Raw genomic sequence first — 144,179 nt, 5'->3', positions numbered from 1 at the left:
TGAAGGTGAAATATAAACAAGACTTGAAACCTAATTCTTAACCCTAATATTTTAGTGTAGTCTTTATCCCACTTCAGTGTTTCTGCCTTAGCTTGCAGTACTTCTGTCTGTACTTTGATGAATGTAAGTCAACTCTTCACTAAATAAAATAAGTAGTGCATGGAGTCAGGCAGGCCCCCACAGAATCCCAATTAACAAGAAATGTCATTCAATTATCACTTCTATAATTAACATCTTAACACTAGACCCTATTTTGAGGTATTTCACAAGAACCCCAGGCCCTGATTGAAGAAAGTAGTAACAATCTACCCTAATACAGACTAGAGACCAATTTGTCATCACAAGTATTCTCAGAAGAACATGCAAACTATCTTATTCCTAAACAAAGGCTTGAGTTCTATAGACCAACCAAAAATAAACACAGGAGCTGATAATGCATTATTCCATTTCAAGTATAAACTACAAGACTCATTATCTTTTATCTCTCAGGGAGTCCTGGAATTAAGTGATAGTCGCCCATATTCCTTACTCTTTGCTTTGATTAAAAAAAAAATACCTATTTCAATGTCAGTGATGGGGTCACTGCATGTCAGTGAACACATATATGGTTTGAGTTCTACAACAGAACCATGTAAGTCAGGATGTATAGCGTGTTCTAAGTTTTATTAATTTACTGCAGAGTAGGCGGCATGTTTCACTGTGAATATGCAAGCAGCAATACAATGTCAGGAATATGATCAACTGTAAGCAACTCATTTCTGAGGAGAAGCAACACTGTTGCCAGAACAGATACCTGGGGAAAATTCCCCCTTTAGAAAAGGTCAGTTTATTTTTGAAAGATGCAATTTACAACACTCTTCAAGGAAACAGTGGATTTTACCAAGTCTTTGATAGCAAAAATACTAGCCAACATTTAAAAAGCATCCTTATGTGCCAAGCATTGTCTCAAGCTCATTATATGTTACAACTCATTTAATTCCCAAAGTTATTGTATGGAATAATTACTATTCAAATCCACATTTAACAGATGATGGAACTGAAAATCAGAGATGTCAAGTAATTTCCCTGGGGTCACACAGTTGTTAAATGGTGGAAATGGAATAACAAATTCAAGGATTTCAAATTTCATTATTTTCACATTGCATCAACTATTTCCTTACCTATAATAACATAAAGCTAAAGCACATCAGGAGCCAATATAATTATTTCATTCATTTAACTAAACCCACTCTAAGTACTTATTTTGCAAGGCACTGAAGTGGTCTTCAAGGAGCAGTGAGGTGCAAGCCAGAAGTCAGAGGTTTGAAGAGGTCGGGGCCATTAACACATACAGGGCCTCCGTGAAAATCTTAAAATGCCTTTACAGTATACACCAAAGTATGCCCATTTTGGTAGAAACTTATAGAAAAAGCAAATGGCTCAGTGAAGGGTGGATCTTAGGCCTACCAATATATTCTCTCTTGGATGAGCACTTTGGTTCAGTACACAAAATCATGCTTAATGGCCTTCAGTTAGACATTGCTCTCACAGAGAGGAAAAAGAAAGCATCAAAAGCTGGATGTCAGAAAGGGAAAATAATTGTGCATGGCAACATGAAGCTAAATGGAGTGAGGAAGGTAACAGAAAAGATGATTGACATGACTTTTTTAGAAAGAATTGAAATGCATTGATGTTTAAACTTAAAATGGATTATCTTTATGTGGCCTTGGTGAAATATTGGTTTCTAAGCCCCAGTCCTTAGTGTGACCAGGATTGCCATCTCATGGTAAAACATTACAGTGTCTTAGACAGATTGGTGAAGCAGTATCTTAAAAGAAAAAAAATGCAAACATACAACACACACAAAGCTGAAGTTTGTATAATACTCTAAGCATAACCAATAAAGGCTAAATTTAAAAAAAATTAAAAAGCTGAAATAAATAAAAGCATAATGAAGTTCAATGTGGATTTTAGAGTCACGGGTGTTGGCCTCTGTTAGTAAAAATATTAATGGATGTTGAGGCAAGAAATCAGAAAATAACTTAATAATCTCACTTTTTCTCATAGAGGGGTGTAACCTCACAATGGGCAGATTTATCCAGATGTTGTTAGGAAAGTGATTTAAAAAGAAAATACATTTTTTTAAAGATTTATTTATTTGAAAGTCAGAGTTACAGAGGCAGAGGCAGAGAGAGAGGTCTTCCACCTGCTGGTTCACTCCCCAGATTCTGCAATGGCTGGAACATTTTAATCATTCATTTTCGCAAGGCATAATAACTTTTATTTACTCTGGCCCCTATTTAAGTATCCTAATTTATCTGTGTTATTATATTTACTTATTCCTCTACTGCAATTTATACTTTCATATAATTAACACACATGCCCATTGTACAAATGTATGCACATATGAACACATTCATAAACACAGGTGTGTACCTTATCCCAAACTGTAAAATAGGTGAGGCTACTAACAGTCTTTTCCACTATATGCAACAAATTATTGCTAAATAAATATTAGCACCTGGGGCCGGTGCCATGGCTCCTCCCATTTTTCCATGCGGGTGCAGGGGCCCAAGTACTTGGGCCATATTCACTGCCTTCCCCTGCCACAGCAGAGAGTTGGACTGGAAGAGGAGCAACTGGGACTAGAACCTGGCGCCCATATGATATTGCACTTCTTTATCCAAGTTCTAAAATTCATTTAGAAGACACATTTAAATAGTCTATGATTTTGTGAGATGTTGAATTTAAACTCCAAGGTTAACATTGAAAATAGCTTTTTTTTTGTCCACCACTAATCCTAATATTGTGATTATACTATGCACTAGTGACCCAGAAAGCAATAATGCTGTTATAAACTGTTTAGGATATGCCAAATACCCTTTCCATTCTTTCCGTGTTTCAAAATGTCATGTCTTTCAGCTGTGCAACTTCCAGCTGCCAAAAACCAAAGAGTTTGTGTCTGCTGGTTCCATTTTGTTGTTCTAAATCAAAACCTGTTGCCAACTGGAAACTTAATCAGTGATAAATTATCTATATTTTATGACAGTTGAAAATGACAACAGTGAATAAGTTCATCAGGCTTATGAATCATCTAACATTACATTTTTAATTTATATTTTTAATTTATATTTTCCAAATAGGTAAAAAAAAAGTGAAGGTAGGTTTTTTTGACTAGTAATCTACTACAAACTCCCACAAATATACATACGAGGTACATATTCCTTGAATACATAATATTCAAAAATATTCAAAAATTTGTATGAATACAAAATCATAGACATATTACTCATGTATCTATCACTTATCTATCTTTAACCACTATTGCATACATTGTAAGCCCCAGTCACATATTAAACAGCTTTTCTGGAAAGAAAGCAAAGTCCAAAGTTTATTATCATGGTGTCAAAAGTAATAGTAACTGAAACAAATATTACTTTCACTATAAGCTCCCATTCATACATCATGAAGATCTCTATTACCTAGCTAGACCACTTCTGTATATATATTAGAAGGAAATGAAATCAGCATGTGAATGAGATAACAGCTCTCCCATGTTCATTGCAAAATTCTTTACAAGATATGAAATCAACCTATATGTCCATCTATGGATGAGTGGATAAGGAAAACATTATTCAGCCAGAAAAAGAATAAAATCCTGACATGTTTCAAGAGTATTTATTGCTGGAGCCGTGACTCACTAGATTAATTGTCCGCCTGTGGTGCCGGCGCCCCGGGTTCTAGTCCCAGTTGGGGCGCCAGATTCTGTCCTGGTTGCTCCTCTTCCAGTCCAGCTCTCTGCTGTGGCCTGGGAGGGCAGTGGAGGATGGCCCAGGTCCTTGGCCCCTGCACCTGCATGGGAGACCAGGAGAAGCACCTGGCTCCTGGCTTCGGATTGGCACAGCACGCCAGCCATAGCGGCCATTTGGGAGGTGAACTAACGGAAAAAGGAAGACCTTTCTCTCTGTCTCTGTCTCTCACTGTCTAACTCTGCCTGTCAAAAAAAAAATATTTATTTATTGTCACATTGCATATCTCATTTTTTTCATTTATTTGAAAAGCAGAGACACAGAGAAAGAGACAAATACAAACAGAGAGAGACCCTTCTTCCACTGGTGTTCTCCACAAATATCTACAATAGACATGGCCAGGACAGGGAGAAAGGAGTGAGTCAGAACTCAATCTGGGCCTCTCAATTGGGTGATATTTGCAGAAAATGGATGGCACTAGAGATCATTATGTTAAGTGATGTAAGTCAGACACAGACAGACACTTTCATATGTGAAAGCTAAAAAAAAAGTAGCTGATCTCAATTTACACTAATGAGCATTATGATGTGAGGCTGGGTGTTTGGCCTAGTGGTTAATATATCTGCATTTCATGTCAAAATGTCTGGGCTCAATGCTCTGGCTTTAAAAAAAAAATTGCCACAGGTTTGATCCCCATATGGGCCACTAAAAAGCAAAACAAAACAAAATTTTTTAAAATTTTATTAATATAAAAAATTTCATATATTTCATAGATACAATACTAAGAAGATAACCATACATTCCTCCTTCTCTCCCTGCTCCCTAAATTCCCCCTCCTTCCTTCCTTCCTTTTTTCCTTTAATGTTTGCAAAAACATATTTTCAACTTACTTTATAATCACAGGCTTAATGAACCACTAACCATATGTTCAACAAGTAAGAAGTAGAAAGACTCTTTAATATTCCACAGAAATATAAACAAGGACTGTAAACAATAATCAAATCATATACATTAATTTTATTTTTTGTTTTTGCTTGTTTGTGTTCTGATTCTTGACTCTGTTCCTACAAAACCACACCCTGGGATACAGCAGTAATGGCTGAAATGATCCAATTACCGGCCACTCACCTGGGAGACCTAGACTGAGTTCCCAGCTCCCAGCTTTGAAGTTGGCCCATCCTTAGTTATTGCAGGCATTTAGGAGGGAACCTGTGGATTGAGAGTGTTTCACTCTGTCTCTAAAAAATTATTTTAAACACTCCCCACATCCAAAATTAAAAAAAAGAAAGAAATAATAAAAGTTATGATGGAGTTTGATACCTACATCCAGCTCCTGACTCCAGCTTTTTCACAGTGCAGACCCTGGGAGGCAGTAGCGATGGCTCCCATGGCTCCTGGCTTCATCCATGATTCAAGGCCTTGGTACATATTTCAAATGTAATCCAGGACATGGGAGCCCTGTCTGCTGCATCTTTTTCTCCCTGGTGCTCCCTTACATATATACATATATACATAAATTCATACATAAAATAAATTTTAAATAAATAAAGATTTCTTTATGGTAAAAGCATTCAAACTCCTCTCTCCAATTTTTTAAAAGAGAAATATACATAAATGATGTTATCTATAGTCACCTTCCAAAAAAAATAAAATATAAGCTCAACCTTTTATAAACTTTTTTGAGATTTTCTTATAGTTTAGGAAAACTTTAGGCATGTAGAGAAGTGGAAATTATATTTTAAACCCTGTGACAGAAAGTTTTTACACCAGCATAGAATTTTAAATTTCTACTGTAGCTGTTCACTAAAGTGCTTTCACAAGCCTTTATCATAACAAAATCCAAGTGCTTTCCATTTACGCACTTGCTAGAGTTGTCCAATTTTTAGACGCCAAATATTTTTCCATTCAAATTAAAGCTGACCATTATTAAGTTGAATGATGGAATAAAGACAATGAATATGAAGAAAGCTATATGTGTACATTCATGCATACATTTTTGTAAATCAAGAAAAATAAATTTCCAAACAAAATTTTAGACATAATGAAGAGAATTTGTTTCATGTTTATAAGTTAATGTTCCAAGGATTATTTATTACTCTACTTCAAATGGTGTCTCTCCCCACAGGTAAGGCCAATATTAGTTAAATCTCTCCTAGTAGGACATCTGAAAACCACTAAAATTAAGAGAAAGAACCATCTAGTAACATGAAGACCAATGCTAATCTATACAACTTGAGTTCTTATTAAGACATCGCAGTCATTTTCCCTCACTTTGCACTACTTATGTAGTTATCAACTATCATCAGCTGGAAATCTCGCCCTACATACAACATTACATATTATTTTAAGGAAACAACCTAGGCATAAAAAGCCTCCCAGCTGGATAAGGAGGAAGAGACCTAGATGCCCAGAAGTTTGTGTTTCCACCCAAAAGGCTTTATGTATAGTGATTTTCTCGGCAACAAGGCTGAGTATGACCTGTATAGGAAGTGAGAATACTCCAGCATATATATCCAGTGGCCACAAATTCATTTTAATTTGCTGTATTATATCTAATGTCACTCAGTTATTCATATTTTATTTTTATTTATTCATTGCAAATTCAAAATATAGGTCAGGCCTTAAGTAATATAATCAATTGAAATTAATTTATCAGAATAAGCCACGGAAAATACTTATGAATACCACTTTAAAGATCAGGGGCTATTTTAAAACCAAAGTTTTAAAAATAGATATCACTCTTATTTTTGTTTCACAACCAACCATATGCAATGATTCTATGAATTCCATGTGTTTCCCTTCAAGGTAAAAATATCTGGATAAATACCAGTTTTATTCAAGGTGTATTAAGATAAATCTAAGCAAATAAATTTGACATATTAAATATTTATAAAGTACACTGGAATTTTTTTTCAAAATAAAGCTTTATCGATACTGAGTTTGGTTTTCTATCTGTAAAGTCCTTTCCTCCAAATTACTTATGCTTGCAGTATCAAATGACAGTGTTCTGGGTATAGCACCCACATAGTTATATACTTCCAGAAAATGACCATGTGACAGTGGATCACCAGCTCACATATATATGTAAACAATGTAATAGTAGATTTCCAGCTCACTCTAATATGTCAACACTGTAATTATCTCCTTAGTTGTGTCTCTTCACTGGAGTCTACTTCTACTCTGAGAACATAACTATATGACTATTGTCAAGTGGTCTGTTATAGACCTGCCATCAGTTCTAGTGTTGCTGGTAACAAAAAGCTGGCCAGAAACATTTTTGGAATTTTATCATTTGTTATCTATATTTTGGAGTAATCCAGTAATTCCCCAACCAATATATCTGGTTTTGATAAGTTGATCTGATCTTTGATCAACAAAACACCTAAAAGAAATGCTAGGTTGACATGAAATTTAGGACAGAAAGTAAGAGAGAAACTAGCCAATTAAAGACAAGAAATAATGAAAAGTTATTTTACTAAAACATAAAATAAGGAAAAAACAAATTATAATATAGATATCATTGCATAAACTGGCAGGAGATGAAGCAATTTACTTTTCTGAAGTTCACTTTGCTTCATCTCCTGCCAGTTTATGCAATGATATCTATATTATAATTTGTTTTTTCCTTATTTTATGATATCTCTGCCCCTCTCTTTCTCTTTCTCACTCTCACTCTCACTCTCTTTTACCTCCTGGACCAACACTCTTTCAAATAAATAAGTGAATAAACCTTTTGTTTAAAATGAATAATCCTCAGATGGGGGATTTAACTATTTATTTATTTTATTTGACAGAGTTAGACAGTGAGAGAGAGAGACAGCGAGAAAGATCTTCCTTCCGTTGGTTCACTCCCCAAATGGCTGCTATGGCTGGCACCGCGCCGATACGAAGCCAGGAGCCAGGTGCCTCTTCCTGGTCTCCCATTGGGTGCAGGTGCCCAAGCACTTGGGCCATGCTCCACTGCCCTCCTGGGCCACAGTAGAGAGCTATACTGGAAGAGGAGCAACCGGGACTAAAACCTGGTGTCCATATGGGATGCTGGCGCCGCAGGCAGAGGATTAACCAAGTTTGCCATGGCACTGGCCCCGGATTTAACTATTTATATCAAGTGTTTTCCATATATAAATTTTTAAATTACTTTAAAATCAGTGTGCATATTACCTTGCAATGATTTGTTTTTTTTTATTAGAAAATTATTCAATAAAATTATGTTATTACAATAAATAATCTCTAAAGATTGTGTGAGCAAATACTTCCAATTTTTGATGATATCAAAGTAGGACTGGAGAGAAATTCATTTAAATGATATCCAGACCAGAGTTTTTTTTTTTTTCTCCAAAAAACAGAAGTTGAACTGATAAACTTATGAAATTTCAAAAACTACAAGCTCCTTGAGACCAGAAAAATATAGAGGAAGATAAAAGTCTAACTGGTTTCTAAACACATTTATGCATTATCTACATGCAAGTAAATCTAAAAAAAATGCTGATTTTTATTAATAGATCAACAAGATTTTTGAAGACCAGTCCTAATACTGAGAATGATTTTAGCTATACAGAATTTTTAAACAAAATCTCTTGGATGACTTTCAATAGCTCTCAAAGGAATAATGATTCAAAATTCCAACGCTAGCAAACAGGAAATCTCAAGAAATGTAAGAATGATGAAAATTGTCCAAAAGAGAGAGAGAGAGAGAGAGAGCGCGAGCTAACAAAGTGGCTGATGAGATACTGAGCAGAGGTTTTGGAAATTAAAAAGACTGGAGGAACAAAATTGAGCCCAATTGTTTTTATTTTTATATAATCTTATCAGTTATTCATAAAGGCATTTCACAAGAACCTACTATTACTGTTATAGAGGCATCAATAGCGGATAAGGAGTAAATTAAGTACTCAAGTAACAATTGGCAACATTTACATTAAAATCCTGCCACTGCCCCTAAAGACATTGTGTATCAGTTGTTCATAATGCCATTTCACTTCTACTATAATGATATCACGATAAAAAATAATACAAGAAAGGGCATATGTGGCATATGAATGTCATTAAATTTGTCACATTAGTTTTAATTCTGTGTGCAGAAAGTATTTTGCTTAACATTTCTCACAATGATTCTAAATTCATGTGATTGCTATGTGATTGGACACATAGCAAATTGGTGTTTTTTAATTTTTTAAAATTTATATAAGGTAAAAAAAAATCATGTAGTTCATATATACAGATTTAAGAGTATAATGATACTTCCCACCCTGCCCTCCCTCCCGCCCATGCTCCCACCCTGCCTGCTCCACTCTGACTGTACTGCTTTTCTTGGTAATGAGTTCTATGTCTAGAATATTGTAAATTGGCTTAAATTATATTTGACATATCATATTCAAGTACTGTCCAGACCTCTTTTATACCAGTTCTTTCACTCTAGTTATGATGTCTCTTCTACAACTATGGTATTATTTCTATTTGGACAACTGCAGTATATCCATATGAGGTGAGCCATAGAGTCAACTCCCTAATTCAGGAGGCTATAGGAACAAGACCTCATTGGCTGTCTTGTCCTTTAGATTCAGTTCTGCCAACTGGGAAGGAGATCTGAGAAAGGAAGGAGTGTAAGAGAGGATATTCATTCTTTGAGTTCTCTCCCTGAGGTTGTCATTGGCTGGCTGTGTCTGTGCCCCTACAGACAAAGCTCTTCTGATAGCTGTACCATTTTACTCTTCTCTCCAGGGTGTGCCTTCTGTTTCTTCCAGGGCTGTCATTGATAAACCCATTGTTCCCAAATCCATTGGTACTGGATCCTTCCACAAAATTAATCTTTCCTTGTATAATTTTCAGCACATCAATTTCCAAAGATATTCATATTCCTCCAAGCCACTGTATAAAATAAAATTAATTCAATGTGTCTAACTTTCCCTCTGAGAAATGATACAATTCAGTTTCTCCTGCTTTAATTGATTTTTGCTTTTCTTCTTCAGAGTAATTGAAAAGATTAAGATCAAATATTGGTTCTGTCATTTCCTAACTGGATGACCTTTGGCAATATAGTTAATATGCTAATTAACTAATTCTTTAACCATTAGCGCTCCCACCATCTTGGTGTAACCTCCTCTTAGCTTGACTACCTTTGAAAAAGCCAGAATTGGAGGTCAAACAGCAAGACTCTAGAGTCTACTCATAATCAGAAGATGAGGTAGAATTCTCTAGGTAGTTTCCAATAATATTTTTAAACATAGGCTGTTATTTAATACTACTCTGGAATGTCTACCTGCCCCTTTTCATTTATTCCAAATTAAAGTTATTTCCCTTTCAGTAGTGCTCCAGTTTTATGTGCAATAATCTTTGGTCGCATTAAAGTACATTCTTCAAATTATTTTTATATGCTTCCCCATGATTTTTTTTTTATTTTTTGACAGGCAGAGTTAGACACAGAGAGAGAGACAGAGAGAAAGGTCTTCCTTTTCCATAGGTTCACCCCTCAAATGGCCGCTACGGCCAGCGCACTGCGCTGATCCGAAGCCAGGAGCCAGGTTCTTCTCCTGGTCTCCCATGTGGGTGCAGGGCCCAAGGACTTGGGCCATCCTCCACTGCCTTCCCGGGCCACAGCAGAGAGCTGGCCTGGAAGAGGAGCAACCAGGACAGAATCCGGCACCCAACCAGGACTAGAATCTGGAATGCCGGCACCGCAAGCGGCCAAGTGAACCATGGCGCTGGACCCCATGATTGTTATGAGCTGTTTGAATACTATAAATTTTACCTATGTATATTTATATTTAAAATATGGAGCACAGTGCCTCCTTTATAGTTATAACTCAAGAAATATTTTAATAAAATAAAATGTAGCTGCTTTGCTATATTACTCAAGGTTTTTCAGATAAACCAAATGGAGATAGAAAAACACATGATATATCTTCAGTGTTCATAAAATCACATATCATGATAAAACTATAGATTTCAAGATTTTGTCTTCTATTTCTTTCTTTTTTTTTTTTAACAAGTCATTTATTTTTTATTTGAGGGAAAAGGAACCAGTGGTCCACAGATCTCACGCGGTGACGGGTGGAGGGCAGATGAGCCCCGGAGCCCCCACAAGGGGCCAGACACTGCCACCAAGCCTGTTCTGGGGCCGCCGGCCCGGCCTGGCCCTGTGTGATAGGGAGGGGAGCGGTCCTGCAGCCTTGATTCCAGACAGGAGCTGCCTTAGCTGGCTGGACAAAGTATCTATATATACTTACACAATAGAAGTTTCTAACATTTAGTTGTGCAAAAATGAGTATTTTGACTGAAACTCCTGGTGAATGACAATGATAACCAGGAATCCTGTCTTTCTGCAGAGACATTGAAGCCATCCTGCTTGAAAATAGAATGAAATTTAAGGAATCTTCAAGTTCTTTCAGACCTGTGCTATTCCTGAAATTATTCAAATAATTGCAGCAAGATAAACAATAACAGTCAAATAAAAGAAAAATGAGCTTTTATTATTTCATCTAAATGGATCAATAAATGATTGATTTAATGTTATCAGTGCCTCTGATGCCCATTTATCTGGTTCAGCCAGTGTCATTTCCTAGTGAAAAGAAGACAAGTGATACAGAGATTTAAAGATCCGAGGCTAACTGATAGCCTAAATTTGTTGAGGAAGTAAGAAATTAAGGGATGCAAAGTTTAGGAGAAATGACCATCTTGATACCAATACGAAAAAAAATTCCTTTATTATGGTAAGAATTAAAAATAAATGATAGGGTTGATGTATAAAAGATGATTCTTTATACTTATTTCTATGTCATGAATTGTTCTGCAATGGAAATGTATATCCTGTATGATCAGAAAATGAAGAAATAGTCTTGCAAAAGATATAGGATATGCCTTGTTTATTCATCCATTTTTAAAGGTATTTAAGGAAATTGTTAGTTCTTCAAATATACCTGAGATCATGCTTAACAGCTTAAACTATATAGCCTTTTTTATCCCATTGATACTTTGATGGGATATTTGTTTATTTCTCTATCTGGTTGATAATAAATAATGCTGTAAGGAACATGAGAGTACATGCATATCCTTGAAATACTGATTTTAAACCCTTTGGTTATAAAACAGTAATAGGATAGCTGTATCATATGAATATAGCAATCTGCCTTTTTTTGAGGAATGGCTGTACTAATTTATAGTAATGGCTATACTAATTTACATGTTGACCAATAATATTCAAAGTTTTCCTTTTCTCCACATCTTCATCAATCCTTTTTTCATTTGACTGATAACAGTCATTTTAATAGATATTGTTTAATACTTCATTGTGGTTTTAATTTGGATTACCGTGATTAAATGCTGTTGGGCATTTTTGAGCATATTTAATGACTATTTATGACTTATGTCTTCTTTAGAGAAATGTCTATTCAAGCTGTCTGCCTGTTTTTAAATAGATTTTTTCAGTCATGCTATTGGATTGTTTATGTTGCTATGTATTTTGGTTATTAGACCACAGAACAGATAGGCGATTGTGAACAAATGTGCAAATACTTCCAAGGCCTCTATCTCTTGAGAGCAGTAGAAAGGGCAGGTCTGGAATGCAGTTTCTGGTTCTCTCTGGAAAAGGCTTCCTACACACTCCTCCAGTGGCTACTTGAAGGCCTGGCTTCTAACTAGCTTGTATTAGCAGATTGATAGGCCACATCTGGCAACCTGAACCAGAGCTTGGCAGGTCTCAAGCCTTCATTCTTGGCCCACACCAGTGACAATCCAGGTCTACCAAGTCTTCCTGGAAGTGGCTTCTTCACACATCAAGTGTTACAACTTCCATAGCTTAAACCCAATGAACTGCTTCCTTTACCACCTAAGGTCTGGATCTAATGGGCCTCTGCATTCCTGAGACATTTAAGACCACAAGAAAAAAAAAAAAAAAAAAAGGAATACATAGATCAGGCCAGTTCCAGTGGGTCTTTTTTCTGAGATTAGAATGTGCAATCTGAACATGAGAGCAGACATCTGCCACAGATCCTCTCCTTATTTTAGTGCAGACAAAATGAGAATATGCTTGCTTTCAGCTTCACCATGAGAACAGAAGAAGTACCCCAGCTTTTCCAGCTATCTCTAAAGGATCTAGCTTCTTCTTTCCATGTTTCATGGTACTGATGGGTTGTGGCATATGTTAATTTCCTAGAGGTCACCAAAAACAGAGAGCATTTGGATAAATACAAAGATTTGAGAGATAGCTTAGAATCTCTAGTCAGAGATTCTACTAAATATAAAAGTGTTCTGTTGTACCCAATTTTAAATGTATGAGCTTAAAAAAAATCTTGATTTTTGTGCAAAGCCAGAAGCTAGTCTTTGGGATATTCATTCAGCAATCACTTGCATAAAAGAGAAAGAAGACTTGGTTCTCTTTAAAGTATACCCAGATCAGAAGTTCTCTCCTGACAAGAATATTTGAGGAAGTGATCAAACATCATGCATCCAGACCTTTAGGGAAAAAAAGTGTTTGAGTGGTATGTTAAGCAGTTAACTATTTCAAGCATTATGCTATTTTTCTGAATATTTTAAAGTTTCTGGTTGATATACTTTCTAAAAAAACTGATACATAGCTATTTTTTACCATTTCATTCATTTTTAAAAAATTATGTTTAACTGATACATTAAAATATACAGATTAATGGATAACATGTAATGTTTTCATACATATATACATTATATGATATGCAAATTCAGGTACACACATATCTGTCTTCTCAAATATTGTGGTATAAACATTCATAATCTTTCCTTCTTTTTTGTTAAGAAAAATAAATGTAATATTGTAATTATTGATAGTTACTCTAGTATGACAGAATTTCTTTCTCTTATCCAATGATACTTAAAATCTATTCATCAACCTTTCCTCACCCCTTCTTTCTTCCATCTCTCCACAGCATCACAGCCATCATACTACTCTCACTTTCCAAGGATCAATTTTTTAAGGGTCCACATATGAGCAAGGCCATATGGTACTTGTCTTTTTTTGCCTTATTTCTCTTAATATATTGACTTCCAATTGCATCCTTTTTTAGGACTGGATAATACCTCACTGTGATGAGTACTGTGTTTTTCTATATTCATTCATCAGGGTTCAGATGCATAATTTGTTTATACTCCTTGGTCATTGTTTACAATGCTTTAATAAACATGGAAGCGCAGATATCTGTTCAAAATAATTATTTCATTTCCCTTGAATATATAACTACATGTGGGATTGTTGGATTATAATGTGGTCTATTTTAGTTTTTTGAGGAGCCTCCTTACTGTTTTCCATAACGTATGTACTAATTTACATTCCCAACAGCAGTACGCCAGTGCTGTGTTTTCTCCACCTCCTTGCCAATACGTTGTATCTTTTGCCATTTTGATCATAGCCAATTTAATGGGAGATGATATTCCATTGTAGTTTTTATTTGCATTTCCCTGAAGTATAGTGATGTTGGATATTCTTTCCATGTACCTGCTGGCTATTTATATGTATTTCTTCAAGAAGTGTCTGTTTAGATAATTAGTTCTTTTTTTAAAGTGCAATTTAGTCTATTGAGTTACTTATAATATTCTGATTATTAACCACTTATTAGATGTGTACCCTGAAAACACTTCTCCCAGCCTATAGGTCATGTCTTTACTCTTCTGATGTTTTCCCTGATATAAGTAGCTTGGAGATACTCCTTGGCTTACAATGGGTTATCTCGTGCTACATATGTCAAAGTGAAAATATCACAAGTTGAAAGTACATGTAAGGCACTTAACCCAGTGAGCATCATATTTTAGCAACACAGGACACTGTGGACTATCAGTTATCTGCTATGGAGTTCTCATGGCTGACTGGGAACTATGGCTCACTGCCATTGTCCAGGATTACAAGCTCATTTTGCTATCATGGAATAAAAATTAAAATTTGAAATATAATCTCTACTGAATATATATCACTTTTGTATAGTTGTAAAGTTGAAATATTGTAAATTAAACAAATCTAAGTCAGGTACTATGTGTTCTTGAATTTTATGTCCTTTTTTTAAAAGAAAGCAACCAGAATTTTCAATATTTGGCTTCTTAAACCTGGAACTCCTTCTATTCATTTATAATTCATTTATACTTCACAGAAGTGGTAGAGTTATAGCATATTGACATCTCACTTGATTGCCATGTCTTGTTTTTTAATTCATGGCTGCAACTCTAAGCTGATGATTCCAAATAGGCAACCCTGGTCTGAATCACTCATATGAATGTACTTATGTGCAGTCTCTTTGTATGTTCCCAATAAATAATGCTATAGCCATCAACACACGACTAAACGCAGGTCACCAGCTATTGAGATTACCTAGGCAGGGTGTCATGTTAGAGCAGAGATTTGTAATCAGCTAGCCATTTCTATCTGAAGGACATGTGACAAGCAGTGTTCAGAACAAGAGGATATTTTTCAAGATGTATGTTCAGGAATTACATATTGTATAATTATATATGTAGCTACCAAGTGGCAGGACAGATAAAAGTATAAAGGTGAGACAGGAAATCAGTAGTCAAAATATTCTCAAGAAAAAACAAAGCCTTCCCTCTTCATCCTCAGACTAATGACATATATATGTATATATATATATATATGCATATATATCTTTAAATATAAAAATGACACAAATAGCACATTATTAGTATTCAATAAGTCCACTCTGTTCATGTATATTTGGTTTGACTAATTAGCAGCATTTTGCAATTTTGCACTTCCACCAGCAAATATTCCTTGATTGTTTGCATATTCTAGTTTTAATATATTTCCAGACCAACAGGTATAAAATCATATACCAGATTAATTTGCATCCTCAATATGTGTTTATACACCACATCCTATGCTAATCGGACTTTTGAGTTTGTTTTCCAAATATTCGAAGGTACTTCCAAAAGTTCATGGAGGTGTAGGCTTTTGGTCCATGGAGGTGTAGGCTTTTGGTCCAGTGTTTAAAATGCCAGGTAGGATGCATGCTTCCTACATTGAAGTGCCTGGTTTTGAATACTGGCCCCAGGTGCTGACGCTAAGTTTCTTCTAGCACAGACCCTATTAGGCAGCAGTGATGGCTCAAATAGTTGGGCTCCTGCTACCTACCATGTGGGAGACCTGGATTCAGTTCCGGGCTCCCATCTTCAGCCATAGCTGGGCTGTTAGAGGTATATAGGTGATGAACTGGTGGATGAGATATCTTTACCTGCTCTCTTTCCATCTAGCAAATAAGTGAAATTTTAAAAAGTCTCTTGAAAATAGAATTAAAACTTTATTTTGGTCCAAAAATATTAAAATTCATGCATATGTGAGTTTATAAAGAAGTACATCAAAATGCATATTATTAAAAAAAATCTCTGCATAGGATTCAAAACATGTATCTGCTGCTCATTTTTGTATTGAGTTTGTTTGTTATTTTTTCATTGTATGTATTACTGATATATGCTAGATAGTTTATCCTTTGTTCTTAGTTTCTTCATAAAATGCCTTATGCTGTCATATGTATGTTCACTTTGCCCTTAACGTCTTCCTTTATTCAAAATCACCTAATTAATGAATATTTTAAAAATAAAAGGATGGGGGCTATCGCTGTGGCACAGCGGGTTAATGCCCTGGCCTGAAGCGCTGGCATCCCATATGGGTGCTGGTTCGAGACCCGGCTGCTCCACTTCCAATCCAGCTCTCAGCTATGGCCTGGGAAAGCAGTAGAAGATGGCCCAAGTCCTTGGGGCTCTGCACCTGCATGGGAGACCCAGAAGAAGCTCCTGGCTCCTGTCTTTGGATCGGCACAGCTGCAGCTGTTGCAGCCAATTGGGGAGTAAACCAATGAATGGAAGACCTCTCTCTCTCTATTTCTCTCTCTCTACCTCTCCTCTCTCTGTGTAACTCTGACTTTCAAATAAATAAATAAATAAATCTTTTTTTAAAAAATAAGAAAAAATAAAAGGATGGTCTGCAGACTTTTCACAGAGCTTTAGAATAAGTAGCTTCACAAAAGTTAGCACTACTGAGCTACTGTGCATATATCATGATCTAAACTGGAGAACTTTCACACTATGATTACTCTAGTTCAGTTGTCCTCCTCATTTTCAGATATTAGATCTGAAGTTTCCCAAGGCATAGGCTGCCAATCCCCGCCTTGAATAACCCACTCCATATCAAGGATTCTGTCTGAGTAAAGTCCACTCACACTTCCTTAAGCCACTGCTGTCTTCAAAAATTTCCCCTCTGATTTCTGTGCCAGGGCAAACAAATTCAGATGAAGTACGTATTAAATTTGATATGTTTCTTAAATTTCCTAAGTGCATACTTTAGGAAAAATTTTTATTTACATGGTGCACCTTAAAAGGTCATGGACCAAGTAGCCATGGGGACAGGGCTTGTGCAGTAACAGCTAAAATCAAGGCTGAGAACCTTCCTAGCAAGAAAGAGGGGCTGCTGAAACACTGGACGACCTGAAGGTGGAGCTGTCCCAGCAGCGAGTCACCAAAGTTAACAGGTGATACAGACTCAGAGCTCTCCAAGAACCGAGCTGTTCACAAATCCACGGTCGTGTTCCACCAACATTACCAGACTCAGATAGAACACTTCGGGAAATTCTACACAAGCAAGAAGTATGAGCCTCTGGACTTGTGGTCCAAGAAGTCACACACCATGATCCACTGGCTCAACAAGCACGAGGAAAACTTGAAGACCAAGCAATAGCTGTGGAAGGAGCAGTAAGGAGACCCTCTGCAGAAGAACGGGGTCAAGGCCTGAGCACCATGATGTCAATAGAAACAAAGCGGCACACACACACACACACACAGACACACAAAGTCACGGCTCTGGGAAGCAATCTTTTATAGTCCAATAAAAAAATCAATTCATAAAGCAGACTGTATGATCACTTATTGCCTTGATAAGTATATCACATCTTCTATGGCCATTTGTTATTGCTTACCAGATGCAACTTCAAAATTTGATAAAATTGGACAACAGAAATCTCAAAGTACCATCTATCCCTATTTCAAACACATCAGGATATTTCAACAACTCCAATATAAAATAACGGTCACACTTCTTCCTCCTACATTTAAACACTAACAGCATTCAAAATGTTTGGAAGCTAAATATGAAGTTATTTTCTTAATTTGATGAACCATTAAGTTAAAATTAAGAAATTATTGAAATTATTGTTTCTATGGGTAAGAAAGAACAGACAATGAGGAACATAAGGTGAACATCATTCCTAATACTGTAACAGGAATGGGAATTCCTGTAACTCCTTGGAGAGGATGTGTACATGAACATGCAAATTGAATTTCCTTGGCTTGCAGTTTACTACTAGCAAATTATATACACAGCATGCTAACAAATGAGTAAACAATTTCAGTAGAAATTGGAGGCTAGCATTTACTCCACATTAATCAGAGCCATCATTAGTGTTGGTTGTTTCAAATGACAACTCTCAATCAGTTTGTAATAAATCATGAAGATCATTATATAGATATGGAAATTACAATTTAAAAAGTTATACAGTGATTAGAGATAAATCCAGAGTATTCCACAATTAAAACTCATTTTTAAAGGGTCTATTTATTAATCTATTTATTTGAAAATCATAGTGACAGAGAGAGGGAGAGATGGAGAAAGAACTTTTTTCTGCTAGTTCACTGATCAAAACAAGTTTGGGAAAGGCTGAAGACAGGAGCCAGAACTCAATGAAAGTTCCCAAAAGAGTGACTGAGGTACAAGTACTTGAGTCATCTACAACTGCCTTCCCAGGTACATTAGCAGGAAGCTGGATCAGAAGTGGAGCAGCCAGTCTCAGAGTTAGAAAAAATGGTGCTGAAATTCATATGCAGGCACAGGAGACCTCGAATAGCTAAAGCAATCCTGTACAACAAAAACAAAGCCAGAGGCATCACAATATCAGATTTCAAGACTTACTACAGGGCAATTATAATCAATACAGCATGGTACTGGTACAAAAACAGTTGGATAGACCAATGGAACAGAAAAGAAACACCAGAAATAAATCCAAATGTCTACAGCCAACTTATATTTGATCAAGGATCTAAAACCAATTCCTGGAGCAAGCACTATTCAACAAATGGTGCTGGGAAAACTGGATTTCCACATATAGAAGCATGAAGCAAGACCCCTACCTTACACCTTACACAAACATCCACTCAACATGGATTAAACATCTAAGCCTATGACCCAACACCATCAAATTATTAGAGAACATTGGAGAAACCCAGCAAGATATAGGCACAGACAAAGACCTCTTGGAAAAGACCCCAGGAGCACAGGCAGTCAAAACCAAAATTAACAATTGTGATTACATCAAATTGAGAAGTTTCTGTACTGCAAAAGAAACAGGAAAGTGAAGAGGCAACAAGCAGAATGGGAAATATACTTGCAAATTATGCAACTGATAAAGGATCAATAACCAGAATCTACAAAGAGATAAAAAAACTCCACAACAACAAAACAAACAACCCAATTAAGAAATGGGCCAGGGACCTCAATAGGCATTTTTCAAAAGAGGAAATCCAAACGGCCAATAGACACATGAAAAAATGTTCAGGATCACTAGCAATCAGGGAAATGCAAATCAAAACCACAATGAGGTTTCACCTCACCCTGGTTAGATTGGCTTACATACAGAAATCAACCAACAACAGATGCTGGTGAGGATGTGGGGAAAAAGACTCACTAATCCACTGTTGTGGGAATGCAAACTGGTAAAGCCACTATGGAAGTCAGTCTGGAGATTCCTCAGAAACCTGAATATAACCCTACCACATGACACAGCCATCCCACTCCTTGGAGTTTACCCAAAGGAGATTAAATTGGCAAACAAAAAAAGCTGTCTGCACCATAATGTTTATTGCAGCTCAATTCACAATAGCTAAGACCTGGAATCAACCTAAATGCACATCAACAGAAGACTGGATAAATAAATTATGGGATATGTGCTCTGTAGAATGCTTTACAGCAGTAAAAAACAATGAAATCTGGTCATTTGCAACAAAATGGAGGAATCTGGAAAACATCATGCTGAGTGAAATAAGCCAGTCCCAAAGGGACAAATATCATATGTTCTCCCTGATCTGTGACAACTAACTGTGCACCTAAAAGGAATCCTGTAGAAGTGAAACAGACACTATGAGAAATAATGACTTGATCAGCCCTTGTCCTGTCGAGGAACAACTTATTATTTTATTCCTTTTAGTATTTTTTTTTGTTCTACTTAATATCATTGGTTGAACTCTTTAATAAACACACAATTATTCTTAGTCTTTTAAATTAACTGAAAGGTGATCCCTGTTAAATATAAGAGTGGGAATAAGAGAGGGAGGAGACGTACAGTTCAGCACATGCTCATTCGGATTTATCCCTAATGGTAAACCTAGAAAGTGCCAGGGGATTCCAAATCAACACCATCAAGGTGGCATGTACTAATGCTATCTTACTAGTCAAAGTGATCAGTTTAAGTTCATAATTGATCATAATGATAGGATTAAGTGTTAAAGGGATCACATAAACAAGACTAGTGTCTGCTAATATTAACTGATAGAATTAAAAAGGACAGAATGATTCTACATGGGAAGTGGGATACACAGCAGATTCAGAGAATGGTAACAGCCCTAAATAGCACTCTGTCCTCAGAATCAGCCCATAAGGCATTTGGATCTGGCTAAAAAGCCCATGAGAGTTTCTCAGGAATGGAAAGCCAAGACACTGTGGAAAAAAACCAGAATGACCTAAATGAAAGATCTCTGTGAGTGAGATCCTAGAGGAAAGAACGGGCCAAAGAAGGAGGTATCTTTCTCTGAAGGGAGGAGAGAACTTCCACTTTCACTATGGTCTTGTCTAAATAAGGTCGGAGTTTATGAACTCAAGAGGCTTCCATAGCCTTGGCAGCGCATGACAAGAGCCTCAGGTGATTACTGACATCATAAATAAGAGTGCTTAAAGAAAAGTGACCAGTGTGTTATCTGTTTGTTCATACCACAAGTGAAAACATCGCTTCATGTTCCTAAAGGGTAATCAGACCAGCATGCCTGCTCTTCATGTCCCTTCCCCATAAAACGACATGTAAAATAGGTTACATATTTGTTTTTAGAAAGTGTTATCAACCAGGCCAATAAAAACAAAACATAAAGACAGATGGTGTCCTATAAAAAACTGGTAAGGCTAGTAACACTTTTCTAAAACCTTTTGTGTGAAGCATTCATGAAAGCACCTGGATATCCCAGAGATTGATAGACTGGCTAAAGAAGGAAACTCTAAAACAGTTTTGCCCAGACTCAACCAGGGATTTTGTTTCTTGCTAAGTGCACTCTGAGTCAAAGCAGAATAAATAGTTTGAAACAAGTTTAAGGGATCTAAGTTAAAACTTCCCAAGCATAGATATGTGTACTCTTTTCAGGCTTTGCTAGCTGCTTTAGAACACTGAAAAGCCATTCCAAAATCACTGAGAGAATCAGTCTTCTTTGAAGTAGCAATAGTATGCTTAGGTTTAACAAGGCTGCTGTAAGCAACATGTGAAGAAATATGTATTTTAGGAAACTATGCATATAGCTCAGTTGACAGTTTTCTGCCAAAAATTCATTGTAGATTGATCATTGTAACTCTGTATCTATTTCTCAAAATAGGTAATAGTTTATTCTATACTTTATTCTAAGTTCCAAGAAAGGATGCCAAGAGCACACTTCACTTACTGAAGTTAAAATGAAGCACTGGATCCTGCTTGCTGTAGTGATGGTGTAGGGGTAGTTTTGGGTCTTTAACAAAATCAACCACGATGGATCCTTCAAGAGATATTTTGTTTGCTTGTTTAAGATTTATTTATTTATTTGGCAGGCTGAGTGCCAGAGAGATTGGGAAAGAGAGAGAGAGGTTTTCCATCCTCTGGTTCAGTCCAAAATTGGCCACAATGGCCAGAGCAGGTCCAGGCTAATGCCTGGAACCCAGAACTCATTCCCTACATCCTACGTGGGTGGCAGGGCCCAAGTAGTTAGGCCATCTTCTGCTGCTGTCCTTGGTATATGAGTAGGGAACTGGATCAGAAGTGAAACAGCCAGGCTTGAACCAGCACGCCAATATGAGATGCTGGTGTCCCAGTGCCACAACATGCCTCCCCCCATCCAACAGTTTATTAAAAGCTAACAAAAAGCTTTCTTTGTAGAAATAAATATATTTATAACATTTTATAAATAATTTAACTAAAATATCGGGAATAGTCTTATTCACTAGGGTTATAGTTTCCAAGAACACTACTATTTAATTAATACTTCTCCAATCAGATGTTTATTCTTCTTTAGGTGTTCTTAGAGATATTTAAAATCTGCTTTTGTATTATTTAGCTTTTTGTGATGGCATTAAACACTGCTTTGGAAATTTCTTATGTTCATTAAATCATTATATACTTGGTAAAGTTTCATAAGATCTTTAAAACTGAGAAGAAAACTGTAACATCTGTCCAAATGTTTTCTGTAATTCTCTAATAGTTTTTCCATGTGCTAATATGATAAAATAACTCATTCTTTGTAATGCAGATATCCAAATAGAAAAATGTAGAATGTATAAAAATAAATTAGTGGGCTGCTGCCATGGCGCAGTAGGTTAATCCTCCGCCTGAAGTGCCACCATCCTATATGTGCACAGGTTCTAGTCCCAGCTGATCCACTTCCAATCCAGCTCGCTGCTATGGCCTGGGAAAGCAGTGGAAGATGGCTCACATCCTTGGGCCCCTGCACTCATGTGGGAGACCTGGAAGAAGCTCCTGGCCCCTGGCTTCCAATAGGCCCAGCTCTGACCATTGTGGCCAATTGGGGAGTGAACCAACGGAAGGAAGATCTCTCTCTGTCTCTTTCTCTGTCTGTAACTCTACCTCTCAAATAAAATAAATAATCTTTTAAAAAATAATAAAAATAAATTAGTACAAATATTTACTTTAACACGTTTCTATTTGAAATCTCAGCTGAGAATAGCTCCTTTAGTCACCAACTATGAGGAACAAATGAAACTTTCTTTTCTCCTTCTCTCCTCCCTTTTTTCAGGCTCTTTTCCTTCTTCCCCCAGTGTTTGTTTCTTGTAGTTTTGTACACTCTGTCACTCCAAAGTAATTATTTGTGTGCTCCAGTATTCTACTAGGCACTGGGGAAGGAGTGGAACCAGGAGATGCTGTTCCCATCCTCGAGAGGCTAATATTCATTGGAGAAGGCAGACATGATGTGTTTGCTAGAATAAGGATGATTATAACAAAACTGTGAAATAACAGGGTACTCTGGAGAATCTGAATGAGTTTCTCACTGTAGATTGACTTATACTTGGGGAGCAAGGAAATAAAGGGATTTATTATATCTGGGGCAAATGGAATTTTTGTCCAACAATTCTGTTTGACTTAAGAGAAAATACAGAGAAAACAAAAGAAATGACTCAGGGATGGGGAATGAAAAGAAACTGAATTTTGGAGTCCCTGGAAAGTTTTCTTCTAAAGTGAACATCCATAATCAACTGTCTACCTTTCAGGTGATCTGTCGCTCTATTGCTGTTCATGGGTGTAATATTTCAGAGAGCATAAAACAAGAAGTGACGGAAGAAGCTCTGTAATCCTCTATTGGTAGTTGTTATGCTGTTGCTAGTGCTACATGTATGTTTCTTTTTGTCTCTCGTGTGTCATTAATTTGTAGACATCTGATACCTAAGCTCTTTTCCTTTAGGTCCCAATCTCTATTAGTTTAGTTTATTTGCCTGGATCAGCTGCCTTAGTTGTCAAGCTGTGGCTTGATTCATTTCTCTTTCACACACTAGTCCTGGTTCCCCTGCCTTTGCCCCTTAAGGAAACGAAAACTGATATGATATCCAGGCTGCCTTGTTGGAATCTTCACTACTTGCTGCTTTAGTGTGACATTTGCCAACTGTTCCCCTACATAGAACAGATTTTAGGCCTGCATCTCTTTACTTCTGGTACCCCAGGATCCAAAATCTGTCATGCCCATAGACTTGTTACAGTTTGCCAACTGTCCCTTGTGCCAGCTGCTTTGCCTGTGGACATTTTCAATTCAAATCTTCAGAGTTTTCTGTACTATTCAGTTTGGCCTCTAGTAGGCTAATTTGGATGATTCTTTCAGCTGTTATACAATAGTTTCTCTGAGGTCAGATTCGTTTTTATTTTGGCCCATAAAGAATCCTTAATGCTTAATAATTTTTGGACAATTAATAGCTTCTTTTATCTTAGACCTCTCATGTTTATAAAAGGTATATATAATGATGTGTTTAAACTGCAAATATGGTTAGATTTTTAACATTTTCCATTTCAGTTATACATCAGATTCAAGAAATATGTAAAACAACATATCCAGGGGCTGGTGCTATGGCATAGCGGGTAAAGCCGCCTGCAGTGCTAGCATCCCATTTGAGTGCTGGTTCAAATCCCGGTTGCTCCTCTTCTGATCCAGCTCTCTGCTGTGGCCTGGGAAAGCAGTAGAAGATGATCCAAGTGCTTGGGCCCCTGCACACACCTGAGAGACCTGTAAGAAGCTCCTGGCTCCTGGCTCCTGGCTCCTGGCTTGGATGGGTACAGCTCCAGCAGTTGTGATAATCTGGGGAGTGAATCAACAGATGGAAGACCTCTCTCTCTCTCTCTCTTCCTCTGCCTCTCTGTAACTCTGTCTTTCAAATAAATAAATAAATCTTTGGGCGGGGGTGGGGGAGAGGGAGGAAGGACTGGCCCAGATACCAGCTCATGGAGTGCATTTCACTTAAAAAAAAAAAAAAAATCCAAGTCAGATCCAAGTCAGGAAACAGCTCTGGTTTGGTCTTTATTATTTTATGGCACACTGTGATCAAGGTATACTCTAAATGCCTCTAAAGGGACTTGGCTCCTTAGAAAACACTGCTATGGATGCAGACGAATGTTAACAGCCTTCTTAATAACACTATTTCACCACAGTATTACACATTGTTTGCTTTCAATGAGGTATGTCATGTATTCTTAATGGTACAATATCACTCCCAAGAGAATGAAACTTGTTCTCAGGGGAAAGAGGAGAAATCTCACTTTTCGAACATTTATAAAGCATAAATATCCATGCATTACATAACAAATATATTATAGCTGCAGAACTGAAATATAATGGGGATTAATTGGGAAAAATGTTTAAAAGAGAAATAAATATTTTAGAAATCTCCATGTCAGAAGTGATAATGAAAATAATGAGAAACACTATAATATAAAAATGAGAGAAAAATCTTCATATTTGCTTTGGCGAGAACATTCAAGTTAACAGACAAAACTTACCAGAAGACTGGCTAATTTAAATAGTGGCATTTATTGAAAAAATTGATGCACATAATAGAAAATGATGTGGCAATAACAAACAAGCTATTCAAGAATTATCATCTGGCTTTCAAATTTGATCTCTCTCTTTTTTTAAATTTATTACCTTTAAACAATCTTTCCATCTTTAACTATATTTTCAGTTTATCCAATCAAATGAACAGCCTATTTAATATACACACAAGCTTTTTGTAATAATGTCAAAATATTTTTTCAAATCATCTAGCTATGTGAATTATTTTAGTTTGGAACTGCAAAATTCATTTCAAAGAGATATCTCTGTTGCCTCATGAATCACAAAATTCATTTAGTCATAACTACCTCTAGGAGAGAATGATTTTCTCCAGAAATAATCCATTTCAATTACAGCCAACTTTGTTCAAGTCTCAAAGGTCCTACCTAGTTTCAACAATACAGCACACTTCACCACACAGTGCAATCAGTGCCATGATTCCAACATTTGAAAATATTTTCTTTGGATTGATGATTTAGATTACCTTCACTGTCCCTAACCATCCTCTCCTCTGGAAACAATAACTTTTTTCTATTCTGCCAAAGAAATCAATACATTTCATTATCTGTAGCTTTGGAATTTTGAAACACTAAAATTTTATATGTATTTCTCTGATATTTCTATTATCCATTAAAAATAATTAAATGGCAGTTTCTGAAACATCACCAATTGATCTTTTAGTAATATCAGACAAATTAAAAATTCCTTTATTTTTGATTGTCTAAATTCCTTGTGGTACTGCCCTTTCTAGATTCCTCTTTGATCACACCAAGCACTTTTTAAATTATCTCCTTGTTTCTGTTGTTAAGCTCATTAGCTTATTTCTATTCTTAGACATATCACCAACTTTTATGAATTCAACATCATTCATTTGCTAACCTACATTAATGTGCAAGATGCTCGGTAAACCAAGTTAGGCTAGATATATATATTTCTGCCTTCTGTGAGCTCTGATAACATCTTTCCTAAATTTCATACATTTATTTCCAGCGTCATTTAGAAACTTTCACTTTTAAGCACTGTGAACATCTCAAACTCATAATATATAAACTTTATACTTTTTGAATCCTAAAATATATCATTACATATGTTGTATTGTGGCAAATGGCATAATATCCATGATTTAAAAATCAAAACTGTACAGTTATCTTTCTCTCTTGCCTCTTCCTCAAAACTCAAATGAAAACCAAAGAGCAAATTCAATCTATTTTACATGCATATCTTCTTCTTCAAGAATATAACAATGGTTATAGAAACTCATTATTAATATTGATTTCAAGTCTGGTGTCTCTGTCTGCAACTTACAAGCCCTTGAACTGGATAAATAATCTTATATTTCAATACCTTTATTGATACAACAGATGTAGACTCTAACAGGATGTTGTAGAATTACTGGAGAAAATTTGTACATGTGTTACAGACATAGCACATGGTCTATATTGAATATATTTTTGTGTTTTTCCCTCCCCAAATGTTTCTCCCTTTATGGTGTCACTGACGTAAATTATATACTTAGTTGGTGCCATCTGGATTTCCCAGCACAGATTAACATGTCTGTATTCTCTGTCAACATTTACCTAAACTCCACAGTGTTCTTAAATGAATTTTTCTGCTGAAAGTCTTACAGAAATATCAACAGAATATTAATTCCCATAGCATAGCATCACTTCTTATGCACTGGGATGTAGGCCAACGTCTTCTTGTGGAGGCTGTGATCTAAGTTCCTATAGGAAAATGTAAACACCTGCTGTTTTCCTCATGTGACTATGAGATTCAGGACCTCAGTCACTGATTAATTTTCAGTACTATAGCAATTTTGGAAGAGAACTATATTGCTTCAGAACTGAGAAATTCCATACTAACTTGCATTGTCCTATTGCTATTTCTTCCATATTTAACAAAATGAGACAGATTTTCTTTGTATAGTATCATGTTATCAGGGCTTATTTTCTTCCTAGATTGTAGTGTAATGTTAGTAGGGCTCATTTCTGATTTCCACATATATCCTTATATTCTGATTGACACAAGTTGCTGGTTATCTTTAGTCATTTAGAAATATAAGTTGTTTCATATTTACAAACAAAATATTTGCCAGAATGTGAAAATGATTGGTAATTAAGGGTGGCTGCTGGCTTGATGGTTAAGATGCTAGTTGGTAGGCCAACATCACATCCTATATCAGAGTGCCTAAGTTCAAGTCCTAACTCTGTTCCCAATTCCTGCTTCCTGCTTTTGAGCGCCCTGGGAGGCAGCAACTGACGACATAAGTCAGTGGATTCTCTCCCCTTGATTGAGTTTCTGGGCATGGACCAGTCCCAGCTGTATTGGGCACTTGGGGAGTGAATCAACAGATAGAAGATATGTCTGTCTTTCTGACTCTTAAATAAATAGAGAAATCCTGTGTTTAAAAGAAGAAAATGCAAATGCAAATGGCTGGAACCAAATTATCACCAACTCCAGAAGTTGCCTTCAACAGTTTAACAAGATTCGCCTGAAGTGTTTTCTTATATGGACTCCAGAAAGTAAATTTACATTTCTAATATTTTACTCAACACACATACAATATTATCCCTTTTGTACTTCAGTTTGGTTTTTCACAATCACAGAATATCGTTCATTATTTTCTGAGGTAAAAGAAATTTACAAGTTATGACTTCCAATATTATCTTAACACAGTGAAGACAACTATAAATGTGTGGTTTCTTAATAACTTTATATATTTGATTACAATATGTTTTCCAGCTTTAATCCCCACTCCTTTCAGACATTCTTTCCTCCAAGTAGATCAAAGAGCAGTAAAACTGCACACACACTTTGAACTTTCCTATTTCTTTGCTACTATTTTTAATCTAAAACATCCACCTTCACATTCATCCAATTTAATTCACAGTTCTGCCTTCTTTTGGCTCCTATATTACTCTGTAACTCTAATTTAACACTATCAGAATCTGAAGTAAATTATTATTGGTTTTACATACACTGCCTCTATTATCAAATTGATATATTTTTGAGAATAATAACAACATTTTCTTCTTGACATTCTCAACTATGCTTATTGTTTTTTGTCTTTTATAGTTCTGTAAATTGTATCTCCATATTTTGAAATTATGCATTATGTTTTGGAGGTTATAATACACTTTTGATAAAATTAACATATAGATCATTACAAAATATCCCTCTTTATACTAACATAGCTTTTTGCCATCAAGTTGACTTTAGCTGATATTAATACAGCCTCACTAGTTCCTTAATGCTTATTGTTGACATGGAAGATAGCTTTCTAATATTTTATTTTTAATATATTTGCTTATATAATTGAGAATATATTTCTTCTAAGCAGAATATAGTTGCTTCTTATTTTTCTAAAAATCCAACCTGAAAACCTTTGTCTTTTCGTGAGTGAGATTAGATCATTCAAATTTAACATAAATATTTACATGGATGGATTTAAAATTACTTTGCTGGCATGTGTGATCCATTTTTCCCCAATCCATTCTTTGTTCTCCTGTATCTTTTCTGCTGTTGTTAGTAAGGTTTATTTATTACATGAAGGAGAGAGACAGAGACTTAGACAGAGACAGAGACAGAGAGACAGTGAGAGAGAGAAGCGGGGAGAGAATGAATTTTTTATCTAATTGTTCATTTTCCAAATTCCCACAAAAGACAAAGCCGTGCTAGCCTGAAGCCAGGACTGTGGCACTCAATCCAAGACTCCCTTGTGGGTGACAGAGATTCAAGTAATTGAGTCATCACCTACTGCTCCCCAGGTACATTAATAGGGAACTGGAATGCAAGCAGGTGGAACTTAATCCCAGGTACTCTGTTAGGAGTCCTGGTGTCCCAAGCCAAAGATTAGCCTGTTGTACCACCACACCCAACCATCTCCTGTTTCTTATGTTTTATATTCTTTTGTTTCCTCAAATATTTCAGTTTCTCTCTTCCAAGAATTTTTTAAAATATTTTTGGATTACTTTCAAGATAGTTATAGAGGTGATTACATTATTAAACATTTTAACTTTTGGTCTATTTTCCAGAACATTATTAGACTAACTTTAGGAACACTGCAAAAAAGTTAACAACAGAGTTCCACTTACCTTCCTCATGCACTTTAGTTCTTACTAACCGTTAAATATTTCTATACTTACAACAATCCATAACACATTTTTATTGCTTTTCTTTAAAATGGTCACTAAATAAATGTGTGTGCATATGTGTGTGTGTCCATGTGTTTTAAATTATTTATTTTATTCATTGAGAGGAAGAGAGACAGTGAAAGACAGACACACAGGCAGGCAGAGAGCTCCTATATGCTGGTTCACCCTCCAAATATCTGCAACAAGGGGCTGGGCTAGGCAGAAGCGTGATCTAGGAACTCAGTTCAGGTCTCCTATAAGGGAGATAGGGACCCAACTACTTGAGTCATCTCCTGATGCCTCTTGGTATGCAGGAAGCTGGAATTTGGAGAGCAGCCAGGTCTCAAACCCAGATATGTGTGGTGTCTTAACTGCTAGGCTAAATGCCCACCCCAAGTTAACTTTTAAAATTTGTTTTATACTCATATTGATATTTAATTTTTTTCTGCTGTAGCTCTAACGTTCTATTTGTTATCTTTTCAGTCTGAAGAACCTTCAGTATTCCTTATGGAGCAGGATATGCTAGAGTTAAAGGATCCGACTTTTGTCTCTAAAATAACTATTTTTTGCTTTTCACATCTACATGATACTTTCTGTATTACAACCATATAGATTTATAGATTCTTTTTTTTCCCAGAATTTCACATTTAAGAGTTGTCTTCTTTCTCTTTTGACCTTTATTGTTTCTGATGACATGCAGCCATCATTTTCTTTGCTGTTTCCCTCTATGTGATGTGTCTCAACCTGGACTCTGGATGTTTTTAAGTTATTCTCTGTATCTTTGGTTTTGAGAAGTTTGGCTGATAAACAGAGATCTGGTTTTCTTTGTATTGCTTTCCACCTGAAATGCTTCGATCATAGATCTCTGTGAAATGTTTCTTATGCTTTGAAAAATTTCTGATCAATATTTCTTCAAATAATTATCTACCTTATTGTCTCTCTTCTCGTATTACTGCATTCACATAGATATACATATACACAAACAGTATCCACACACACACAAATGCATGCTTCATACACCCATCTGTTGGTTTGGTTCCTATATTTTTTGTCCTTAAATTTCAATTTGTCCTCTCTTCAATTATCTTTCCTCTGCTGAGTGAAACGTGGATCAAATGACTATATGAAGACCACTTTGTGATTAAGTTTTATATTTATATATTTATTTTTAACATTTTTGATTGTTTCTATGTTTCTGCTTAATTTCTTAAATCTGTCTCTACATATTGTAGACCTCTCCAGTATACTTTTATATTATTATGATAGCTGTTGTAATGACTATGAAAAATCCCACCAGGGCCAATCGTGAGTTTGTTTCTATTGTATGTTTACATCCTTCATCTTAGATCTGATTATCTTGTTTCTTCAGGAAACTTTAACATTTTTAGTGCACACTGGAAAGTACTATTAGAAGGTGGAATTAATTAGAACAAAAACATGTCCTTTCTTCTGATAAATTGATAGCATTGCTAAACAGTCTGTAGGCAAGTTCAGCCTGGGTGGTATTGTAACTTTCCAAAATTCAGTTCAGTTAGCCACACTTATTATGAAGGAGAAAAGGAAATTTTCGATTAAGAAGTAAAGTCTCTGGATTTTCTTATGTTTTATATTGGTGTCTACTTATCTGGAATGTTAGCTTTTTAAATACCTGCCCTGGCTTACTATACTTCAGCTAATCTCTCTCAACCTTGCTCATGTGTCGATAGTATTTGGAAGAATGAATTTTCCCTTAAAGTACCATGTGCGTTGTATGTTGTCTCTCAGGTTTCCTGGACTACACAAGTTGTTAGCATATTGGCCATGTACTCACTGAAGATCAACAGGAAAAAATTGACAGGTGCCTACAGATTTGCTCTGCAGCCGAGGTTTCCACAGCCTTCTTTTCTCACCATTTGGCCCATGAAAATAGTCAAGAGTCTGTTCCGTCATAAAATGGGCTTCAAAATTAATTGAGATTTCTTTGCATCATCAGCTTCTGATGTGATTAAAAGTAACTATGATTTATCTGGCCTATTTTCAATTTTATTTTTATTGCTTCTATAGGAGGAAACAGTCTAGCCCCCTTTTGTTATTTATCTCTTCAGTTTTACTAGGATGCTTCAGAAATATATAGCACTTTGTACACATTTATATAGCTGAAACTTCTGTTCTCATATTACATATGACCTTAAGATTTCTTTTATTAAAGAAATAACTAATTATATCATTTAAAGGAATGTTTCTCTAGATCTTCTTAGATCCATTATATGCCATAGGCTATGCTTGGTCAGAGATTCATTCAGAAGAATTCAAGTCAAAAAACACAATTTTCCAGTTTCTATTTTTGCCCTTTCAGTGGTCCATATAATATTCAAAAGTTATTCTATTCTTCAAGTAATAGGTCATGGGTGAGGACATGAAAGGAGATTTATATTAGAAAGGTATAGAAGGGCTGGCCCCACGGCTCAATAGGCTAATCCTCCACAGAACTTGGGCCGGTGCCGTGGCTTAACAGGCTAGTCCTCCACCTTGCGGCGCTGGCACATCGGGTTCTAGTCCCAGTCGGGGCGCCGGATTCTGTCCCGGTTGCCCCTTTTCCAGGCCAGCTCTCTGCTGTGGCCTGGGAGTGCAGAGGAGGATGGCCCAAGTGCTTGGGCCCTGCACCCCATGGGAGACCAGGATAAGCACCTGGCTCCTGCCTTCGGATCACCGCGGTGCACCGGCCGCAGTGCGCCAGCCGCAGCGGCCATTGGAGGGTGAACCAAAGGCAAAGGAAGACCTTTCTCTCTGTCTCTCTCTCTCACTGTCCATTCTGCCTGTCAAAAAATAAAAATAAATAAATAAATAAAAGAAAAAAAAGAAAGGTATAGAAGTTACCCCAGATTATTATTATTTAATACTGGAACTAATAACTTATAAAAATTCTGTGGGCAGTTTTTGGGTTCCAATAATGCAATTTTCCTAAAGGTAGTATACATAAAATATTGCTTATGGTAAAACTATATCAGATTTCTAGTAGAAAAGAGGTGGGAAATCTATTAAGGGAAAATTGTAATCCAAAAATCTCACATCATGATTTGGAAAATTTTCAACTTTCACTGTTTAAACACTGAAAATTTCAAACACTACAATCATATCTTTCATAGAGGATTTTAAGAATTCCCAGTGGTTACTGTGATAAAATATTTGTGGGTATAAAAAATATTTTCACTTTACCCAAATACCATTTTGAAAAAATAATTTATGAACACCATCAATTAAGTCTGATGTCATGGAATATGTATATAAAAGAAATCAGAAACAAACTCTCCAGGAAGTGTGTATAACAAAATTATCTCATGCATTAAAACTTGAGTAAATTTATAAGCCATTCCCATCATGCATTTCCAATTATTAATATATAAAATGTTATTTTCATTTAGACATCATAAGAAACAATTAAGAGGTAGGAACACTACCACAGTCCCTGCAGAATAAGGAATCTTAGTTTTATTATTTATTTATTTATTTATGAGAGGTAGAGTTTCAAACAGAAAGAAAGGTCTTCCATCTGCTGGCTCACTCCCCAAACAACTGCAATGGGATGGTTGGATTCAAAGCCAGAAGCCAGGAGCTTCTTCCAGATCTCCCATGTGGATATAAGGGCCCAAGCATGTGGGCCATCTTCTACTGCTTTCCCAGGCCATTAGCAGAGAGCTGGATCAGAAGAGGAGCAGCCAGGAAACAAAACAGCACCCATATGGAATTCTGGTGCTGCCGGAGGAGGCTTAGCCTACTCACACCACATTGCCAACCCCAGGAATTTTAGTCTTAGAAAAGTGATCAGTCTCAGTCAGAAAGTCACTAAATTTGCATCACTTCATTAATCTACTTCATTAACCACTACCTTAGAATTATAATCCATGCCTTAGGAATAAATATAGTTCTATTTACTGAGTAGATCTCAATATTTATATTAAATATCATTAGTTGGCCACATTTGATCATCTTGTACCTTTATAAGACCTAGCCCTTTCTGAGATAGTAATAGAGTGTGCATTCTCTTGAAAAACAAGTTGTTTTTTAAGTAGTCATATGTACCCTGTGCAAAGTAATTGGCGGGTTGCAATTATTTTATTGTATACAGTATTGTTCTCCAAAGTATATCATTCTTAATATCTTTAAAATAGTTTAAGAAGTATATATATACACACATACATATATATGTGTATGTGTAAAAATATATACTTAACATGAGTGTATAAATATATACTTAAAATAGTGGTTTTAATAAAATGTATATTTGAGAGAGAGATGGATTGACAAAGGGAGAGAGCTCCCAACCTCTGGTTCATATGCCTGCAGCAGCTGGGCCTGGCCCAAACCAGGAGTTTGGAACCTAATCCATGTCTCCAAGGTGGGTGGCCTGAGCTCAATTATTTGAGACATCACTATTGCCCCTCAGTGTGTGCAATGGCAGCAAGCAAGAATTAGGAGCCATAGCAGGAATCAAAATTAGGCATTCTGATGTGGGAAGCAGGTATCTTCACTGGCATCTTAACTGTTAAGCATTTTAATTGTTAAGTGCCTGTCTCTAAAACAGGTTCAATTTATATTCGGTAAGGTGAGTTTGTACACATAAATAGGAATTAACTGAATTCTCTTAGGTACATATTCAAATACAGAATTTATGGTGTGATTTAAAAGCTTTCAGTAGTGAAACAATATTTAAGCATAATGCAAAATTTGGATGAAGGCATTTATATATGTATTTATGTACTTTTAGTACAAAAATAAAAAATTCTATTTGTTTAAATAAGTCTTAAGGAAATATGGTCTCCAGCATTTGTTAATTTAGCAGCACAACCACATCACTAAGGCCCCAAATAATTACTATCTTTCCATCCTGCCACCTTCACTGTGTTTAATCTGTCATTAGGCTGGCTGCTACTATAAACCCAAGGTATAAGTTGCAGGCATAATGCAAAAAAAAAAAAATCAGAGTCCAACAGGAAAAGATATATTATTTCTCCCATATCTAATTTTGTAAGATAATTAAAAAAATCTATCTAGTCTCAAGCAGACTCACCTATTTAACTCTTTGGCCACGATATCTAATTTGTTCATACTAAGCCATTTAATACACACAATAGAAATAGACTACAAAAACTGGCTTCTTAAAGTACTCAAAATTTACTGCTACAAGCTTTTTGACATAACCCAAAATAAACAGAGGAAGGTTCTACAAACAACTGATCTCTGCCAAAGGTGGCAAGAATACACAACAGAAAGAGGATGGTCTCTTCAATAATGGTGCTGGGCAAGCTGGATGTACACATACAGAAGAATGAATCCATCTCTAGTTCTCACCATACATCAGCACAAACTCAAAATGTATTAAAGAATTCCATGTAAGATATGAAACTATTAAAAGGAAATAGATGACAAACTATATTAATTTAGTCTATGCAAGGATATTTCATATAAAATTGCACAAGCACAAGCTACATAACCAAAAACAGACAAATGGGATTACACCAAACTCAAAATGTTCTCCATATCAAGGGAAACAATCAACAGAGTGAAAAGACAACCTACAGAATGAGAGAAAATATTTTCAAACTACTATTCATAACTTATAAGGAACTCAAACAATTCAAAAGCATAAAAACAAGTAACCCAATTCCAAAATGGACTAAAGACTGCAATAAGCATTTCTCAAAAGAAAATATACTAATGATCAACAAATATATGAGAAAATGTTCGACATCTCTGATCCTTAGGGAAAAGCAAGCCAAATTACACTGAGATATCGCCTTGTCTCAGTTAGAATGGTTACTAACAACAACAAAAACAAAACAAAACAAATAAATAAATGGTCCAGATGTAGACAAAAAGGAACCATACATATTGATAGGAATATAAATTATTACAAACATTATGAAAAATAGTACAGAGTTTCTTTGAAAAATTGAAAATAAACCTACTATATGATTCATCTATCCTAACATTGGGTATACAACCCAAAGACTGAGATCATTATATTGAAGAGATACCTGCATAACCATGTTCATTGCAGCACTCTCCACAATAGTCAAGATAAGGAATCAAACTAAACTCTCATCGACAACTAAATGGATAAAGAAAACTAAAATATGTTATCTCAAATATTGAGAGGGAGAGAGAGGAAGAAAAGTATTATAATCTTAGCATTCTAAGGATTACATTGAATATGCTTTCTTTGTAGTAATATCATATTAACACGCAAATTGTGTTGAAGTAATTATCATGCATTTGCTGTATTCAATGTATTTTTTTTTTTTTTTTTTGGACAGGCAGAGTGGACAGTGAGAGAGAGACAGACAGAGCGAAAGGTATTCCTTTTCCATTGGTTCAACTCCCAATGGCTGCTGTAGCCGGCGCACTGTGGCTGGCTCACCGTGGTGATCCGAAGCCAGGAGCCAGGTGCTTCTCCTAGTCTCCCATGTGGGTGCAGGGCCCAAGGACTTGGGCCATCCTCCACTGCACTCCCGGGCCACAGCAGAGAGCTGGACAGGAAGAGGGGCAACTGGGACAGAATCTGGTGCTCCGACCGGGACTAGAACCTGGGGTTCCGGCGCCACAGACAGAGGATTAGCCTATTGAGCCACAGCGCTGGCCAAGAATCCAATGTATTAATAAGTTCCTCTTAAAAGTAGTATATTTATGCAATGAAACACTATCCACTCATTAAAAATAAAAAATGTTGTTTTCAACTACATGAATGAAAATGAGAATATTATAATAAATGAAATAAAATATACACACACAAATACTGCATGTGAGAATTCTAAATAAGATCTAATGGAAGCTGAGAGTAAAATAATGATTACAAGAGGCTAGGGAGAATAAAAGGAAGTGAAACAGGGAAAAGGTTGGTTAAGAGCACATGATACAGCTAGATACAAGGGATGCATTGCAAAATAGTGTGAATATAATCATAATATATTGCATATTCAAAGTAGGTAGCAGGGAGAAATTTCTTATCACAGAACAATCTGTTGGAGGTAATGGGTATGCTAATTACCCTGATTTGATGACAATTATACAATGTCTATATGATCATTGCACAATGTAAAAGATCACAAAGTATATCTATAAATATGTACAAATATTATATGTCAATAAAATTAAATTCAAAAAAGAAAAAGGTATGGTAGCATAAACATGTTTTGCTGTTAACAGGAGTGTTTAGTTACAACAATATTCTTTCATAATAATTATTTTATTTCAGACTGCCAAACTAACTCCCAAAGCCCTGTGTGTGTTAATTGTTTATGTAGAAATGCTTAGTACATAATATTAGAATCACAATTGTATGTACATTCAAATTTTTTTCAAGATTTACTTAGTTACTCAAAAGGCAGAGTTACAGAGAGAGAAAAGAGAGACAAAAGAAACATCTGGAATCCGCTGGGTCACTTCTTAAATGGCCACAACTAGCGCTGGGCCAGGCTGTAGCTAGGAGCTAGGAGATTTTTCTGGGTCTTCCTTGCAGGTGCAAGGGCCCAAAGACTTCACCCATCATCTGATGCTTTCCCAGGTGCATTGGCAGGGAGCCTGATCAGAAGTGGAGCAGCCAAGGATCAAATTGGTGTTTTTATGGGATGCTGGCACTGCAGGCCATGGCTTTAACCCGCTGTGCCATAGAGCCAGAGCCTCAATTTTACTTTTCAGCAATAGGATGTGACTAAATGATGATGTTAAAATGTATGCCTCCAATGGAAGTTTATCTGAAACAACCACATTCCCTGCAGAGTCCATGTAATTACAGAATATTTGGCCGTAGAGCTCTAGAGATACAGGATATATATGAAGGCACAAGACACATTGTAAACTGTGCCTGAGGACGCATGGTCAGTGACAATCAGTCCAGAGTGTATCTGTTTTCAGCCACTGTTTTTCAGTTGTAATGGAGCTAGATATGATCTTCAAGTAATTGCCTAAGAAATCTGGAGAATCAAACAACAGGTGTAATTTAAGATTAGGAAATGAAATGAGGTGGTTTAGTAAAAAAAAAATCCCCGAAGAGGAGAAGTTCAGGAAATGTTTATACTGTCAAAAAATACCTAGAATTTTATCTGACACCTAATTTGAAGGAAAAAAAATCTACACACAGTTCTACTCAGTGTTTCTCCCACCATTATGAATGTGTTTTTTTCCCTTATTTACAAAGACAGTTTTAGAGTATTGACAATATTCTACCTCTGTTCAGTCATCTAGGCACTGCCCAAAATTATTCACTTGGTATAACCTAGAAAATTTTAAGTACTTATTTAGAAGTATAACTCTTTTTATATACCCATTTTACAATGGAGTATAATAATATCTTCCCAGAGGGAAAAAAAGAGTCTAAGAACATCAATTTATTCAGTTCCTCTACTGGCTAAGATTATTTTATTATCTGAAAAGACAGTATATTACTGCCTCATATCACTGATAACTTTTGAAAATGAATCTTGGGCCGGCGCCGTGGCTCAACAGGCTCATCCTCCACCTTGCGGCGCCGGCACACCGGGTTCTAGTCCCGGTTGGGGCGCCAGATTCTATCCCGGTTGCCCCTTTTCCAGGCCAGCTCTCTGCTATGGCCCGGGAGTGCAGTGGAGGATGGCCCAAGTCCTTGGGCCCTGCACCCGCATGGGAGACCAGGAGAAGCACCTGGCTCCTAGCTTCGGATCAGCGCAATGCGCAGGCTGCAGCGGCCATTGGAAGGTGAACCAACGGCAAAAAGGAAGACCTTACTCTCTGTCTCTCTCTCTCACTATCCACTCTGCCTGTCAAAAAAAAAAAAAAGAAAAAAGAAAGAAAATGAATCTTGATGTGAATGGAAGGAGAGAGGGAGCGGGAGAGGGGAGGTTTGCGGGTGGGAGGGAAGTTATGGGGAGGGGGGAGCCATTGTAGTCCATAAGCTGTACTTTGGAAATTTATATTCATCAAATAAAAGTTAAAAAAAATAAAAATAAAAAAATAAAATAAATAAAAAAAGAATTCTTATCAAGTACTCAGACATGAATTCTTGGAGGATAATTTGAATATAGTACTCAAAATCATGCTTCCTCATATAATAGTCTACTGTCCTTAACTTAAACTACACCTCCAATTCTCCCTTTTTCTTGACTTAGTATATTACAAAGACACTCTGTCAAACAGATCCTAGCTGAAAGCTTCTATCAATTATCTGGAAATGCTCAAATTTAGGGTGAACAGAGTAAGGATATGAACCCAGGTCATCTCAAAGGAACACTTGCCATTTAACTTACTTGCTTAAAGAGTCACAACATTGTATTTAAGGAAACGGTTTAGGACTTTTTACTCAATGTGAGGAAAAGCTAATGGAATAGTCATCACAAATGTCTAAAGAAGATGAATTGAACAATTCTCTTTTAAAGGGCAACATTCAAGAACAAAAACTACATTTGAAGTTAATGGAAGGTTAGATCATATGGGAATAGTTGAAAAATACTTTTGATAGGAGGTAATCAACTAGAAATGGAGATCTCAGGGAACAATAGGAGCTATGATGCATGAATACATAAAAATGAGTTTGAAAAGTGAAGTTATCATGGGCAAATATACTAGTGTGCTATCACAGAGAGGGCTTTTACAGTTTTGTTTTAAACTATATGTTGGTTATAAATGTTTTGTCTTTTATATGTATTCTGTCACAAGAATTTCAGATTAAAATATACTACACAGAAAGGGAGATGGTTACAAATGTTTCCTCAAAGAATTTTAACTAATGACTTATCCACTGTCTAATCTGATATTTTCACAATAAAATAAATAAAAGAGTAATATGGTAGGTCCTGGTTACTATAATTATTTTGCCACATTTTACAAATGTTTGAAATATTTAGTACTGATCTTCTGAATTTTCACAATATCATATGCATAATAAATTAAAGTCTATATTCTATAATTGTGTTTCCAAAATTTGGCAAATTTTTCTAGAATCTTTGGAAAATAGCAGCACATCTCTGAAGCCTCTGATTTTCCTTTTTCATAATTTCCTACATGCCCCAACACCTAAACACCTCATTAAATTATCATCAGAATGTTCAGCAAGGACCTCAAATGTGAGTGGTAAACAGTTATCATAATTGCCATCTCTTCATTCTCTCATTTAGGAATCTGTTTTATTTCCCTCACAACTGTTACCTACTTTTACATGTTTACCTGACTTCAGAATACTATTTATCCAAATCCTTATTTCTTATCAATTTACTTCTATATGGTAGTTCTCTATAGTTTAGCTACTTCATTTCATTGGACCTCCACATATATTTTATTCTTATATTTTAAAGAAATTGAAATAAATAGAATAGATTTAATCAGAGTCATCATCTATGGATATGCAAGTTGTGGACTGAAATACTTCATAACCAGTATACCATGACCACATTAGAAGAGAATATAAAACGCTCATATGATTAAACATTTGCTCAGGTTTCCTAGACATATTAATAACTATTTTCTTGAAATCAGTTTAATTCCGAGTCTTTGTCCTGCTACACAGGTGAGATGTTCAATCTCTCACACCAGAGATACCCAAAGTTTCATATTCTATAAAGAGCCATGGTGTCATGTGGAAATCTCAGTGACTGACAGCAGTCTACTTTGCTACTGAGATGCCCATTGTACAGTACATTAGGCAAAACTACTTTAGTTCATTAGCCCTGTTGCTTACAGGACACCTTCTGAAACTCAATGACCATTATCCAGCCTCTGAAGGCACATTGCACAGACTTCTGTCTCCTACCCCCACTACAAGACTGACAACTCTCAATTGTGCCCCAGATTTGTGGACATATCTCTACTCTCTCTTTCTTAAATCCCTAGCAGAGTTGGTCTTCTGTATATAAAGAAATTAAAAATGAGTGTTAATGAAGAATGGGATGGGAGAGGGAGTAGGAGCTGGAATAGGAGTGAGGGTGGGGGAGGGAGGGTGGGAACAGGGGTGGGGAGGGAAGAACCACTATATTCCAAAAGCTGTACCTATGAAATTTATACTCATTAAATAAAAGCTTTCTAAAAAAATCCCTGCCTCAACACTCAACTTTCAATTCCATAGTCTCTGGAATTTTTTTTTCTTTTCCTCACCTTTAAGGACCTAAAATATATCCCCATACTATTCCCTCAATGAATATGAACTTAAAAAAAAAAAAAATCTGAAAGAGAGGTCCCAGGAAGCCACTGCTTTCTATCCTGCAAAAAATACCTAGAGCAAGAAAATGTGATGGGCCCCTGTATCTATTTGGAATTAACAAGAAAAAAATAGGGGATGTAGGAAGGGAAAAATACTGAACCATACATTCCTGCACCAATACATTCCCTAATATTGTAAACAAATATCTTAGGCTGTAAAGGGACTTCAGTAAACAATTGTCTCAGTCACATGCCTGAAAGCAGGTGAATATTATTAATAGTTGAATAGCTACAATGAGAAATATGAGGTCCACAGAATATTATGTGACTGACATAAGGTCAAAAGAGGAAACAATTGTGAGCAAATTGGTATTGGCTCTGAATTTAAAACGGAGTGGAGGAAATACATATTAACCATGGGAAAAATACCCTTGATAAGGAAAAGAACAATGCTATAGGTCAGATTTTGAGCGGAAAGCCATAGATATATGTTGGAATATATATATTAGTTTGCTATTGTGTATTAGCAAATTAGCACAAATTTTCTGGCTTAAAATAGCATACATTTATTATTTTAAGGTTTTACGTTTTAGAAGGTCTACACAAGTTGTGCTGGCAAACATCAAGGTTTCATCAGGGCTGCATTACCTTCTCCAGGCGCTAGTGTGGAGAATCACTTTCCTTGCACTGCCCAGGTTTTATAGTACACCATATATTCCTCAGTTTGTGCTCTCTTTCCTCCATCTTCAAAGCCAGCAACATATCATCTCTCTGTTAATTCTTCCATAATCATTTCCAACTGGCCATAGTCAAAGAAGGTTCTCAGCTTTTTGAGGATTCATGTGATTACACTGGGCCCATTTGGAAAACCTGGAATACTCGGTCCATCTCAACGTCCTTAACATAATCACATCTGCAAAGTCCCTTTACCATGTGATGTAATATAGTCACAGCTCCCAGAAATTAGGATGTATATATCTTTTGGAGTACCATTCATTATTCTGCTTGCCATATGAGTACATTTAAAGAATCTGAAACATTTAATTATTCCTAAATTGTTTTTAATTATTTACTTATTTGAAAGACAGAGTTTCAGAGAGGCAAAGGTAGAAAGAGAGAGAGGTCTTCCATGTGCTAGTTCACTCCCCAAATGGCCACAAATGGCAGGAACTGGGACAAACCAAAGCCAGGAGTCTGGGCTTCTGCATCTCCCATGTGGGTACAGGGACCCAAGGACTTGGGCCATCTTCTGCTGCTTTCCCAGGCACATTAGTAGGGAGCTGGATCAGAAGTGGAGCAGCCTGGACTCAAATCAGCACCCACCTGGGATGCTAGCATGACAGGCAGTGGATTTACCTGCTACGCCATGGCACCGATCCCATTCATGGATATTTTTAAAATCCCTGTTCACTGTGTGGGAGAAGAAGCATACTGACCCTGAGTAAGCTTTTCAGAATGGCCTCTTGGAGTCATTTAATGGATTTATCCATTGGGAATGGAAATATAAGCCAGGATGACCAGAAATGTCATTTCTTGGGTCCTAGTAAGTATTTAGGCACAAAGGAATTAAACATAGATTGATCCAAGCTTTTCAGTATGCAGATGAATTAATTCTCAATTACCTTTAGCTATCAAATCCAAGTCAAGGTGTGTTAAATAATTATATTAAGGGCTTAAAGATCGAATTTTTGTTGACCTGATTGTGCCAATGATGGAGAATTTAATGAGAAAACATAGCACTTATAGTCCTAACTCCATGAGTAAACATGCAGGCTGGTATTGATAGTAACCACCACAAGGTCTTAAAGTGTGTATGTTGGAGCTGGTGCCATGGTGTAGCAGGTAAGGCTGCTGCCAGCAGTGCCGGCATCTCATATGGGCGCCAGTTCGTGTCCTGGCTGCTCCACTTCTGATCTGGCTCTCTGCTACGGCCTGGAAAACAGCAGGAGACGGTCCAAGTCCTTGGGTCCTTGTATCCATATGGGAGACCTGGAATAAGCTCCTGGCTCCTGGCTTCGGATTGGCGCAGCTTTGGCCATTGTAGCCATCTGGGGAGTGAAACAGCAGATGGAGAACCTCTCTCTCTCTCTCTCTCTCTCTCTCTCTCTGCCTCTACTTCTTTCTGTATAACTCTTTCAAATAAATAATCTTTTAAAAAATGTGTTTATGAGGTCGCGAGATAAGAGAACAAGAAATGTGGGAGCAGTTCACCTCATTGACATTAATTATTGTGGACTTTATAATATAGTCAATTAAATTGCTCTTATTTTTCAAGTGACTTGTTACTCCTGAACAAAGACATCAATTTTATCATTAAAAAGCAGATAAAAATAGTTAGAAATAAAATAGTGAGAAGTGATATCTCTAATAAAAAACTCACAGATATATAATGTGTGATATCACTTTAGAAGCAATAAAAAGATACATTACAAATATACATTCAAATTAAGTTTAAAAATATCCTAATTTCTAAGAATGTTAGAATAGTACTTAAATTATTTATGGAGTAAGGAAAATACATCTCATAAAATTTTAAATATACATTCCTTAAAGCATATAACTAAAATGAGCAACTTAGCCTAAACCAAAATTCCTTATACTATGCTAAATTTTTTTGCAGAAACAGCACTGACATAAAAGGAAGCAAAAAAATTCTAGTATGAAAATCACTATTGCTTTCATAGTCAAATACTTATTATAATTATGTTGCAAAATAATTTAGTGCTCTAGAAATATAATGAGCTAGTAAATACAATTGTTTTATTGTGTATGTATTTTAAGTAAATTACAGCTATGACTGGATTTCTATATTGACAACTTCCAAATATATTACTAAAATGTATAATGAATACAAAAACAAATATTACATTAGATTTTGTGAAACTCCAGATAGTTTAGCTTCCAGTAACAAAAGAATTATTCATGAAACAAATACAAGATCCATAATTTTGTTTGCCATTTTGGAAATTTAGCATGCAATGGTTTTCAAAATACAATCATTAATACTACTGAATTTTTATTTTTTTCCTTTAGATTTCCTTTGGTATTATCCCCAGATGTTTTTCTCATGATGAGAATGGGGTTATGGATTTTCAGAAGGAAAAGCACAGATATAAGGAGTCACTTGAAACACAGCATATCAAAGAATTGCAAGTATCCTCATTACAAATGTTCATCTTACTCTTCTGAATGCTTGTAAGGTTTTTCCACATAGTAGTGCCTGTTTCCTTTTCACATTGCCCTTTTTAGAAATTTGTCACCACGTGCAACCCATACTTAAGAGTTGTGCGTGGGGAAGGCAAACTGGGCTTAGAATTCAGCTTTCTGATAATGTATAATCTGCGAGGCATCAAATGCTGGCTCAGCTCTTGGGTTACTGCTTCCCACATGGGAGACCTAAATAAAGTTCTTGGCTCTTGGCCTCTGCCTGGATATTGTGGACATTTGGGGACTGGGTCAGCAAAGGAAATCTCTCTCTCTCTTTCTCTCTCTCTCGTTCTCATTCTTTCAAGTACATAAAAATAAATAAATAAGACTTTTATAAAAAGAGTTATTCTCCACTTCCACTATAGCAGCATATCTACATAAATTGGTATGTTAGTATAAACTCCTCTAAACCGGAAATTTATCTCTTCTCTCTCAATTATCCACTTTATAAAAATGTATTTATTTCAATATATCATAAACATGGATGTTTATATTTCTGTATAAAATTGACTACCACTTTATTGTGTGGTTCATGTTGTTCATTACTGCTAATAAAAACAAAACAACAACAAAAAATTTGCTTCATTTTTTATCCTGACACCTTCTAGTCAATGATTCCAGGAGTTTTTGTGGCTGCTGTTGATTCTTTAGGATTTTCCACATTGACAATCATATAATTTATGAGCAAAACTTCATTTTATCCTTTCCAATGATTATTCCTTTTTATCCCCTTTCTTATATAATTGAAATAGCTAGGGTTTTAAGTGCTAAAAACTTGCTGCTAATTTCAGGGGGAAATGCTGTTTCTCACCATTAGGTATGATCTTAGCTACAGGTTTTTAAGACATGTTATTTATTAAGTCGAGGAAATTCTTCTCATTTCCTATTTTGTTCGAAGTTTTTATCATGAACGGGAGTTGGATTTTGCTGACTATTTTTCTGTTTTTATAGATATCCCAGTTGGTCATGGTGTATCATTCCTTTCATACATTCTTGAGTTCAATTTTCTAATATTTAGGTTTTTTTTCCAACTATGTTCATGAGAAGTATTGTTCTGCCATTTTCCTTTTTGTAATATTTTTCTCTGGTTTGGGTTTTGGGATAATACTGGTATCCTACAATAAGTTACAGAGTGTTTCTTTTCCTTTGTTTTCTGCAAGATATTATGGATAATAGGTAAGATCCATTTCCTTAAATGTTGGAATTCTCCAGTGCAACCATGTTGCTTTCTCTATTGAAGGTTAATAATTATTGAGTAAATTTCTGTAATGAGAGGCCTATTCATGTGATCTATTTTTCCTCGTAAGAATTTTGGTATGCTATTTCTTTTAAGGTATCAGTCTATTTGTAAGCATGGAGCTGCCATTAATAACAATTTAATAATTTTGATAATCCATGGATTAATAATTATAATCTCAATTCATTTTTATATTAGTAATTTGCATATTCTCCATTCTCAAGAATTGGGTCCAATACTTGAGCCATCCTCCAATATTTTCTCAGGCAGGGAGTTGGATCAGAAGCAGAGCATCTAGGACTCGAACCAGTGGTCTGATAGGCGATGCCAGCATTGCTGGCAGCAGCTTGGCTCAATATGCCACACTTGTGGTACCCTTTCCCCTTCTCCTCCCCACCTCTCCTTTCCTCTCTTCTCTTCTCTCTCTTTCTTTCTTCTTTACCCCCAAATCTCCACAGGTCCCTTTCTGTTACTTCCCTAGTCTCTGGTAATTATCATTTTACCCTACATTTCTAGAAAATTAACTTTTTTACATTCCACACGTGGAATATAAATTAGCACAGCCATTATGGAGAATAGCATAGAAGCATCTTGAAAAACTACAAATAGTGATATTATGTTGCTCATCAATCCTACTACTGAATATATATATATATATATATATCTCCAAGAGAAATTCAAACATGTCCTATATATATATATATATATATATACACACACACACACACACATATCCAAGAGAAACTCAAACAACATGTCCAAGACATATCTTCATCCCATGTTCATTTCAGTACAATGCAAAATAGCCAAGCTATGGAATCAACCTAAATGTTCCTCAACAGATGAAACATTGAATAAAATATGGTATATGAGTAGACTATGTGGAACATACTTCTACCATAAAAAGGAGAAAATCCTATCATTGTGAGAAAATGACAAATTCAGAGAACATTATGTTAAATTAAGCAAACCAGTTATGGAAATGAAAATACTACATGAGCTTTATCAGTTTAGTGGTCTTTTTGAAAGAAACAAGTTTTTGGTTTAATTGATTTGCTCAAACGATTTCCTGTTATCAATGTAATTGATTTATGCTTTAATGTTTATTATTTTTATTCTGTTTACTCTAGGCTTATTTCTCTATTTTTTTTTTTTTTTGACAGGCAGAGTGGACAGTGAGAGAGAGACAGAGAGAAAGGTCTTCCTTTTGCCGTTGGTTCACCCTCCAATGGCCGCCGCAGCTGGCGCGCTGCGACCAGCACACCGCGCTGTTCCGAAGGCAGGAGCCAGGTGCTTATCCTGGTCTCCCATGGGGTGCAGGGCCCAAGCACTTGGGCCATCCTCCACTGCACTCCCTGGCCACAGCAGAGAGCTGGCCTGGAAGAGGGGCAACCGGGACAGGATCGGTGCCCTGACTGGGACTAGAACCCGGTGTGCCGGCACCTTTTTATTTTAGAATCATTTTAAATTTATGAAACAAAATTTGTGAAGTAGTACAAAGAGTTTTCCCTACCTAAATCCAGATTCCCCTATTATTAATGTTTCATGTTAGTATGATATATTTGTCACAATTAATAAATAATACCAAGTTTCCTCCATTTTAAATACCTTTATCCTCTTGCCTCCCAGACTCTAGTAACAACACATATGTTCATATTGAGTTTTGTTTTAATTCTCACATGTGAGTTATCCTGATATTTTTTTCAAAGAATATTTATTTTATTTGAAAGGCACAGTTATAGACACACACACACACACATATGCACACATACATATGCACACACATAGATATCTGTCTGGTGGTGAACTCTGTAAATGGCCACAATGGCTAGGAATGGGACAGACCAAAGCCAGGAAACAAGAGCTTCTTCCAGATCATGTTTTGATGCTTTCCCAGGCACATTAGCAGGGAGCTGGATCAAAAATCGATTCAAACTGCTATCCATATGGGATACCAGTGTTACAGGCAGTGGGTTTACTCATATGCCTCAAGCATGAACCCCTGATAATTCTTAAAAACCTAGAAATAGAACTGTCAGATGGCAGATGATCCTGCAATGCTATTACAGAGTGTATAGTCAAAAGATATGAACTGACAGTATCAGATACCTGCTCCACCCTTTTTATTGCAGCATTGTTCACAATAACCAGTATATAGAATCAAGTAACCTGTTCCTCATCTGATGAATGGACAATATTATATATATATACATATATATATATATATATATATATTTAAAGAGAGAGAGAGAGATGTAAAACACAGTGTGATACTATTGAGTCATAAAAGGAAGAGAATCCTGTTGTTAGCATCAGAATGGATGGAACTAGAGGGTATTGTGTTAAGTGAAATAAGCCAGACACAGAAAAATACTGCATCAGCACAACTGTTTAAGTTGTCCCACAATTCTTAGATGTTCTGCTCCATTTTTGTTTTAATTCAGCTTTTTTTTTCTTAGCAATCAGTTTAGTGAATCTCTATCAACATAGCTTCAAAAACACTAATTCCTCAGTAACATTCTGGATGCTGCTAATGTCACCAAAGACATCTTCATTTCTGATAGACTTTTAAAAATTCTTTCTAGTGGGGCCAGTGCTGTGGTGTAGTGGGTAAAGACACCGCCTGCAGTGCTGGCAGCCCATGTGGGCACAGGTTCCAGTCCCAGTTGCTCTGCTTCAATCCAGCCCTCTGCTGTGGCCTGGGAAAGCAGTGGAAGATACCTCACGTCCTTGGGCCCCTGCACTCCTGTGGGAGACCTGGAGGAGGCTCTTAGCTCCTGGCTTCAGATTGGCGCAGTTCCGGCCATTGCAGCCATCTAGGGAGTGAACCAGTGGATGGACGATTTCTCTTTCTCTCTCTGCCTCTCCTTTTATCTCTGTGTAACTCTTTCAAATAAATAAATAAATCTTTTTTAAAAATTTATTTCTAGCATTTCTTTTTATTTCTTATTTTCATCTCTCTGCTAACTAATCATCTATTATTACATTCTTTCATGTTTTCTAACTTTTCCCTTAGAGTTTTTAACTATTTAATCAGTTTTTTTTTTTTTTAATTCCTTACCTGTTAGTTCCAAAGTCAACGTCATATCTGAATCTGGTTGTGATACTTGCTTTGTCGTATATTGTCATGCCTTTCATCATATTTTGTAATATTTTGTTGAAAACTAGGCATACTATATGATGTATTAGGAGATTTGACAAATAGGCCATTAATGTGATAATTTGTTTTTAACTGGCTGGGAATTAGGCTGAGTTTAGTATTTCTTTGCTGTGGTAGCAGGTTCAAGATGCCTCAAATTCTCCCAGTCTTCTTTACATCCCACTGTTGGTTGGGATTTTCTAAGAATCCTATGCATATCTAGTTTAATACTGCACTGTTTCCATTGTAATCCATTGTTATTTTACTGGAGACAGGTTGACATGCTAGTGAAGAGTCTGGAGGAAAAATATTCGATAATGCTATGATTATAATCAATCTTCAGTGACTCCTTTTCTTGAGCTGTGATCTACACATACACACATATTACCCTCCTAATATCTTCTTTAGGTGAAGCAAGAAATCTAGAGGGGAGCTGATAAGGGAGAAATAGCATTCCTCCAGTTAGGGTGAAGGTGCAAGTAATTTTCTTCCCCGTTTTTCTTGTTAAGAAGAATGTTCTTGGGAGTCTTACAATGACTTCCTTTTCCTGTCCTTATTCAGAGTCATATGTGGATTTCTACTAACCATGAGAACGTTGAGTTCTTGGGGATGAAACACACAAATGAGTGTGGGCTAAACAACACTTTAACCCCTAGCATTTTCTTGCTTTTATCCTTGTCCATAATCAGATTCCAGGAGCTCATCAGATTGTCCACGCTAATCTTTCTGCTGTTTTTTGCCATCAGCAGCTTCTTCTCTAGGTAACCAATTTTTAGCTAGGGCTCTCTTAACTCATGATTCTTCAAATTTGGGGAGGACAATGTATCTTAGGATCTCAGTTACCTGATGGGCCCAAAATATTGATTTTTAGCTGAGTCAGTTTTTTCTCATCATAAGTATGGAGGCAATAGTTTCCATGGTCTTTACATAGTGCAGTTGCAATAAAAGTTGACTGGGTCTATCTTGATTTATGATTAAACAGAATCCAAGATTATATCATTTTAGATGTCTGTGGTGAATATAATGATTTATTTATGTTTTCTTAGATCTTTAGGATTTGAAAAATAACACATGTTGATTTTATAAAAGTAATACATAAGTATATGGAAAAATGTGAAAATAGCTTTACCCTTCAATTTAAAATGTTTTTTAGCAGAAACAAATATTTCAGGATATGTCAATTTTTATAGCGTGTATTATTCTCTCAGAATTTTTGGTTTGAACTAGCAATTAGATATGTAAACCAACTAATCATAATGTAATGTGAAATGCGTAAAGAATGAATTACACTCGAGTAGCCCTATAACCAGCTAAAGGTGATTGTATTGGGTGAATAGATAATTTCCTGAAGGACATCAAATTTTACTTTAGTTTAAAGTATAGGTATAAGAAAGTCAATTGAAGAATAGAGACAACTGTTAATCCAAGAAGGTAAAAGTCTTTAAAGTTTAGATGAGCCTGGGAGGGTCAAAAATAATAAACTGGGGCTGGTGCTGTGGCATAGTATGCTAAGCTTCTGCCTGGGGCATTAGCATCCCACATGGGCACCAGTTCATGTCTTGGCTGCTTCTTTTCTGATCTATCTTTCTGGGATGGTCTGGGAAAGCAGTAGAAGATGGCCCAAGTGCTTGGGCTCCTGCACTTGCATGGGAGACCCAGAAGAAGCTCCTGGCTCCTGGCTTAGGATCAACACAGCTCCAGCCATTACAGCCATTCAGGGAGTGAACCAGTGGATGGAAGACCTTTGTCTCTGTCTCTTCCTCTTTCCATCTGTAACTCTATCTTTCAAATAAATAAATAAAATTAAAAAAAATAATAAAATTCATGCAATTAAACTAATAATTTGTATAATAGAGCTAGAAACTATAGTAGCTGAAAATGGAAATGTAGATTGGTTCAGATAAGAAGAGCCTTAGCTATGGCATCAAGGAGTATGGCATTTCTCTTCAGGATCTCGTTGATTTTAAAGAGGTGTGACATGCTCAGATTTGTGGTTTTTTTTTTTTTTTTTTGGGGGGGGGGGGTAAAATAGCAAGGTTTATTAGGGAAGGGACAACCATAAGGATGGATGGGTACCTCTCCAGAAAGGACTTGAGAGGGTACCCAGTCGCTCGGACTGGGGGAGTTGAGGGAAGGAGCGAGGTTACATGTTGAGTAGAGAGATTACACCTGACTAGGCCAGGCGGGTGGCTCAGCAGAGAGGCAGAGGGCTAAGCGGCTGAGCGTGCAGTCCAGTTGAGGCTGGGGGTTTTTAAGGAGATGGGTCTTGCTTCCCCACCTCTGCTCCTCTTGGAACAAAGGGCTTTTTGGATGTAAATAGAGATTTGTGTTTTAAAAGCATAGTCTGCTAGCAAGAAGGATCCAACAGAGAAGGGAAACACTGGAAGTAAGAAAAAGTTAAGATGCTATTGCAGTGGCTAGATGAGAAACAGCTGTAAAACTAAGAAAGTATTCAGATAATTGAAATCCATGCAGAATTTAGTCACTTGTAAGTCACTGCCCTGGTCCTCTGGGATCTCTTTAATTGGTCTGCTGTGTCTATCCCCTAATTCTAGTCTGTATTGCTACTAATAGATACCATCTGCAAGCTTTTCCAGAACTGTCTTTGTATGAGTAGAACATTTTTGTAGTTCATATCTCCCTAGGATCTACTAACATGATGTTATTTGGGTAGGGAGAGCCTGGCTCTGTAGCCTCAGCAGGAGGTGGAACAATTTACATTTCCCTTTGGATCAGATTAAAACTATAACACTCTTTGCTTTCCCTTGTTATAGACTAAGTTGGTACCTCCAAAATTCATATACTGAAGCTCTAATCCCCAATGAGGCTCTGGGTGGAAATAGTCTTTAAGGAGTAATTAAGGTTAAATGAGGTCATAAAGCTGGAGCCTTAAACTAATAAGACGGCGGGTCCTTATATGAAGAAGAAGGGGACAGTTGTTGGACAAAGAAGTTAATCACTTGGGATGTTCAAATCTTCTATCAGAGCACGTGGGTGTGAATTCTGGCTCAGTCTTAATGCCAGCTTCCTGCTAATGCACAATCTTACAACCACATCAGGTTTTGACTCAAGTACCTGGATCCCTGCCTCTCACTGAAGAAAGTGAGATTGAGTTCCCAGATCCTGGCTTCCAGTCAGAGGCCATTTTGGGCGTTTGGGGAGTAAACTAATTATGGAAGCTCTCTTGCCTATCTCTTTTTGTCTCTCAAATAAATAATATTTTTTTTTTTTAAGAAAAAAGAAGAGGGAACACCAGAAATCATGCTATCTCTGCACATACCCAGAAAAAATGCCATGTCGGGACACAAAAAAGGTGGCTTTGCAAGCCAGAAAGAAAGCCCTCTACCAGGACTGAATTTTCTGATAACTTGATCAGAACATCTAGAGTCCAGAACTCTGAGGTGGTCAGTCACTCAGTCCGTGGTTTTTTTTTGTTGTTGTTTTGGTCGACTGAACAGAACACACCTTCTCTATCTTCACTCTCTCCCTCACAGGTTGCTCTTGATAGAATAGCCTTATTATAACGATTGCATAAGAGTCCCTACTCTAGTATCTTGGTTGAGAACACTAAATTAGAAGGGACTCAAATTTGACCATTGCTGTAATGTGTCCTCTTTAATACCATTAAACATTCCCCAAAGAGATGATATGAAGTGGTTCAGGGCCTTGAATATTTAATTAATTCATGATCAAGAAAGTGATGACTGCATATGTCAGTTAATTAATCATGGTAAGAAATAGCAAAACAACTACAAAATGGAGCCAAATTATTATTTTAAACCACCATATGTAAAATGATTCATTTTTTCATTAAACATACGAAACAAAATTTGGCATGCCCTTCTCAAGAAAGTGAATAGCAATTTATTCATTATAAGAATGTAAACATTTAGCCAAGTCTCCATTTTCATGCAATCCTGAAAATGAAATTCACAATTTACAACGGCTTGTTAATGGTATCTGTGTGTGTATGGTTGCTATACGGTGTTTATATGTTCTTTAAAGAAAATCTCACTCCTTTGTATGAATTTGAACTTTGTCAATGGAGTTTTAGAGGCTTGCCACAGTCTTTATAAAATAAGCAAATGGCTCTTCTCAGATAACTTATTTATGAAAGAAAACATAAACATAAGAGTTAAGCTTCTTTCAAGTATATGATAAAGACAAAGGTATCCTTTTAATAAGAATCACCAGGAAAAGAAAATATTTTGTGAAAAGAATTTATCAGGGCAGTTTTGAATTGTGCAAAATGATGTCCCTTTGACCCCATTCTTCTCCAAAAGCTGAAAAATCTGTATATTGTTGGAATAAAGAGATAAATGTACATCTGTGATTATGTTGGCTTAGATAACTTCAAATAATTTCTTAGTTTCAATAATTTTGCTACAAATAAAAAGACTCTATGTGATCTTCAGTTACATTGGCTTCACTCTGTAAAATCATTTTTAAAAGTGGGAATTATCACAGGAAGTATCATGTGGCAAGATGACACATAATAAACCTATAATACAGCACTGAGTAGAGAATCACAAAATAGGAATTCTAGCCCAACTAAGCTATTGCTTGTATGACATTAACTTCATTAAAAACATTTCCTCATTTGTAAAATTTATAAACAAAACTGATAATTTATGACAAGGTGAAAATACAGCTGCTAAATCTGCAAACGTCTAGTGAAAAAAAAGTGCCACATAAATACAAAAAGGTTGTTATAATCATCATCATCATTTTCAACTGGTAATGTACTAAACAGATCATCAAAATAACCAGTTGATTAAGCAAAGATGAGTCTTATTTCCTACAACAACAGAAATATCACAATGACTGACTCTGAAATGGAGGCTTAGAGTGGATTTTTTTTTTAATAGAGATTAGACTTTGATTGGGGGGGGGGGAGGTTCAGTGCAGTAATTCAAAATTCGTTATCTAACACCTCAAAATCATCGAACAAAATGGTGAAGTTTTGAAAGTGTGTTGATGAGTAATCAGTATTTCATAAAAGGCAAGTTTGTCCTGGATTGAGCAATGCATTCTACTGGAAAGAAAAATTAGTATTATGCTATTCAGATAAGTAGATTTTCAGAAAGTTTCTGAAAGAAATACTTTTATTGCAACATTATCTTCATGGATAAGAATTTATTGGAAAATACAATCATGCTAATTTAGCCAGTGTTAGTTTTTGGTCCTATTAACTAAGTGTTTGCAAGCACATAGTGTTCTTTGCAGTATGTTATCAACATCATCATGTTAAGTAGATGTCACCTAGTATGAACCTTTCTGTGTCTTTTGCTAAACATATCAAATCTTGCTTAATTCTATTAATGTGCATCTGGGTTTTGTATCTCCATTTTAAAGACTCACAAGATGAATTCTCCTAGTTTACTCCCTAAGTGCATTCAACGACCAACCCAGAACTTGCCAGAATGAAGCCCGGAGCCTGGAACTTCATCAGGGTCTCTCATGTGGATGTCAGGGACTCAGGTACTTGAGCCATCACTGGTTACCTCCCAGGATTCCCAATAACAGTAAAAACTGGATCAGAAGCAGAGTACCCAGGACTCAAACTTTACTAGGTACTCTGCTTTACAAACTGGGCATCCAATGTGGCAGCTTAACTCATTGTATCACAATACCCACCCATGTTTTCTAATTCACTGATGCACTCTTGACTTGTAATGATTCAGAATAAAATTCTCCATAATCATGAAGAAGTGAACATTTTGATTACATAATGCTGGAAGTGTTTACTTAGTCATTTATTTCCTATAATTAAGCAGGTTTACTTTAGAAGAAAGTTTCCTAGTAGGATGATAATTACATGTCAGATGATTTTGAGAAAATTCATGAACTATAAAAGGACCATATAAAGTAAAAAGAAACTGAAAGTCTGTTGCAAAATTTGCATATCAATCAGAGTGAGAACAATTTTAGTTTTCTATATTTATAGATGTACTTTAAAAGAAAATAAGCACCTTAAATTATAAAAATCCACTACTTACATGTTCATTATGCCAAACTAAGAGATGCTCTCTTGAGCTCTGAAAAGTAATATTTTTAAAATTTGATAAAATAAATTCTCTTTAAAGCTATATATTTTTCTAATTTTAGTAATTTCTCAAATACTATAAATTGTTAGCGTCATTGTAACAGAATGGGGAATCACTAAAGATTGTTCTTATATTTCTGTCATATAAAACAGATGTCTACATTATGTCTGCAGGAAGAATGAAATTTTGTGAAATTTCTGCATTGGATAATCAGAACATGTTAAATAAAAGCATTTGATAACCATTTTAATGTAAGATATGTCAAAAATACAAGTATATGTAATATATTTGGTTTTTTTTTAATTTTTTTTTTTATTTTTTGACAGGCAGAGTGGATAGTGAGAGAGAGACAGACAGAAAGGTCTTCCTTTTTGCCATTGGTTCACACTCCAATGGCCGCCGCGGCCGGCGCACAGCGCTGATCCAATGGCAGGAGCCAGGTGCTTCTCCTGGTCTCCCATGGGGTGCAGGGCCCAAGCACTTGGGCCATCCTCCACTGCACTCCCTGGCCACAGCAGAGATCTGGCCTGGAAGAGGGGCAACCTGGACAGAATCCGGCGCCCTGACTGGGACTAGAACCCGGTTGTGCCGGCACCGCAAGGCGGAGGATTAGCCTAGTGAGCTGCAGCGCCGGCCATATATTTGGTTTTGAGAAACACTAATAATATGGTTGATTCTGTTTTCCTCATTTTTGTTTAATTTGATTTATGTTTCTGATTTATGAGAGCCTTTAGTATTTTAAAATGTATATAATTATTACATTATTAACGACATAAAACATTTTAAAGTAAATAATTAAAAATCTAAATTAAACATACTATTTACTTTATAAAGTTTCTTTTCACATATTTTTATAGCATGTCCTATCTCTGTGTAATACAAGTGATACAAGTTTCTTTTGTGTACATATTATAAATGATAAAACAATGAAGTGCTGATTTTTGACTTGGAGACATTTATCATAGGCATGAACAAAAACATTAATAGAGTCCACAAAAATTTGAAAATTTTTAAAAGTCTAATGGAGTAAATGAATTTAGTTACAAGCAATGGAAGAAAACTATAAAATTACTAACAGAGCTTCTGGCAAGCTAATAGGAACACAGGTAATGTTTCCTTATCCCTTTTAAATAAGTTTCAACCTATCTTTAAGTAAGCTGTGGTATTCTGATAATGTGTTTTGTATTTAGGTGTGTTTTCCCAAAAATATATAAACCCTTGACTTCTGGAATTATATGAAAGAATAAATAAACCAATCTCCTTTTTTGCTATTATTTAAAGATTTATTTGCTTATTCAAAAGGCAGAGAGGGAGGAAAAAGAAAGAGAGAGAGAGAGAGAGAGAGAGAGATCTTCAATCTGCTGGTTCACTCCCCAAATGGCTGCAACCACTTGGGCTTAACCAAGCAAAAGCCAAGAGCTAAGAGTTTCCAGTGGTCCTCCAAACATGGGTACAGGGGCCCAAGCACTTGGGCCATCCTCTGCTGCTTTCCCAGGTGCATTAGCAGGGAACTAGATCAGAAGTGGAGCAGGGGCTGATGCTGTGGTGCAGGGGGTTAAAGCCCTGGCCTACAGCGCCAACATCCCATATGGGCGCCAGTTCAAGTACAGGCTGCTCCAGTTCATATCCTGCTCTCTGCTATGGCCTGGGAAAGCAGTAGAAGATGGTCCAAGTGCTTGGGCCCCTGCACCTGCATGCGAGACCCAGAAGAACCTCTTGGCTCCCAGCTTCAGATCAGCTCATCTCTGCCATGGCTGTGAACCAGCGATGAAAGACCTCTCTCTCACTCTGGCTCTACCTCTCTCTGTAATTCTGTCTTTCAAATAAATAAAATAAATATTTTTTAAAAAATAAGAAGAAGTGGAGCAGCTGGAACTCAACCAGGGACCAAACAAGATGCTGGCACTGTAGGCCATGGTCTAACTTACTGAGCCACAATGCTGGCTCCATAAATCAATCTCCTAACAAATGATTTAATTTGAAAGAAAATAATGCAGGAGTGTCATAGGAACAAATCAACGTAAAAAGATATTTTTGGTGTGTGGAAATTTGACTAAATATAAATATTTAGATATGATAGCATTTTAGAAATGTTTTTAGTTGTTTTGAACATTGTGTCTGCTTTTGAAACCTATAATGGCTACCGAGCATTCAAAGCGTTTGTAAGACAAAGGTCAGAATAGTCAGCAATGACATAATGCATACAGACTTCATAATATTGGATTGTCTTTGTTATAAAAGGAAATTACATTACAGGTTCAGTGCATGCAAGTGTTAACTTTCACCTTAATAAACTTAAATATTTTGATTGCCTTGTTTTCAGATCATGTTAGATATTGTTTTCAATTTTTTAATAAAGCTTTGCAAAGATGAGATGCTGAAGTTAAAAATTCAGCTTTATCATTTTCATTTTGTAATAAACTCTTTCCTTATTCTTTTCCAATTTGCAACAATATCCTCTATTTACCTTTAGGAGCTTTTAATATGTTGCTTCTAGACTGAATGGTTACTCAAGTTTTTGTTTGCTTTTTAATCATTCCATTATTCAAGTAGGAAAATAAAAATGTAGGGCAAAGAGTTGTGAACTATAAAATTTCATCCCAAGAAGCAGTTTCTTTTTTTTTCTTTTTCTTTTCTTTTTTTTTTTTTTTTTTTTTTTTGACAAGCAGAGTGGACAGTGAGAGAGACAGAGAGAAAGGTCTTCCTTTGCCATTGGTTCACCCTCCAATGGCCGCCGTGGCCTGCGCACCATGCTGATCTGAAGGCAGGAGCCAGGTGCTTCTCCTGGTCTCCCATGGGGTGCAGGGCCCAAGGACTTGGGCCATCCTCCACTGCCTTCCCGGGCCACAGCAGAGAGCTGGCCTGGGAGAGGGGCAACTGGGACAGAATCCGGCGCCCTGACCGGGACTAGAACCGGTGTGCCGGCGCCACAGGTGGAGGATTAGCCTAGCGAGCCGTGGCGCCGGCCAAGAAGCAGTTTCTAATTCAAATAGAAAAGGGGAGAGAAACAGTGGAAGGAAGATCTCTCCCTACCATCTGTTCTCTCCCTGTAACTGCCTTTCAAATAAATCTTTAAAAAATAAAAAAAAAGAAATGTGTTACTATCTCTCTGAATTTGGTATATCCAGGTCTGCCTTCAAGCAAACTATTTGCTAATAAAGATAGTTACTATAATAATAAATTAAGGAGAGTTACTATCTCTTTTGCTTGCTCTTGTGATTATTTGTATACTTGTCTGTTTACTTTGTAATGTAAAGATCTGACATTCACATGTATGAAGACAATTTGGCTCCAAATCACTGCCTAAGTTACTAGATTTATGCCACTGGGAGAATTACACAATTACTTCTATTGTTTGTTGTTGTTTTGTTTTTTAATCGTTTAAATAGATGTGCAATAGGACATACATATGTCACAGAGTGATGATATGTGATAGTTGAAGCAATCTATATAAAGCCTCTACCACAGAGTTCAGTAAATATAAATAATTTCTTAAGAGTAACTATAAGACCATGCGGTTATTTATTTACGCAAATCTGATTTACTCAGTGCTTTTATGTCAGGTATTCATGTATCTAAAAAGAAAGATAACTTATGGGGCTGGTGCTGTGGAGCAGCGGGTTAAAGCCATGACCTGAAGTGCCGGCATCCAATATGGGTGCCGGTTCGAGACCCAGCTGCTCCACTTCTGAGCCAGCTCTCTGCTAAGGCCTGGGAAAGAAGTAGAAGATGGCCCAAGTCTTTGGGCCCCTGCACCCACATGCGAGACCCGGAAGAGACTGCTGGCTCCTGGCTCCTGGCTCCTGGCTCCAGATCTGCGTGGCTCCGGCCTTGTGGACAATTGGGGAGTGAACCACTGGATGGAAGACATCTCTCTCTCTGCCTTTCCTCTCTGGGTAGCTCTGACTTTCAAATAAAGAAATCTTAAAAAAAAAAAAAAAGAAAGAAAGAAAAGAAAGGTAACTTATAGTCACTCAAGAGGAGACATAAGGACAGTGCTGTGGCTTAGTAGGCTAAGCCTCTTCCTGTAGCATTGGCATCCAATATAGTGGCTAGTTAGAGTCCTGGCTGCTTTTCCAAATCAGCTCTCTGCTATGGCCTGGGAGTGCAGTGGAAGATGGTCCAAGTGCTTGGATCCTTGCACTGGTGTAGGAGACCTGGAAGAAACTCCTGGCTCCTGGCTTTGGATCAGCCCATCTGTGGTCATTTGGGGGGTGAACTAGCAGATGGAAGTCTTCTCTGTCTCTATGTCTCTGTAACTCTGCCTCTCAAATATCTAAATTAATCTTAAAAAAAAAAAAAAAAAAAAGAGGAGAGATAAGATGTCCCAAAAGAACAGCAGCATGCTCTGGATCATGACAGAACTGCACAGGGACAGTCAATATCAAGCAGAAATGTCACGATTATGCTATGTCAGCAACAACAAGAAAATCAGGTTAAACATTTGACCAATTGTTAAGTACACAGTTTTTAGCTTACCAAATGATTAGCTGATAATTTGACTCATGTTTTTTCTAGATTCTTTGTTTTATGGAGACAAACTTACTGTCCATCTTAAACTTAACCTATCTCAAACCTGTGGGATTTTAGTTGGAAGGGTATAATTTCAGCTACTTTCAAGAACATACAGAAATATTCATGACAGTATTTGGAGATGTGCACTAACCTTCTGCTTCTAAGCAAAAGATGTGTTTGAAAAGAGATTTAATGATCCAAAGCAACCTATTTAATCCCATAATGCTTAAAGCCTACTCTGTGTAAAGCAATAATTTACACAATTCTTAGTATAACTAATATTTTTGTAACAATTAGCAGCTATTAGATGTAATAATCAGAATTGCAAGAAAAAATTGTCTTAAAAACATATGCACACAACTGATAGGTTTTTCACATTTTTAAAGAACTCCATTCTTATAGCTGTGGCCAATTTCCCAAAATGCATATATATTGATAGCTAATATATAGAGTGTTACAAAAAAATCAATACATAATGAGATTCAAAGCTGAAAACTATAAATTCCTTAATAAACTGGAAGGACTTTCCATGTAAGAGTTTTTTGAAAAATGATTTAGTGTGTTATTATCAAACTTCTAATCACAGGTTAAAAATCTCCAACCTTCATCAATTCACATTAGAAATTACTAAAGACATGTAGTGTGTATTCTCTCTGATAGCTAAGGAACATGCTGAAGTACAAACATTCAGCTACAGTACAATTAACAGTACAGTAACCTCTAGATCAGGAAAGTTTAAGTCAATAGCTAGGAACCACTTGAGTGGACAGTGATTGATTTTGCCTGCTCTGGTCTATAGAGAAATGATTGATCTAAGCTTTATTTTGTGCTAGCCTTTTCTCTATTGCAAACCTAATGAGGCATAAGGGGTGAAGTGAAAGTGGAAACAATAGACATGGATTGTGTCTGCATGGGGGAAAAAATAGTGATAAGATTCAAAAAAAATTAGTCCAAGCGGCTTCTTCATGTTAAAAAGTGGCACTGTTAAATTTCTAAACCCTTTAAAAAACTTATTTAGTTTACATTTCAGCAGCTTCTCATTGAATTAACAATTAACTACTAAGTACCTTCTATGAATTAACATCTGCAGCTGTTTAAAAAGCACATTTTCTTTAATATTTTATAAAAATATCCCTAGTATTAACAGTCTGTTTCCAAGATAAATAAAAATAGACTCTTGGCTGCCTACCACACATTTATAAAAATAAATCCTATTAGTAAATACTTAGTATTTAAAAAATTATTTTTATTGCCGGTACCGTGGCTCAACAGGCTAATCCTCCGCCTTGCGGCGCCGGCACACCAGGTTCTAGTCCCAGTCGGAGCACCGGATCCCGTCCCGGTTGCCCCTCTTCCAGGCCAGCTCTCTGCTATGGCCCGGGAGTGCAGTGGAGGATGGCCCAAGTGCTTGGACCCTGCGCCCCATGGGAGACCAGGAGAAGCACCTGGCTCCTGCCTTCGGATCAGCCGGCTGCAGCACGCCGGCCTCGGTGGCCATTGGAGGGTGAACCAACGGCAAAAGGAAGACCTTTATCTCTGTCTCTGTCTCTCTCTCTCTCACTGTCCACTCTGCCTGTCCAAAATAAATAAATAAATAAATAAATAAAATAAGTAAATAAATAATAAAAATATTTTTATTAATATAGACAACAGATTTCATGTATTTTTTTTTTTTGACAGGCAGAGTTAGACAGTGAGAGAGACAGAAAGAAAGTTGTCCTTCCGTTGGTTCACCCCCCAAATGGCCACTACGGCTGGTGTACTGCCGCTGGCATGCTTTACTGATCCGAAGCCAGGAGCCAGGTGCTTTCTCCTGGTCTCCCATGCAGGTGCAGGGCCCAGGCACTTGGACCATCCTCCACTGCCTTCCCGGGCCACAGCAGAGAGGTGGAATGGAAGAGAGCAACAGGGGACAGAATCCAGCGCCCTAACAGGGACTAGAACTTGGGGTGCTGGCGCCACAGGCGGAGGATTAGCCAAGTGAGCCAAGGCACCGGCCTTCATGTATTTCATAGATACAATTCCAAGGAGATAACCACATTTCCCTCCCTTTCTCCCTTCTTTCATTCCCCCTCCCTTCTTTCTTTTTTTCTCCTAATTTTTACAATAACAAAGCCTTGACTTACTTGTCTTAATGGTTTACTGAAGGGGTTAAAAATAAATAATATTCTAAAAACCATGAAAAGCAGTACCTTCCCTACACCATTGAGCTGATATAATCTCTCAAACTATGAGCAGATTTTATCTTGGGATTGTACAGCAGACATATGCACAAGCAGAAAAGGGCATTTAAAGAGCCTTTTTGGACATACCAATTCACATCAATGCAGATGTCTCTTGGGGAGAAAAATACATTAAATATAGTAGTCACTGTAAAGAAGGAAAGCTTCAAATATGAGGGGTCTTCTAAAAGTTTGTGGAAATGAGTACTGTGAAAAAAATGCATAAATTCTGATTTTTCACACCAAAATTATTTTAAATCCCATTTTCCATGAACTTTAAAAATTCCCTTATGTATCTGCAGCACCTGACACAGGGGTGCCTCACTTAAGAACTACTAAGTTGAAGCAAAATGGGCACTATGAGAAATAGTGACTTGATCAGCCCTTGTCCTGACTGTCAAGGAACAACTTACTACTTTATTCCTTTTAGTGGTTTTTGGTTCTACTTAATATCATTGGTTGAACTCTTATATAACACATAATTATTCTTAGTGATTTAAATTTAACAGAAAAATGATCCCTGCTAAATATAAGAGTGAGAATAAGAGAGGGAGAAGATGTACAGTTTGGCACATGCTCACTCAGACTTACCCCTAATGGTAGAGCTAGAAACATGCTAGGGGATTCCAATTCAACCCCATCAAGATGGCATGTACCAATGCCATCTTGTTAAAGTGATCAGTTTAAGTTCATAATTGATCAAAAAGATAGGATTAAGTGCCAAAGGGATTACATAAATAAGACCCGTGTCTGCAAATAATTGCTAGAATTAAAAAGGAGAGAATGATCCTACATGGGAAGCAGATACACGGCAAATTCATAGAATGGCAGATGTCCTAAACAGCACTCTGGCCTCAGAATCAGCCCTTAAGGCATTTGGATCTGGCTAAAAAGCCCATGAGAGTTTCTCAGGCATGGGAAGCCAAGACATTGTGGCAAAAAAATGACCTAAATGAAAGATCTCTGTAAGTGAGATGCTAGCGGAAAGAACAGGCCATCAACGAAGGCAGTACCTTTCTCTGAAGGGAGGAGAGAACTTCCACTTTGAATATGGCTTTGTCTAAATAATATTGGAATTGGTGAACACAAGAGGCTTCCATAGCCTTGGCAGCTCATGACAAGAGCATTGGTTGATTATGACATCATAAATAAGAGTGTCAATTGTTAAATCAACAATGGGAGTCACTGTGCACCTGCTCCCCATGTAGTACCTCTGCCCTTAATGTGTTGTACTATGAGAATTAATGGTAAAACTACTACCCAAACAGTACTCTATGCTTTGTGTGTCTTCATGGGTGCAATCTGTTGAAATCTTTAGTTAGCATATACTAAGTTGATCTTCCGTATATAACGATAATTGAAAATGAATCATGATGAAGAATGGGATGGGAGAGGGAGTGGGAGATGGGATGGTTGTGGGTGGGAGGGAGGTTATAGGGGGAAAAGCTGCTATAATCCAAAAGTTGTACTTTGGAAATTTATATTTCTTAAATAAAAGTTGAAATGAGAAAAAAATTAAATCAAGGAAAAAAAAAAAGCACTACTAAGTTGAAAGCTCTATTAAATCAGTGAGTCTGCCAGGTTTTTAAGTCAGTCAGTATATAAGGCATGGGGACTGCTTTTGCAAAGACTACATGTTAGAAGGTAAAACAAGTAAATGAGCAATAACATCACAATTTCCGAAAGCATAAAGATGGAGAGAAAACTGCTGGATTTCATTTTGAAGGAAAAGTCTGGATGGGCGAGAAGAAATTCCATGAAAAGGACAATGTATAGGCAATCTTAGTAGGGGGAACAGTTTGTATAGGATCAGCCATGCTAATTAGCTCATCCTGATAAATGGACCTTGAGATACAAATGGTTTCTTGGAGAACTGACATATGCAAGGACTAGGAATGTGGCAGGACTGGAGAGAGGACCTGAAACTGCAATAAAACTAACAAAATCTCTGCCAGACATCATGGAACTAAGAAGTCAAGATTACTAGTTAGAAGGTCTATTACTGAATAAAAGTAGCCAGGCCCTTGTACTGTTCTCTACTCAGTCACTGGCTAAGTCTGTGAGAAGACCATGGCTATAGTTCAAAAGCTGAGGAAGAGGTGAAAGGTATGGCCCACTGTGTTAAGCTGTTCCTCACATCCCACGATAGAATGCCTGGGATCAAGTTTCTACTCTGCTTCTGCTCCAGCATCCTGAGAATGCACACCCTGGGAAAGAGGTGACAAAGTCTCCAGTACTTAGGTCCCTGTTACACATGTGGTAAACCTAAATGGAGTTACCGGCTCTTGCTTCAGCCTGACCCAGCACTGGCTGTTACAGGCACGTGGGGAATGAATCAGTACATGGAGGATCTCTTGCTACCACTCTTGCTTTCTCTCACTGTGTGTGTGTGTGTGTGTTTACTGCTCTGCCTCACAAATATAAAAAAAAATTACAAAAATAAACAAACGTTAAAATAAAATCTTAAGCAGAAAAGAAGATACCAGCTCAACACCATAAAGACAGCCACATCTTCACAGTTGGACAGTGAATCCTCCCTTAAAAGGATTCTATATCTGCCACGGGGTGAAGGGTATGCTCAGGATGTGCTTGTTAGGACACAGAAAGGCATGGGGCGGAGACGAGACCAGAAGTAGGACTAAAGATGGGCCTTGTGTGTCTCAGTGGAATTTGGATCATATCCCACAGGCAGCATAGCCAGGAGAAGTCAAGGATATGTTCATTGCAAGTAAGGAAGCAACAGAAGCCAATTTGCATTCCAAGTGTTTTGCAACATTGAAATGAAGTTATTGGTGAGGAGCTACAATAAGAACCCTAGGAAATGCTAAGCAGGGAGGTTGGCACAGGAAAGGGGAGCAGGGGTGAACTGGACTGATTCTAAGATAACAGGCTCTTCGGGGTGTGGTGATGGAATAGACTGAAGCAGTAAATAACATTGAGAAGTGTGGGATACCTGCTAATTTTCTGTGACATAAAACTTCAGTATGCTTTCAGAAAAAGATTTAAAGAAAATAATAAAATGAAGCTTGCTACAAACCTCTACCACTCAAAATGTAAAGTTGTCCAACTACACAGTTAGATCCTCGATCATTTCCTAATATCTAGTTCCTGTTGTGATTATATAACACTATGTCTTAGATCAGTGCCAAGTGTCAAAGAAATATTGATTATTAGACATGACTTGGAGCATGGGAGGTATCCCTGTATGTTAGTCACAAGAGGAAGCCTTAGACAGTAGGGTGAAAAGGTAAAATATTAAACATAAGAAAAACAATTAAAACAAATATAAACACTGGCCCTGAACTTGAAAGTAAAATTAAATGTCAATAATTAACATTGGGTTATTCTGCTATTTAAGCAAATTTTAATGAGATATTTATATATACATCACATCTTGAATTAAGTATGTACATAAGCAGAGCATTTATCCAAGGAGTTCAGATACAAAATCTACTATATCAGAGTGACTGGGTTAGATTTTTGGCTTTGGCTTCTGAATTGAGTGAGCTTCCTTCTAACACAGACCCTGAGAAGTATTAGTGATGGCTCAAGGAATTGGGTTCCTGTTACCCATGTGGAAGACCAGTATTGAGTTCTCAGCTCCCAGATTTGGCCCACAGCCCCAGCTGGTCCTAGGCATTTGGAGAGTGAACCAGTAGATGGGTTTTTGGGATCATTCATTCTCTCTCTTCTCTCCTCTCCCTCCTTTCTTCTCCCTCTCAATCTTCCTCCCAACTAAAATTTTTAATTAAAATAAATAAAGATGAACATAAGGCCATTTATTTCATGATTCCAAGATTCTTGTCCAGAATTATTCCCAAACAAAACTAGCATGTAACACTTCTGATTTGACTTTCCCTTCAATGGTCTCTTTTCACTTAGACCTCAGACTTAGTCAATCAACAATGTTAAGCCCATTTTCTTTTTTGGTTGTGTCTATCAGAATTTTCCATGAAAAAATTAATTAGCAAATTATCATTGTTTCCATGGACATTTACACATATAGATATAGATATAGATATAGATAAAGATATAGAGAAAGAGAGAGAGATTTAAGTCAAAATTCACAAAAATTGGATTGCATTTCCTGGGTCCAGTAACACATCTGAGAAATAATACACACTGAAGAGTTTCATGATTTGCAAATTCACTGGGGAATGTCACTTTATCAAATTAAGTAGTAACAAAATATTATGAAACAAAATGCAGAAATAGAGGGAGAAAAGAAAAAGATAAGAATAGAGGACTGTTTCACAGTTATATTGCAGAGTTTAGAAATGTTCTTTCTCTTATTTAACATGTCTAAATTCTACTAAGTGAAAGTAAATCTTCATTTAAATTTTTCTTTAAATATTTCTCTGGATTCTTACTCAGATTAAACTCCTTCACTGAATTCCCCTATACCTTCTCCAACATTTTCTTTCTCATTCTGTTTTAATTTCCATTGCTACATATTTATATTTATACATATTTGTGCAAATGCATGGAGACTTCAAAAGTTCATGAAAAAATGGAACAAAATAATTTTTCAGGAATTTTTGAAGATACACTTATTTACTTATCTAATAATTTTTTTTCTTATTAGATTATAAACTCTTTGAAAACATATTTATTATTGAATGCATTCTTCCCAGTAACACCTAGTACAATACTTTATGATAGAAAACAACAAATATAATCCTCTTTAGTGGAAATTTTTCAAACATGAGATGATATCTCAAACATAGTTTTCTAACTCTGCCGCTGTTGACATTTTGAGCTGTCCTAAAGATCTGATGGTACATGCGATGGGGGCACCCTGTACAATGTAGGATTCTAGCAGTATATCTGGCCAGATGACAGTAGTTCCAAATTTCCTCCTTCCAGTTATGATAACCATAGTGTCTCCAATTACTGTGAAGTGGAACCTGAGGCAGACAGTAGGGGAACTGTTGAGAAACAGTGGTTCAGGAGATGAAGCTACAATTATATAATTATTTTTAATTTATAAAGGCAAAAATGACACATTGATCCAATGCCTTAGATATAAAATATAAACACTGTGGAATCTGTGGAATTGCCAATATGTGCTCACCTGCAAAAATTTTTTTAAAAAAATGGAAAGGATTTATACTCTGTAAACATGGCTACTGTACATTCTTCTCATAGCAATTTTTTTTTTGTTTTTTTTTTTTTTGGTTTTTTTTTTTTTTTTTTGGTTACAGGCAGAGTAGACAGTGAGAGAGAGAGACAGAGAGAAAGGTCTTCCTTTGCCGTTGGTTCACCCTCTAATGGCTGCCGCGGTTGGTGCGCTGCGACCAGCACACCGCGCTGATCTGATGGCAGGAGCCAGGTGCTTCTCCTGGTCTCCCATGGGGTGCAGGGCCCAAGGACCTGGGCTATCCTCCACTGCATTCCCGGGCCACAGCAGAGAGCTGGCCTGGAAGAGGGGCAACCGGGACAGAATCCGGTGCCCCGACCGGGACTAGAACCCGGAGTGCCGGCGCCGCAAGGTGGAGGATTAGCCTAGTGAGCCACGGAGCCGGCTATAGCAAAATTTTTAATAGTATTATAAACTGAATCAGTATTTTTAAGGTTCAAATGAAGAGCACTATCAGTTATTTATTTATATGTTAAAGCAAACTTTGGCCAACGATATTTTCCTATATCAATGCAATTTAATAATTTATAATTTTGCTTCACTTTCCTGGCTACATATGTTGATTAGTTGTGCTACTAGTAATCTGGATGATTTATTTTATTTTATCAAATAATCATTGAACATTGATGTCTTGAGTAGTTTTTCTTTCTAGAAGGTTTGTTAGCTGCCTATAATTGAATAGGCATAGTCACAGTCCTCAAATATCTTAGATTTAATGGGAATAAGCTACCCTATAAAATAATAATATACTTAGTCCTATGACACATGCAAAAATATCCCAGAACAGCTAGGAAAGATAGTCTTAGAATATACTTAAAGGTAGTTCAAGAGGCATCTAATAGTTTTTAAGTAGAAGAGTGATGAAGTTATGAATATATGATGACCCCTTGGTAGCCACGGCAGCTACGACCATAGGCCACGGGCCTGGCTCGGGGCTCTGATGGCCCTCGGGAGGGAGGTGCCGGACTGCTGGATCAATGGGCTCTTCAGCTGACACGTTTTACAGAAAAATGGAAATGTGTATGTCTTAATGGTAACGCATAACTTATTAAATTTGAGTATTTTTTAAAAGTGCAAAAAAAAAGTAACATTCACTAAGCTACTAAAATTGGTTTAGTTAAATAAATATTGTAATGGGAGTTTTTAAGCAAAATAAAGGGGTTTGACATGTGAGGGAAATTTATGTTTTTCAGTACTTTTTGCATCAGTGATTTGATGGATTTTCTTCCTTGTTTTACTCTTCAGAATGAAATTTGATAAAGGCATTGATGATTATATTCTTAGTTTCATGGTATTTTTATCATAATTATTGAGTTAAAATTACATCAAACTAGCTAATTGATTTTTGGTATCCCATAGGTCTACCATTTATTTTTATTTAGTAAGAATGCCAGGTGGCCTCACTTCATTTATTTGAGGTGAATATTATTCATTCTTCCATGATGTACCTGGGGTATTGAGTTTTGGAATAAGATTTGTGAACTGAAATTCTATTACAATAACATTTCTTTTTAGTATACCTTCTTAAGTGTATTATAACTTTTTCCTATGCTAAGCAAAATTAAAACAGAATTTCAAACTGAAACTTCCTTTTAAGGATAACCAAAATAATATAATGAAATACTTTCCACACACCATGGGCTACACTACATTCTTGGAGAAAAAGAAAAAAATGTAACTTAGTTCTTTACCAGTAATGTTAAGAAGAGGATTTTTGTCACAGTAAAACTCAGTGTTATGCTTGTATTTGAATTGTATGGCATTATAGCCACACTATTTTTGTTTTCTCTGGTAAACACTGAATTTGAATCTAGTAAAATTGAATTACTAATTTTATGGTAAAATTTTATCCCATACACATCTAATCAGATTAGGCATGATTTTACCCATACTTCAAGCCATATCTGAGAAAATTCCAAGTCCTGTCCATTTGTCTCTATTTCTGACTTTCAACCAATTGCTTTAATTTTATTCTCCCTTTTCAGTGTAATCCAATTCCTCACACTTCATGGCTAGACCAACACATACTCCCTTTCCTTGTTTCCATTCTCTGATGAACACAGCTTTTTTCTGGGACAATCTAAGTTTTGCCACTTCTAATTATTGAAAGCAGTCCCTTTTACTGGCCCCAGGAAAGTTTATTTTTAGGGGACACATTGCATTGCCATCTTATATAGTGGTTAAATATCAACATGGTTACCTTATGGTTTCAAAGCCTTTCAGTGACCAAAGAATAAAACCTCACATCAGATTCAAAACCTTTGATGATCTTACCAGAATCTCCTTTTGAAACTTCATTTAGTGTATGTTCTCATTTTTTATTTACTTAAATAATTCTCTGTCTTTGATTTTTTATGTTCTGATCACTTCTACATTTCCTTTGAGCCATAGTGATTTTTTTTGGGGGGGGGGGGTAAAGTTGGCTCTAACAACAGTACTTTCTTACATTTCATGTCTTGACTGAAGACAATATTGAGTAATTTTTAATAGTTTGGACTCTGTTGTCATAATGGCTTAAGGTTGAACACTAGTTATTCCAATGCATCCTACCACTTAAACTCTTTATTTTTCTTTATTATACAACATTTCTCAAAGCAACAAAAGCTTATTAGCCACAAGAAATAATTAGGGAACAGGAAGAAGTACTAGAAACCAAAAAACATCAGCTGATACTTCAAAATTATTACCTACCACTTCTCTCCAACTGGTAAATCTTTGCCCTTCTAATGATAAATATTATGCCTTCAAGAGATGGGAATCGGGACTACAATATAAAATATCTTACATTATCAAATATACCACACTCAAGGAATGTGGCAGTGGGATGGGTGGATCAGTATTCTCCCCAGGCCCCCAACACTTTGGTTGTTGGGTTAGTCCTAGGAAATTTCTCCTCTAATTTGAGGGCAACCACTCATTTATCCAGGGTGGCTCTTCTTCATCACAGCAATGTCTCCTTCACAAAGGCTTGACTCCATTTTCTAATATTCTTTGAACTTAAATCAAGTGAATATATTCACACAGAATTCTCCTGAAGTCTCTTTACCATTTATTTTATAAGGGAAACACATTCACAGACATATTAAATTTAGTTTGATAGGAACTATGAAAAAGCAATACATCGGTGAACTGGAAGAGCATTGGGACTTAGGCATCTTTCTCTCAAACCCTACAACTGGAAAAACAATATGCCTACTATGCAATGAGCAAATTAATTAACTGAATTAATTATTTGATGGGCAATTTAAATAATATATATCTTACTTTACATCTGTCTTCCTGCTGTAATATCTCAACAATTTTAATAATGATGAAAAGTAGGGTTTTACAGCATTCTACAATTTGTAATGCAGGATTATTACTTATCTTTCAGGTCACTGTCAGATCATTAGAGCATTTTAAATAAATATTCTTACCAGGCTAGGCAAGCAGTAGATAATAATCTAAGTAGTACCAACTCAATATTTATGAAAAAAATGTTCTTTACAATAGAAGCTCAAGCTAAATATTAAAGATATCTGATATATTTGATAAATGAATCATTCAAGATTACTACACTGTAGTTTATAACTACATAATGAGCCAATCCCACCAACTTTTATTTTATTTCTTGTTGCATAAGAGTCACATATCAATCTGTTTTCTTTGAGGAATCACTATACATGGTAATTATAGCATATGGCACCTTAAAATTTCTGTCATCTAGAAGATATATTTTGAATTTCTGATTCATTTCTGAACAAATATTCCTTGGTAATAGCTTGAAAGAAATAGTTTCTGGAAAAGAAATTAAATGAGCATGTGCAAAATTTAAGAAAGTAAAACAGTCAGAAAGTTGCACATCTCTTTATTCAAAAGTCTGTCGAGAATATTCCTTGTCCCATTTTAGTTGTTTAGTTCTTTTTCTATTACTCAAAATTTGTACAAAGCAACATCTGCATATTTAGGAAAAGAAATTTAAAAAACACCAGAAGAAAAAAAACACTGACAATTTAAAAATTTCCCAAAAGTAAAGTTTTCAAATATCTTTTATTATTTCCTATGACCATTCGAAGTAACTTCTTCATTTAAATTCCTACTGTTAAGTTCCCTAATGAAATAGTACTTGCTGATCAAGCTACACAGAGAAAATACACAAAGTGAATAAAATGTATTAATATAAATTTAAGAATACATGTGTGCACACACAGATCTGTCTTGTATATTCAGGATACAGTTGGTTAGATACCATCAGCCCTGGAAGGTACTTATAAAATGTATTTGGAAAGCCTAGTTTTTTTTATTTTTTATTTTTATTTTTTGACAGGCAGAGTTAGACAGTGTTTGGTTTTTTATTTATTTATTTATTTATTTATTTTTTGACAGGCAGAGTGGACACTGAGAGAGAGAGAGAGACAGAGAGAAAGGTCTTCCTTTTTCCGTTGGTTCACTCCCAAGTGGTCGCTACGGCCAGCACGTTGTGGCCGCTGCACTGCACCGATCCGAAGCCTGGAGCCAGGTGCTCCCTCCTGATCTCCCATGCGGGTGCAGGGCCCAAGAACCTGGGCCATCCTCCACTGTCCTCCCAGACCACAGCAGAGAGCTGGACAGGAAGAGGAGCAACTGGGACAAAACTGGTGCCCCAACCAGGACTAGAACCCAGGGTTCTGGCGCCGCAGGCAGAGTATTAGCCAAGTGAGCCACAGCGCCGGCCCAGAAATTTCTTTAAAGCTCTTTATGTACTTTTATAATGTTGTTATAAAAGCTAGGAAAGCCTAGTTTTAAAACAGGCACAGAGAAAGAGCAGAGTTCACATTTTATCAGAATAGAAGATGAAGCTCCCCAGAAAGGGTGTTTTTTGGAAACAGCCATACAGGAGGTTAGTACAACTGATCAGCATACACCATTAAATAGCAACCAGAGAGAAAATCTGAGCAGCTCTGTGCCATTGCTCAGTGTAGCAGGGGAGATGCTGGCCTCCCTCTAACATCTAAGTGATCCCCATGCTCTTCCCCCCTGCCACACAGAAAGATTGCGTTTCTTTCAGCTCAGGGGTCTGGGCAATGTAATGTCAGTGGGCTCTGGATAATAAAATGTCAGTGAAGAAGTTGTGCCTTTTCCAGAGTGAGGCTTCATGAAGTGGCTGTGCTTTCCTAAAAATATCCTTTCTCCCCTTTTCCCAATTGGATACACATTGTAAAAGGAAAGCCCTATATTTACACTGTACAAATAATGGCCACTAACCCCTTCTGACTACTTAAATTTAAATTAATTAAAATTAAATACAATTTTAATTCAGTTCTCACACTAGCTACATTTCAAGTGTTCAACAGCCACATAGCTAGTAGGTACTATATAATAATACATCTTTGAACAAAGTTCATTGAACTGTGTTGCCCTAGAAGATAGTGAATTATAAATATAGAACTAGCTGGAACCCTGAATCACCAGATGAACACACACACACAGGGGCAGCATATGTGATACCTGCATCCGATATCCCAGTGCCCGTCCCAAGACTAGCTGTATTGCTTCTGATCCAGCTCCACGCTCATGCACCCAGGAAGCATGGAGAGATGGCCTAAGTAATTGGGCCCCTCGTACCCACGAAAGAGACCAGGGTAGAGTTCCTGGCTCCTGGCATCTGTCTGGCCTAGATCTGCCTGTTACAGCTATTGAGAGGAGGGAATTAGCAGATGAAAATCTCTCTTTCTATCTCCCCCTCTCTCTGTCATTCAGCCTCCCAAATAAAATATGTCATTATAAGAAAAGAAAAAAAAAATCGCACACAAACAAATACCATCTATTATGTGAGTGAGAAATGAAATTCTGCTACTTTGAGGTGTTCTATACCTTGGGGCCTACATTGTTGCAATTGCTAATATATTCATAGAAAATGGGGTTCCAATTAACCCAAAAGGTAGTAGTGCATTGCCAGGCATAAGCCTGGGATGGCATCAAGTGAGCATGAAAGAAACTAATTTTCATGAGAGACAAAATACACTATTCAGGTAATACTCAGTATAAGCTCTTTCTAACCAAATGTAACTTCAGCAATCATATGAGATATATCAAGTAAGCCAAGGCTTTTCCGAATTTGAATGTATGTAGAAAATGAGTTTATTATCAAACCCATTTCCACTACACAGTACCAGACATTCTCATAACCAAATGTGGGCAGCTGCTGCTGCCTCTACAGCTTACTAGTCTATTCAAGGGCAAACAGAAATTGAGGCTAGGTAATTTATTCAAGACATCAAGCAATAGCATATTTACACTCACAAATGTAAGAAAGGTTAAAGGAAGAGAACATTAATGCATTCACTGCAAATAATTACATTAATTTGATGAAAAAATTAGAAAAGGATCTTTATTACACACTAGGAAATATTTATGACCTTTGACAATAAGTAAATTTTGTTTTGATATTCTTTGTCCTATATATTAAAATGATTGTTTGGTCTTTGGCCAGCAGTAAAAAAGACTCCTGGCCAGTGCTGAGGCTCAATAGGCTAATCCTCCAACACACCAGGTTCTAGTCCCAATCGGGGCGCTGGATTCTGTCCTGGTCACTCCTCCTCCTGTCCAGCTCTCTGTTGTGGCCTGGGAGTGCAATGGAGGATGGCCCAAGTCCTTGAGCCCTGCACCCGCATGGGAGACCAGGAGAAGCACCTGGCTCCTGGCTTCAGATCAGCGCGGTGTGCCAACTGCAGTGGCCATTGGGGGGAGGGGTGGTTAACCAACAGAAAAGGAAGACCTTTCTCTCTGTCTCTCTCACTGTTCACTCTGCCAGTCCAAAAAAAAAAAAAAAAAAAAAAAGACTCCTTTCATCACATCGAAATACAAAGAGAAAAAGTACTCCTCATATTTTTATTCCTACCACAAAAAAAAAAAACACAGTGCATAGAAAAGCAATAAAGAAAACATTTCGAGAAAGTAAATTTTTTTTCTGCATTGAAAGAAAAAATTCAACTTAAGTATAAATCTTCAGAAGATGAAATATGTCAGCTTCTATCTAGAGTGATTTTTTCCCATGAGTTTATTGCAAGGAATGTAATAAAAGATGTGAAGAAGCATTTCTGTGGTCTAGAAAACAGTTTAAAAATATATCATTTCTGAACCACTAAGCAAGGATATTCAGAAGAGTAAGTTTCTCTATGCACCTCTTATTTTAGAACAGAAGGTATCCTTGTAATAGCTACTTTATTTTAACCTCAGGATTTTACAGCTCATGAACTTTTCTATTGACATTAATGACAGCCTAGGCCAGGTAAAACACAGATCAACCCAGACGTCTTTGTTTCTTCAGAAAATTAATGAGGAAAACTCTGGATAAAAATTTACTGTAAGTACCTTGAGAATTAACTGCTGCAAAGGTGAGTCTTGATAGATTAAGAGGAAAAAAAAAAAAAAAGCAAACCTTCGGCAAGTGTTGACATAGGGACTTTTTTACTACACTATATCATCACTAAATTTCAACATATCCTTTTTATTGACTGTTATTCCTTGATTGATGAGTGTTGAATAATATGATATGCAATTAGAAATCACCAACCATGGTAAAAAATCTAGTTTATTAGCAATTTACTGTTCCTTAATAAAAATAATACAGCAAGGAAGTGTAATTAATAGTACTAAATTTGTTGATAACAAGGAACAGAACTTTCTGAGAGTATCACATATCCTATTTATTCAAACTCTTTCAAAAGAAGGCATTATCAATCTCATGCAGCATGCCAGTAACTCTGCCTATAACCTAACTGCATATGTGTGAATAAATATAGCATGTAAGGTATGGAATTGACAATTTATTTATTAAAAACATCAGCACCAAGTAAACATATCTGTTTGGCAGAGGCAAAAGTTATTTTGAGCAGTTATTAGCCTTCCTAAGGCATAAATATATCTTTCCAGACCATGTGGCTAAAAATGCCATTATATATTTTACGATGAATGCTAAAGAACGAGAATTCTTTTCTGAAGTAAAAAGGTACATAAATGATCCCAACTGCTTTTATATTTATGTTTTTCAATTAAAGACACTTCCCTTGATGTTCCCAATTTTCTTTTAAAATTAAATGTAAGGATCTAATTTTTTTTTTTTTTTCTGTTTCTACTGAAATCATATTATGGCTAATCCCTTTCAGTTTACATAGATAATTGACTTTCTTTTTTTTTAATTTTTTTGACCGGCAGAGTTAGACAGTGAAAGAGAAAGGTCTTCGTTTTTTCTGTTGGTTCACCCCCCATGTGGCTGCTACAGCCGGTGCATTGCGGCCGGCGTGATGCGCCGATCTGAAGCCAGGAGCCAGGTGCTTCTCCTGGTCTCCCATGTGGATGCAGGGCCCAAGGACTTGGGCCATCCTCCACTGCCTTCCCGGGCCACAACAGAGAGCTGGACAGGAAGAGGAGCAACAGGGACAGAATCCGGGGCCCCAACCAGGATTAGAACCCAGGGTGCCAGTGCCGCAGGCGGAGAATTAGCCTAGTGAGCTGTGGCGCCAGCCTGATAATTGACTTTCTAACATGTACAGTTCTGTATCCTTATGGTAAATCTAACTTGAATATGATACACCTTCTTTATTTAAGTTTGTATTGCACCTTAGAAGTTAAGATTAATACTATATTTTCTTTTCCAAATATATTAAGGTTTCAATAACATATAATTATTTGGAGGAAAGGATCCTTTTTCCATACTCTAGAAAATAAAAAAGTTTGTGCTGAAACATAAATTTGTTGACAAGGTATTTTTTTTATAAAGATTTACTTATTTATTTGAAAGTAAGAGTTACAGAGAGAGAAAGGAAGGAGAAAAAGAGAGAGAGAGAGAGAGAGAGAGAGAGAAAGAGATCTTCCATCCATTCACTAGTTTACTCCCCAGATGGCCCCAATGTCCAGGGCTGGGCCAGGTCAAAGACAGGAGCCAGGAGCTTCTTCCAGATCTCCCACATGGGTGGCAAACACTTAGGTCATCCTCCACTGCTTTCCCAGGCCATAGCAGGGAGCTGAATCAGAAGCGGATCAGCTATAACACTAATTGACATCAAAGGCAGTGGCTTTATCCAGTAAGCCAAAATGTCAGCCTTTGATAAGGTTTTCTAAACATTTCTATCTGGTGGGATTCCTATTTTTCCTCGGGTTCATAACCAAATTTACTGTTACAGCAATTTTACACTTTTGTCTACATTTCAAAATTTATATAATTATTGTTTTCTGTGATTGATTTTTCCTCTATAAAACTTATTTTGATTTCTGTATTTTATCCTTTGATACACTGCATTAAGAATTTTTATTTACATTTATATCCCAAAATACAATCCTTTGTTCTGTTTTACCTTTTCTTATAATTGTATTTTCAATTTTAATAATAATACTTTATTACTATAAGATGATCCCATTATTTCTTTGGGCTTATTCTATTGTCCTCTCTTAACTTCTTTATTTCATTGTCTAGTTCATTCATATTCATCCATTTTTCCCTTTAAAAGCTCCTGAGGGTATAAATTTTCTTTATATAGCTTATTTGAATTTGATTCACATTTTTTTAAATCTTTTATTTAATGAATATAAATTTCCCAAGTACAGCTTATGGATTACAATGGCTTCCCCCTCCCCATAACTTCCATCCCACCCGCAACCCTCCTCTTTCCCACTCGCTCTCCCCTTCCAATCACATTAAGATTCATTTTCAATTCTCTTTATAAACAGAAAATCAGTTTAGTATATATAAAGATTTCAACAGTTTGCCCTCACATAGCAACACAAAGTGAAAAAATACTGTTGGAGTACTAGTTATAGCATTAAATAACAGTGCACAGCACATTAATGACAGAGATCCTGCATGATATTTTAAAAAAAAATGATTAATTTTCTATGTAATTTCCAATTTAACACCAAGGTTTTTTTTTTTTCATTTTCAATTATCTTTATATATAGGAGATCGATTCAGTATATACTAAGTAAAGATTTCATCAGTTTGCACCCACACATAAACACAAAGTGTAAAAATACTGTTTCAGTACTAGCTATATCATTACTTCACATTGGACAAGCCATTAAGGACAGATCCCACATGGGACGTAGGTACAAAGTGACTCTTGATGTTGATTTAACAATTTAACACTATGAGAAACAGTGACTTGATCAGCTCTTGTGCTGACTGTTGATGTACAATGTAATACTTTATCCATTTTAGTATTTTTTTTTTTTGTTCTAGTACTAGTGGTTGAACTCTGTAATTAACACACAATTATTCTTAGGTGTTTAAATCTTAACTGAAAACTGATCCCTGTTAAATATAAGAATGAGAAAAAGAGAGGGAGGAGATGTACAATTGGGGACATGCTCAATTGGACTTGCCCCAAATGATGGAGTTAGAAACATGCCAGGGGATTCCAATACAATCCCATCAAGGTGGCATGTACCAATGCCATCTCACTAGTCCAGGTGATCAATTTCAGTTCACAATTGATCACACTGATAGAGCTAAGAGTCAAAGGGATCACACAAACAAGACTAATGTCTGCTAATACTAACTGATAAAACCAAAAAGGGAGAGAAGGATCCAACATGGCAAGAGGGAGACACAGCAGACTCATAGAATGGCAGATGTCCTAAACAACACTCTGGCCTCAGAATCAGCCCTTAAGGCATTCGGATTTGGCTGAATTGCCTATGAGAGTATTTTAGGCATGGAAAGCCAAGACACTGGGGAAAAAAAAAAAAAAAAGAAGAAGAAGAAGAAGAAGAAGAAGAAGACCTAAATGAGGATCTCAGCAAGTGTGATCCCAGTGGAACGAACTGGCCATCAAGGTAGGAGGTACCTTTCTCTGAAGGGAGGAGAGAACTTCCACTTTGACTATGACCCTGTCGGAATAAGATCGAAGTCAGTGAACCCTAAAGGCTTCCATAGCCTCGGCAACTCATGACTAGAGCCTAGGGAGATTACTGACGCCATAAACAAGAGTGATTCACAATTTTTTAAAGATTTATTTTATATTTATTTGAAAGAGTTACACAGAGAGAGGAGAGGCAGAGAGGGAGGTCTTCCATCTGCTGGTTCACTCCACAATTGGCTACAAAGGCTGGGGCTGCACCGATCTGAACTAGTAGCCAGGAGCCTCTTCCAGGTCTCCTACATGGGTGCAGGGACATAAGGATTTGGGCCATATTCTACTGCTTTCCCAGGCCATAGCAGATAGCTGGATGGGAAGTGAAGCAGCCAGGATCTGAACTGGTACCCCTATGGGATGCCGGCACTTCAGGCAGTGGCCTCACCTGCTACACCACAGCACTGGCCCCTTGTTCTACAAATTTTAATGACTAGTATTTTCATTCAGTTACAGGTATTTTTTATTTACAGTATAATGTTTTAGCTGAGTTATGAGTTCTATGGAAGTTATTACTTAAAAATTCTTAAATCGTGAATGCTTTTTAAAAAATTTTATTTGTTATACAAGTTTCATGTATTTCATATATACAGATTTAGGAATATGGTGATACTATCTCCCTACTCTCCCTGCTTCTCACATTTCTACTCTTCTTCCTCCTCCTTCTATCATTATCACTCTTAATTTCTACAAAGATCTACCTTCAGTTTACTTTGTGATAGCAAAGTTAACCCTGGATTAAGTAAAAGTGTTCAACAAATAGCATGTAGAAAAAAAAAAACTGATCCTAAACAGAAGAGACAAAATCTATAAACAATTATTGAATCTGAAAATGTCCATTTCACTCCAATATATTACATTTAGTTACGCTATTAGTTGCCTCCAATCAGGGAAAACATATGGCACCTGTCTTTTGGGGACAGGCTTATTTAACCAAGTTTAATGGTTTCTAGTTGCATCTATTTTGTTGCCAAATACATGACATCATTTTTAACGGCCAAGTAGTACACCATAGTGTATACATACCATAATTTATTTATCCAGTCAACAGTTGATGGACATCTGGTTTGATTCCATATCTTGGCTATTGTGATTTGTGCTGGAATAAACATGGGAATACAGATCACTCTTTCATATGCTGATTTCATTCCCCTTGGGTAAATTTCCAGGGGTGGGATGGTTGGGTCATATGGTAGGTCTATATTCAGAATTCTGAGGTACTTCCATACTGTCTTTCACAGTTGTTGCACCAATTTACATTCTCACCAACAGTGAATTAGGGTACCTTTTTCCCAACATCCTTGCCAGCATTTCTTGTTTGTTTATTTCTGGATGGGAGCAATTCTAATTTGAGTAAGGTGAAGTCTCAATGTGGATTTTATTTGCATTTCACTAATGGCAAGTGATCCTGATCATTTTTTCAAGCATCTCTTGGTTCTGAATATCTTCTCTTGAAAAATGTCTTTGAAAGTCCTTTGTCCATTTCTAAACTTTATTTTTTGTTGTTGTTGAATTTCTTGCACTCTTTATAGAGTCTAGATATTAACCCTTTATCAGTTGCATTGTTGCAAATATTTTCTCCCATTCTGTTGGTTGCCTCTTCACTTTGCTGATTGTTTCTTTTGCAGTGCAGAACCTTCTCAATTTGATGTAATACCATTTGCCAATTTTGGTTGATTGCCTGTACTTCTGGGGTTTATTTCAAGAAGTCTTTGCCTATGGCAAAGTCTTGCAAAGTTCTCTCAATGATCTGTAGAAATTTGACAGTATGGGGTTGCAGATTTAGGTCTTTGATCCATTTTGAGTGAATTTTTGTGCATGGTGTAAGGTAGGGGTCTAGTTTTATATTTCTGCATGTGGAGATCCTGTTTTCTCAGCAGCATATATTGAAGAGGCTGTCCTTGCTTAAGGGATTGATTTTAGCTCCTTTGTCAAACATAAGTTGGCTGTACATACACGGATTAATTTCTGGAGTTTGTATTCTGTCCCATTGGTCTATTCATCTATTTTTGTGCCAGTACCAGGCTGTTTTGATTATAGCTGCCCTATAACATGTCTTGAAATCTGGTATTGTTATGCTCTGTCTTTGTTTTTATTGTATAATAGTGCTTTAGCTATTCAAGGTCTATTTTGTTTCCATATGAATTTTAGCATCATTTTTTTCTAGATCTGAGAAGAATGTGATTGGTATTCTAATTGGGATCACATTTAATGTGTAAATTGCTTTTGGTAGTATAAACGTTTTGAGGATATTAATGTGTAAATTGCTTTTGGTAGTATAAACGTTTTGAGGATATCAATTCTTCTAATCCATGAACTTGGAAGATTTTTCCCTTTTTATGTATTCTTCTGTTTCTTTTTTTAATGTTTTGTAATTTTCATCTTAAAGATCTTTGATATCCTTTGTTAAATTTATTCCAGGTATTTAATTCTTTTTGTAATTACTGTGAAAGCGATTGATCGTCAAGTTCTTTCTCAGCCATTGAGTTGTCTGTGTATACAAAGGCTATTGATTTTTATGTGTTGCTTTTATATCCTGCCACATAACTAAACTCTTCTAGATTCTAGAGTTCTAAGAATCTTTCAATGGAGTCTTTTGGATCCCCTATATATAGAATCATGTCATCAGCAAACAGGGACAGCTTCACTGCCTCCTTTCCAATTTGTAGCCCTTTGATTTCTTTTTCTTGCCTAATGGCTCTGGCTAAAACTTTCAGGACTATAATAAATAGCAATGATGAGGATGGACATTCTTGTCTGGTTCTGGATATTAGGGAGAATGCTTCCAGCTTTTCTCCATTCATTAGGATGCTGGCCATGGGTTTGTCATAAATTACCTTGATTGTGATGAGAAATGTTCCTTCCATATCCAATTTTCTGAAGGTTCTGATCATGAATGGATATTTTTTCAAATGATCTCTGCATCTATTGAGATAACAATATTAATTTTGTTCTTTGGTTTGTTAAAGTGATGTTGATCCATCCCTGCATACCAGGGATAAATACCACTTGGTCTGGGTGAATGACCTTTCTGATGTGTTATTGGATTCAACTGCCTAGTATTTTAATGAGGATTTTTGCATCTATGTTCATCAAGGATATTGATCTATATCTCTTTCTCTGTTGTATCTTTTTCTGGTTTAATAATTAAGGTGATGCTTGCTTCATAGAAGGAGTTTGGGAGGATTCCTTCCTTTTCATTACTTTCAATAGCTTGAAAAGAATAGTAATCAGTTCTTCTTTAAATGTCTGGCAGAATTCAGCAGTGAAACCATTTGGTCCTTGGCTTCCCTTAGTTGGGAGGGTCTTTACTACAAATTCAATTCTCATCTTGGTTATTGCTCTGTTTAGGTTTTCTGTCTTCATTACTTAATTTTAGTAGGTTGCATGCATCCAGAAATTTATCCATTTCTTCTAGTTTTCTCAATTTCTTGGCAGAGAGTTCTTTGTAGTAATTCGTGATGATTCTTTTTATTCCTATGAAATCTGTTGTTATGTTTCTTTTTGCATCTCTGATTTTATTGATTTGGGTCTTCTCCCTATTTTTTTTTTTTTAAGTTGGGCCAATAGTGCATCAACTTTATTTTTTTCTAAAAAAACAGCCCTTCATTTCAATGATCTTTTGTATTTTTTGTTTCAATTTTGTTTACTTCTTCTCTAATTTTAATTATTTGTTTCCTCCTACTAATTTGGGGTTTGATTTGTTGTTTTTCAAGATCCTTGATATGCACTGGTAGCTCTTTTATTAGTACCTTTCCAATTTCTTCATGTAGTCGCCAATTACTATAAACTTCCCTCTTAACACAGCTTTTGCTGTATTTCATGGTTTTTTTTTAATTTTTTTTGACAGGCAGAGTGGACAGTGAGAGAGAGAGACAGAGAGAAAGCTCTTCCTTTTGCCGTTGGTTCACAATCCAATGGCCGGTCTCCCATGGGGTGCAGGGCCCAAGTACTTGGGCCATCCTCCACTGCACTCCCGGGCCACAGCAGAGAGCTGGCCTGGAAGAGGGGCAACCGGGACAGAATCCGGCTCCCCGAACGGGACTAGAACCCGGTGTGCCGGCGCTGCAAGGCGGAGGATTAGCCTATTGAGCCATGGCACCGGCGCTGTATTTCATGTTTTGAAATGATGTATTGTCGTCTTCATTTGTTTCCAAAACTTTTTTGATTTCTCTTTTGATTACTTCTATGACCCACTGTTCATTCAGGAGCATGCTATTCAGTCTCCATGTGTTTGCCTATGTTCTAGAGATTCTTGAGTTGTTGATTTCCAGCTTTATTCCATTGTGGTCAGAGAAGATGTATGGTATGATTTCAATTTTTTTTTTTAATCTTGAGACTTGGTTTATGGTCTTGCATACAGTCAATCCTAGATAAAGTTTCATGCACTGATGAGAAGAATATGTATTCTGCAACTGTGGGGTAAAAAGTTATGTAGATATCAGTTAGGTCAATTTGGTCCATAGTGTTGATTAACTTTTTGTTTCTTTGATTCTTTGTTGATTTTCTGTCTGGTTGATCTGTCCACTGATGAAAGTGGGGTATTGAAGTCCCTCATTATTATTGTATTGTAGTCCATGTTTTCCTTTATATCCATTAACATTTCTTTTAAATGACCAATAACCCTGTAATTGGGTGCAAATACATTTATTATAGTCACATCTTCCTGCTGAATTGATCCCTTAATTATTATATAGCTCCCTTCCTTGTCTCTTTAAACAATTTTCACGTTAATGTGTATTTTATATGATATTAGGATGGTTACACATGCCCTGCTTTTGCCATCCATTAGCATGGCATATATTTTTCTATCATTTCACTTTCAGTATGTGTGTATCTTTGTTGGTGAGATGTGTTTTCTGTAGGCAGCAAATAGATGGGTCTTGTTTTTTAACCCATTCAGCCAGTCTGTATCCCTTAACTGGAGAGTTGAGGTCACTTTTATTCATGGTAACTATTGATAATTAATGACTTGGCCCTGCCATTTTTCCATAAATATTCCTATTGTTCACTTTGGATTTCCTTTGTATTTTTACTGCAAGATTTTCTGCCTTCACATTCTTTCATAATCATGGCTATCTTTCTCTGTTTCTGTCATAACACATCCTTATTCATCTTTTGTAAGGCTAGATGAAGGGTTACAAATTCTTTCAATTTCTGTTTGTTATGAAAGGCCTTTATTTCACCTCCATTCATAAATGAGAACTTTTCAGGGTACAGTAATCTGGGTTGACGATTTTTTTCTCTTATGACTTGGACTATTGTGGTGGAATGACGTGAAAAGGTCATATCAAGATGGCCACTAAGGTGAAAAGGTCATGCCAAGATGGCCGCTGACAACAGAAACTGCCTGGCAACAGGACATGATTGGATGGCTTCAGAAACCACATGACAACAGAGCCTGACTGACAGCAGGCCATGATTGGATGGTTTCAGAAACTGCCTGACAACAAGAGCCTGACTGGCAACAGGCTGTGATTGTATGGCTTTGGAAACTGCCTGGCAACAGGCTGTGATTGGTTGGGGCATAGACTGCCCCTTGACCAGATTGGCTAGCCTTGGCTATATTAGCAGCTGTAGCAACTGAAATAAACGAGTTGTGGGCTGCTTTCCTCAGGCCTGCTTTCACCCGACTCCCGGGGTCTGTATGATGACTCCGCGCCTCTTGCCCCCACCATGCCCCTCCTCTCAGAACGAACCCTCTCAGAAGAGATCAACAGCAACAGACTATGTTTCGCCATTCTCTCCTAGCCTTTGGGATTTCGCTTGAGAAATCAGCTGTGAGTCGAATTTGAGATCCTCAAAGTAAATTGCCAATTCTTTTATGCATGTTTTATAATCTTTTCTTCATGTTTCACTATTGAAAGTTTGACTACAATGTGTGGTGATAGTTTTGTTTTTTTTTTTTTTTTTTTTCCTGCTCATGTCTGTTAGGAGTTCTATGTACTTCCTGTACTTAGCTATACCTTTCATTCTCTAAGTTAGGGAAATTTTCTGTAATTCTTTCAATAAAATGGCCTTCCAGTCCATTTTCTCTTTACACACCTTCAGGAACTCCTAAGACCCATATATTGGGTCATTTGATAGTATCCCATAAATCTCTAACACTATTTTAGTTTTCTAAATACTTGTTTTTTTATGTCTGAAAGATTTCCAAAGATTTTTCTTCTAGATCAGATATTATTTCTTCTGTCTTCCCAAGTCTGTTGTTAAGGCTTTCCACTACTATTTTTTTTTGATCTACTGAATTCCTCATTTCTAATACTTCATTTTGATTTCTCTTGAAAATATCAATTTTGTGGGAAAAATTTTCATTCATATTATGTATGGTTTTCTTTAGTTTGTAGATTTGCTTCTGATTTCCTTTGAGTAATCCTATGATTAATCTTTTTAATTACATTTCTGACATTCATTAATCTCTTCATCTCCACATTCTAATATTGAAATATTGTTTTCTTCCTTTGAGCGGAACATGGTGTCTTCCTTATTGTTCTTGAATTTCTGCCTTTACTTTTAGGTACTTGTTATTTGTTGGTTTTTCCCTCTGATGGCTTTATCTTTGAACTTGGTTCAAAGATATCTCCTTGGTTTAGTGGAATGTCTGCAGTTTCAGTGAATATCATGAGGTGTGTGCTGGATGTGGCCAGGGAGCTCTGGTCAGTGCTCCAGGGTGGGACAAGTTTCCAGGGTAACACCCAAATTGGGCATGTTAGATCTCCTGTTAACACTAGGGGGAATGGTCACCTCTGTTGTTGTGATCACCACCTCACCTCCTCTCCTCCCAGCTGAGAAATGCCTGAGTGTTAGCCCCCAGTGGGTTCAACACTCATCGCACCACCTTATTAATCACACAAATGATTTGCACAATCCTCACTCTGAGCAGGGGTCTCACTGCAGTGAACTGCCCATGCAACCAAGCTCTGAGCATGTGGAGCCACATCCCATGATTGCCCAGAGCACCAGTTACACCCTGCATACTCTTGCATAGCCACCAAATCGATACAGTCTCAGCACAAAAAGCTCCCATAGTCGGTTCTGCTCTGCCCTGCTAGCCTTTCTAGTCAACAGAGAGGCAGATTTCCCCTGAGCTGGCTCTGCCTAGGTGGCTTGAGTCCCAGAGCCTACAATATGTTGGGCAGCTGGGGGCACCTCATAGTCATATGTGTTTGCCCAGTCACCTGTCAATACTCCTAGCCATGCTCAAAGTCAGTGGGGACTGCGGATTTTTCCCTCCACTAGAATCTATGGGTCACACACATATACAAGAGCCACTGGCTGAATGTTGCCCTCTCCCTGCCACTGCCTCTAGTACTACCAAGAAGATGGCATCCTGTGTCAGCTAGTTGCCATGTTCATGTACAAAGGCATCCACAGCTGCCACCAAAGCACAGAATCAGACTTGCCTTTCTCAGCTGGACAGTAGGTACCATTATGAGGAGGATCAGGTGAGATAAACATGCCTCTTTTACTTCCACTGGGTCCATGTGTAACCACTAGCCCCCAGGGCTCCAGTCTGGACTCACACCACACTCTCCCTCAAGCTATATCACCACAGGTTGCTGTAGTGTGCTGTCACTTCACCTTTATCTCCAAGCTGCCACCTGCTCTGGCTCTTGGTTGCTGAAGTTCTGTGTTGTGTCCATGTTCCTGCTGCACACCTGCACCTTCCACATAGTTCCACAGCGCTCCTCTTCCTTTTGTATACTTTCCAGTGCAGCTTTCTCTAATTCTCCCCCGAGAGTACACTTCCTTCACTTTTTTTTTTTTTTTTAATTTATCCCTAGCCTAGCACAGTACATCATCCCTATTCTGGCATCTTGGACTCTCCACCACCAAATCATGAATGCTTAAAAATTCATTCTATATTTCTAATTTTATTTTGGTAAATAACAATCTGCATTGTATGCATTCTTTTTATATGTTTTAAAATCAGTAAATTTTAGTCTTGGTATTCGTACTTTCTGTCCTAAAAACAATAATGTTCAGTAGTTCTAAAAAATGGAAATGTCATGCATATTATAAACAACTAAGAAACAGATTGGTGATTTTAAGAAGTTACAGTTCTTTTAAAATAAATGAGAAAATTATAGCCTACTTCCTTCACCTTGACATAAATCCTTATTAATTCTGGTTTAACTTGTTTCAAAGGATGCATTTTCTGCCATTTTTCAAGGTTTTTTTTTTTTAATATTGTAAGAATACTTAAGGTGAACAAATTACTAACTGGAGAATGACTAAAGGCAGAGTTCTACAGATGTTAATTAAACCTGTGTTTTGAACATGTTGTTTTTACTTACACAGATTTAATTCACATTTTGCTCCTCTATCTATTAATAGTAAAGAGAGATTTATTGAGTCTTCTATTATGAAAGATATATTTCTCTTTATTCTATGCCTGCAAATATGCCAAACTACCAGACTGAATAAAAATAAAACTATATATTGTCTACTGGAAATTCATTTTAAATATGAAGATTAAAAGAAAAGAATTGGTAGGTGTTGTGGCATAGCAGGTAAAGCCACTGCCTGCATGTGGGCACTAGTTCGAGTCCCGGCTGTTCCACTTCCAATCCAGGTCTCTGCTATGGCCTGGGAAAGCAGCAGAAGATGGCCCAAGTCCCTGGACCCCTGTACCTGCGTGGGAGACCTGGGAGAAGCTCCTGGCTCCTGGCTTCAGATCATCCCCGCTCCAGCTGCTGCAGCCATCTGGATAGTGAGCCTATCAATTTTTTAAGTTTAGGAAATTTGAAATTAAATGTGTTTTTGGAATTGCAAGATCATCGGGTCTGTATGTGTGATGTTAAGATTTTTTCTAAAGTAGCTTGTAAATACTTAGCATTTAAGCACTGTCAATATCCTGTTAATAACAATTAGAACAATATAAGGCAGACTAATTGTTATTTTATTGGAGAGAATAATTATGTCATTAAAACCTCCCCATTGAGATTTCTGATTAGAATAACTTAGAGAACAGTAATATTTACCAATTAGTAGCAGATTTATATCCACTCCCAATAGTTATTTCCTTGGTAATTCTACAATGGTCTATTTAATTTTTCCACTGTAAATAGGTCACACTTTTTACATCCATCAATTAATATAAGTATATATCTTCATATTTATTTCCTTGTTACCTGAATTAGTCTGATAAAAGCATCTCCATATGTTTATACAGGTAAAATGCTAATTGGCTTTTCTATAATCCAGCATCATGGTTGATGTGTTCATTCATAGATACTTTTCCTAGGAAATTTTCTAGTGATCATTGGGATTATCATCATTATTTTACTGAAGAGGAAATTTTATTTGGAGGAGAAAACTTATAAGAAATGGTAGACTTCAGATTTATGTGATGTTCCCTCAAATTAAAATATATATAGGATATTTTCATTACTCTTTTCTGAGAGTAATACTTTTCAAAATAAGGTACAGCAATACAAATTAAAGAAGCTGAAAATGCCTCTCAGAACCAATTCTACTTGCAAAATTATATATGACATCTAAGAGCAAAAAAGGAGACAGGGTTAATTTGCATAGAGAACTCTTCAATTATTTCAATATTATTTTGTGAAATGCTTATTTAATCATTTTAATTTTTTGAAAAGCAGGATGACAATGAAAGAGAGAGAGAGAGACAGGGAAAGAGAGAGATGGAGAAACTGATCTTTCATTCTTTGGTTTACTACACAAATGTTGGTAACAGGTAGGAACGGGCCAGGCCAAAGCCAAGAGGCAGGAATTCCATTTGGGCCACCTATGATAGTGACAGAGATTCAAATACTTGAGTCATCACCTTTGCCTCCCAGGTGCATTAGCAGGAAGCTGTACCAGAAGCAGAATTAGGACTTGATCCCAGGCACTTCAATATGGGCTACAGGCATTTCAAGCTATGACTTATCAGCTACTGTACCACAATGCCTTCCCCACACTTTAAATAGTCATACAAAATTCAGTAAAAAGGAAACAGAATGAATGATGGTCACATGGAGCTGAAGAAATGTGAAGAAGGCTAAACCTCTAATAAATCTTGAAAATTTATTATGACCATAAAAAAACACAAAATTTATAAGGAATAAGATGGATGGCAGAGATCTGCTTTTCCTCTTCAAACTACCTACTAAATAGTAATAATAATAAAAACTAACAGAAATCAGTGAATAAGTGATAGAGGATTGATGAAAAAAATCTAAAGAAATTAAATTTGTTTACTGTAAAGTGCCTCGGTTTGAATGGATTTTAATGGTAGTACTGAATGGTCTAAATAAAAATAAAAATTACATAATTGGCAGTTCTTGAAAAATTAGGGAGCAAGGGGAAGAAGATGAGAAACTGGAGACTATAAAACGTTCTTATAACTTTTTAAAATTAATATAAAGAAAACGGATTTCATATATTTCAATAATACAGTTCTAAGAATGTAGATACTTTCCCTCCATCCTCCTCCTCTCCTTCATTGTTTGTTTTTAATTTTTCAATAACATGCTTTGAATTAACTTTATAATCAGCCCGCTAAAAGCAGTGTTTGACAAGTAAAAAGTAACCTCTTCAAAAATGAAAATATATGTGTTTTGAAAATTGTAAATAAGAAAATTTGACATCAATTCAAAGTGTATCTCCCCAAAAGAACACCTAAAAAGATTAGGAACAAGACATTTGTACAATGGTGGGCCTGAATCATAAGGCTAAAACTAGAATGATATATTTGCATATTTATGGAAGGGGCTTAGAACAAAGTTGGCAACTGAGTAGGATGCTCCAGTGACCATTTCACCGCACCAGCTTTCAACTATTTAGGTGCTCAGTAGCCTTCACAAGAGCTAAGGAAGCCAGGGAGAGATAAGACTGTCCCTTCTTGGTATAAAAGAAAAGTTTCAATGAAGAAGTGGGAAGGGAAGAGTTACTGTGTCACCCCTCCCTATCTCCAAGAAGCACAGCTTGGAGAAAGACCCTGCATGGTGCAGGGAGAGGGAATGGAAAGCCAGCGCCTGGCCCTCCCTGACAAAATTCAGTCCGACTGTGCCTTTTGGCCCCTACCCCAGGGCCAACACCTGAAGACAGTATTTGCATCCTCCCTAGTCAAGAGGTCTTCTCTCAACCACCTGCACAAAGTGAAGCAGGACTCCAGCCACAGCCACCTATGGCAGAAGAGGAGGCTTAGTAGTTTGACTTGGAGCTGGGCCTGTCACCTTGACACTAAGCACCCGATGAAGTCTAAAGTCACTGACCTTCTCTACTCTCAGGATGTGATCATGGATAGAGCCTAAGGATTTGTCTGGCATCTGACAGAGGCCTATACCCCAGTGGGGTCTGGCACATACCCCCAGAATTTTGTGAGGCCCAGTGAATGGGAGATCTAGGTGTGACCCAGTGTGAGACCAGTCTAAGTAGCTAGAGGGCTGCCTTTACCAACCTTGTCCTTTGGCTGGCCAGACAGTCGAGACACAGAATCATCCTGGGATACAATGCAGGGCTGGTGAAGTCCAACACTGTGAAGTTCTTATTTTTCTTTGTGGGCAACTACCTCTGGGCAGAATCCCTAGACTTGCTTCATATCAGGTAGAGACCTGTGACTGGGAGGACAGACTGGTTTTGACAAATATCTCTGTCTGCCACACATATACCTAATGTGCACTACCAAGACTGACTATGGCTTAATGATTAGGTCATCTAATGTGACCTAGCTTGGGACTCCTACCCGAGCAGCTGAGGGGCTGGGCTGCCTCTGTCACTCTTCTTATAACCCTCTCCCTCTCTCTACTTTTTAATTAAACTAACATTTTAAAATGTCAAAGAGTAGCCAGTCCTGTGGCACAATAGGAAAAGCTGCCATCCATCTGCAGTGCTGGCATCCCATATGGGTGCCAGTTTCAGTCCCAGCTGCTCTACTTCAAATCCAGCTCCCAGCTAATGCACCTGAGAAAGCAGTGGAGGATGGCCAAAGTGCTTGGGCTCCTGCACCCACATGTGAGACCCAGAAGAATCTCCTGGCTCCTGGCTCCTGGCTCCTGGTTGGTCCAGCTCTGGTTATTGCAGCCATTTGGGGAGTGAACCAGTGGATGGAAGATTTCTCTTTCCCCATTTCCCTTCCCCCTCTCCTTGGCCTCTTCTCTCTCTCTGTAACTTTAAATTTCAAATAAATCAATTTTTAAAAAATTACAAAGACGGCACTTAAAAAATGAAAAGAAACATTTTTAAATGATGTAAGACAATTTCACAGATACGGAAATTATGTTTCCAGATTGAAATGACCCAGTGAGTCACTCCTCAGCAAAATAAGAAAGATAAAAATAGAATGTCAGACATGATCATATGCCAGCAAATTTGCTGAGAAATGAGAAGCCACTTAATAAATTACCAGTGTGACATTTTTAGAACAAAAGAGACAATTATAAAAGCATCTACATTAGAATAAAATAGACTATATATATTAAGTACAAATCACAATGACATAGGACTCTCTTCAGCAATGGTGAACAATAATAAAAATGGAGAAATCGACACAATTTGAAGGAGAATGTAAGATTTTTATATCAAAATGCTCTTTCTCAAATAAAACTCTTCTCTAGGATAATAAAAGGCAGCCTAGATCTTAAATTTAATAATTGCTTATCTCTTTCTGTTGCCAACAGTCTAATTTCAATTTGAAAATTTCTGACACACATCTGTACATATTTACAGGATTTGGTGATATTTCAATACATGCATTCAATGTGTATTGTTAAATCAGAGTAATATTTGTTTATCATTTCTCTATATTGAGAGCATTCAAAATCCTACCTTCTGGCTATTCTGAAATGTATAGTAAATTATTGCTAACTGCAGTCACTCTACTGTCCTATAGAACTAAACCTTGGGGCTGGTGCTGTGGTGTAGTGGGTAAAGCTGCCGCTTGCAGTGCCAGCATCCCATATGGACATCAGTTCAAGTCCTAGCTGTTCCACTTCTGATCCAGTTCTCTGCTGTAGCCTGGGAAAGCAGCAGAAGATGGCCCAAGTCCTTGGGCCCCTGCACCCACGTGGGAGACCCAGAAGAAGCTCCTGGCTCCTGGCTTTGGATCAGCACAGCTTTGGAAGTTGCACCCAATGGGGTAGTGAACCAGTGGATGGAAGACCTCTCTATCTCTCTGCCTCTCCTTTTTTCTGTGCAACTCTGACTTTCAAATAAATAAATAAACCTTAAAAAAAAATCACCAAAACTTAATCCTTCTACTTAAACTTTGACACCTATTATTCATTCCTTATGTTCTTTTCCTTCATCCTTCTTTCCAGCACCTGGTAACCTCTGTACTCTCCACGACTATGAAATAATATTTTTTTAGCATTTACATATGAATGAGAAATTGCAGTGTTCATCTTTCTCTGCCTGGCTTATTTTACTTAATATAATGTCCTCCAGGCTTATCCATATTTCTACCAGTGATAAGTTACATTCTTTTTTTCTCATAGGTAATAGCCCATGTATTTATATAGCATAGTATTTTAATTTATTCATTTACTGACGGTGATAGTTTGATGCCACATCTGGCCAGGCAAAATATCTGGAAGTATAACATTTAAAAAGTAGTCAATGTAATACAATATAACAACAGTCTAAAGATAAAAAATTCAGGATATCAATTAATACAGAAAAAATAACAATGTTTAATACGCACCCATGACAAAAACTTTCAGCAAGTTAGGTGGACTGGAAAGTTTCCTCTGAGGGGAATTACCTAACACTGATTAATTATAAATATAAAAATTTCTAAACTAATATCATAATTTCTGGTGTAAGATTGAATATCTCCCCATAAATATGGAAGCAAGACAAGTATATTTACTCTCACCACTCTTTTGCAGTGTTGTATTAAAAGTTATAGCCACTTAAATAAGAAAAAAAGAAAAGTAAAGGAAAACAGATTGGAAATAAATAAAATCTTCTTAGTTTTCTGTTTTTTTTTTTTAAGATTTTTATTTATTTATTTGAAAGGTAGCATTACAGAGAGGAAGAGGCAGTGGCACAGAGACAGAGATCTTCCATTTCCTGGTTCACTATCCAAATGGCTGCAACTGCTGGAGCTGGGCCAGTCCAAAACCAAGAGCCATGAGCTTCTTCCAGTTCTCCCACAGCAGGTGCAGGGGCTCAAGGACTTGGGCCATCTTCTAATGCTTTCCTAGGCCATATAGAGAGCCGGATTGGAAGTGGAGCAAAGGCTTTTGAACAGGCGCCCATATGACATGTCAGCACTGTAAGAGACGGTTTACCTGCTCCACCACAGTGCCAGCCCCAGCCATTTCAGTTTTAAGATGAGATATTTATTTACATAGAAAACACTAAGGATTTTTTAAACAGTTCCAAAAACAAATGCTTAATTATAGGAAAGTGCAGGATACAAGACTCAAATATAAATCTCATTTTCTATATACTCACAATGAATGCACAAAAATCAACCTTGTTTCCATGATAATATCTGATTGTGTAATAAAACCATCTATTTGTAGCAATGAAAATATGGAAACTGAAATTAAAAATTTGATGTTATTATAAAATTAAATATAATTACCACAGGACCCAATATTTGAACACTAGGGCGTTTATCCCAGAGAAATGGCAATCTGTATACAGATTGTGTAATTTTCACAGGGGGAATTAGAAAATATTTTGAACTGGTTCCAAACAAAACCACATGTAAAAAATGTGAGATTAAGCTTAAAAAACACAGATTGAAATGTTTAAATTTAAATACATAAAGAAAAGGATTATAGGGGGTTAGCATTGTGGCATAATGAATAAAGCCACCAGCTACAATGCCAGCATCACCTATGGGTGTCCATTGGCGTCCTAGGGGCTCTGCTTTAATCCAGCTCCCTGCTAATGCACCTGGGAAAGCAGTGGAGGATGGCCCAAGTGCTTGGGCTCCTGCACCCAAGTGGGAGATTCAGAAGAAGCTCCTGGCATCAGTCTGGCCCAGCCCCAGCCATGGCAGACATTTGGAGAGTGAATCAATGGCTGGAAGAACTCTCTAACCCACCCTCCCTCCCTCTCTCTCTCCCTCTCTCTATAACTCTTTCTAAATAAATAAAAGAAATATGAAGTTAATATTAACCAGCTTTTTAATTTGTGACAATGGCAAATTATAAAACAAAATAATAAAGTTAGAAATGAACAAAATATTGAATAGATCAATAGTAGAGAAAAACCAGCAAAATAAAAACTGATTCTTTGAGAAGTTAACAAAGGTGATAAACATCTATATTTATTAAAAAGAAGAGCAATATAAGTCACTAAAGAAATAAGAGAACATCAATTCCAACACTAAACTAATTGCATTAAATTGGTAAGGTTAATATTAAGAACAATATTAGCTGAACTATCATATCCAGCAATATATTACAGAAATACGTTATGATAAATAGGAATTTACTCTAGGAACATAAGGTTGGTCAAATAATTCAAAATTATTCACCATATTAAGAAGATAGGGTCGGCGCCATGGCTCAATAGGCTAATCCTCCGCCTAGCGGCGCCGGCACAGCAGGTTCTAGTCCCGGTTGGGGCACCGGATTCTGTCCCGTTTGCCCCTCTTCCAGGCCAGCTCTCTGCTATGGCCCGGGAGTGCAGTGGAGGATGGCCCAGATCCTTGGGCCCTGCACCCGCAAGGGAGACCAGGAGAAGCACCTGGCTCCTCGCTTTGGATCAGCACAATGCGCTGGCCACAGTGCGCCAGCCGCGGCGGCCATTGGAGGGTGAACCAGCGGTAAAAGGAAGACCTTTCTCTATCTCTCTCTCTCTCACTGTCCACTCTGCCTGTCAAAAAAAAATAAAATAAAATAAAAAAGAAGATAGAAAAATAGTCAGATATCTCAATAGATGAATAAAACACATTTGACATAATTCAAACTAGCAGGGAAGACAATTCTCCATAATTAAATAAGGACACTGTGAAAAACACCTTGCACAATAGTGCAGAAAATAAGCAAAGACTGGCACTTTCTCCTCAGAGAAAAAGCAATGATGTCTGATATCACTGATTTTGCTTAACAGTTTACTAGATGCTTTTGCTACTGTAATAAAGGTAAAAGACAAGATACACGGAATGATGATAAATAAATAAAAGTATTTTCTTAGTTTATTCAGACTATTGTATCAGATAGTGAACCTTGCACAGGGTATCTATAAACCACAGACATTTTGGCACATATTTCTGTGACCTCATATGGTAGGAAGCATAGGGGAGCTCTCAGGAGCCATTGATTACACAAATTCCTTTTATGAAAGCACCCCCCCTTCATAATCAAGCTCCTACTACATAATACCATTAAATTGGGATCTTGATTTCCATATATAAATTTTGAGGGGTATATAAACATTCAGGGTATAGCAACTATTTATTCACAGAGCTCATGTTAATAGGAAATACTAGGGAGCTTTGAAAAACATTATTTAAAATATTGAATTTTGGGGCTGGCACTGTGGTATAGTAGGTGAGACCTCTGCCTTTGGTGCCAGCATCCCATATGGGTGCCAGTTCAAGTCCTTGCTGCTCTACTTCTAATCCAGTTCCCTGATAAAGGCCTGAAAAAGCAGTGGAAATTGGCCCAAGGTCTTGGAGCCCTGCACCCATGTGGGAGACCCTGAAAAAGCTCCTGGCATTGGATTCTACGAATTACACCATTGTGGCCATTTAGGGAGTGAACCAGCAGATGGAAGAACTCTCTGACTTTCCCTCTGTCTTCTGTAACTCTGCCGCTCAAATAAATAAACTATAAAAAATAAAATACTGAATTTAGAAAAATGTGTAGTTACCAGGTTAATACACCATCAGTTTAACACACAAAATCAATTTGATTTCAGTATAATAGCAACAATTAAAAACCATGAAAATTCATGTAAAGTGGTGTGGGAAAAAATGCTAAATAAAACCATGCATCAAAAGTAGGGATGTCCTGAACAAAGAACAAAGGAATTTACTTGTGAGAGGTTATGGAAATTGTATATGTTTCTTGTGTGCATGTTTATATGCATTTTCAAATCTGCTCAATCTATTGAACTATACCCTTTTAAATTTTTTTTTATTTAATAAATTGAATTTACAAAGTGCAACTTTTGTACTGTTGTGGCTTCCCCCGCCCCAACCTCCCTCCCTCCTGCGGCCCTCCCCTCTCCCACTCCCTGTCCCATCCCACCCTTCATCGAGTTTCATTTTCAATTACCTTCATATACTGAAGATCAACTTAGTATATACTAAGCAAGGATTTCAACAGACTGCACTCACACAACCACACAAGGTATAGGGTATTGTTCGACTAGTAGTGTTGTTTCATAGTAAAACGCACTAGTAGTGTTGTTTCATAGTAAACGCATTAAGGACAGAGATCCTATGTGGGGAGCATGTACCCAGTGACTCCCGTTGTTGATTTAACAATTGGCACTCTTATTTATGACGTCAGCAATCACCCGAGACTCTTGCCATGAGCTGTCTAGGCTATGGAAGCCCCTTGAGTTCACCAACTCTGAACTTGTTTATGAAGGACTTCTGAAAATTTACCTGCTAAAAAACTAGGAAGTGAACAACCCTGACAATGGTCACGCCATTTTAACTACCCCAGCACTATCTTAGGGAACTCTAGTAAAACATCTCCTGGAAATTGGGCTGAAACCATAAGTCAAGGGCAGGCAGCTGCAGTTTGAGATAACGGCGCCAGATAAAGGCATGGGAAGCACCCAACCGCCCCTTATCTGTGGGTCCCGGCAGACGGCAAAAGTATGCAAGGTATTTTCTGCATGCCCCCACCCCATTGTCTTATTGAAACCCTGTAACCACGCTTTTTTTCTGCTTCTGTATCCCCCGCCCTGCTTGCTTAAGAAACTGCCCGCACTACCCCCTTCCCTAGCCCCTTACCCAGTAACCATTAACATATCCAATGAAATTGTAACACGACTAAATATGCTAATGTTGTGGTTTTAAGCTTTAAATACCCTGTAAAGCTGATGTTCGGGGCCGCTCTCTCTGCACTACACTAGAGGGTGCTGCTGAGACGGCCCATTTGCAAATGAAATAAACTTTCCTCTTGCCTTTGCATCGATTGGAGTGGAGTCTGTGTTTCTGGGGTCCGGTCAATTTGTGGGACGCCTGCTTAAGGGGTCTTACAGTTTAGTCAAGGCCGTATCACAGTGGAGGTTCCTTCCTCCCTTCAGAGAAAGGCACCTCTCTCCTTGATGGCCTTGAACTATACCCTTAGTAGCAGTACATTTGAGCATTATCTGAGTTGTACCTCAAAAATTAATTTCAGAATCTCTTTAAGTATGGATATGATATAGGCCCTATTTGTAGGAGGTAAGACAAAGAGAAATAAACAAACTTTTGTTCTCCATGCTTAATTAAGCCATCATGCCAGGCAAAATCATCTCAAAGACAGCAGTTCACCTCTAGCCTCAGCAGTACACTAATTAAAGTAATATGTTTAAGTATGACCAGTTGGAGTAAAGTCTCTCCACTTTATCAAGCTGCCTTACCAGTTCATATATTACAAAAATTGTGATTTCCATAAGAATTAAATTTGGAAATTTTACAAAATCAAGACTATTAGAACATTTCTTTTAAAATACTTCATTTAAATGCATATCAGGACTAAAGATAATTGTAGCAATTATTTTTTCATGAAAAAATAACCTGGATTCCAGCCTATAATTAATCACCTTGGCAGCCACTGAAATATATCATGTATTATTTTTATTACTGAAAAACTGCTTTTAGTAATCAGAAAAAGTATGATTAAAAATAAAAGTCCAGAAGTAGATTAATATGAAGCTGATAAAACCTAGCTTTCAGGGATACTCACTTTCACGGATCAATTTCTGGACCTTGGGAAAAATCCTAGTGATATATCCAGATGTGCCAATATTTTAAAAAAAAAAAATTACAGCAGTAGTGTTTTCTATTGTAACCAAGTAAAATTTAATACAATATAAACTATTATATATTGCTGAAGTGTTTGTGAGAATTGCGAGATTCAAGAATGAGACCGTTGAATTTGTGCTATTTAATCAAGGAATATGTCTTTATATGAATAAAAGCAATGTTAAGGAATGCCCTTATATGAATCTCAGCAAAAGAGGTGGACCAAAGAAGATTTTTGGGGTAGTTAAAATGCCCTCTATGACCCTATAATGATGGGTACGTATCATTGTACATCTGTCCAAATCCACAGATTATACAATACCCAGGGTGAACCCTTATGTTAAGTGTGGACTTTGGGTGACTAGGATGTCAATTTAAGTCCATCAGTTGTAATAACTGCATCACTTTAGTAAGGAATGTTCGCAGCGGGGAAGCTCTGTATGTGCTGGGGTTGGAGATATTTGGAAAAATCTTTGTACCTATTGCTCAGTTTAGCTATAAGTACAAAACTACCCTTAAAAAGTCTTAAAAGCCTTTGCCAGGTGAACAGAAAATTTAAGGATGCAAGTCAAAAATATTAAAAAAATAGAAATGTGGAAATGTGTTTAAAGATTCATTTAATAATGTGTCTGAATTTTATGATGTTTAATGGTATTAATAAAATATTTGTAAATTCTAAATTATTGTCATTTATTACTATACATAGTAAACACAAATTACCTAATTTAGTCCTCATAGTTTTATTATCTCTTTTAAAATAAATATTTATTTATCTGATAATCAGAAACACACAGAGAAACTGACACTAAGCTTTCTTCCATCTGCTAATTCATTCCCCAAATCCCAACAACAACCATGGGAGCACACCAAAGCCAGGAGCCCATAATGTAAGCCAGGTCTCCCACATGGGTAGCAGAGACCACACCTGCTACCACCCAGATTGTGCTTTAAAAGGAAGCTAGATCAGAAGTAGAGCAGAGACTCGAACTCAGGTACTCTGATGTGGGATGTGAGTCCCAAGGGGAAACTCACACATTTTTCTAAATGCCCATTACTATATTCTCTTTTTTTATAAAGAGGTTATCAAAGTTATAAAAATTTCAGTTCACTTATGTGTGTGTGACAGGCCTAAAGAGAAGACATCTATATGCATCTGCATCTCAAAGTCATCCTAAGGATGTTTCAGGGGAAGCCCAGATTTCACATCCTGCCTGCCCTGCCCCCTTTTACCTGATAACCTGCCAGGTGGAGGCCCTCACCCCTCCTGCTTCCTGCCTGATAACTCTTCCACAATCTCCCAGGTGCAGCCCAGTATCTGCATCTCAAACACCCTGCTCACTTCCTCAGGTCTGATAACATTTGCATCCATAAAGTCCTTTGTTTCAGACCTTCAAGAGAAGTTTTTCTATTTACATCCAAAAGCCCTTTGTTCCAAGAGGAGCAGAGGTGGGGAAGCAAGACCCATCTCCTTAAAACCCCCAGCCTCAACTGGACTGCGTGCTCAGCTCTGCATCTTTGCTGAGCCACCCGCCTGGCCTGGCCGGGTGTACTCTCCACTCACCCATGCAGCACCCCCTCTCCCCCAGTCTGAGGGACTGGGCACTCTCTCTCAGGTCCTGTCTGGAGAGGTGCCCATCCGTCCTTACAGATGTTCCTTCTTAATAAACCTTGCTATTTTACCTCCCCCAAAAAAAAAAAAATTTCAGTTCAATAAACATCTTGTTCTGTCCTTATTAGGCGATTATCACTTTTGAACAATTAGATAAATATTTTTATAAATTGTGAATTATTCCAAAACACATCTACTGCTATTCTTCTAAATCCAAAATTTTGAGAAATTGTATGGTAAATTTTATTTGTGTCAAAGACAATATAGCATGTAAAAAAATTCACATATTTCTCAGAACAAGCAGAGATTCCCATAATCCTGGCTGAGTTAGAGAACACATTGGTTTCTAAATTACTATGAAATTGTAACAACAGCAAAAACATGTTTGGAAGACTACCAATGGCAATTTTTAATGAATTTAAAGATTTCTTCATATAAAAATGATATATTTCTCTATTATTTTGGGTGTAGCATAATGCATAAAAACTCCATTGTACAAAAAAATGTAATCTTATGTAGTTTAGACAGAAGACTCTTTAAATCAATCTGTATCACTATACAAAAATGATTATCTATTTTTAAATGTCCCTAAAATGGTTGACTCTAGTTAAATGATTGCTGTACTATAAACATTACCATTCTAGAAAGTCTTTTTTTCCCTTTAATCAACATTCCTTTGTTCCACTGAAACTCATTTTCTTGTGTTTACTGTACAGTTCCTAAATGAAAATGCTATTGATTGCCTGGACAAATGGTTTGCATTTCATCTGCAGGGACATGTGACAATTGGGAATCTCATGTGGAAACTGAAATAGGAAGAAAGCAATCTTTTTGCGTATTTTTCTGTCATCATCTCAGTTACTCGTTACATCTGAATTCCATAGGATAACTTTCAAAGTAGAATCTCTCTATGTATAAGTTATGTAGGTATAAAATAGGATCAAATGTAATGAAATCATCAGAAATTTAAAACTCAATGCTTAAATCATCAGACTGTTACTGCAGTTACTGTCATTTTTCTCTCTAATTTTTTTTAATTTGAAAGGCATGGTGATAAAGGTAGAGGGAGACATATGCACACACACATGCACACACAGAAAACTTTCTTCTTCTGCTTCACGTCCCAAATACCCACAACAGCTAGAGAGCCTAGCAGGGCAAAGCCAGGAACTCAAAACTCTATGCAGGTTTTCCATGTGGGTGGTCAAATAATTGGACCAACATCTGCTGCCATTCCAGATGCATAAGCTAGAAGCTGGATCAGAAGCATAGTCGTCAGGATTTGAAATTGCACACTGATATGGGAAGAGGACATTCCAAGGACAGCTTGACACACTGTGTCACAATGCTTGTCCCCTGTAAACTTGTTTTATTCACCATTTATTTTAATTTAACATTATTTTGTTTCTCACTATAAATCTATAAAGATAACCATTTTATACATTTAATTTTTTGCAACTGGAAAACATTGGGTTGTCAAATAAGTGACAATGTTTTATGTAATCCACATTAGCTGTTTTTCCCAAATGATTGATGGTTATATATGTATAGGGACCATATAATAACAATTAATAAGGGAGTCAGTGTTGTGAGCTAAGATGACTTTGGACAACAAGACCACTGGGGGAAAAAAAAATTATCCCATCTTAGCATGATTTCTATGTGTGTGTGTAGGGGGGAGCTAAGGTGGCTATTCATATTGTTAGTTTTCTATGTCATTAAAATTGCATTTTAAAAGTGGAATAAATGTTTGAATATAGCTGATCATTCTCAGCTTTTGTTACATGTTCTGAAGAAAAAACAGCATTCATAATTTAAAGAAATCTATGATATCCAATATTGATTATTGTGAGAACACTGAGCCTGAATCCCCAGGCCTGACAATACTAGGCACAGATAGTTCATCTAAAAGCTATTGAATGCTTATTGCTCAGGAAAGCACCTCATGTGGAGACATTCCACACTGCTAAGACAATGCATGCCCCCACCCACCTAATCCAGGCTCTCCGCACAAGCAGCAGGTGCAGTGGCATAGCAGCTTTCTGCAGTGCCAGCATCCCACATGGACGCCAGTTTGAGTTCCGGCTGCTCTGTTTCCTATCCAGCGCTCTGCTATGGCCTGGGAAAGCAGCAGAAGATGGCCCAAGTGCTGGGGCCCCTGCACTCCCATGGGATACCCAGAAGAAGCTCCTGGCTCCTGGCTTTGGATCTGCGCAGTTCTGGCCATTGTGGCCAATCGGGGAGTGAACCATCAGATGGAAGACCTCTCTCTCTCCCTCCCTCCCACCCTCCCTCCCTCTGCCTCTCCTTCTTTCTCTGTGTAACTCTTTCAAATAAATAAATAAATCTTTAAAAAAAAGAAAAGAAAACAAAGGACTCTGCCTGCTGCTCAAATGGAATGAAGTCTGGTTTCAAACACCATGCCCTCTGTCTGGGCAGGCTCAGCCCCCACTCTCTCTACAACCCCTCTTCTTTCTCCCTAAAATAAAGTCTCCTCTACTTTAACTATCACCTCCTCTCCTTCTTTGAACCCTAAAATCCTAAAACCTAATTCTCATATTCTCAAATTAAAAAAGTACCTTCCACTAATTATTACTCAAAACTCTCCCTAATTTTATTTTTCTACTCCATAAATAGACAAATTTCATTGTAAGTTCCTTGCCCTCTTCTAAAGCTTTATTTTTTTTTTTTCTAAGAGATATCTTCCAGGTCCTCTTCCTTATTCTTTTCAAAAAAATATCCCCATGGGGAGGTAGGAATTTGGCCTAGCAGTTAAGGCTCTCAGATATTCAAATTTCAAATTTAAGTGCATGTGTCTAAGTCCTGGATGTGCTCCCTACTCCTGCTCATGCACACCCACAGGGCAGCAGGAGATAGCTGGAGAAATTGAGTCCCTGTGACCCATTTGGGAATTTGGGAGGCCTGGACTGAGTTCCTGACTCAGGCCTTGCCTATTTCTAGCCATTGCACACATTTGGGAACTGAATCAGTGGATGGAACCTCTGCCCCTCAAACAATAAATGAATAAATAAAAATTTAAAAAAAAGAAACTCCATGGCTTGAATTCACATATAATCACAATGAATAGCAATTCTGGTTCTCCAGTATCCCCTCCTTGTAAGTTCCAGGTGTATCAAGCCAGCTGCTTTCAGTGTCTTTAATTGACTATCTCACAAAATCCAAGTATTTATTTCCAACACTAAGTTCTTCAGCTTCCCCCAGTCTCCATATTTGAGTGTTACTGTCAAACATTTAACCAACAAATGTAAAACATATGAATCATTCTGTTTGAAATTGGATACAAATACTGTCAATCTACTTCTTATATAAATCTAAAATTCCCCCACCACTTCTCTACATTAGTTTATAATCATCTTCCACACTGTATCAAGAGTAATTTTCTAATACATCCTTGTTTACAAACTTTAAATGATTCTCCAGTTGTTAATACAAAATACCATGTTTTAGTCATCTCAGCTGCTATAACAAAATACCACAGACAAGGTGACTTAAACAACATAATGCATTGTCTCACCGTTCTAAAGGCTAGAAGTCTCTGATTAAGGGGTCAGAAATTTCAGTTTCTCATGAGTGCTCTCATGGGAAATAGGGAGTGCTTTGAATTTTGCCAATTCCATGCCATGTCCCCATCTAGCCTATTTTAAGTGTGTGTACATGATAACAGAGAGCAGCCTGCCTAACATCTCTTTTTCACAAGGATACCAATCCTGCTGGATTGTGGCCTCCATCCTATAACCTTAATTCACTCTAATAATATCTGTAGGGGCCATATCTACAAATATAGCTGCACTAATTACTAGGGCTTCTACATATGAATTTGAATGTGACACAAATATTCAGTACATAGAGTAATATCAAGAACCATTTTGTATTACCTGCTCTTTTTTCTTTTTTTTATCATTTATGTATTTGTTTATTCATTTTTTTAACTTTTATTTAATGAATATAAATTTCCAGTGTACAGCTTATGGATTACAATGGCTTCCCCCTCCCATAACTTCCCTCCCACCCACAACCCTCCCCTCTCCCGCTCCCTCTTCCCTTCCATTTGCATCAAGATTCATTTTCAATTCTCTTTATATACAGAAGATCAATTTTCTTATCAGTCATTCTTTAATGTAGGCTCAACTTGACTGAATATCCTCAAGTTTCTTTTACTCAACAAGCATTTTTCAAGTACCTGCAGTCTTCTAGGCAATGTTGTTACACATAAGGCAACACTGGAAAGGAAACTCAACACTCCTGCTTTCATACAGCCTTCATTTTAGTGGGAAGAGACAAAAATAATTAAATGCAATAACCCTAAAGAGATATTTCCAAAGCTGAACTATTATCTACCTTTGCACCTTTCCTATTTATGTTCCTCAGCTGTATACTCGATCTCTCTCTCTTTTGCTGTCTCTCATGCTCATGTAAATGTACATGTGTGCATGATCAAAGTTCATAAAACTATTCATACTTCAGAGTTAATTTAACTCTTATTTTTCAAAAATTCTTTTTTCATCCCTATAGACAGAATCAGATTGCACCCGGCCCATGCTGCCATTCACACGGCAGCAATACAATGGATTCTACACTGTACATCCCACAGCTTAATGACTGGACTATTTTCAGGAGGACGAAGATGATATTCATCTTTTTATAATTATGTGTCCAATTTTCTAGCAGTGATTGATATATAGTACACACTATAAACACTTACTGAGTATTGTTGAATCTTATGCCACATTCTTTGTACAGCATGTCTGAAAATCTTGTTGGAACTCTAATTTTTAGACAAATAATGAATGTTATTTTGGAACAGAAAAGTAGAAGTCTTATAGTCCAAATAAAAGTATGAATTTTAGAATGCTCAATTTGTTTACTCTACAAGTACTCAGAGCACTTAATATGAAAATGTGGGTTTTGTTTCTTCAATACACTCTGTATTCTGCTTTTACCAAATGATTTTATTGCTTAACTTTTTTTTTTTTCACAGCATCTCTCAGAATGATTAATCTGCATAGCTGACTTTTAATCAATACTCTTCTATAATCTTTTCCCTTCTCCATAGTTAGGCCAAAAATAATTCACTCTGCAAGTGTTAATGGTGCCCTTTATTCTCAACATTTGTAAGCTAATGAGTGACAAAACCGCAACACTTCCATAGATCAAAGAATCACATGGAAACTCTTTTCGCAAAACTATTTAACATTAGCTCATTAATACTCACCATCAAAGGAGCATGTAGAATATAAAGGCCTATTGTCAAAAGAACTAAATAAATAACCTCATTAAAATTTAACTTAGAGTTTATGAATTAAAGAACATTATTGTTTTCATGATAAATAGTTTATGCACTAATTGGTTCTAGTGGGGGGGTTGGTTTTAAGATTACAATTTCTTTGAAATTTTTGGGCTGCTACAAAAATGCTGATGTACATAAATATATGGATATATATGGATATATAATTATTAAGACAGTATTAACATAAAAGCCTTTTCAATTGACCATAATGAACATGAACAATAGCATTAAACTGACCTTTGTGAAATATGCTGTTAATCATAAATCAAAGAACATTCATAGTCAGTAACAAAGAATATTCTAGGAATTTAGATATCATCAGGAGTTAGTTGAATGTTTGCTAAATTTCTAGTTGGTCCCATGAAACACAGATTCTTAATGAAGCCTGAGATTCTATATTATCAAAATACATAGATGAGATATTTCCAACTTCCTTCTTTCTTAGAACCCTTCAAGTTTTGCTAGAACAAATAAGTAACTCATAGTTTATTAGTTGTTAAGTGATTAGTTTGAGCTTATTAAGTATTTTTGTGTCAAAAAAATGTTTAGCCATTTGAGAAGAGTAATTAAACAAAATTAAATAATATTTTAATTTAACTGTTGATCTATTACTGTATACGTGCAGGCAACTATTGAGCACTACATAATTTCTCAAACTTTGGAATCTGACTACACAGCCTTATCCTCATATTAGGTTCCACCTGGCCTTTTGTGCAGCACTTGAAAGCCAAACTACTGATTTGATGGTGTTGTGTTATACTTTAACACCAATGATGACCTCTCCAAATCTGCTTTCCAGAGCTCTACAAGTTCTCTGACACTGCTATGACAATAACACAAAAGTATTGACTAGTTAAGATGGTGACATTCCGGAGATTTGAGCAGTAACTAAGAAAGAAGCTCCTCCTTAGTTTTAATTAATTTATAAATGGCTATTAAGTGATATGGTCTCAAAATATTTGCAAAACAAATCTAAAGAATATATTTATCTGCTTAGTAGTAGCATACTGTATAATTTTTACCATCAATTAAGCCACCAGAATTGGAAATTGTGTTACAGTGGGTTTAGCTGTAGCTAGGAACACCCATATCCCACATCATAGTGGCAGTGTGAGTTCTAGCTACTCTGTTTGTAATCCAGCTCTCTACTTCTGTGCTTGGGACGCATCAGATGATGGCTCCAGAACATAAGTCCCTCTACTCACTTGGGAGACCCTAATGGAGTTCATTGCTTTGGTTTGGCCCAGTCCTGACTTTTGTGGCCATTTGGGGAGTTGATCAGTGGATAGAAAATTCCTTGCCTCCCTTTCTCTGTGCGTGTCTCTCTCTCTCTCCAAACCCCCATCTCTCTCACTAAGGCTTTTAAATAAATATTTTTAAAGGCCCACCAAAATTTTATGTAATTATTTATGTATATTAAATATTTTAAAATAGTCTATTTTAATCTGTTATTGAAATAGAAAAAAAAAACAGATTATTAAGCAGTGGAATAGTTAGATATGTATTCTCCTGGCTGGGATCTTCTTGGGTAGCCTCCGGTTTCGTGGCTCACTCTAAGTGCCCACAGAACTCAGAAAAGCTATTATACTCACAGTTATGGTTTGTTAGACAAATGAATACAGATTGAAAACGGGAAAGGGAAAAGGTATACAGGTGAAATATAGGAGAAACCAAAATCAAGCTTGTATATTCAAAGTGTTTAAGTCTCCCCCTAAAATATATATGACAACATGTATGAAGTTCTGCCAATCAGGAAAGCACATTCAACCTTGGGTGTCCGGAGTTTCTATTGAGGATCAGTATTTAGGCATGCAGAGTCCCATGTGACCGAACTTGCTACTGTGTCTCCAGTCTCCCAGGCCAGGCTAAACAGAGACCCAATGTCTCAGGCTTATACAAACATTGGGCAGAATATTGCAAGGACTCAGAGATAACCTCCCAATAATTCATCAAGATGCAGACCTTTTTAATGATTGTGCAGGGTTTATGTAACACAAGCCTGCTAAATTACCCCTTAACTATATATCTATAATTTGATTTCTATACATGCAGTCACTTCAAAAATCTTGTGGAAAAACAGAATTAAAAGATGAATCTAGGGACCAGCACTGTGGCTTAGCATGTTAAGCCGCCGCCTGCAGTGCCGGCATTCCATATGGGCGCCAGTTTGAAACCCTGCTGCTCCACTTCTGATTCAGCTCTCTGCTATGGCCTGGGAAAGCAGAAGATGGCCCAAGTCCTTCGGTCCCTGTACCCACATGGGAGACCCGGAAGAAGCTCCTGGCTCCTGGCTTCAGGTTGGCACAGCTCCAGCCATTGCATCCAACCGGAATGAACCAGAGGATGGAAGACTTCTCTCTCTCTCTGGCTTTCCTTCTCTCTCTGTGTGTAACTCTGACTTTCATAAATAAATAGAAGTCTTTAAAAAAAGATGAATCTTTTTGGAGCAGATTATTTCATGACCATACACAGTTTTTTATAATTTGCATTTTCCACAAACTTTAAAGATGCCTCATAGATATTGACAATCATGCTTCAATTTAGACTTTTTAGAGTCATTCTTTCTATTATACATGCCCCACATTTCATTGCAAACCACCAGCTTCATATCTAAGAACTCTATTTCACAATTCTTCCCTCTTTCTGGCATTAATAGTTATTTTATACCCTTAAGTAAAACAATGTCCTTTCAAATTCACCAAATGAATTGATATATTTATAAAATCTCACATAATATGTACAACATGAAGTAGGAAAAAAATCAGTGAAATAAATTTTAAGTCTCTCAATATTGACCTTCAATATAGGTTTAAATCAGAAAGAAACCATATGACTCCCTGTTATATTTTTCATTTTTATTTGAATGATAAATGGTTGTGTTACTCTTTAGTATTTTAGTAATAAAAATAGTCCACTAAAGTTGATGATGGAAGGAGTACTTTTCTAAGTTTCCTGTCAAATAGCTAATTAATTCTGAATATAGTATTTATGAATTTTTTTGGTAACAGTATGGTTTGAGACCCCATAGCAATCTATTTTTTCATCTAAATTGTGCATGTTTAAAATTGCAAATAATTCAGAAGTCTGATCTGTTTATTTTATACAGTATGAAACTAAGAGGTGAAGTAACAGGCCAAAGTTATAAAGAAAGATAATATGAGAAAACAACCTAAGAGAAACAGTATATTTATAACTTAGAGACTTAAGAGGTAATACATATCAAGTATCAGATAACTGTACATTGAAAAAACAAAGCCCTCATCAGGATGATTAAAATTAAAACCACTTAGTACTTAAAACCTCTTGGACTTCAGGTATTTTTATACATTGATGGTGGTGGCAGTAATCTACTGTTTTTTAATTTAATTATAAACTGCTAATGGATTATATTTGGTGATGTATAGATTAATATAAGTACGGGTAATTTTTTGTTTAATAAATTGAAGAATTTTGGATTTCCTTAATTACCTGTACTTGGTCACTGTAGTTTCCAAAAGTGTGCTTTAATGAATATCAGCCTATTAATTATCATATATTATATCAGCACTCTATTTTTCACATACAATGATTTATAGAGCAGTTGCAAATCAGCAAAGAAATCACAGATATAAAAAACATATATTGGGGCTGGCGCCATGGCTCACTTGGTTAAACCTCTGCTTGTGGTGACGACATCCCATATGGACACCGGGTTCTAGTTCCGGCTGCTCCTCTTCCAGTTCAGCTCTTTGCTGTGGCCCGGGAAGGCAGTGGAGGATGGCCCAAGTACTTGGGCTCCTGCACCCGCATGGGAGACCAGGAGGAGGCACCTGGCTCCTAGCTTCAGATCAGTGCAGCACCGGCCATAGCGGCCATTTGGAGAGTGAACCAATGGAAGGAAGACCTTTCTCTCTGTCTCTCTCTCTCTCTAACTCTACCTGTCAAATAAATTTTAAAAAAAAATTGGAAAAAAAAACACATTAATTTGGGTCCAAAATAGTCATTTTTTTTCACATTTTGAAAAGCACACTACACACACATCACACACACGCACACACACACACAAACACGGAGTTCTTAGATTTGTTTCTTCACTCTCCAAATGCCCACATTTTGCAGGTCTAGGCTAGGCCAGAGTCAGGAGCCAGGATCTCTAAGTCTCCCATGGGTGGCAGGGTCCCAAGTACTTGAATCATCACCTATTGCCTCTCAGGGTGTGCATTAGCAGGAAGCTGGATGGGAAGTACAGTAGCAAGGGCTTATATCAATCACTACACTATGAGATGTGGGCGTCTGAAGTGATGACTTAACTGCTGTGTCAACTGCCAATTCATAAACTGTCCAAATCTTGCTGATTTTCTCCCACATATCTTTGGATGAAAATGTGGAAGACCTGCTAAATATTTGTCATGTCCTGCACAACAATACAAATAAAGACACAGTATTTAAATATTTAAAAGTCTTGATAATGTTAAAAATGTTAATGTATGCTCTATCTTCCTTATTTTGATAAAAAGAGAGGTTACCACATTTATATTAGAGTTTGAGGACTATTCATAGTTTTAAGATCAATGCCTGGTCCCTGGCCCATCTTCTCTTTCCAGTTTTGCATCTGTTCCATTCTGAGTCTTTTTTTTTTTAAAGGCAGAGTGGACAGTGAGAGAGAGAGAAAGAGAGAAAGGTCTTCCTTTTCTGTTGGCTCACCCCCCCCCTCCAATGGCTGCTAAGGCCGGTGCACCACGCTGATCCGAAGCCAGGAGCCAGGTGCTTCTCCTGGTCTCCCATGTGGATGCAGGGCCCAAGGACTTGGGCCATCCTCCACTGTCTTCCCAGGCCACAGCAGAGAGCTGGACAGGAAGAGGAGCAACCGGGACAGAATCTGGCACCCCAACTGGGACTAGAACCCAGGGTGCTGGTGCCGCAGGCAGAGGATTAGCCTAGTGAGCCGTGGCACCGGCCCTCCATTCTGAGTCTTAAGAAGGTTTACACATACCAACGCCCAGCCCATCTTGCAAGGCCATGACTTATTCATGGTTACATGAATGCGTTGGCCTATGATTTCCATACTTTCTATGCAATCCATTCTTGGGAGGACAGATCCAGAAAAGTGGCCAATATAGAACCTGAAAATGAACTCAAGACCACTTGTACTAGGACTGCAGTAGTATGTTATAAAAGAGATCTGTGAGCTCTGCCAGCTGATCACCTTGGCCTATGTAATCACCCCCTCTGAGGTTCAGCCAGAGGAGGGACAGGGTGAGAACATCTAAGGTGCACAGTCTAGTTGAAGAACCATTCATACCATGTCTAAGGTGCTCCTTCAAATGGTCCTATTTCTGATGAATATAGACCGAAAGTAATGCATCCTATATCAGGACTCTGATCTACCCCACACTATGCAAGTTTTCACAAGCATTAACATGATTATGTAAGCCATAGAAAAACTAAAACCAGCAGCAGTCCAACTCTGAAAAGTGTCCATATTTTTCAAAAAAAAAATAGCCAGGAATTTATATATTTTCATCTCAGTTTATAGAATAAAACACCCTTTCCCTTTCCTGCGATTTAACAGGCATAGAGAGAAAGAAGTTCTATTTATCCTCTCTAAACTGGATATCTTGGTAGAATTGATACAATCAAGTGGACCCCTTAATGCTTCACAATTTGTTCTAGTTATAAGTGAAAACAAGCATCAGATTGTCATATAAGACTTACATAGTATACAGTCTATAATAATTTGAAGGTTATAAGAAGTCAAAAGGCACAAATGAAGTAAATGTAGTTCTAAGATTCTCATGTGGCTCCCACATTTATCTTTCCTGCATTACACTCATGCCTGCAGTAGGAGATGGTATTTCATGCAAGGTTTGCAAGTTATATCACAAAATAGAGAGCATTTAGGATATGTAACATAATTCAATTTTTTTTAGATTTATTTATTTATTTGAAAGGCAGAGTTACAAAGAGGCAGAGGCACAGAGAGAGAGGGAGGTCTTCTATCTGCTGGTTCACTCCTCAGATGGCCGCAATTGCTGGAGCTGGGCCAATCCGAAAGCAGGAGCCAAAAATTTCTTCTGGGTCTCCTATGTGGATGCAGGGGCCCAATGATTTGGGCCATCTTCCACTGCTTTCCCAGGCCATAGCAGAGAGCTGGATTGGCAATGGAGCAGCTGGCACTTCAACCAGCACCTGTATGAGATGCCAACACTGCAAACAGCAGCTTTACTCTCTACGACACAGCGCTGGCCCCCATAATTATATATTTCCCTAGCCTATCTGAAATTTATCAGCAAGCCATATCTCACTAACTCATAGATATTGGGTTTGTTTACCATATGAAATCCTAACCGAGGATTTTCTGTCAAAGCTTTTATAAATGAGATTCTTCTACCAAACACCACTGGTCTGGTTTCCTACACAACAGTTATCAGACTGTTTACAAAGACATTAGAACAGCTCACATGTCTTCTTTCTTCCTGCAGCAACCCCTCTTGTCTGCCCCAATTTATGAATCACAGTTCTGTTGCTTAATTTTTTTTCATCTCTGTCATACTGCTTCAGAGAAGCACATGGAAGAAGATAACTGGAATTTCTTCAGGTTCTCCATACCCAGAAATCTAATATTCTATTTCTCATGTATTGCTATGGATGGAAATCTGTTGTGAGTGTCCCAAGAATCTATGTGATTGAGGTTTGATACCTAGGGCGGCAGTACTGAGGACGTACTCTGGAGCCTGTAACCAGTGAGGTCTACTGGGAGCTTCCTGGGTCTCAGGAGGCCCTGCCCTCAAAAGGGGGTTAAAATATTTCTACTTTGCTCTTGAGTTCGCCTGAGAGGGTTACAAATGGAGCAAGTCTGACTCCTCCTTCTTTCTACCTCACTATCCTTCTCCTACATGAACTCTTACAATTTTTATGTGGCCTTCACCACATAATATCACATTGTTTGGACTCAGGACACAAACTGTGAACTAGATACACCTCTTTATAAGTAGTCTGACTCAAGTATTTTGTTATAGCAATTAAAAGGTGACTAATACATGTAGCATGCAAATTTTGACTAGGTATAATGAGCATGGCATTGATTTCATAATAGAAAAATTGATGAGTATTTTCTTAATAGTCTCTTTATAAATGAACTTTATGGGCACAGAACATGATAATGTTAACAGTTCAAAGACCTAACTTTATATTATAAATTATACTTTCATACATGAATTATAAATAGAATTTGTTATCCATAAAATTCTGAAAATTTCAAATAATCTACTGAAATCAATTACTGAATTTTTATTCTAAATTAATTGCTAAATTGCTCGTTAATGTTACATATATAATGTCTGCCTATTTGCTAACTAAATTGCCGTCTTTTACTCTCTACAAAAGACAAAGCATAAAGATGAGGTCCTTCTTCCTTAAAAGATAATGTGGATTTTTCAGTTCTTTTACATGCTCATTCTTTTTAATCATCATAATTGGACACACTACAAGAGTTCATTATTTTCTCACAAATGGAATAAAATTTTAAAGCTGTAAAGTAGCATAAAGGTAATCTTTGCAATCTATTTACCTTACAAATTAGGAAACTAAAGGGTTTATGTAACTGGCATATCACATAGCTGTATAATATCAGTTTTCTAGGCGCTTTTTATATAGTACTTTGTAACTCAAATAATTCATGAATTTGTCATTGTACTCTACAAATTACATTCTACTACTTATTTGGTTGCTCCCAAACCAAATTGACACTTCGATTTTAATTAAAATGTGATGTATTACATTTAAAAATATTTGGATATTCATCTACCTCTTCCATTGCCTGTATCATAAATTATGTGCATCATATTAAGCAATAGAAACTGGCAATTTCTTCCTTTTAAGCAACTAAACCTGAAGAATGATGTAGCATGATTACATATGTTACTTTAACTACTCAGCTTAAATTTCTATTTCATTTTTTATTCAGAAATGTCATAAACTTAGAATTTCTGCAAAATGAAAATATAATGCTTAATTCAGGTGAAATTGTAAATAAGTAAGAGAAACAGCATTGGAATTCAGGGAAACTCTCATTTACTTAAAGTAATTATTAACTTTCCATTTCCTTTGAATATATACATACTAAATGCAAAGATAGATAATATGTTATATGCATCATCTTTTTGGTTAATTATATTCTAAAGTAATCTCTAATGACAGTGCAATAATGATACTGTATAATTATTTCTATTTTCAGATAGCACTTCTCCCTTAGAATTCAATACATATCCTAAAAACACCAATTTGTTGGATTTCTTTAGTAAGTGGATTCATATTTCTAAAGTTAGTTGGAATATCTAGATAAATATACATTAAATTATATTATTGGTCTGAGTCACCTTGTAAATTTTTTTAAAAAAAAAATATCCAAAGTGAAACAGAATACTTTGAAAATTATTCAAATAGATTGGAAAAAGAAATAGTTTCATGCTTGTTGGATCTGATCGTGTATAACTAGGCTTATATTTAATACCTATCAAATACTTCCTTAGAAGCTACCATGTGACAAGCTGCTATATCAGAAACTTAAGATCACAGATAACCAAAGTTACACCACTAGGGAGTCAAATTTCTCAATATAGGACCCTATGTTTTGGCTCAGTGCCACCGCCTGTGACATTGACATCCCATATGGGCAGGTGTTCAAGTCCTGGCTACTGAACTTCCAGTCCAGCTCCCTCCTAATGTGCCTGAAAAAGTAGCAGAAGATACTACAAGTACTTGGACAATAGTAGTTCTGGGAGTAGTAAGTTTTCTTTCTCATGGTTTCTAATTGGTTCATATTAGGTATGCTAAGCAGATTTTTCTTGTGAAATCCAGAAGTTTATGAGATATTTCTTGTCTTCATTAAAAAAATTTGTGAATAATCCATGCATTTACAGTACACACAGCTATTATCTGAGTGAAAAAAGGCCAATATCATTTTCTACCTCTAATGGAAGTGGAATATTTGCTTATTTTTTCATTAATGTTGTCAGTTTCAGAGTACACTTTGTTTAGTTTGTTTTCCCTCATCATGCTTATAGCTTGGAATCAAATATTTTGAAGGTGTACCAACAACTCATTCCAGTGAGTAGACAGTTGAAAAAAACCAGTCTGATCATAGATGACCCATCACTATGAGCATCACTAGAATTATCTTACTCCAAAGCACACAGATCACAATTTATCAAGTCAAATAAATTAAAAAAAAAAAGACACAAGTAGCAACATATTAAGGTCCATCAGGCAGCAGTGTGTCATACTACACATCACTGTGCAGTATATATTGTAACACTGTCCTTTTGTAAGACAGCTATTTTTAAATATGGATCATTTGTGTTACAGTGCTTTCCTTGAAATAAAAATGAAAAACTAGTTCTAGAAAATACTTTCATGAATGCCAATTTTTATATATCAGTTATGTAAAAATATTTTGTTCAGTTGAAAATTTTATAAAAATCACTTGAGCAGTAAAGTGCCATTTATAAAATGAACTTATTATTTTCAAATGCTCTAATCACTCACCTGTTACATTTCTCAAAAGAATAGAACTCTAAAAATAATATTTATTTCAAAATTACCATAAATAGTATAATTACTGCTCAATTAAATTTTTATAGGTGTCCTATATTTAGGATGACCTGACATAATGTGTTAACATATAACACAAAATACAAAGGAAAATAAGACCATCTCTGAGTGGTTAAAGATAAATAATAAATATGTACCCACACTAAGTCCATAGGAGTCACAAATTCAAAGAATTAATTTCTGCAATTGTTTTTCTTCTGCAGTCTTAATTTGGAAATAAAAGAACAGGGAAAGTTTTGACCTAAGATCTTAAACAGGCACAATCAGAGCAAGATCTGGAAGAGCTGACTTTGGAAAATTATTTTAATACATTTTAAATAAATAAATTATATTCATTTGAGATGGCATAAAATTACAATTTTTGAATCAAGGTACTAGTAAAACAAATGAAAGTTTCAGGCATCTTTGACTTCAAAGTTTCACAGACAAATTTTCAATATGAGGACCTTTTTCAAGTACATAACCCAAGCAACAATTCATGGGATATTCACATGGCTCTGCTCACCTAAATATTGTTTAGTTTATTCAAATATAATTGTCAAGTATCAGATTAACACAGAAGCAATTATTGTTATTAATAGATTTGTTCCTTAGCTTTCATCATTTAAATAATTTTAATGTTAAGATATAACTATGATATAAGATACCATCTATTTTCATATGAGGAAAAAGGCCCATATCTGAACTCAAAAACTATAATTCAATAATAAACTAAATAATTTCTACTTTCCTAGAAAACGTTAAAATTTGGATGCTTTATAATGATCCTGAGTGAAAATGCTATCAAGGTCACACAAAATGGAATTTTTTGTGTGTGTGCCCAAGTTTAAGGCAGATTATTATTGCTTGGTATAACATTACAATTTCAAGTTCTACATATATCAGCTTGAGTGTCAATGCTATGGACATGTACAAGGACATCTGCCTAGTGAAAGCCCAGTTTTTAACACACGTCTATCTTCAAAAATGATTTTTCTGCATCATTAGTCCTGCAAAGCAATGTCATACTTAAATATTATTCTTTAAAATAAATGTGCTACAGGCAATTAAATCCAAAATTAACAAACAGGATTACATCAAACAGAGAAGCTTATGCACTGCAAAACAAACAATCAGCAAAGTGAAGAGACTACCAAGAGAATGGGAGAAAATATTTGCAAGCTCTACAACTGATAAAGGATTAATAAACAAATACATAAAGGGATCAAGAAACTCAACAACAACAAAACTAGCAATCCATTTAAATAATGGAAAAAGGACTTAAATAGATATTTTTCAAAGAGGAAATCCAAATGGCCAAGAGACACAAGAAAAAAAGCTCAGGATTGCTAGCCATCAGAGAAATGCAGATCAAAAGCCAATGAGATTTCAACTCACCCCCATTAGAATGGCTTTCATACAGAAATTAAGTGAAATGGACACTATGAGAAATAGTGACTTGATCAGCCCTTGTCCTGTCAATGAACAGCTTAGTACTTTATCCCTTTTAGTATTTTTTTTTGTTCTACTTAATACTATTGGTTGAACGCTGTAATTAACACACAATTATTCTTAGGTGTTTAAATTTAACTGAAAAGTGATCCCTGTTAATTATAAGAGTGGGAATAAGAGAGGGAGGAGATGTACAATTTGGGACATGTTCAATCGGACTTGCCCCAAATGGTGGAGTTAGAAATGTGCCAGGGGATTCCAATTCAATCCCATCAAGGTGGCCTGTACTAATGTCATCTCACTAGTCCAAGTGACCAATTTCTGTTCACAATTGATCATAATTATAGGACTAAGAGTCAAAGGGATCACATAAACAAGACTAGTGTCTGAAAATACTAACTGATAGAATCCAAAAGGGAGAGAAGGATCCAACATGGAAAGCGGGATACACAGCAGACTCATAGAATGGCAGATGTCTTAAACAGCACTCTGGCCTCAGAATCAGCCCTTAAGGCATTCGGATCTAGCTGAAGAGCCCATGAGAGTATTTTAGGCATGGAAAGCCAAGACACTCTGGCAAAAAAATAAAAATAAAAAAAATAAAACCTAAATGAAAGAACTCTGCGAGTGTGATCCCAGTGGAAAGAACAGGTCATCAAAGAAGGAGGTACTTTTCTCTGAAGGGAGGAGAGAACTTCCACTTTGACTATGACTTTGTCTAAATAAGGTCGGAGTCAGCGAACTCAAAAGGCTTCCATAGCCTTGGCAACTCATGACAAGAGCCTAGGGAGATTACTGACACCATAAACAAGAGTGTCAATTTGTTATGTTAACAACAGGAGTCACTGTGCACTTACTCCTCATTTAGGATCTCTGTCCTTAATGTGTTGTTCAATGTAAATTAATGCTACAACTAGTACTCAAACAATATTTTACACTTTGTGTTTCTGTGTGGGTGCAAACTGTTGAAATCTTTACTTAATATATACTAAATTGATCTTCTGTATATAAAGAGAATTGAAAATGAATCGTGACATGAATGGAATGGGAGATGGAGCGGGAGATGGGATGGTTGTGGGTCAGAAAAGTCACGGTAATCCAAAAACTGTACCTTGGCCGGCGCCGTGGCTTAACAGGCTAATCCTCCACCTTGCGGCGCCGGCACACTGGGTTCTAGTCCCGGTCGGGGCACCGATCCTGTCCCGGTTGCCCCTCTTCCAGGCCAGCTCTCTGCTGTGGCCAGGGAGTGCAGTGGAGGATGGCCCAAGTCCTTGGGCCCTGCACCCCATGGGAGACCAGGATAAGCACCTGGCTCCTGCCATCGGAACGGCGCGGTGCGCCGGCCGCAGCGCGCCTACCGCGGCGGCCATTGGAGGGTGAACCAACGGCAAAAAGGAAGACCTTTCTCTCTGTCTCCCTCTACTGTCCACTCTGCCTGTCAAAAATAAAAAAAAAAATTAAAAAAAAAAAAAGAAAAAAAAAGAACAAAAACTGTACCTTGGAAATTTATATTTATTAAATAAAAGTTATAAAAAGAAATTAACAAACTACAAATGCTGACGAAGATATGGGGGAAAAGGTACACTAATCCACTGCTGGTGAGAATGTAAACGGGCAAAGCCCCTACATAAAGGACCCAGTGGAAAGAAGGGACCACCAAAGAAGGATGTACTTTTCTCTGAAGGGAGGAGAGAACTTCATCTTTGTTTATGGCCTTGTTGAGCTAGTGGATCCAAAAGGCTTCCATAGCCAAAGCAGCTCATGTCAGAGCCTGGGTGATCACTGGTGTCATACATAAGAGTGTTATTTGTTAAATAAAACAAGAATCACTGTGCACTAACTTCCCATGCAGGATATTGTCCCCAAAGAGTTGTATCATGTGACTTAATAGTAAAACATGTTCTCAAGAATCACTTTCTTTTAGTGTATTAAATGGAGGATATTATTATGTCTCATAAGTTATGTCTAGGAGCTCACAAATGATGTATCATTCTTGGGTTATTCTTTAAAGACAATTAAGTTTCTAAAAGGAAAGAAGGGAGAGTAAAGAAAGAAAAAGAGGAAGGGGAAAAAAAGCAAAAGCACCTTCAAGAAGCAACAACAAAGAAGAGTCCTTGTCTAGACTGTTGAGGAACAGTTATCTTAGATTTTTTTTAATCCATTCTTTGTTTTTTTCGTTCTTTCTGTTCTTTTTCTTTCTCAGACTAAACAGAAGGAGGAGGAGAAGGGGCTGGAGAGTAGGTAGGAGGGTGGGTACGGTGGAAAGAATTACTATGTTCTTAATGTTGTATTTATGAGATACATAAAAATAAAAACAATTAAAAATAAAATAAATGTGCTAAATCTGGAGTCATATACTTGTTAAAACAAAAGTATATAAAATTTAAATATAATCATTTACATGTATATTATTTGAATATATATTCATAAATATATTGCCATATGACATATGAATAATGTGCATAATGACATAATGATCAATCATCAGTTTATACTTGGTTTTCTAGTTTCTGTCATTTGAAAGGGAATTACATTGTTAATATAGGTCACGGTAAGATCACATTATGACTCATAATTTCAACCTCTATGATTTTATCGTGAATCAATGCATGATAACACAATAATGGAAAAGTTATATATAATCACAAAGTCCAAGTTTCCTAAATCATAAGTGTTGTATCTACCATGTAAATTTGTTTTTATTATTCTTCCTGTACATAAAATAAATACTAAGAAACTGCAGAATGACTTCAGAATCAAAAGTCACCAACTAGCTAGGAAATAAACAGTAATCCTCAAACAACAGAAAACCCCTTGCAGTCAAGAAAAACACAAAGTGACTTCAACCACTAAATCAAATTTAGTATAATTTTCTAGTTCTGCTTTGGAAGTATTATACTTCAAGAAAACATTACTGATGCTAATAAAACCCCAACAATAACAACAATTTGAGGAGCCAGAACCTTGGCATAGGGGTAAAGCACCTAACTGCAGCACTAGAATACCATATGGGCGCCAATTCATATATTGGCTGCTCTGCTTCCAATCCAGCTCCCTGTTAATGTGGCTGGGAAAGCAGTCGTGGGTGGCCCAAGTACTTGGGCCCCTGAACTCATATGGAAGAACCAGAAGTGGCTCCGCTCCTGGCTCCTGGCTTCAGATTGGTTCGTCTCTGGCCATTGCAAACATTTAGGGAGTAAACCAGCAGATGTACAATCAATCAATCAATCAATCTCTCTCTCTCTCTCTCTCTCTCTCTCTCTCTGCCTTTCAAATAAATAAATACATTGAAGAACAACTTGAATAATCTATACAATCAGACTACTTAGTCCATCAGAAACCTAAGAAATCAATGCAACTTAATGGACTGAAAGTCAAAAAATTACATGTTCCTCTACACAGAGATGGGTCATACGAATTATTTTATCTTTGCAGAATATGAAAGGCAGAGGGAGACATAATCTAGACAGGTAAGTATGCTGGAAATTTTCACAATACATTTTCTTTTTCTTTTTTAATAGACACAAAATACTTGTTCATATTTGTGGGGTGTAACATGAAGTTTTGATATATGTATCTATTATGTAATAAACAAATCACAATAATTACATCTGTCAACTCACTAATTATTTCCTAGTAGTAAACATTCAAAACTATATAATACATTTTTGTATAATACATTATTATTGAACTATATAATACATTATTATTGACAGAAGACCATAACTTATTCCTCATATCCAACTGACTTGTCTCTACTGATCACACTATTGAAGGTCAAATGAAGGCTAATTTGAAAAAGTTAAAATTCTTGAGAACCCCCCCAAAAAAAATCTAACTCTATCTGCTTACCAGGTCTTTTATACTGTCTCACAAATTATTTGAAAGAAAGACTCATGAAATGCTGAGAGACCTGAGGGATCTCTCCACTGTGATTCAGGCATTCAAGGAATACCTAAATTTCATGGTGGCATGTGAGACACTTGCAGGGATTTGAACACTTAATATTTTGGAGCTGATCAAGAAAAACAACACTATGGTATTTAACTACATATTTGTGTGTATACAGGGTTACATGAGAAGTGAATTCCTTTAGAACAGGAGAGTTTTCAGAGTTAGCGACACAGGGCCATCGTCCTAAAGTGGAGTAAGGAAGGAAATTTTCAGAGAACGGAGCCAGATCACTTCATGCAGCAAGATGGGGGTAGTTTCTGAATCAAAGAGCTCTGAAGGGCAGCAGTACTTTGAGATTTTTATAGCTACAGATGTAGTCTGATTTATGGCCAGCAGATGATCAGTGCACTTTCACAATGTATGAGAAGCAGATAGGCTCAAAATGAGTCTAAATATTCAAAGTGGAGCAATAGTTAAAGCAAATAGATGTGTAGAAATTTGAGTTTGGCATTGTCTAACTTTATGCTCACAGTCCTAGCTTGCTGTGCAGAAGTCAACAATATGAGGACTAATTTGAAGGCATCATCTTTAACCTATTTACCCCACAAACCCTGGGAAGTCTATTCTCTAGCACTTGTATGAGTAAAAGTTGTTTACTAATAATTGGGAATGAATGAGAATTACAATTAAATTCTGGACTCTGGTATGACTTAAATTGGGAGATACACACACACACACATATATAGTATATATATATATATATATATATATATATATATATATATATATATATATAACTGTCCTTTCCTGACAGAGTATTTTAGGAGCTGGTGCAAAATTCTTTCTCTTTTCAACTTCCATGTGAGAGTCAGTGTTTATTATAAAGATTCAGAATACTTCCATGAGTTAGCACAGCAGGATACAGGCACATCAACATGTAAGATAAATATACAGTGTGAGGCAGAAACATATCCTAATTGTTTTGATCTACAAAGATTCATGAGTTGTCTGTTGCTGTATCATAAGTTAGTCCAATGTGACTACAAAAATGCAGTGAAATTTAGTACTAATTCTTATTTATTCATTTGATAATGATATTTTAAATTTCACTTTTATGAAGAGGATATGATTTATAAGTAATGTTTCATAACAAAAATTATACTAATCTAATTTTGATAGAATTGATATTGGTATATACATGTTGGTCTTTTTTTCCTGACTTTTTTTCCCTGACTTAACCTGATCACCATTGCTCATAGTTTGAAGATATTTTATGAATCATGGACTTGCTCCAAATCCTTAACTTTGTATAAAACAAGTGGCAACCTTAGCTCCCAGACCAGATAGAATTTTGTCTTTTGCATCATCTATCTTTTTGATAAGCTATAAATTGCTCTACCAATAAATTTATCACTGGGTAATTACTTATATGTTTAAAATTATAGTGACATCATGATAAAGTATATTGAGACCTCTTTTGAAATTCAGGTATAATGAATATTTTCTAATTGTTTTTCCAGAGAGGATTTTGCTATATATTGTGAGAAAAACATGGCAAAACAGGACAGATTCTATAAAAATTTTCAACTACCTTGTCAAATATATTAGCGTGTATTTTAGTGGTCTTAAAAATCTCACGGGGCCAGTGCCATGGCTCACTTGGTTAATCTTCACCTGTGGTGCCGGCATCCCTTCAGGGCTCCAGGTTCTAGTCCCAGTTGCTCCTCTTCCAGTCCAGCTCTCTGCTGTGGCCCGGGAGGGCAATGGAGGATGGCCCAAGTGCTTGGGCCCCTGCACCCGCATGGGAGACCAGGAAGAAGCACCTGGCTCCTGGCTTCGGATTGGTGCAGCGTTGGCCATAGCGGCCATTTGGGGAGTGAACCAACGGAAGGAGGACCTTTCTCTCTGTCTCTCTCTCACTGTCTAACTCTGCCTTTAAAAAAAAAAAAAAAGAAAGAAAAAAGAAAATGTGATACTCTAACACACACACCCCACACACAAGTATATATATGCACACACATACACACATACATATACAACAGAATAATATGCAGCTATAAAAAAGAATGAAATTTTGTCATTTGCATCAAAATGGTGGAACTGGAAGATAACATGTTTAATGAAATAAGCCAGACACAGAAAGAGAAACACCACATGTTCTCCCTTATATCTGGGAGCTAAAGTTAAAAAAAATCCAAAAAACTAAAAGAATCAAAAAAGAAATGCTTATCTGTATGAATCAGTTTTACTCAAAAATAATGTTTTATCAAACTATGTTTTAAATCTTTGTCATGTGAAATGTTAAGAATTACATACTACTATTGCTTTAATGACCTGTGACTACTTTAAAATTTACTTCAGAATCACAAACTTAACCCTCCACTAAATAAAGAATTCAACAAGTATTAAATATTAAATAGAGAAATGATTGTTCCTCAAAAGTAGAGACAAGGGCTGTAACAATAATCAAATCTTCAAATGTCAATTTTTCTCATATACAGTTTGTGATTATAAAATAAAGTGAAAGTATGTCATTGTGAAAATGAAAAATAAGAAAGGAAAAAAGAGTGAGTGTGGAAGCAGAGACAGGAGGAAGGGTCAGGGGTGAGTATCATTATGCTCTTATATTTGTATATATGAAATACATGAAATTTATTCATGTTACATAAATTAAAAATGTATATAAGTTGAATATATTTTACTTGATTATTGTTTATAGCTCTGGCTTATATTCTCACTGAATTATGGTCTTTTTATTTGTTTAACTCTTTATTTTAGTGGAGCATCAAGCCTTTTAGTATGATTTAAATTAAATATTATCCTAAAAATTAAAAAATTCTGAGCATTATTTTATTATAAACCCCAGTCTGCATCTCTCTCTCCACCCTTTGTAACATTGGAAAATTATAACCTATAACTTTCCAAAGCACATCTTCTTTTCCAGAAAATTTCAATTTCTTGTCCATTCAAAATTGTTTCCTTCTTGTAAATTTGTAAGCTATTTGATGGAGGGGAGTGTAGTTTTAGCAGTGTAGTGTTTCATAGGTAACTAATGCACATCCATATTTGTTAGATCTCTCTACTCATACCACCCAGAATTTCTCAATCTTTTTCCATTTGATTGAAAACTATGAATTATCCTTCTAGTCAGTATGCAGAAATGGACATTCACGTCACTAAGGGACAAATGCTGAATTTCATTTGAGTGCTACTGATAAATAGATTATATACATTTTCTATGTGATCTGTTCTGTCCATTTCTCAGAAATTTACATTTTTTTGGCTCACTGTTTGAGTTGGTTTTGGAGTCACCATTTAGAATATCTTTTAGCACCAAAAATCTTGAAAAAGGAAAATATATCCTCTATCCTGAAACTATTCATAATTACTTATATAACATGAGTCTCTAGAATTGCTTTTGTTTTACCCTTAATACAATTTATCAGATATATTAAACAGATATATTAATTTTATAATATTAATATTAATATTAATATAATAATTTAGTTACAATTAATAATTTTAACTAAAGGATAAACCCTTCAATTTCTTAATTGAGGCTTATTGAAATAAATTGATTGGGTTATTTGGTTTAGAGAAAATGGGAATTCTCCTTTATAGTGTAAGAACTAACATATAATACTAATCAGAATAAACACAAATAAGTTCAAAAATAAGTGTTAAAATTTAAACTTCTTAGCAAAGTATAGCATGGTAAAAAATTAATTAAGTATTTTACCATCAAGAATTTAAAGACAGATATATTTTTGTGAGGTTTTTGACTTCCGAATTTCTGACTTTTTTGTAAGTTTTTTGTCTTCTGTTTTATTAAAAAATTTTGTAATATCTCAGAACATGGTACCATTTTATGTATGGTTCATGATAGTAGATTTAATTTTCCTTTCTTGATGGTGCTTAAGTATAACTTTGCTTTTTATAGATTGAAACTTAAATTTCATAAAATATGGTAAATATCCAAAATATTTTAGGATTTGTGGTGGTTACTGTTTTTACAAAATATCATGGGTTATATACAGGTTCCATCTAATCCTAAAATATTGCACTTAAAATTGTATAATAAAATGTGTATACTTTATATGATCAAAGTTAACTTTCAATAATCCATTTATAGCACGCACTTCTCCTATTTTTGTACGGAATCATCTGCACCACAGCATTTCTGCAACATCTCTCACACACACATGTGCATGCATATATACACATATATATATGCATTATTATATAAACTGGTGTGAAGTAAGACAATTTAAATATTTTATACTTCAGTATTATGAAATATTTATTCTCAAACTCCCACAAATGGCATGAATAAGGTCAGCAGAAGCTGTGAAAGACAAATGCCTTACAATTTGTCTTTGAAAATAAAATGGGAGGATTTGACAACAAAGAAAAGCATGAAATCACCCCTTAATTTTAATATTCAAATATTAAATTTGTATGCAAAATATTGAGATATTTTGTTTTCAATTTAGAGGGTTATCTTCCCAATGCACCACATTATAAAAAATAAGTTTTAAAACCACTCATCTTTATATACATGGATAATAGCCAGGTATTTTTATTCCACCTAGCTATTTTTCATTCTAACTACTTGAATCGTGTTCTCAAGTTAGGAAATATTCTTCTTGACTATTATAATCTCCTTTGATTTATACTTCTAAATATGTACTGGCACAAAAGTTCAAATATAAGCCCACAGTAAAAGGTCTATAACGTTTATTTTAGTGCATTTACTGAAAACTATCATCATAGTTCAATCACTTAGAACGATATTACATTCATATATTATATATTGTATTGTTCATAATCATACTTACATAAAGTGTATATACAGTTAACAGACCATAATAAAACTCTCATGTACCTACTAAAAACAGTAAATGATATGACTGTGAAATCCTTGAGTGTGCCTTTAAAACTTAATAATAATTGTTTCCCCTATGGGCAAAGGTAGTTTGTTGATAGTTTGGAGTTTGTTGATAATCCCTGTATTTCTTTTTATGATGTCAATATACTATTTAATTTTATCTATTTTGACTTTCAAATATAGGATATGTATACTCTTTATTATCTTCATGACATTATATCCCCTCAGGTCAACAGAGGAGTTCATCCTCTCTCATGAGTCTAAAATATTCCATCATGTGACTAATATCACATTTCTCTATTTACCTACTAGTAATGATGATTTCAGTAGCTGTCATTTTTTTCTTTTGTTAAAATGTATTGCTCAGAATATCCCCCTCCATGTTTATCAATATACATTGTAAAAATTCCAATGAAGCCAGGAATATTGTATGCTTTTATATCTTTTTTACCTAAGTCATGAACATGTGGATGTGTGAATTTATATTCGTTTTAAAAAAGAATTTAGGTTGGTGCCGTGGCTCAATAGGCTAATCCTCCGCCTGCAGCGCTGGCACACCAGGTTCTAGTCCCGGTTGGGGCGCCGGATTCTGTCCCAGTTGCCCCTCTTCCAGGCCAGCTCTCTGCTATGGCCTGGGAGTGCAGTGGAGGATGGCCCAAGTCCTCGGGCCCTGCACCTGCATGGGAGACCAGGAGAAGCACCTGGTTCCTGGCTTTGGATCAGCACAATGCGCCGGCCACAGCGCACTAGCCACAGCAGCCATTGGAGGGTGAGACAATGGCAAAAGGAAGACCTTTGTCTCTGTCTCTCTCTCTCACTGTCCACTCTGCCTGTCAAAAAATAAAAAAATTAAAAAAAAAAGAATTTAAATTGCCTCACTTGCTTACCGGTAGTTGATTCTGCATGACTCTGTTTTTGTGAATCTGAGAGAGCGAGAGAAACACACACAAGTAAATGTACTATGATGCACCTAAAGAGCTTTAATTAAACAGTTTAGTTTAGAGGGGTATAAATTAGTGAAAATAGTATTACACATATTACATGGATTACTCATGAATTTAATAGGAGTTGAAGAATTAAGGATTAATGTTGTTTTCCTAATACTACTTTTAGCTGAACACTTTCATATGTACTTGTCTTACTATATTTCTACCTATTGACCACCTCTCAGAAGTATGCATCCTCATTTAAGTAAAAACAAATTTCCTCTGAGGGCAGTGGGTATTTGATGCAGTGGCTACTGGAACATTAGCATCCCATATCACAGTGCCTACATTCAAGTCCTGATTCTCACTCCAGCTTCCTGTTAACGTATACTCTGAGAGGCAGCAGGTGATAGTTCAAATACTTGGGTCATGACACCTTGTATGAGACCTTGGTTGACTTCCTACCTCTCTCCCCCGAGGTATTTGCTGAATGGACCAGCTGAGGGGGGGCCTCTCTCTCTCTTAAAAAGAAAGAAAGTTGCAAGTTGTGAATAGCAAGTGGTCTTAGGATAAATATCTTTGTAAGATGTCCTTGAAAGGACATTTAAGTTACAAAAAATTTCATACCAACATTTCTCTGGAAATCATTCTTTAATTTCCCATAATAGTCTACCTGGAATATTGATTTTTTAAATACATTAATATAGTCATTATAGTGTTGCAATCAGGCTTTCATTATGAATTATAAATAAAAATCTAGGATTTGTCTATCTTTATATTACAGCTACCAAGAAAATACAATGTTGTCATTTGATGAAATCAACCAGTATAAAAGATAATTGATTTTATGTTACATTTTCTTAATTTAAATCAGAAATGAAATCACAACCAATATGTAGTTTATCCTTATTTAATCTGTGGCTTTTAATGTCTAAATTATAGCTGGTCATATTTTAATGGCCAATAAATACATACAAAGATTTATACTCACAAATATTTACTAAAATATTTTTTCATAATAGCAAATCTAAAGTTGAGCTACAAATACTTGTATGTGACCTGATAATATTCTTATCTTCTTCTTAAACCCTTTAAAATTATGAAAATTATTCTTAGCTCTGAGTTATATAAAAACAGATGATAGGCCAGCTTTGGCCCACAAACTACAGTTTGTCAACCTCTGTTCTAGCTCTAAAATTCTCAATCCTAGCTGCAGTTGGCATAGACCCTAATCCAGATGAATGAAATCATAAGCCTCATTTCATGTGATCTCCTGGGCTTGCTCATATTTTAAAAGGTTCTCAGGCAATTGCAGTGTTGCAATCCTAATGCATTCTAGTAAAGTCTTTTTTTATTTACTATTTTATTTTTCTCTTTTCTCTATTGATTATCAATTAATATCTACTTAAGCTTAATTGGCAGGTGTCACAAAAGTTAGAGTTCTGCAGGTTGCTCAGTCCACCCTCCACTTTGTGAGGTGAAAAACATTCATTTTAGATCTGTAATTAGGTTGGAGTACACATCTTTGTCTAATTTTTCTTGTAAAATACATTAGAGTTCTATCTTATTCTTATCCCTCACCTCCTCTGATATAATGCCAAAACATGAAAAACAGCATTTACAGAATTTTCTAACCAACACTCCCTGCTAACAAAATCTACACACAAGGAATATGTTGATCTACATCACAATCCTCTTTTCATTGTTTTATTCCAGGATTTGCAATCTCCACCTTAGTGGAGTAAAACTGGAGCACAGCGAACAGTAGGTGAAAGTTGACCCCTCAACACACCAGCTCCCCTCCCCCCGCCCCACCAAAGTCCAGTAGAAAAAAAAAATTGTTGATCAAGCAAGGCTAAGAGATGAGAATCTCTTGACTGAATCTTTGTAGTGACCTAGAGGAGTGAAGTCAGAAGAATACACTTATATGGGCTTTGTGTCTGGCTAGATGATTTTAAGGAGGTATTTACAAGGTGGAACTGAGTGGGATTAGGAAGTTTACAAACATAAGCGTTTTAGTAAATATCCTAACATAAGAGTCTTGAAGCAAGTCTTGATGATCAGCAAATTATTTGGCTTAAAAACTAAGTTTAGTTCTTTACCTAGTCTTCTGAGAACAAAGATATTTTAGAGCAAACTGCTAAAATTGCTAACTTGTTTTTGGCTGGTAACAGTAGTGTTTTTGCAGAGGGCCAGAAAAAACATGGTGTTGTCAGTTCTCAAATAAATAGATAGAAGAAACTGCTCTGGGCCCACTGTATAAGCTACTGTTTAGTGGGCTACTGAGAAATTATTTTGAGTTTACTTAGAACCTAAATTTTAAATTACAGGGCTGGTAATGGGGAGGTACAAAGCACATATTGCATTTTTTCTATTTCATAAAGCTCAAATTCTAAACTCACAATAGATTTCTCTCCCATCTTTCAACACACACGTATTATACAGACATAAAATATTAATATCTGTATGTACTATACAGATATTTATCTCATACTTGTGAGTTATTTCAGGTTCTATAATTAGCTGTCTGATACTGCTTTCAGTGATATGGGGATTTTTTTTTCTCCTTTTTGTGTCTATTCATGGATGTTTTATGGAAATTTAGGGAATTATTCTAAGAGACAATACAGTAACCAGAGTCCAGCAAGAGCAGAGCTGTGAAACAGTAAACGAAGGTGTGGTTATAGCTTCTGTAAAGAGTTGTGTTGAGAGGAATATCTTTGTAGGTAGATAAACATCCAAACCACAATGACCTGGCAAGGAAGAAGTAATGGAAGGTGAATACCTTAATGTCACTCTTCTTTCTACTTTCAATCTCATGGTTTCAATAGCTCAAATGAACCACACATCATAGTCATAGCTAATATACTCTATTCCCATCAGGTTCCCAAGCTACAGAAGGGACTAAGAAGGATCAAGGGGAAGTTAGATGAGCAAGTGAAACATGCACAGGGCAGCCCCTTTCTGCATGATTACATATTGGCCTGCTGCTGTGTGATGCATTACTTCCTGCATTTCAGAAGGACTGATGTTAATGGCAGTTAGTGGCAACAACGCTGAGCCACAGGGTCAAACCTAGAATCACTTACCTTAGTGCTATCTGAGTGAAAAATAATCAGTGCCTGGGCTATTGATACCACCACTCTGGTATTAGTAATTCAAAGTATCCTAATTATACCGTGCCTTGTATGGCAACAACTTTATCCTGATTATCCAGATAAGAAAATTTAGTCATAAAAGTCACATAACACTTTTATAATACTGGATTCACAAAAAAGAGGTATGTTTTTTCTTACTTTGCTAATGTGATAAGCTGCATTTTCTTTATCTGTAAAAGAAAAAAGATATGTAAATTAGACAACCATTGTTATGTTCTTAAATATGATAACATAATAGAGATATTTCAAAGCAGCAAACTAAATTAACATAGAATTGTTTTTTACTGATGTGTATTTTCATGTTTTAAATCCATTTATATAGCTATATATTTTCTATAAATCAATAGATAGATCTAAAAAAACACACTCTCCTTTTCTACATTTTATCAGGAGTCTTTTTTGTTGCCTTTCCACTGTTTCTTGTCTCTTCTGATTTAATGTAAGTTCTTGGAGCTGAGGATTATGATTTCACAGTTTTATATCCCTATAGACTTCTGAATCATAAGACGAGACACATAATAGATAGTTGATAAGTTTTGTTCAATGAACATGACAATATTTTATTTGTTCAAAAAAGCATATACTTTTCTATTATATCCCATCAAATATAAGATAATGCTTATCTCTAACATTAACTAAAAACACAATAGCAACAAAAAGTAATATGTCCTTCTATAGCTTAGGAGAAATACTTTTACTTGTTATTCTCAGTGAATAAAGCAAACCTATCAGAAATGTCATTTCTGTATTCACTTCAGTTGGCTCAGATTTTAGGAAGAGCCGAAAAGCTTGTAATAAAAATAAATCTACTGGGGATCAATAAAACTCCGTTTCTACTTTCAGCTTTCTTCTACTTTTTTGTTTTCTTTCCATCTATTTATACAACTACCTGTGGTCCACAGAACAGTGAGAGTGTAGGCCTACTAAAAGAATTCTAAAAATACAACTGGAAAGGCAGCTTGCTTTCTTATTCTTACAATTGTCACTGTTAGATTACATCTTTAACTACAGAATCCTTGGGCTCTGTATAACATAAATCTCAGTGAATAGATCAAACATTTGAACTATATTTACCCTAAAAAGTAGGTAGAACAACAGACATTTTATATATTTGACCAATGTTCAACAGAAAGAAGTCAAATAAAATAGAAAGATGGTTTAAATAGCCTTTAACTTTTTGGCATAATTTCTGCAAAGAAGATAACATATACTACCTAAAAGAAATCTGTGTACAATTCATTCATCACATTTTTACCTCCCATTGGCAAAATCAGGAACAGATATAAAAATAAAATTTATAAGCCTATAAATAAGGAAAAATTTATCTGCAATGTTTACCTGACTCTAGATAACATAAAAATAGTGACTCCTTAAGTTATGTGAGCAAGGTTATTTACATATAAATGCTTATTCTGTATTTACTATATCTAATTAAAGAATTTTAATATTATCAGTTTATTTATTTTGGTAACAATCTCTGATATAGGTAAAATGAACCAAAATTGTAGGGAGCAGAAAACTAGGGTTTTGCGACAAAGTTAAAAGACTACATTTATAAGGTTGTTGCAGAGTTTCATTAGTTACATAAGCATTTTTGTCTGATATACAATAATCAATGGTGTTGTAGATGATGTTGCCTAAGTGTCTCTCGGGGGGCACACCCCCCTGAAATTAGAGGCATGGCCACAGTTTCTGATCTCAGCCAAAATACACCAGGGGATGGGCATACAGCCCCCCAAAGAATGTGGCAGCCGAGACAGCAGGGGACCACTGAATGTTAATTGGTACCTGAGATGTTTTTGGGAATTTTAAACTCTAGGGAGTATTTGAATGGATCTGTCATAATATACACCAACATTCTATTCTCTATCATGGACCACCAGACCAAATTCCTTTTCCCAGTCATTAAGTTGATGTATAACCTTGCCTAAGCGCCTGCTGGCTTGTAGACTTGATGGTACCCTCTAAATAAAAGTGGGAGTGCAAGGCTATCCAGTGGCACACTCTTAGAATGGACACTCCTATGTCCTGTCTCCTCATTTAAAAAACCCCTAGTAGGCAATCATTGTACAGCTTTAAATATTTCATATTCTCCACAATCGTGTCTCTCCTCACAAAACAATAGTTTATATATTCTTTATCTTTTATGCATTCATTCAGTCAGCATTTATTGAGCATGTAATACACACCAAGCTCAGTTCTAATTCTTAAGATTTGGAAAATATATAATTCCTGTCTGAATAGGCTTTGAGTGAAATTAAAAAGACACAGTTTAAAATCCTAATTACAGTGCAAAAGAGTCAGTGTTACAATAGTGAAATGTGCTGTGCTTTAATTAGGAATGTGCATTTTGTCTGGAAAAGCTTCCTAGAGGAAGCAGCACTTGAGCTGAATACGTGTGGTGCAGTGTTCTCAGGCTGGTATTCAGTCCCTAAAGTAAACTTACTGTTTTTAGTACTTAGTAAAATTTTTCCTTTATTGTCTTAATTTACTGGGTCAATTAAAATAAGTACTTGGTTCTTTAGAAAGCCCTCTTGATGGTATTAAAAACATGAACTAAGCTTTGCTGCCCTTTCCAACCCCTTTGGATTTACAGATAGGGGATTCATTAGAGAAGAAGAAATCTGGCATATGTATGCTGGCAAAGAACTAGAGAGAAATGAAAGAAACTCCTGGATGCCAGGCCAAGAATTGAGCTATCAGTGACCCAGAAACTCTTAGATGATTCTAAGAGTCAGTACCTAATCTTTACACTCACTGTGCAGTTCCTTCTCATCAGAAGAAGAGATAATTAGAGAGTGGTCAGTTCCTCATACTTAAGAGACGGAAGACACCCCCCAGACAGGCTGTCTAAACAGTCTGTCTTTGCACACTGACACTTGAACCTTTTAAGTCCTCAGCTTCTTGACTCCTCTGTGTTGCAAGTGGCTTAACATGTTTCTAGAAGAACTGAGGCATCTTGTTTTTGTATTCAAAAAGTAGAAGAGGCTATTCTTTATCCCAGGAAACAGGAAAGTAGATGAAAGAAAGTCGGAGAAAAAACTTTCTTAAGGAGGTGGGACACCTACATCCCATGTCAAAGTGTTCTGGTTTGGCTCCAAATCCAGTTTCTGCTTCCCAGTCCAGCTTCCTTCTGATAGGCACCCAGGGAAGCAGCAGGAGATGGCTCAAGTAACTGGATCCCTACTACTGATTTGAGAGGCTGACATTGAGTTCACAGTTCATGGCTTCAGCCTGGTCTATTGTCAGCCATTGCAGGCATTTGGAGAGTGAACAACAGATGGGAACTCTATACCTTCTCTTCCCTCTCCCTCTCCTTCTCTCTCCTCCTCCCCGTACCTCTCCCTTTCCATTCCTTTTCCTGACTGCTTCATTTCCAATCAAGCTCCCTGCTTGTGTAGCTGGGAAAGCAGTAGAGAACAGTCCAGATGGTTCCACCCCTGCACCCATGTTGGAGGCATGGAGGAAGCTCCTGGCTCCTGGCTTTGCACAGGTCCACCATTCCTCACCATTATTGGCTTTGGGAGAGTGCACAAGTGGATAGAAAATATCTGTCTTTATCTCTCTGACTTTGCCTTTCGAACAGATCAATAAAATCATAAAAACAAAACAACAATACCTATCATACAGTCACCTCTAGCTGTGAAAGAATAGTTGTAGCTGTTTTCATCTCTGAACTCAAGGTATGTTTGGCAGGAGCAGAAGCAATGAGATTTGCTAGTGATGTACACACAAAAATTAAATAAAGCAAGGAGTAAGGATGAATCCTAGATTTTCAACCTGAGAAAATTTGCAGGTGATATTTAAAAAATCTGTTCCTTTTTGCCCGGTTAATATTATATTTTATATGACACTAAGAAAATGAACGAGTTTTGTGGTGAGATTATGAACAAGTTAACATGCAAAACAAAATAAAACCATGTGAAAGTCAGGGTTTTTGTTCACTTTTATCTTTTCCATAATCAGGATATAATCTTTTACTGTACCAAAGGAAAAAAAATGAAATTACCTGTAATATTTATCTCCCTTTTCAGATAATACTTCAGTCTTGAGAGTATATGGTAAGTGCATGCTAATGCAACTTAATGAAATGTGTTTTGACTCATCCAATTTATCTGATACTGGCACTGAATTGGACTACAGTACCGAATACACTGGTGTAATACAGCAATCTATTACTGAGGTATAAATCTTATATTCTCCACCTCAAAAAAAAAAAAGAAAATGTTTCATAAAATGGCCAAATTTGTGATGCAACTGAGATAATAATAAAATTATAATAAAAGTTGTGAAAATGTGTGATGCACTAATCACTTAACTTGAAAGCAAAGGATAACTCTTATTCCATTTACAAATAAAGAAAATGAGGCTCAGAGAAACTGGGTAGATTATCAAAATTAATAAATTACAGGCTGTTTCAAGATACAGTGCTCAATCTTCCAAGAGGCACATACAAAATTATAGCTGAGGAAATATTAATTCTAAAACTTAGAAATTTCATTGAAAATATCAATTTAGTAGTTTCCCAAAATCAATACCTACTGTTATTTAAATCATCTTTAAGCTCTATTTTCTTTTTTTTTTTTTTTGACAGGCAGAGTGGATAGTGAGAGAGAGAGAGACAGAGAGAAAGGTCTTCCTTTTTGCCATTGGTTCACCCTCCAATGGCCGCTGCAGCCGGCGCATCTCGCTGATCCAAAGCCAGGAGCCAGGTGCTTCTCCTGGTCTCCCATGGGGTGCAGGGCCCAAGGACTTGGGCCATCCTCCACTGCCTTCCCGGGCCACAGCAGAGAGCTGGCCTGGAAGAGGGGCAACCGGGACAAAATCCGGTGCCCTGACCGGGACTAGAACCCGGTGTGCCGGTGCCGCAAGGCAGAGGATTAGCCTGTTAAGCCACAGCGCCGGCCTAAGCTCTATTTTTAAAAGAATTATTTATTCATTTCTTTGAAAAGGCAGTCAGAGAGGGGGAGGGTGACTACAATCCATCTCGTGATTCACTCTCCAAATAACTACAACACACCAAGGGATTGACCTGGCTAAAGCCAGGATCCAGGAACTCCATCTGGGTCTTCCACGTGGGTAGCAGAGGCCAAGTTCTTGATCCATCATCCCTTGCCTTCCCAGGCACTTTATCAGGAAGATGGATCTGATACAATATGGCAGAGTTGCAAGTGAGAACTCATTGAGCCACACACTGCTGCCCATGAAGCACTTTTAAAGAACTATGAACAAGAACAGAGTTGTTTTCCTTAAGATTTATGTTTTATTAAATCTGGGGTTCAATAAAATACTCAATTCTTTTGGTAAAATACAACAGGAAAAAACTGGCTTCCTCCTCATTCCATTCCTTTTTTATTTTCACTACAGCATTGCATCCAAATTTTTCCATTTTCCTCTCCCATGGTAAGAGCCATTTGTGTATAAATTTTGTTCAACCGAGGTAACTCTCCCTTCATTAATGAGAGTTCCAGGAAACACTGAGAAGTAAGCTGCCACTTTTCATGACCAATGTCCAACTCAGCCCTTATGATACCAGTCATTGCTTCTGCCACTCATCCATAAGTGACAATATCAGTAACTGATCTCAGGTAGAGATTTTAATTAACACCAATGTATTAATGTATAAAAACGTATTACTTGTGTTTTAATAGAGATCAAAAAATTTAAGCCCCAGAGAAAGTTCTCAATTATGGAATTTTGGACTTGGAAAGGTGGAGCAAACTCATTGGGAAGAGACATGCAAAGTAGGTGGTAGTGTCACAGACATTTTCCCATTCCCTCTAAAATCAACAGTCAGTACAAGTTCTATCCCTTAAAAGTAAATAAGGTACTGAGGATTTTAAAGTGCAGATCCTGTTAACAGAAGCTTTACTAACACATGGAATACTAGGTCAACTATGAAAGCTATATTTTTAAAACCTTAATCCACTTCTTCATCAGCCATCTTAATCATTAGCAAAACACTATGAGATAAGCTTTAAGAGAAAGCATCCTCACTGAAACATCTATAATAAAAACACAAATATGATTTCACAAGCTAAGAAAAACCTCAAAGTGATTCATCAGCTACTTTGTCTAGGTTTTTTTTTTTTTTTATTTGACAGGTAGAGTTATAGACAATGAGAGAGAGAGAGAGAGAGAGAGAGCGAGCGAGAAAGGTCTTCCTTCCATTGGTTCACTCCCCAAATGGCAGCCATGGCTAGCGCTGTGCCAATCTGAAGCCAGGAGCTAGGTGCTTCCTCCTGGTCTCCCATGTGGGCGCAAGGGCACAAGCACTTGGACCATCCTCCACTGCCTTCCCGGGCCACAGCAGAGAGCTGACTGGAAGAGGAACAATCAGGACTAGAACCCAGTGCCCATATCATCAGCTACTTTGATGGACTCTTGAATTAGTATTCCCTCCATCTCTGTTTCATGTTTTCTAGTTTTCCTCTTCCTCCTGGTCAGGCAGAGGCTTTGCATGCAATGCCTAGTCTAAGTTCTTACACATCTGATTGCAGGAGTGGTTCTAGTAGTTATAAAGGGATTGGCTGCTTGATCTAGGGCCTAACCGAAGAAAGATTAAAAGATACAGACCAGGTATTTGGGGAAAGAGACAGCTGGATAGAAGTATAAGGACAGACAAACGTATGAAGATCTTTAATCACATGTGGATTCCAACCAGAGCATATTTATAGTAGAAGAGGCAATAAAGGAGCAAGGTATACATGTATTTCAGAAATATTTAACAAACATGTACTACAGATAACCATCATTTTCCACCATGAGCCTTGATTGATAGACATCTGAGTGCACAGCTGTAGGCACACATGACATTTAAATATCTACAAGTGTTTTCAAAGGAAAAAAGTTTTGTTAAGCATTTTTTTTTTATTTATTAGAGGGAAAGCTTACAATTAGAGATTTTAGTAGGGCACAAATATTTTTTCTTCATTTTTTAAAGCTTTACTTATTTATTTGAAAGAGTTACAGAGAGAAAGAAATAGGGAGATAGAGAGAGAGAGAGAGAGAGAGAGCGAGCTTCAACCTGCTGGTTCACTCTTCATATAGCCACAACAGCCCAGGGCTGGGCCAGGCCAAAGACAGGAGCCAGGAGCTTCATCCAGGTCTCCCACGTGGGTGGCAGGGGTTCAAGCACTTAGGCTATCTTCTGCTTTTCCCAGGCCACTAACAGGGAGCTGGATCAAAAGTAGAGCATCTGGGACAGGAACTGGTGCCCATATGGGATGTAAGCTTCACAGTGGGAGGCTTTACCCGCTGTGCTACAATGCTGGCCCTTGTTAAACATGTTTTAAGATTATGTCTGAGGCAAGTGTTTAGCTTAGTATTTAGGAAACCAGTTTAGATGTCCATGTCCCACCCTGGAGTGCCTGGGATTGATTCCTAGTTGCAGCTCCCAATTCCAGTTTCCTGCAGACGCAGATAAGAGGGGGCAGAGAAGACGGTTTAAGTAATTGGGTTCCTGCTCACCACATGGGAGACCTGGATTGTGTCCCTGGCTGCTAGATTCTGGCCCAGCCCTGGCCATTCCAGGCATTTGGGAAGTAAATCAACATCAGCAAATGGGAATTTCTTTCTCCCTCTCCCATTCAAAAATATATAATTTTCATAAAAAAGAGTATACCTGCTCATTTGTTGATGCATATAACACCAAAGCATCAGAAGGTTTTAGAAATATCAAATACATTGCCTTTGTACACTCACTTATGCACACTGCCCCCTGTGTACTCACAATGTTACAGCCCCTTGAAAGAGAAAGAAAACATCAAGCAACATAGAATTACATGTGAGAAACTTCATGTAAATTACATGCTTTAGCATTTTATAGAAAGGAAATATTACTGAGTCAGGTTAGGAAGAACAATGACTGTGAATGACTGATTTGAAAGTCAGAGACGGGGAGAGGAAGAGAGGGAAATCACTTTCCATGTATTATTTTGCTCCAAAAATGGCTGTGAGCCATGAATTCATTCCCAGTCTGTCACGTGAGTAGCTGGGATGTAAGTACATAGGCCACCTTCTGCTGCCATTCCTGATGTGTGATCAGAAAGATAGATTGGAAGCAGAGCAGTTGGGACACTGACTGTACTTCAATATTGTTGTCAGCATTGTAAGTTGTAGACTAACCAATTGTGCCACATGCCAGCTGCTCAAATTGACTTTTTTTTAAACATTTATTTATTTATTCAAAAGTCAGAGTTACACACAGAGAGAAGGAGAGACAGAGAGAGAATGGTCTTCCATCTACTTGTTCACTCCCTAATTGGCCACCAATGGCTGCAGCTGCTCAGATCCATAGCTGGAGCCAGGAGCTTCTTCCAGGTCTCCCGCACAGGTGCAGGGGCCCAAGGACTTGGGCCATCTTCCACTGCTTTCTCAGGCTATAACAGAGAGCTGGATTGGAAATGGAGCAGCCAGGAATCGAACCGGCGCCCATTTGGGATGCTAGTACTGCAGGTGGCGGCTTTACATGCTAAACCACAGTGCCAGCCCCTCAAATTGACATTTGAATCCAAGAAAGAATTGATATGAAGGGCCGGCGCCGCCGCTCAATAGACTAATCCTCTGCCTGTGTCACCGGCACCCAAGGTTCTAGTCCTGACTATCCCAGTTGCCCCTCTTCCAGTCCAGCTCTCTGCTGTGGCCCGGGAGTGCAGTGGAGGATGGCCCAAATCCTTGGTCCCTGCACCTGCATGGGAGACCAGGAGGAAGCACCTGGCTCCTGGCTTAGGATCAGCACTGTGCGCCAGCTGCAGCGCACCTGCCGCGGCGGCCATTGGAGCGTGAACCAGCAGTAAAAGGAATAATTTTCTCTCTGTCTCTCTCTCTCTCACTGTCCACTCTGTCTGTCAAAAAAGAAAAAAAAAAAGAATTCATTTGAAAAGCAGAAACAGCTATGTAACAGATACCTGCAGTGGAAACAGCATGTGTAGTGGGAAAGAGTTACTGGTACGCTTTCTATGAGATGAACTATGGTGTGTGTGGTCATTCCAAATCTTAACCATCATCCCTAGCCTATGCCTATGTCATTCTCTAATACATGTCCTATTCTTTTTTTCATCTTATCTCCTCTCACTAAATGTCAAATCTGTTTCTGTAGTTGCTGATCTAAAAAATCTTGGGAACATCTTTAAAAAACCTCTTTGGGCACTACCTTCAGTCATATCCTGAATTCCATACTTTTTATCGCCTCTACTCCCAGTAGCCTAGTTTAAGCCAATATACTGTCTCTCATGAATGTTTTCTGTAGCACCCTGCTTGATCTTGCTGCACCTACATTTGCCGTCCTATAGTTTTTTTTTTTTTTCTTTCCACACCAACCAGAGGAACAATTTTTCAAAATCTCAAGGCAAATTGTGTTACTGTCCAACACTAAACTCCAAAAGGCTTCCCTTTCAGATTCACATTAAAATGCAAAATTCATACTATGGCTTTGAATGGCCTACCACTTTCTCCCACTGCCTCTCCTCTATCACCCATCTGTTCTTTGTCACTTTTGATCCACTACGTTTGCTTCCTTGCTAGCCTTTAAACATCCCAAGTGGATTCTTATCTTAGGCCCTAGACACTCAATTCCTGGATCCTTTTTATAAAAAAAAAAAAAAAAAAAAAAAAGCCTTTAACATATGGTAACACTTTAGCTGATTTCACTTTACTTGGACCTGGATTTAAATACTACCTCCTGAGAGAGAAGTTCCAGGAAAACTGCATCTGAAATTATAGCCCTATGTACTTTTAGTCCCTTTACCTTGCTTTATTATGCTTTACAGCATTTATTACTGTTTTGAATGCTTTGTATTTATGCCATCCCACTAGAATTTTTGCCTTATAAGTGCAGAGACTTTATTTATTTTCTTCATTGCTGACTATCTAGGATCTAAAATAGGCCTTGACATATAGTAGGTAATTTATAACAGTTTAGTGAATATGTGAATTTATTACTTCAATTCTTTCAAAACCCAATGAGACAGGTAGTAATCCACATTGTACTAGAGGGAAATTGCTCACAGAAATATTAAGTAGCTTTCCCCCTATCAATAGCTAATAAGAATTATAATTCAGATTTATACACGGCTAAGAGCCTGTGTTTTTAATGGCCGTTTTATACTGCCTTGCCACGGTGAGACTGAATGAACAGAGGCATAAATGAGCAGAAGTTGCATATTAGGAAGTAGTAAGAGGTAAGGTTTGATAAGTTACATTTTCATGTGAGGATATAACATAAAATCTCCTGCATTTAAATCTCTGTTATTAACACTCGCCTGAGGGATTATGAGGTAGTTTATTCCAACCTATAAATCTAATATAAAAAGAAAGCAAAGATAATTACTGCTAAGATTTTAAGTATTACTTATTTTATTTTATTACAATAGTATAAAATAAGTTAGTATCTTGAATGTATCTTCCATGTAAAAAGAATCCTCATTTAAGTGTACTTGAAAATTTTTCAGAAAAGTATAGCAATAGTTTGTTATTGATGAAAAAATAAATTATTGAAAATATCACTTAAGAACTGTTATTTGCTGATGACTGCAATCTAGTATTACATATGCAAGAAAATGTATTTATCACCTAAGTCAGCAGCACACACAAATGCTGTGTTTGATGAAAATGGAGACCAAAATCTCAAACTCAACATAGCCCAACACCAGGGTTCAATACTGAATGATATTCCTAAGTTTTCTCATTTTAGTTGAGATATGCCATCGGGAAACACTAACACACATGTACAGGCTATATTAATTATAACTTTAAAAATCTGAAGTAACATCAGACTTAGTAATAAATTATTAAAAAACTTGAAAGCCAGTGTTATGGCACAGTGGGTTAAGTCACCACTTTCTATGCTGGCATCCCATATCAAAGCACCAGTGTAAGTCCCAGCTGTTCCACGCTGATCCAGTTTCCTGCTAATGCACCTAGAAAACTATTTGAGCCCCTTAACATCTATGTGGGAGACTCCCATAGAGTTTCAAGCTTCTGGCTTTGGTCTGGCACAGCGCCGGCTCATTGCTGTTTGGGGAGTGAACCAGCTATGGAATGTTTCCCTTTCTTTCCCTTTCCCTTTTCCTTCTCCCTCCCTCCCTCCCTCCCTTTCTCTCTCCCTACTTCCCTCCCACTCTGCCTTTCAAGTAAATAAAAGGAATCATTTTTAAAGAGCCAGTCTTAGTTACACCAATAATAATTTGTGAAGTATTTCTGGGTTATGCATTTTTTTTTTTTGCAAAGTAACACACCACACTGAAATGCCTTAACTTGTAGTCCTGGTTGCATGTGCCTATGCTTACAGACAATTCAATGTATATTATTTCTTTCCATTATATGACTTTTTTAAAAAAGATTAATATGAAATGCAGAGTAATGTAGAGAAGGAGAGAGAGAGAGTTGATCTCATCTGCTGGTTCACTCCCCAAATGGCCACAATGGAAGACGGGCCAAGCTGTAGTAAGGAGCCTGGAACTGCATCCAGATCTCCCAAGGGGGTAGCAGGACGCTAGCCCTTGGACCATCTTCCACTGCTTTCCCAGGTGCATTAGTGGAGCATCCAGGACTCAAACCTCCATTCATGGCATCAAAGAAGGCAGCTTAACCTGAAGTGCCACAACGCCAGCCCTCTGAACTCCCTTTAAAAGCTGTTTGCCACACTCCAAATGGCATCATTAGCTTATTTTTTTCTATTTGTTTCAAGAAGGTTCATCTTGTCTCTCCAAGGATATGCACTTCTGGGGCTTAAATATGTATTACTCTTTTTGTAATCCCAACACCACCAACTTGAGTAGTTTATGACTCTCTGGAAAATTAAAGATATGAATATTACATTTTCCATATCTTAAATTATCAAGAGAAAGGTAGTCAAATGAGATTTAACTCAAGCAATATCTAAGGATAGAGAAAAATGCTGCTTGATTAGAAAACAATAGTGATGTTATATATTTATAGAACAAATGTATCAATTAAAAAACAAAGCTCTCAGCCGGCACTGAAGCTCACTAGGCTAATCCTCCGCCTGCGGCGCCAGCACCCCAGATTCTAGTCCCGGTCGGAGCACCAGATTCTGTCCCAGTTGCCCCTCTTCCAGTCCAGCTCTCTGCTGTGGCCAGGGAGTGCAGTGGAGGATGGCCCAAGTCCTTGGTCCCTGCACCCGCATGGGAGACCAGCAGGAAGCACCTGGCTCCTGGCTTAGGATTAGTGCAGTGTGCCGGCCGTAGCGGCCATTTGGGAGGTGAACCAACAGAAGGAAGACCTTTCTCTCTGTCTCTCCCTCTCACTGTCTGACTCTGCCTGTCTGCTGTAGAAAAAAACAAACAAACAAACAAACAAAAAAAAAAACAAAAAACAAAGCTCTCTCAGGAAACAAACATAATGCTGTCACCATCATCCAGAGTGTTGTACAAATCATATCATAGCAGGTTTTTTTCTGATATATAAAGAACTCGGAAGCCATCATTCCTAGCTTTATAATAAATAAAAGACTAAACAAAAATAAAAACCAATATATTTTCTTAGATCTGTCATAAAACTGAGGTCATAGGAGATACAGCTAAGCCAATTCTCGACAGGATAATCCAGATATTCACAGCTGAGTTCTGTTTATATGGAGAAAAAAAATCTCTGTAAGAGTAAAGACATTAGAATACTTAAATGGAAACTTTGAGGAACTGTTGGAGACTGGCTATGGACCACCATGAGAACAAGAAACTCCTAGATCATTACCGAAGAGGTGAAGGGTGGTGCAACCCTTTGGTTACTTTTGTTTCTGGAAATCCTACCAGGGTCACTACAGTGAAGAGCTGATAAAGCCCCCTTTGTGCCTCTGGCAGGGGTAGAGGAAGAGTAACAATTGAGGGCATAATATTACCCTACTTCCTGGGCTCCCTGGGTGGGATAAGGACTGTATCAAACCTTGTCCCTCCTGAGATAAGAGGATTTCTGGCTCCACCACTCTCCAGTCTTCCTGTATTATCTAAGCGGCAGAGGCAGCGGACGGTAAGAAACCGTTTTGAAGATCACAGTCAAGAGGCACAGATCCATGTAAATATGGAGGTGCAGTAATCAGTTTACAGGATGTTTACTTTTCCACATACCTTACAACATCCACCACAGGAATCTAGCTTAGTATTAGTGGACTATAGCTAAAAGAGCAGCAGCACACAGCCTCTACCGAAGGAGGAGTTCTTAGAGGAAACATAAGTCATCAGAATATAACAAGAACACTAGAAGACTTTTGAAGGTGCTGGAACATAAAGCTACATCAAACGTTACACATACACACACAACAAACACAAACCAACTCCCAGCTGCATTAATGTATGCCTTCACATTAAGGACTATTTACCTCAGTTCCTTTTACATATTATTTGGTTTATCATCTACAAAACATAACAAGACATGAGAAAAAACAGGCTGAATATATAAAGTGTGTATCAGTATGAGGGAGCCCTGTAGGGAAAAGTGCACCTGCCACCCTAGAGGAAAAAAGGGAGGGGGAACATTTCTCTCTCCCTGATCACCCAGCACTGACACCCTGTAAATAGCTGAAAGAGGGAGGGCGCCCTTTGGAACATATGCAACAGATATGCCAGCTCTCATTAGCATCCAGCAAAAACAGCCAAGAGGAGACACCTGAGTATGATTGGGAGACTTCGCAGTGGGCTGGGAGCTTATGACTGTGGGAGTCTTGTGTGCCATGACTGTGAAAACACTGTGGCTGCATGTGAGGGTACAGGGTGTGTCTGGGATTTGGGCAGTCACTTTAGGCAGATCCACCTGCTCAGGCCTCTCTGATTGCCTGCTGTGGGTCACTGCTACCGGATCAGTGTTCATACCGAAGACTGTGATTCTTGTGGCAGCACAGATGAAAACTGTATCCACTGGGGCTGGCACCCATACATTGGTCTCCTTTAAGGTGAGGAGGTGAGTGTAAGACTATACAAACAGAGCTTAACAAAACCCCCTGATGATTAAAAAAAAAATAGAAAAGAAACAAAGGAGATTTACCATGCCCAACTTGGGTATCATCTTGGATACTCCCCTCTTCCTGGAGCAATGAACAGAGATCCATGACCACCCCAGCACAAGCTTCTGGGTATTCACTGACAGAGTGGACACTCCACTAGGCCACAGAGGAATAGTCAAAGATAAAAGCCATCACCGGGAAAAAAATAAGGCAAAACCAGCAAGTATCACCAAAAATGCCTAATAATAAACAGAGTGGTTCAAGAAAAAAGAATAAGGAAGACAACATGATGCCCCACCAAAACAAAACGCTTTAATATTAGAATGTGAACATGAAGAGACTGATTATTGGAGGCTACGTCAAGATATTGGAAAGGCACCAAATAAATGAGCTATCAATGCATCTCAAGGACCTTGAAAAACAAAAGCAAACCAAGTCCAAAACCAGCAGGAGAAACGAAATAATTAAAAATAGAGAATAAACAAAACTGAAACAACAACAATAAAAACAAAAAAATACAAAAGATGAGCAAAACGAAGACCTGTTTTTTTGAAAAACATTTTAAAAATGACACACCATTGGTCTAACTAACCAAATCTAAGAGGGAGAAGACCCAAATAAATAAAAGTAGAGATGATAAAGAAAATGTAAAAAGAAACACAATAGAAATAAAAAGAATCATTAGAAATCACTGTGTACTTATGTCTCATGTGGGATCTGTCCTTAATGTGTTGTCCAGTGTGAAGTGATGCTATAACTAGTACTGAAACAGTATTTTTACACTTTGTGTTTCTGTGTGGGTGCAAACTGATGAAATCTTTACTTAGTATATACTGAATCGATCTTCTGTATGTAAAGATAATTGAAAATGAAAAAAAAAACTGGTGTTAAATTGGAAATTGCATAGAAAATTAATCAATTTTTAAAAAATATCATGTAGGATCTCTTCTTTAATGTGCTGTACACTGTTATTTAATGCTATAACGAGTACTCCAACAGTATTTTTTTCACTTTGTGTTGCTATATGGGGCCAACTGTTGAAATCTTTACCTAATATATACTAAACTGATCTTCTGTATATAAAGAGAATTGAAAATGAATCTTGATGTGAATGGAAGGGGAGAAGTAACATTCCCCACAATCAAGGCAATTTCTGAAGAAAACATATCCAGCATCCAATTGAATGGGGAAAAGCTGGAAACATTCCCACTGTGATATGGTACCAGACATGATGCCCACTCTCCCCAGTACTATTCAATATAGGCCTGGAAGTTTTAGCCAGAGCCATTAGACAAGAAAAAGAAATCAAAGGGATACAAATTGGGAAGGAGGAAATCAAACTTTCTTATTTTCAGATAACAAGATTGTATACACAGAGGATCCAAAAGACTCTACTAAGAGACTTTTGAAATCATTGAAGAGCTAGGTAAAGTGGCAGGATATGAAATCAACACACAAAAATCAATAGTATTTTTATACACAGATAATGTCACTACTGAGAATGACTTCTAATATCAATCCAATTCATAATAGCTACAAAAATGTCAAATACTTTGGAATAACTTAACCAATGATGTCAAAGATCTCTAAAATGAGAAGTGTAAAACATTAAAGAAAGAGAAAACACAAAATATGGAAAAACTGTCCTTAGTCATGCAATAGAATAATCAATATTAACAAAATGTCTATACTACCAAAAGCAATTTATAGATTCAATGTGATACCAATCAAAATACCAAGGACATTCTCAGATATAGGAAAAAATTATGCTGAAATCCGTATGGAAACACAGAAGACTCCAAATAGCTAAATAAATCTTATACAACAAAAACAAAGAGGCATCACAATACCAGATTTCAAGACATACTTCAGGGCAGTTATAATCAAAACAGCCTGGTACTGGCACAAAAACAGGCAGATAGACTTATGAAACAGAATAGATACACCAGAAATCAACCCACACATCTACAACCAACTTATCTTTGACAAAGGAGCTAAAATAAATCCCTTGAGCAGGGATAGTCTCTTCAACAAATGGCACTGGGAAAACTGAAGAAAGACCCCTACCTTACACCTTACACAAAAATTCACTCAAAATGAATTAAAGACCTAAATCAATGACTCCATACCATCAAATCATTAGATAGCATTGGGGAAACTCTGAACTCATAGCCTTGGCAGCTCATGACAAGAGCCTCGGGTGATTACTGACGTCATAAATAGGAGTGTCAACTGTTAAATCAACAACGGGAGTCACTGTGCATCTGCTCCCCATGTAGGACCTCTGTCCTTAATGTGTTGTACTATGCGAATTAATGGTGAAACTACTACCCAAGCAGTACTCTATAAAAAAAATTAAATCTGGTCATTTGCAACAAAATGGAGGAACCTGGAAAACATCATGCTGAGTGAAATGAGCCAGTCCCAAAGGGACAAATATCATATGGTCTCCCTGATCTGTTACAACTAACTGAGTACCTGAAAGGAAACCTGTTGAAGTGAAATGGACACTATGAGAAACAATGTCTTGATCAGCAGTATAATACTCTTAACACTAAGCTGCAGCAACAGATCACAGCTACCAGTCACCTCCACAATACCGAGGGTAAACAACTCATAATTTGCAGTGTTGTATGGCTAAGCTCATACCCAACAAATATATATATTTTTAAAATTTTTTCTAAAAAAATAATAAAGGGGCCATTGTTGTGGCAAAATGGGTTAAGCCACTGCCTGTTCCAGTCCCAGGTGCTCTGCTTTTGATCCAGTTCCCTGTAAGAAAGCAGAGGATGACCTGATGCTTTGGCCCTTGCCACTCATCTAAGGGGACCTGGATGGAGTCCTAGCTCTTGGCTTTAGGCTGGCCCAGCCCCAACTGTTGTGGCCGTTTATAGAGTGAACCAGCAGACAGAAAAAACAATTTCTCTCTCTCTCTCTCTCTCTCTCTCTCTCTCTGTCTCTCTCTCTCTCTTCCCCTCTCTCTATAAATCTGCATTTCAAATAAATTTTAAAAAGAGAAAAATTAAAGTCCCCTCAAATCTTAACCATCACAGTCAAAGCTCTTCACAATATGTTCTCTATCGTTCTTCCCAGATGTATATTCCACTCCAATCTATCTTTTTATAGATTAAATTCAGAATACAAAATAACCATTATGATACATTCACTGACTGATAAAAAGCAATCCTGGAAAATCTTGGTCTTAGGCAGCCTCCTGCAGGTACAGGCAGTACCAGACAGATTATAGGCTCCATGATTAGATCTTCAAGAAGTACAGTGAATCATGAGTAAAGTTTTAGGTTGGACAGAGCAAAGGCCTATTTGAAGGGTTAGGGCTGTGATTATTTACCAAGTGGAATCACAACGTTTCAATATTTTAACAGCCACAATGGCTGTCTCTGTGTGTACCAGATGAATGTCAGTCCGAAATTCACACAGAAGCAAAAATTTCAGACTTTTCTCTCCTCATGCACAATATCACAAAAGAAAAAAAAATTTCTTGAACTAAAGAAAATTAAAATATTCTGAGAATTTTAATGCCTCTGAATTTTTGACCGTAATATTTCTCTTACGTTACTCTTTATATTTTCCCACTATCTTTCACACTAGCCACACTAGCTCCTTTAAGCCTTCCCAGAATCCTACCATAGGAATTAATGGCTGCCTTCTCCTTAGTTTAAGGATAATCAATGCCCACCTCCCTAAAAACAGCTAGCATAAGAAGATTTTCATTGTTATTTATCAACTTGCTTAGGATATGGATTCTGAATTATTCAGTTTGTAAATCTGTAATAAAAATTATTAAATGTCA

This window comes from Lepus europaeus, chromosome 11 (assembly GCF_033115175.1).
Source record: "Lepus europaeus isolate LE1 chromosome 11, mLepTim1.pri, whole genome shotgun sequence".
Classification (NCBI taxonomy): domain Eukaryota; kingdom Metazoa; phylum Chordata; class Mammalia; order Lagomorpha; family Leporidae; genus Lepus; species Lepus europaeus.
Note: the sequence above shows the minus strand (reverse complement) of the source record.